This window comes from Bos mutus, chromosome 7 (assembly GCF_027580195.1).
Source record: "Bos mutus isolate GX-2022 chromosome 7, NWIPB_WYAK_1.1, whole genome shotgun sequence".
Classification (NCBI taxonomy): Eukaryota; Metazoa; Chordata; class Mammalia; order Artiodactyla; family Bovidae; genus Bos; species Bos mutus.
Window position 1 is genome coordinate 54162799 of NC_091623.1, and position 144179 is coordinate 54306977.

At 40.2% G+C, this 144179-nt stretch overlaps 4 protein-coding genes and 1 pseudogene across 12 annotated transcripts; 3 read left to right on the plus strand and 2 right to left on the minus strand.

Moving 5' to 3' along the window:
* Positions 1 to 4550: 4550 nt before the first annotated feature.
* Positions 4551 to 5508, plus strand: LOC102286476 (olfactory receptor 7E178). The gene is given in 2 exon segments (XM_014478604.2): positions 4551 to 4592; positions 4594 to 5508. Coding segments are annotated over 2 exon segments (930 nt in total). The 5' UTR covers positions 4551 to 4577.
* Positions 5509 to 8871: 3363 nt separating this feature from the next.
* LOC102284509 (large ribosomal subunit protein uL30-like) lies at positions 8872 to 9817 on the minus strand (annotated as a pseudogene).
* A 497-nt stretch (positions 9818 to 10314) lies between these two features.
* On the minus strand, positions 10315 to 37530 carry ZNF699 (zinc finger protein 699). 3 transcript variants are annotated; one of them, XM_014478613.2, is made up of 6 exons: positions 36954 to 37530; positions 30699 to 30751; positions 29350 to 29476; positions 21331 to 21425; positions 20474 to 20691; positions 10315 to 20119 (listed from the first exon to the last, which is right to left on the minus strand). In XM_014478613.2, the coding sequence occupies exons 2-6, from the start codon at positions 30744 to 30746 to the stop codon at positions 18661 to 18663; spliced, it is 1947 nt and encodes a 648-aa protein (XP_014334099.1). In that variant the 5' UTR covers positions 30747 to 30751; positions 36954 to 37530; the 3' UTR covers positions 10315 to 18660. The 3 variants fall into 3 exon arrangements, with proteins under 3 accessions (XP_014334099.1, XP_070229720.1, XP_070229719.1); XM_070373619.1 differs by lacking the exon at positions 21331 to 21425 and having other exon boundaries at positions 10316 to 20119; positions 20474 to 20654; positions 30699 to 30787; positions 36954 to 37522; XM_070373618.1 differs by lacking the exon at positions 21331 to 21425 and having other exon boundaries at positions 10316 to 20119; positions 20474 to 20654; positions 36954 to 37521.
* A 5207-nt stretch (positions 37531 to 42737) lies between these two features.
* LOC102285917 (zinc finger protein 177) lies at positions 42738 to 69449 on the plus strand. Of its 5 annotated transcripts, none has more exons than XM_070373624.1 (8): positions 42738 to 43235; positions 43614 to 47375; positions 49137 to 49220; positions 59721 to 59806; positions 60664 to 60790; positions 61212 to 61304; positions 61674 to 61861; positions 62733 to 69449. In XM_070373624.1, exons 4-8 carry the CDS (start codon positions 59774 to 59776, stop codon positions 63837 to 63839), a joined length of 1548 nt encoding a protein of 515 aa, XP_070229725.1. In that variant the 5' UTR covers positions 42738 to 43235; positions 43614 to 47375; positions 49137 to 49220; positions 59721 to 59773; the 3' UTR covers positions 63840 to 69449. The 5 variants fall into 5 exon arrangements, with proteins under 5 accessions (XP_070229725.1, XP_070229726.1, XP_070229724.1 ...); XM_070373625.1 differs by having other exon boundaries at positions 42739 to 43235; positions 43623 to 47375; positions 49137 to 49234; XM_070373623.1 differs by having other exon boundaries at positions 42740 to 43235; positions 43623 to 47375.
* A 36128-nt stretch (positions 69450 to 105577) lies between these two features.
* LOC102285626 (zinc finger protein 26) lies at positions 105578 to 134411 on the plus strand. Of its 3 annotated transcripts, none has more exons than XM_070373620.1 (6): positions 105578 to 105781; positions 126574 to 126663; positions 127182 to 127308; positions 127953 to 128033; positions 128860 to 128941; positions 129423 to 134411. In XM_070373620.1, the coding sequence occupies exon 6, from the start codon at positions 129611 to 129613 to the stop codon at positions 131306 to 131308; it is 1698 nt and encodes a 565-aa protein (XP_070229721.1). In that variant the 5' UTR covers positions 105578 to 105781; positions 126574 to 126663; positions 127182 to 127308; positions 127953 to 128033; positions 128860 to 128941; positions 129423 to 129610; the 3' UTR covers positions 131309 to 134411. The 3 variants fall into 3 exon arrangements, with proteins under 3 accessions (XP_070229721.1, XP_070229722.1, XP_070229723.1); XM_070373621.1 differs by lacking the exon at positions 105578 to 105781 and adding an exon at positions 105788 to 105954; XM_070373622.1 differs by lacking the exon at positions 105578 to 105781 and adding an exon at positions 114830 to 114841.
* Positions 134412 to 144179: the final 9768 nt, after the last annotated feature.

The window sequence follows — 144179 nt, forward strand, 5'->3', positions numbered from 1 at the left end:
CCAAAATCATAAAGTGAGGATGAGGATGAAAACAGCAAACATGGTATCATGATTCTTCATTGAGGATTTCCTAAGTGCCAGGCTCTGAGCTAAGTGTTCCACGTATTTTGTTTCATTTCATCTGCATAATTATCACCAAGAAATAGGGATGAATATAATTGTCATTTTATGGGTGAACAAGGGAGCATACCATTTAAATATAACTTGTATTAGATCATGGGTAAAATAGGAGTGAATTCAAGTTTGAATCCAGGCATTTAGACTCCAGACATGGGAATTTAGCCAGAATTCTTTCCCTTTATTTTATTTACTGGTCACTTCCAGCAAAGATTCCATGTTCACCATCCTCTCTCCTTTGGAGGCTCCTGGTAGACCTCAGTGAAGGGTAAGTGGTGCTCTTGCTGCATTGGCTCTAGGAAGGATAGCTGAGATCAAGGTAGGGCTCGTAGAAGGATCACAATATTATAATTTAGCACAGATCTCTCTCTTGCTCTCGCTTCTAGATTTCGCTTCTTTCACTTCCTCCTTCATCCATATATATTTTAATAGATCTACAGGTAATTATAAGGATTACAATGCTCAATCCAGAGTGAGAGCCACTGGTCTAAGCACTTTATTATTTAATTTCTTACAACCACCCTGCAAAGTTGGTTCCATTTTAATCCCCATTTGTAGATGAAGAAAATGATACAGGTGTTTGTTATCTTTCACATTTTCTCAAATAAAATCATGTTGTTTACTGACAGGAGAAAGGAAGTCCTTAGTTGCCTGTAGGAAGCAGATTTAAGGACAATTGGAACCCCTTTAATCAGGAAGGACTGATATGGAAAGTTCTTAAATATATTAAAGAACACTGGGTTTCAGATGTAACTTAGGGGCTTCCCTGATTGCAGAATGCTATGCTAAGTCACTTCAGTCGTGTCCGACTCTGTGCGACCCCATAGACAGCAGCCCACCAGGTTCACCCGTCCCTGGGATTCTCCAGGCAAGAACACTGGAATGGGCTGCCATTTCCTTCTCCAATCCCTGGTTGCAGAAACTGAACATTAAATAAGAGGGTTGGTTTGATGAGGAAACAGTGCTCCACACATTTTAGAGTTAGAAGCATGTTTAAATGTCCAGATGAACAAGCTGGGCTTAGAAAAGGCAGAGGAACCAGAGATCAGATTACCAACATCTGTTGGATCATAGAAAAAGCAAAGGAATTCCAAAAAAAAACCAAACATGCTTCACTGACTACACAAAAGCCTTCTTGTGAATCACAACAAACTGTGGGAAAATCCTAAAGAGATAGGAATACCAAGCCAACTTACCTGTCTCCTGAAAAATCTTTATACAGGACAAGAAGCAACAGTTAGAACCAGATACGGAACAATGGACCAGTTCAAAATTGGGAAAGGATGAAACAAGGTTGTATACTGTTACTCTAACTTAAATGCAGAGTACATCATGCAGGCTGGAATGAAGATTGCCAGGAGAAATATCAACAACCTCAGATATGCAGATGATACCACTTTAATGGCAGGAAGTGAAGAGCAACTAAAGAGTCTCTTGATGAGGGTGAAAGAGAAGAGTGAAAAACCTGGCTTAAAACTCAATTCAAAGAACCAAGATCATGACATCTGGTCCCATCACTGCATGACAAATAGAAGGGGGGAAAGTGAAAGCAGTGACAGACTTTATTTTCTTGGGCTCCAAATCACTGTGGACGATGACTGCAGCCACAAAATTAAAACACGCTTGTTCCTTGAAAGGAAAGCTATGACAGTGTATCAAAAAACAAAGACATCACTTTGCCAACAAACTTGTGTATAGTCAAAGCTATGATTTTTCCAGTAGTCATGTACAGATGTGAGAGTTGGACCATAAAGAAAGCTGATCACCAAAGAATTGATGTTTTTGAATTCTGGTGTTGGAGGAGACTCTGAAGCATCCCTTGGACTGCAAGGAGATCCAACCAGTCAATCCTAAAGGAAATCAACCCTGAATATTCATTGGAAGGACTGATCCTGAAGTTGAAGTTCCAATACTTTGGCCATCTAATACAAAGAGCCAACTCATTGGAAAAGACTTTGATGCTGGGAAAGACTGAAGGCAAAGGAGAAGGGGACATCAGAGGATGAGATGGTTAGATAGCATCACTGACTCAATGGATATGAGTTTGAGTGAACTCTGAGAGATAGTGGAGGACAGGGAAGCCTGGCATGCTGCAGTCCATGGGGTGGCAAAGAGTTAGACACAGCCTAGTAACTGAACAGCAACAACAACCAAGCCACTACGTAATGGAAACAAGAAAAACAGAAAGCAATCTCAAACATAAGACTGTCCCTGGAGTTGTATAAAGTTTTTTGTTTTTTTTTTTTTCAGTTGTAATCTGATTTTATTTTATTTTTAAACTTTACATAATTGTATTAGTTTTGCCAAATATCAAAATGAATCCACCACAGGTATACATGTGTTCCCCATCCTGAAATGTATACAAACAACTGCATAACAAGCTTAGTATTAGGATTAATATTTGAAAAGACTTTTAAAAGACAACTTACATAGTGAAGTGAGCACTTATTTTCATGGAGGATGGCTATTAGAAAACCAAATAATGATGAAAATCCATGGAGATGACTATGTTATCAAAATTCTGATGAAGTACATTTGACTTTAATTTAGAATATACATAAGGTTATAAGGTGTTTATATATATTCTAAATTAAGGGAATTTCTTGCACTACATTTGGATAAGCCATGTTTGACTACTTTCTAGTGTCTTTTAATTGGAATGGGTTTTTTAATTTTTTCTTGGCCATGTCACTCGAGGGATCTTATTTCCCCAGCCAGGGATTAATTCTGGCCCACAGCAGTGAAAATGTTGTGTCCTAACCAATGGACTATCAGAGAATTCCCAGAAGAGGTGTGTGTGTGTGTGAGTGAGTGAGTGTGTGTGTGTGTGTGTGTGGTGGGTTTTTTTAACAGAGAAAGATATTTCATTCTTTTTAACTTTTTATTTTTAATTGCAGAATAATTGCTTTACAATGTTGTGTTAGTTTCTGCTGTACAACAAAGTGAAGCAGCCATAAATATACATATATCCTCTCCTTCCAAAGCTCTCTCCCACTCCTCATCCCATCCCACCCCTTTCGGTCTTCACAGAGCACCAAGCTGCACTCCCTGTGCTATACAGCAGCTTCCCACTAGCTAGCTATTTTCATAGGGTAATGTATATGTTTCAACGCTACTTTCTCAACGCAACTTTCTTGTTGCACCTTCTCCTTCCCCTTTTTCCATTTTTAAAAATTGAAGTATTATTGATTTACAGTGTTGTGTCATTCTCTGCTGTACAGCAAAGTGACTCAGTTATACACATATGCATATTTTTATATTCTTTTCCATTATGGCTTATCACAGGATATTGAATATAGTACCTGTGCTATGTATTAAACCTTGTTGTTTCAGTTCAGTTCAGTTGCTCAGTTGCATCTGACTCTGTGACCCCATGGACTGCAGCATGCCAGGCCTCTCTGTCCATCAGCAACTCCCAGAGTTTACTCAAACTCATGTCCATTGAGTTGGTGATGCCATCCAACCATCTCATCCTCTGTCGTCCCCTTCTCCTCCGACCTTCAATCTTTCCCAGCATCAAGGTCTCTTCAAATGAGTCAGTTCTTAGCATCAGGTGGCCAAATTATCGGAGTTTCAGCTTCAGCATCAGTCCTTCCAATGAATATTCAGGACTGATTTCCTTTAGGATGGACTGGTTGGATCTCCTTGCAGTACAAGGGACTCTCAAGAGTCTCCTCCAACACCACAATTCAAAAGCATCATCCATTCTAAATGTACTAGTTTGCATCTACCAACCCCAAACTCCCAGTCCATCCCTCTGCTTAGCCCCATCCCCTTTGGCCACCACGAGTCTGTTCTCTGTCTGTGAATCTATTTTTGTTTTGTAGATAGGCTTATTTGTGCCAAATTTTATATTCCACACATAACTGATACCCTATGGTGTTTGTCTTTTTCTGACTTACTTCACTTGGTATGATAATCTCTAGTTGTACCCATGTTGCTGCAAATGGCAATATTTTAGTTTTTTATGGCTGAGTAGATTTCCACAGTATATATGTACCATATCTTCTTTATCCATACATTATTTATCTATTCATCTGTCAATAGACATTTATGTTGCTTCTATGTTTTGGCCACTGTGAATAGTGCTGCTATGTATATAGACATGCATGTAAAAAACATATTTCTTATTCCATATATTTCATTCAAAGGTGGCAATTGATATTCTACTGTGTTCATGATTAATTCTAAATTGGCTCCTTCTTTATGAAAATTTGGCCTATTGTCTGTAAAATGACTGTACATAGAAACAGGTAAATAGCCAAGACATCAGTGAGAAAAGAGTTGTAAGAGAAAATAAGTTTGCCAGAACTAAGGAATGTCACTGAAGTTACTGGAATGTATGATCCTCAAGTGTGAATGCTTTGACTTGCTTGAATCTAACAAAAAGTGCTGACTCCTTGTTTGCTTGTCTCATTTATTTGAAACCTCTTTTCCTTTCTAGGAGATGTCTAAGCCACATGGGCCCAGAGAATGTTAACACTTGTCTCAGAATTCCTCCTCATGGACCTCTCAGATGATCCAGAACTGCAGCCCCTCCTCTTTAGCCTCTTCCTGTCCATGTACCTGATCACTGTGCTTGGGAACCTGCTCATCATCCTGGCCTTCATCTCTGATTCTCACCTCCACACCCCCGTGTACTTCTTCCTTTCCAGCCTGACCATGACTGACATTGGCTGCACCTCTACCACTGTCCCCAAGATGATTGTGGACATTCAAACTCACAGCAGACTCATCTCTTACATGAGCTGCGTGACCCAGATGTCTATTTTTATCCTTTTTGGATGTTTGGATAATCTACTCCTGATTGCCATGGCCTATGACTGGTTTGTGTCCATCCATCACCCTCTGCACTGCACGGTCATCATGAACCCACGCCTCTACAGCCTGCTGGTTTTGGTGTCATTTTTCATCAGCCTTTTATCTTTCCTTCTTCATAGTTTGATGGTGTTAGAACTTACCTTCTTCCTGGATATGGAAATTCCTCGTTTCTTCTGTGACCCTTCTCAGCTCCTTAGCCTTGCCTGTTTTCAAATCCCCAGCAGTAATATATTAATCTATTTTATTGGTGCTATTTTTGGTGGTTTTCCATTCACAGGGATCCTCTTCTCTTATACTTGCATTGTTTCCTCTATTCTGAGAGTCCCTTCAACAGGTGGGAAGTATAAACCCTTCTCCACCTGTGGCTGTCACCTGGCAATCATGTGTTTATTTTATGGAAGAGGCATTGGGGTGCATCTCAGTTCTACTGTCTCATCTTCTCCCAGGGACAGTGCAGTGGCCTCAGTGATGTACACTGTGGTCACCCCCATGCTGAACCCCTTTGTTTACAGCCTGAGGAACAGGGACATCAAGAGGGTCATGTGGGGGCTCTTCAGCAAAACAACCTAATCTCAACATCTGTGCATCTTGTTTGCATAGGTTAGAAGACCCAGTAAAAACAACCGTTGGAATTCAAAGTTGGTTCTATGATTTTGTAGCTCTTGTGCCTTTCAAAACTTAACAATGTTTCCAATCAGTTTGTTGCTTCATTTGGAATATTTTGATGATAACTGCAGCCATGAAATTAAAAAACGCTTACTCCTTGGAAGAAAAGTTATGACCAACCTAGATAGCATATTCAAAGCAGAGACATTACTTTGCCAACAAAGGTCCGTCTAGTCAAGACTATGGTTTTTCCAGTGGTCATGTATGGATGTGAGAGGTGGACTGTGAAGAAAGCTGAGCACCGAAGAATTGATGCTTTTGAACTGTGGTGTTGGAGAAGACTCTTGAGAGTCCCTTGGACTGCAAGGAGATCAACCAGTCCATTCTAAAGGAGATCAGCCCTGGGTGTTCTTTGGAAGGAATGATGCTGAAGCTGAAACTCCAGTACTTTGGCCACCTCATGCGAAGAGTTGACTCATTGGAAAAGACTCTGATGCTGGGAGGGATTGGGGGCAGGAGGAAAAGGGGACGACAGAGGATGAGATGGCTGGATGGCATCACCAACTCGATGGACGTGAGTCTGAGTGAACTCCAGGAGTTGGTGATGGACAGGGAGGCCTGGCGTGCTGCGATTCATGGGGTCGCAAAGAGTCGGATACGACTGAGCGACTGAACTGAACTGAACTGAATGGGATTAAGGGATTATTGTGGGATCCTATCATTATATTCACTGCATGATTGAATCATGTTATAGCTATAGACTCTCTTTCTTTTTTTTTAGTTAGTTTATTTTAATTGGAAGCTAATTACAATATTGCAGTGGCTTTCGCCATACATCGACATGAATCAGCCACAGGTGTACACGTGTCCCCCATCCTGAACACCCCTCCCAGCTTCCTCCCCATCCCATCCTTCAGGGTCATCCCAGTGCACCGGCCTTGAGTGCCCTGTCTCATGCATCAAACCTGGACTGGTGATCTATTTCATATATGGTAACATACACGTTTCAATGCTATTCTTTCAAATCATCCCACCCTCGCCTTCTCCCACAGAGTCCAAAAGCCTATTCTTTATCTCTGTGTCTGTTTTGCTGTCTCGCATATAGGGTTATCGTTACCATCTTTCTAAATTCCATACATATGCGTTAGTATACTGTACTGATGTTTTTCTTTCCGGCTTACTTCTCTCTGTATAATAGGCTCCAGTTTCATCCACCTCATTAGAATTGATTCAAATGCACTCTTTTTAATAGCTGAGTAATATTCCATTGTGTATTTGTACCACAGCTTCCTTATCCATTCATCTGCTGATGGACATCTAGGTTGGTTCCATGTCCTAGCTATTTGTAAACAGTGCTGCAATGAACATTGGGGTACATGTGTCTCTTTCAATTCTGGTTTCCTCAGTGTGTATGCCCAGCAGTGGGATTGCTGGGTCATATTGCTGGACCCAGACATCCTGGAGACATGTAAAAATCCTTAACAATTAAAATCTTCAATCCTTAGGGAGGGGATATAGGTACATACATACCTGATTCACAATGTTGTACAGCAGAAACTCACACAAAATTGTAAAGCTACTATACTCCAATTAAAAAATAAATTTTAAAAATCTGCAATTCTTTCCAAAATTCATGTCTATTGTCCACAGAACTGTTGTATCTTTCATATCTGCTTATGCATGTTGTGTGTAACATCCATGTAACTGGTCCTCAACTTTGGTTTCATATTGGACTCACCTGGGAGTCTTTTAAAAATATTGGTGACAGCTTCTCAACATAGATTATGATTTAATTAGACTGAGTTGCATTCTTAGCATAGGATTTTAAAATTATCCCAGTTGATTTTCATGCTGAGTTTGGGAACTAATGATATAATCACATTTTGTTCAAAGACTGTTGTTGTTGTTCAGTCACTCAATCATGTCCAACCCTTTGTGACCCCATGGACTGCAGCACACCAGGCCTCCCTGTCCTTCACCATCACCCAGAGCTTGCTCAAACTCATATCCATTGAGTTGGTGATGTCATCCAATCATCTCATCCTTTGTCATCCCCTTCTCCTCCTCCCTTCAATCTTTCCCAGAATCAGGGTCTTTTCCAATGAGTTGGCTCTTCAGAGCTTCAGCTTCAGCATCAGGCCTACCAATGGATATTCAGGGTTGATTTCTTTTAGGATTGATTGGTTTGATCTCCTTGCTGTCCAAGGGACTCTCAAGAGTCTTCTCCAACACCACAATTGAAAAGCATCAACTCCTGGGCACTCAGCCTTCTTTATGGTCCAACTCTCACATCCATACAAGACTACTGGAAAAACCAGAGCTTGGACTATACAGACCTTTGTCAGCAAAGTAATGTCTCTGTTTTTTAATATAGCAGAGGTTTATCATAGCTTTTCTTCCAAGGAGCAAGCATTTTTCAATTTCACAGCTGCAGTCACCATCTGCAGTGATTTTGGAGCCCAAGAAAATAAAGTCTGACTGGTAGGTTTGGATCCTTTAGTGTTCATGAGCAGATGCTGAAGTTATTAAAGTCATACTAGCTCACAAGAAGGATGATCTGAGAAAGTTTACCTTAGAAACAGGCCATGTTATGTTCCCCGACATTCCTGATATTTCTTTACATATATTTGCTTTCCATACCATAAAACCTGTTGCTTGTGCTCATTAATAAGATATTGTCACCTTGCTCTGAATTCAGCCTTCTGTACTTTACTTAAGCAAAGGTTAACTCTTTTCTTTACTAGTAATAGGATCTTTGTGTTTTTATTGTTTAGTCACTAAGTCGTGTCTGACTTTTGTGACCCAAGAGTCTGCTAGGCCCCTCTGTCCATGGGATTTCCCAGGCAAGAATACTGGAGTGAGTTGCCATCTCCTCCTCCAGGGGATCTCCCCAATCCAGGGATCAAATCAACATCTCTTATGTCTCCCACAAATCCTCTTTTGAGTACAGTTGACCGTTGAATATGGGTATGAACTGTACAGGTCCAGTTATTCAGACTACAACACTACACATCTGGCTGGTTGAATCTGAGAATACAAAATCACTTATATGAAGGGTTGAATGCAATAATACATGGATTTTCTCCTGCTCAAGGTCAGTGCCCCTCCCTGCAGCATTGTTCAAGGGTCAACTGCAGTAACACACGTTAAAAGTGTGAATTCTGAATCCAGGCAGATTTTAGCTGCTAGTTGTGACTTTGGGAAAACTCAGTTTCTCTGCCTCAATCTCCCCATCTATGAAATGTGGATAATGACAGCATCTATCTCAAAGGTTTTTTTTTTTTTTTTTTTTTAATTTGTTTCAATTGTTTATTAACTGAGGAGATTATAAAAATAATCCTGGTAGATACCTTAATTCATCCTTCTAATAAGCCTGTTGATCTGGTCTTCCCTGTCGCCAGCATCTCCACCTTCTACAAAATGACTGGTCTTATTCTTCATTCCACCTCGTGGAGAAGACAATTTAAAGGGCCACAGGAAATTGTTTGCTTCTTTGAAATGTTTTCTAATGGTATAGATCTCATGAATCAAATCCTCCATGCAGAAGATGCCATATTTCCCAAGAGATCGAGCAATCAACACGTTACCTGTCAGGGCAATTTGCTTCTTGCTGATTTTTCCATAACCATGTTTGTATTTCAATTCATTTACGGACTTCAGATTTGGGTACCCCCATGCAATGTATCAGAGAAGGCAATGGCATCCCACTCCAGGACTCTTGCCTGGAAAATCCCATGGACGGAGGTGCCTGGAAGGCTGCAGTCCATGGGTCGCTGAGGGTCGGACACGACTGAGCAACTTCACTTTCACTTTTCACTTTCATGCACTGGAGAAGGAAATGGCAACCCACTCCAGTGTTCTTGCCTGGAGAATCCCAGGGACGGGGCATCCTGGTGGGCTGCCGTCTATGGGGTCGCATAGAGTCAGACACGACTGAAGTGACTCAGCAGCAGCATGCAATGTATGACTCCACAATTCTCAGCATGTTAACTGAAGCCCTGTTGAGCTTCACAAAGGTGCCATTGAAGATCTGCCGGAGGCAAAGGAGCTGTAGCACCTTTCGAACATTTGGGCTCACGTCGTTGACACCTCTGATCCTGACGACAAATGCCAATTTGGGTTCTGCAGGTACATAGAAGTTGCCAGCTTTTTGTTCCATCCTAGCCATTCAAATTTCAGTTCTGTACATCTGTATGTATTCCTTGTGGTAATGCTTAGCTTTTTCATAGATAAGCTTCCTCCTTGCCTTTTGAAGCATCTCTTGGGCAAACTTCTGTCTCAGGTGCTTGATCTTAAGCTCTGTGAAATTCTTTTGCTTTTTCTTAAGGGTTTCAGGCACAGTAGGAACCTTCTTTATTTTTTTTCTCTTCTGAACACTTCATGGTTCCAGCTGGAAAAGAGCTATCTCAAAACTTTTGTGTGTGAAGAATTAAATGCGTTAGAGCTATAAAGTGTTCACAGTTCCCTGCACAGAGTAACAAACAGTTCAATAAACCATAACTATTTCAGTTGAATCAAACTATTAATATGCATATATTGCTAACAATGAGCTGTATGTATTGGTCTCATTTTTTTTTAATTGGAGTATAGTTGCTTTACAATGTTGTATTAGTTTTACTGTACAGAAAAATGAATCAGTTATACATGTACATACTTCCTTCCCATTCAGGTCATCACAGTGCATTAAGTAGAGTTCCCTGTGCCATACAGTAGGTTATCTATTTTATACACAGTATAAGTAGTATATATGTGTCAATATCAGTCTCCCAATTCCTCCCACTCCACCGTTTCCCCTTGGTACACATATATTTGTTCTCTACACCTGTGTCTCTATTTCTGCTTTCCAAATATCATCTGTACTATTTTTCTAGGTTTCACATATATGAATTAATATACAATATTTGCTTTTCTCTGACTTACTTCACTCTGTATGACATTCTCTAGGTCCATCAATGAATATTGGGGTGCATGTGTCTTTTTTAGTTAGGTCTTATACTTTTTTATTAATTGGAAAATATTTTATTTTATTGTTTTTAATTTTTTTTGTTTTTAAACTTTACAAAATTGTATTCGTTTTGCCAAATACCGAAATGAATCTGCCACAGATATACATGCGTTCCCCATCCTGAACCCTCCTCCCTCCTCCCTCCCCATACCATCCCTCTGGGTCGTCCCAGTGCACCAGCCCCAAGCATCCAGTATCGTGCATTGAACCTGGACTGGCAACTCGTTTCATACATGATATTATACATGTTTCAATGCCATTCTCCCAAATCTTCCCACCTTCTCCCTCTCCAACAGAGTCCATAAGACTGTTCTATATACATCAGTGTCTCTTTTGCTGTCTCGTACACAGGGTTATTGTTACCATCTTTCTAAATTCCATATATATGTGTTAGTATACTGTATTGGTATTTTTCTTTCTGGCTTACTTCACTCTGTATAATAGGCTCCAGTTTCATCTACCTCATTAGAACTGATTCAAATGTATTCTTTTTAATGGCTGAGTAATACTCCATTGTGTATATGTACCACAGCTTTCTTATCCATTCATCTGCTGATGGACATCTAGGTTGCTTCCATGTCCTGGCGGATTCTTTCCTTCCCTTGTAACCACACTCCTTCCATAAGATAAGGAATTCATATTCTGTGGAAAATTGAAAAGATATCTGGAGCTTGCCTAGAAGATGCCAAGTGAAGGTCACTCCAGAATGCTGTCTCAGCCTCAGCTGAACCTAGCAGTTCCTTGTCTAACCACAAATAAGCCTGCTTTCTCTAACTGGTTCCTCAAAATTCTTTGGTCACTGGAGGCAATATAGTGTAGTTATAAACATCATGCATTCTGAATTCAGACATAGTTTCACTATATGCATAACATTGGCCAATTATTTGAGTTCATGTGTGCTGTTTCACTATTTGTGTCAAGTGGATAAGTATCTGCCTCATAACTTTTTGTGACAATCAAAAAGATTAATATATAGAAATATCTTGAGTATTAAGATAGTGAATGACACAGAGTGAAATTCATGAAATATTAAATATTATTTTTCTCTTACCTCTTACCTCTTATCATAAAACCAAATAAGCCCCTTCTCTTCAAAGCCTTCTCTGAAACAAATTTGTCTTCTAAACTTCTCCACTGGAGAAGGCAATGGCACCCCACTCCAGTACTCTTGCCTGGAAAATCCCATGGATGGCAGAGCCTGGTGGGCTGCAGTCCATGGGGTCGCGAAGAGTCGGACACGACTGAGCGACTTTACTTTCACTTTTCACTTTCATGCATTGGAGAAGGAAATGGCAACCCACTCCAGTGTTCTTGCCTGGAGAATCCTAGGGACGGGGGAGCCTGGTAAGCTGCTGTCTATGGGGTCGCACAGAGTTGGACACGACTGAAGCGACTTAGCAGCAGCAGCAGCAGCAGCAGCAAACTTCTCCACGGTATGGGACAGAGACTGTATGGCCCCATAGCATGTGACATCTTAGTTCCAATGGTCTTAGTTCCCTGACCAGGGATCAAACCTACACCCCCAGCATTGGAGGCACAATCTTAACCACTGGACCACCAGGGAAGTCCCTGAGAAGGAAGTGTTTCTGATAGCACAGAAAGGATGCAGTCCCACCCCAGCCCACTGCAGTAGCACTTCCTATGTGCCTTTCTGATACACTAAACTAAGGATCAGAAAGCTTAAATGACTTTTTTCTAAGGTCACAGAAGTAATGAGTTGAAAAGTGAAGACTAGAAATCAGGTGTCTTGGTTCCCAGACCAGTTTTCTTTCCATTCCAACAAGGAAACCCTGTGACCTTATGACAATGGGCACATAAAGGTGTTTCTCTGCATACATCTCAAATGCATCACAACTGATAATGTTAATAGTAGAATATTCTGATGGGATGGTTCTATAAGCAAACTACACAAAACAGAAGACAGGCACTGACATAAGCATCTATCACAACTAGCTAGGAAAATATGAGAAACTTAAACCCAAATCCAGTAGAAGGAATAAGACCAAAAATTAAAGACTTATAAGTAGAATAAAACTGACAGTTGGTTCTTCAAAAACAATTAAAATATCTAAATCCCTACCAAGATGAAGAAAAGGGGGACCACATAAATTACCAAGATCAGGAATGAAAAAGGAGATATTAGTATCATTACAGCTTTTAGACATTAAAAACAAATTATAGGATTTTATTAATAACTTTAGACCAACAAATTTGGAAAGTTATGGAATAGACAGATACAATATAGCAAAACAAATACAAATTTTAAATAATCTTTGTCTATTTATACATTCAATATAAATCACTACTGGAGTAGGAAATAGCAACCCACTCCAGTATTCTTCCTGGAAAATTCCATGAACAGTGGCACCTGGCAGGCTACAGTCCATGGGGTTGCAAAGAGTTGGACACAACTGAGCATTACACACACACACACAAATTCATAAGTAAAACTATTTTACAAGTTTCCTGTCAAGAAAACCCAAATATAGATTCCCTGGTGAATTTTTCCAAACATATAAGGAATAGATAATAGACAGTTCAGATTTCATATAAAGTCTTCAGAACAGTTTCCAACTTTTATGAGGCAGCATGAACCTGATACAAAGCATACTGACATAAAAGGAATTACAAGACAAACCTCATTAACACAGACACAGAAATAATTTTTTAATAGCATTTTGAGTAGAGCAAAATGAATAGGTTAATAAGCTAATCTATAACATTCCCAAGTATGGTTTATTCCAGGAATACAGGTTGTCTTACCACTTGAAAAGCAAGGAATGTAGTAATTCTCCACATTAAGAGACCAAGGAATGATTTTTAAAGACCCTGACATAGACAGAAAAGGCACTAGATAAAATCCATTATCCATTAATGATTTTAAAAACTCTTCGTATATATATATATACTTATGGCTGATTATGGATGATTTATGTTATTGTATAGCAGAAACCAGCACAATGTTGTAACGCAATTATCCTCCAGATTCATGTTGATGTATGGCAAAACCAATACAATATTGTAAAGTAACCTAACCTTCAATTAAAATAAATAAATTTATATTTAAAAAGATTTTTTAAGTTACAAGGTATTTTTTCAAAAACATCTTCACAATTGAGGAATAGATAGTAGAACAGAATTCCTTTTATTTTTAAAAGTTATCTATGAAGAACTTATAACTATTATTATACTTAATGGCAAATATGGAACATTTTCCCTAAGATCAGGAAGAATGCAAAGATGTTCACTTTCATCATTTCTATTTATTACTATAAAGAAGAAAAAGAAAGGGTAAAATTTAGAAATCAAGTAAGACTTTCTTTTATTGGTGTTCACAAGATTGTATACAACGAAAATCCAAAATAACTCATAAACCATTTGAATAAATAATTGAATTTATAAATGTCATGAATAAAAGATCAATGTACAAAAAAAAAAAACTGCAACTCTATGTGCTAGCCTCCAAAATCAAAAATTAAATTAAAATATTTACAAAGGAAAACATACCACAAGCCTAGAAATAAAGTTATTCAAGACCTCTATAATAGAAACTACAAAAAAAAAAAAAACTGTTAAGAGGAATTAAAGCTGACCTAGATAAATGAACAATTTTAGTAGGCTCATCAATTGGAAGACTTAGTGTTGTAAAACGTTAATTTTATTCACGTTGTTCTATAAAGTCAATGCAATTCCAAGCAGAGTCCCAAAAGATTTGTGAAAATTGCTAAGGAGATCCTAAAATTAATATAGAATCAAGTGAGAAATAGAGAAGGCAAGACAATCTTGATGAATAAAAAGGTTGGAAGGTTCTTGCTACCAAGTATCTAAAAATATTGCAAAATTATGTAAAGACTGAGAAATCATATTCGGCAATCAAAAGAGATGGTAACATAATCAAACCTTTCTGAAAGATTTCTTGAACTATGGCTGGCTGAGAATCCCCAGACTTCATAGTTCCCTCCCACTGCTAAGATTAGAGTAAGCATATTGTGTTGGCTAATGTTATTATTACATCTATTACTATACCCTATCTGCCCCTGCTGCCTTCTCCCTTCACCATATACATCATGAATATTCACTGGAAGGACCATTACTGAAACTGAAGTTCCTTCTCCCTTCACCATATACATCATGAATATTCATTGGAAGGACCATTACTGAAACTGAAGTTCCAATACTTTGACCACCAGATGCAGAGAGCCAATTCATTGGAAAACACCCTGATGATGGGAAAGATTGAGGGCAGGAGAAGGGGGTGACAGAGAATGAGATGGTTAGAAGGCATCACCAACTTAATGGATATGAGTTTGAGCAAACTCCGGGAGATAGTAAAGGACAGGGAAGGCTGGTGTGCTTCAGTCCATTGGGTCACAAAGATTCTGACATGACTTATCAACTGAACAAGATTCAGTGAGAAGCCACTCCTAAACCAACCAAAGAATCGTATTTGTCTGGCCACAATGAATTGATAACAGTTGGCAAGTAAGCCAATCAGATTGAACTGTAACAGGCATATTAGAATTGGTCATAATGATAATCACTCTCTTCTCCCTAACACATCAACCTGGAAAGAAAGCAGCTTGGATCTTCTGAGGGCCACTGTGGAGAGAAAGAGCCCACCAGGAAGAATAGTTAATGCAGAAAGATGCACAGTCAAGGAATGGAGACAGAATTCATCCAGATAACATCTTTTTAGCTCCAGGATCCAGCCATCTCTGCAATTAGTTATACCCAAAGATTTTTCTGTAGTCAAACTATTTAATTATCTTTATAGTTTACAAAAGTGAAAAGAATGAAGACAAGCCAGAGACTGGGAAAAATTATCTGCAATACAGTTTATATATAGTATATACCTGCAATACAGGTATATAGTATACATAATTTACATATATATAATATACAACAGATGTTTTATGTATATGTATGTAACTAGACAGAGACATATACATACATTTAAAAAGGATAAGTAACCAGAGGAAGGGCTTCCCAGGTGGTGTAATGCAAAAGAATCCTCCTGCCAATGCAGGAGACACAGGAGACGTGGGTTCAACCCCTGGCTCAGAAGGTCCCCTGGAGAAGGAAATGGCAACCCACTTCAGTATTCTTGCCTGGGAAATCCCGTGGACAGAGGAGCTTGGTGGGCTACAGTCCATGGGGTCACAAAGAGCTGGACATGACTGAGTGACTGATCAGGCACAAAGGTGGCAATTTTAAGACATGGCTCCCAAATTCTTTTATAGTCTTCTCATGAAAGTGAAGTCCATATTTCCTCTTTTGAATCAACTTGTAACTCTAAGTATGAATTGTAGCTGAAACTATTAATACCTGTTTCTAAAAACTTTGCTACCCAGCCTATTGAAATGTCAGTTTCTTAGTTTTAAAATGGGGCCAATAAAAATTACGATTTTCTATAATATTTTTAGATCTCAGCTATGTATTCTCACATGCTCCTACATTCACTGCCACAGGTATAGATCTCTTTTCTTATCTCTGTGGACTCTACACAATTTAATCTTGATTTCATGCAACCAGTTTCTCCAGGGACTAGGGATGGGGAAAATGGGGAGATATTGATCAAAGTATGCAAACTGCCAGATAGAAGATGAATTCTCAAGATCTAACTATAGTCAGGGCTTACCTGACTTCCCTGGTAGCTCAGATAGAAAAGAATTCACCTGCGTTATAGGAGACCTGGGGTTTATCTCTGGTCAGTAAGATCCCCTGGAGAAGGAAACAGCTACTCACTCCAGTATTCTTGCCTGGAGAATTCCATGGACAGAGGGGACTAGAGGTTACAGTCCCTGGGGTTGCAAAGAACTGGACATGACTGATCAACTGAGCACACACACACACAACCATAGGAAACCTTTCAAACAGAAAAGGAACCAAAAATGGGTGAAGTGCTTTAACAGGTATCCCCCAGAAAGAAGATATCCAGGGAGTTGCCTGGTTGCCTAGTGGTTAGGATTCCAGGCTTTCACTATCATGGCCCAGGTTCAATCTCTGGTCAGGGAACTAAGAACCTGCAAGTCACACAGCCAAAAAAAAAACCAAAAAAACAGATATTCAAATAATCAATAAGCATATAAAAAAGTATTCACCATTGTTACATATCAGATAAATGCAAATTAAAACCAGAAACAAGATAATAGTACATTCTGTGTTGAACAGCTAAAATTAGAAAGTGCTAATCAGGCATGTGGAACAGTTAGGACCTTCATTCATTGCTTTTAGGATTATAAGTAGAATTGCTTTTGAAAAACTGGAATACCTACCTAAACATAAAGTCTATCCTATGATTCAGTAATTTCATTCTTATATTCAAAGCATAACAAGAGACATAAGTTCATAGTCTGCCAAAATAGCAATTAGGAGGCAAATTAGACATTGAAAAAAGAAGCCAAATATGTAACTGTACATATTGTATCTTAACATTTACATGAAGATCAAGAACAAGCAAACTTAATAAATTATAATCAAAGCCAAAATTGTGGAGCAACACATTTTATTTTATTTATTTATTTTTATTTATTTTATTTTTTTTTTTTTTTTGGCTGCACTAAGTCTTAGTTGCAGTATGCAGGATCTTTAGTTGTGGCATGTGAGATCTAGTTCCCTGACCAGGGATCAAACCTCAGCCCCCTGCACTGGCAGGCAGATTCTTAGCCACTGGACCACCAGGAAAGTCCCCAGAGCAATTATTGAGAAGGCAGATGAATGAACTTTCTGAAATCCTGGGAAAGTTCTGTTTGTCACAGTATGTAGTATAAAATTTCATCAAGCTGTACACTTAAGAGTAGCACACTTTGGACCATGTAGATGACAACAACCCTGATCCAAACTGGAGCCAACTCTATGCAGTCAACAGATGTGCCAGAGGAGCTGTAATATCAGCAAAATTACAATGCAAGAACTTGCCAGAAAAATCCAAGAAGCTGTGTATGGCCATGATGGAGAAATTTATGGAGGTGTCTATGGAATGGCTGCCTCTGAGATAATGAAAGTCAAGCATTTTGTGTTCTGCTTTGAGCCAGTATTGATCAGCGAGTCCAATAATTAGGGAAAAAGCTGGAAACTGAAGCTTGCCAGGCCCCCATGCATCTGTCTCCCTGTCTCATTGCCCCCACAAACTCAGAATAATGGTTTCTTCCCTCTGCCTTCCAATTTTCACACAAACTCTTATTTTAGACAACTCAAACCTGGAACTAGATAAAGAACTGACTCTGGGAAATGCAGTCCCAGCCACGTCCAAAGTACCACAACATAAGACAGCCCAACCAACTTTACTTGTAGCTTTCCTGTTGCAAGGTCTCTTTTGTAAACGTTCAAAACATTGGGTCCAATTCCCAGTCATAAGCAAGGATAAAGAACAAAATACAAAAATACCATAACAGATGAGATCCTTCTATCAAGGCTTTTGCACTTATTGATTTCCACTGGATTAGTTATTAGACAGGGAAAGCTTTTAATGGTAAAAAACTAATAATGTTTTTGTAAAAAAAAAAAAAAAGAGGTGGGGTTGGGGGGAATAGTGGGTAGGCAATTTCCAGTTTCCACCATACTAGATCAAAATGAAATTACCATTTACCAAAGAAACTACAAATACTAGAATGTCAATACCACAATGACTGCACACTTAGAGAACAAAGAGAATTAGTTAGTAACTAATAATAATAATAATAAAAGATCACTCATGCCTACATATAAAAAATATATACTTTAAATGCCTGATGGGTCAAGAAAACTCTGTAATAGAAATAACACTTACAGCTGAACCAAAATAAAAGCACCTCATAATAAAACATATGGGGCTAGAGCTGAAATGTATTAGAGGAAATTTATGACCTTAAACATTCATATCAGAAAATTAAACTGGAAACCAATGAGCCAGCAGTAGCCCACTTTAAGGATGAGGCACTGATCTTTGTTTTGAGTATGAACTTTCTTACAACACAATAAGTGATGGTCATGGAGGTATTACCACATGATTTACATACACAGAGTTTCTCTCAGTTATGGGTTTTTCCAAAATAGGGTGTCTCCACAGTGTGAGATCTCACACGCTCCCTAAGCTTTGAAAAAGCATTAAAGACATTCCCTCATTCCTTACTTTATACATTTTCTCTAGTGTGAGTTTTCACATGTCTTCGAAAGTAAGCGGGACAAACAAAGGCTTTGCCACATTCCTTACATTCATAGGGCTTCTCACCAGTGTGGCTTCTTACATGTCTTCGAAAGGATGAAGGACAACTGAAAGCTTTCCCACATTCCAGACATTCAAAGGGTTTCTCTCCAGTGTGCATCCTTGTATGGACAGTCAGGTATGAAGAATGGCGAAAGGCTTTCCCACATTCCTTACATTCATAGGGTTTCTCCCCAGTGTGTGTTCTCATGTGGATCCTAAGAGCTGAGGGGTAAATGAAGGCTTTTCCACATTTCTTACATTCATAAGGTTTCTCTCCAGTGTGAGTTCTTATATGTACCGTCAGGTGGGATGAACTGATGAAGGCTTTCCCACATTCCTTACATTCATAAGGCTTTTCTCCGCTATGAGTTCTTAAGTGTTCAGTGAGGGATGAGGAACGACTGAAGGCTTTCCCACATTCCTTACATTCATACTGCGTCTTTCCAGTGTGATCTCTCACGTGTGCTCGAAAGGACGAAGGGCAACTGAAGGCTTTTCCACATTCTTTACATTCATAGGGTTTCTCTCTACTCTGATTTTTCACATGTGTATTCAGGGAAGTGGGAAGATAGAAGGCTTTCCCACATTCTAGGCATTCATAGGGTTTTTCCCCTGTGTGTTTTCTCATGTGGATGCTCAAGGAGGATGGACAGTTGTAGGCTTTCCCACATTCCTTACATTTATAGGGTTTCTCGCCTGTATGTGTTCTAACGTGTACAGTGAGCTTCGAGGACTCACTGAAGGCTTTCCCACACTCTTGACATTCATAAGGCTTTTCTCCAGTATGGATTCTTATATGTATGATAAGGTGAGAGGAGGAACTGAAGGCCTTCCCACACTCCTTACACTCATATGGCTTATCTCCACTGTGAATTCTTTTGTGTTTGGAGAGTGAGGAGGAACAGCTAAAGGCTTTCCCACACTCCTTACATTCATAAGGCTTATCTCCACTGTGAATTCTTTTGTGTTCTGTGAGGGATGAAGAACAGCTAAAGGTTTTCCCACATTCCCTGCATTCGCAACTTGTCTTTCCTGCATGAATCTTCATATGTGCCCGAAAGAAGGAAGAACAACTGAAGGCTTTGGTACATTCCTGACATTCGTAGGGTTTCTCTTCAGTGGGAGTTTTCATATGCTTTTTAAAACAAGCAAAAAAATGGAAAGCTTTCCCACATTCCTTACACTGATAGGGTTTGCTACCAGTGTGAGACCTAATGTGATTCTTCAGGGATAAATGATCTATGAAGGCCTTTTTACACACATGGCACTCATAGGCTCTTACTTCAGTAGTTCTCTTGGGTATATTAAGATGTGAAATTTGGCTGACGGTTTGGCCACACTGATTTTCTTCATTATGTTCATAGATGTTCTCAATCCCATGAATTCTTTCAAAAATAAAAAGCACATTATTAGTGGCAAGTAAATTTTTACCATTTTCAGTGACTATGTGTGTTTTTCTGCCCTGTCCAATGATAAGATGAAAGTACTCACATAGTGCTCTAAGACAGACAATATTATGACTGAGTTTTTGACTTATGAGATTTTTATGATGGTTGCTCAATGATTTATGTGTCAAACATGGAAGGGCTCAAGTCTCACTTGTGAAAAAAATATCTTATGAAAAGTCTTTATGAAATTACAATTTTTGACTAAGTTTTAGATTTTTCTTTTTTTAATTCTGTGATATTTTAAGATTCTTTCCTGAGACACTACTTTTCTCTTATATGAATGACACTTACCTCAAACTTCTCTTGTGGTTTTTGTTCTGATAATCAACATCATGGTATTCCCAGATTTTATGTAAAATGGACAATGAGGAATCACTCTTTTTGAATCCTGCTACATCCTGTTCATTGGATATTTCTCCATAAGCATCTTGTGGAGCAACTGATTCATTAATTTTAAGTTGAATCTCGAAACCTGAAACAAAGTAGCAAAGGTACCCTTGAGCAAAGGACTTTGGCAGTACAGCTGGTTCAGGACTTTGGTAATAAGCACACGGTCGAAATAGTAAAGTGACTAGGAAATAATCCCATGAAGATGGAAACTGATGGTAGCATAAATGAGATATTACTAGGATAACAAAACAAAAAGAAATGGAATAAAACACACATGACCAAATAGTACATTACAAAGACAAAATGTGGTCTTTGCCAAGAACAAGAACAGGTGAGAGGACTGAAGAAAAGTCAAAATAGTAATCAAGGACTGGTGGCACAGTGGATAAGAATCCACTTGCCAATGTAGGGACACTGGTTCAATCCCTGGTCCAGGAAGATTCCACATGCCACAGAGCAACTAAGCCAGTGTGCTGTAACTACTAAGCCCACACCCTCAAGCCCACAAGCTGCAAATACTAAGCCCAAGCACTGCAACTAGAGGGCAGTTCCCACTCTCTGCAACTAGAGAAAAGCCCATGCAAAGTAATGAAGATCCAGCACAGTAAAAACATAAAAAAATTTTAAATAAATAAAATAGTAATCTAAGGTATCTGTGGAAGCTCAGCTTCCTCAGACAAAACAAAGCTTCATTTTGATTTTACATTATTTTTTTCAAATGTAATATCCCCCAACTACATCAAGTATTCTTGCTTTACTGATGCTCCCCTTGGAAAGAGTCTTCTCTCCACTGTCTCTAGGTCCTCCTCTTGTTTCCACTGTAAGATCAGATACGGTTTGTGTAGTGGATACCCTGTTCACATAAAAAGGTATATCATGCGGGAAAACAATGAGTTACCACAAATATTTCTATGAAACAGAACAAAAACTGCTCTTCTGATACTCTAAAGCAAGTGATAGGGATAGAATAGGATAGTCATACAGGATAGTTATGCAGAAGTCCCAGTAGTGGATTATAGATAAAGAGGGAAACCTAGGGAACTTTAAGAGACCAGTGGAAGTTCAGTTCAGTTCAGTTCAGTCGCTCAGTTGTGTCCAACTCTTTGCGACCCCTTGAATCACAAAACGCCAGGCCTCCCTGTCCATCACCAGCTCCCAGAGTTCACTCAGACTCATGTCCATCGAGTCGGTGATGCCATCCAGCCATCTCAGCCTCTGTCATCCCCTTCTCCTCCTGCCCCCAATCTCTCCCAGCATCGGGGTCTTTTCCAATGAGTCAACTCTTCGCATGAGGTGGCCAAAGTACTGGAGTTTCAGCTTTAGCATCATTCCTTCCAAAGAAATCCCAGGGCTGACCTCTTTTAGAATGGACTGGTTGGATCTCCTTGCAGTCCAAGGGACTCTCAAGAGTCTTCTCCAACACCACAGTTCAAAAGCATCAATTCTTCGGTGCTCAGCTTTCTTCACAGTCCAACACTCACATCCATACATGACCACTGGAAAAACCATAGCCTTGGCTAGACGGATCTTTGTTGGCAAAGTAATATCTCTGCTTTTCAATATACTATCTAGATTGGTCATAACTTTCTTTCCAAGGAGTAAGTGTCTTTTAATTTCATGGCTGTAATCACCATCTGCAGTGATTTTGGAGCCCAAAAAATTAAAGTCTGACACTGTTTCCCCATCTATTTCCCATGAAGTGATGGGACCAGATGCCATGATCTTAGTTTTCTGAATGTTGAGCTTTAAGCCAACTTTTTCATTCTCCTCTTTCACTTTCATCAAGAGGCTTTTTAGTTCCTCTTCACTTTCTGCCATAAGGGTGGTGTCATCTGCATATCTGAGGTTATTGATATTTCTCCCAGCAATCTTGATTTCAGCTTGTGCTTCTGCCAGCCCAGCGTTTCTCATGATGTACTCTGTGGAAGTTAATGATGCTCAAAAAGCTATTAGACCATGGTGGAACAAAGCAGGCTTGTTTAACTATAATGCAATTTATAAACGCAAAAGATATGCCCCAGGTCATTAGGTGAAATAAGAATGTCACCACCCTTCTACTGATTTGAATAAGTGCTATAACAATGTGGCACCAGTGGTCAAAACTCTGCCTGCCAAAGCAGGATTCACAGGTTCAACACCTACATTGGGAAGATCCTCTGAAGTAGAAAATGGCAACCCACTCCACTATTCTTACTTGGAAAATTCCAGGGACAGGGGAGTCTGGTGAGCTATAGTCTATGGGATCTCAAAGAGTCAGACAGGACTGAGCATGCATCCACACATGACAATTCTAGTTTGACCACACAGGGTCAGACATTCTTGTGCCTGATACAAAGGAGGAGCTAGTGATGTAAGCCTGAAATCAACTCAAAGAAGGCAGTCCTTTCCCCTCCCCCACTTTCCTTTGACAATAAAATTATAGCCCACTTAATCCTCAGTGCAGGGCTCCCTCACCTATCCACCTACATCTCTTACAAGCATCTTATACTAATAAATCTACTTTTTGCCTATCAGTTTGCTTCTTGCTGTTCCTTTCGCACTGAGATACAAAGAATCTGACCATCATTAAGTCCAGAAACCAGGTATGCGATCTCAGTTGGAAGACCATGAGTTTTGGCCAGGCTGAAGTTCCAGCCTCATGAGTTCAAGTTCCAAACTGGATTTTGGCCAAGTTCGAGTCCTGGCACATGAGTTCAAACTCTGGCACACGGGTTCAAGTCGCAATCTGAGGTGAACTGTTTCACAAGTGTGAATTTAACTGCAAAAAAATTATCTAATTTATCTTTAAGGGGACGGGGCAGTCTGATGAATAGAACTGATCTGATATTCACACATAGACCTCGATATTATTAAAAGCTGGTCCAATACTCACAGGTAGGATATGTTGTTCTCCTGTTGAAGATAAATAATCTCCAAATACCAATCTTAGACAAGGTTACTCTAATACGGTGATAAAATGAAACAAAATAAAGCTACTTCATGATTTAGCCTAGGGACAAAGTATTACCAGAATTTCCCCTGCTTTCTGTCAGCATCCAATCTAAAATGAACACCTGTGAACTGAGGTGACAGTGGCCCTCAAAAATTCATATCTAAATAGACCAACAGAACAGAATAGAGAGTCTAGAAATAGACCCACATAAATATAGTCAACTTATCTTTGACAAAGGCTCAAAGGCAATACAATAGAGAAAAAAATAAGTCTTTCCAACAAACAGTGCTAAAACAACTACTAGACATTAAGGTACATTTTTTTTAAAAATCTTGACATAGGCTTGCAAAAAATTAACTCAAAATACACAGGGAGGCATACAGGGCTTTGGGATAATTGGGGTCCATCAATAGAGAGTAAAAGATTAGCTCAAAATGGATCACAAATCTAAATGTAAAACGTAAAACTATGGAATTCCTAAAAGATAACAGGGGAAAAATGTAGATGCCCTAAGATCTAGTGATTTGTTAGATATGTGAAAATTAATCAAGGAAAACTTCACTAAAATGGAGTTGAAAAAAAAAAATGGAGTTGAGAGGCCAGAAGAGGAAGTTTTCATCTAATTCTTTACAACATTAATTACAGGGAGAATTGTTCATCAGAGACCCCAATAAGAATCACCAATTATAATCCTAACAGGAAAAGATGTACATCACATCTCCTATCAAAAATCACTACTCCAGCAACTCAGCCATCATCACCCTGAACTCTCACCTTTATCCAGTGGACTTTCATCCAAAACAACCTTTCCCAATTTCCTCATTTTTCTCTACAAAATTACATTCTTCTCCGTTGTTCTGTGGACTTGCCAATGGCTTTTGTTACAGCTATCTTATCTCAAATTGCAATTCCCCTACTATTTCCAAGTAAACTATTTTTTTGTTGGTAAAATAACTTTTTATTTTTAAAGCCAATAGGTAACCTGAAAAGGACAATTCATGAAAGAAAGAAGTAACAAGCTGGTCTTCATTAAAATTAAAAATTTTTGCTCTGAGTAAAACACTGTCAAGAAAATGAAAAGACATGCCACATACTTGGAGAAAATATTTGCAAAAGACATGTGTGATAAAGAACTATTATCCAAAATATACACAGAAGTCTTAAAACTCAACAATAAGAAAATAAATTGATTTTTTTTTAATAGGCCAAAGTAAGAATATACAATGGAGAAAAAGTCTCTTCAGCAAGTGATGTTGGGAACTCTAGACAGCTGCATGTGTATCAAGGAAACAACAACACACCCTCACATCATACACAAAACTATACTCAAAATGGCTTAAAAGACAAGACACCATAAAATTCCTATAAGAGAACACAGGCAAAATACTCTTTGACATAAATCATACCAATGTTTTCTTAGGTCAGTCTCCCAAGGCAAGAGAAAGAAAAGCAAAAATAAACAAATGGGACTGAGTCAAACTTACAAGCTTTTGCACAGCAAAGGAAACCATAAACAAAACAAAAAGACAACCTACAGACTGAGAGAAAATATTTGCAAATGATGCGACTGACAAGAGCTTAATTTCCAAAATTAAGCTCCTTAACTCAAACAATTCAATAACAACAACAACAAAATTGAAAAACATGCAGAAGACCTAGACATTTCTCTCTTAAAGACATACAAATGGCCAACAGGCACATGAAAAGATGTTCATCATCACTAATTATTAGAGAAATGCAAATCAAAACAACAAGGTTCCACCTCACACCAGTCAGAATGGTGATTATTAAAAAGTCTACAATTATGTATGCCAAGAGTAACATGGAAACTTACATTACCATATGTAAAATAGACAGCCAACAGGAATTTGCTATATGGCTCAGGAAACTCAAACAGGGGCTCTGAATCAACCTACAGGGGTGGGATGGGGAGGGAGATGGGAGGGAGGTTCAAAAGGGAAGGGATACATGTATACCTATGGCTGATTCATGTTGAGGTTTGACAGAAAACAACAAAATTCTGTAAAGCAATTATCCTTCAATAAAAGATTAATTAATTTTAAAAAGTCTACAAATAACAAACACTGGAGAGGGTATGGAGAAAAGGAAACCCTCCTACACTATCCAGGAGATAGTGAAGGTAGTGAAGCCTGGTGTGCTGCTGTCCATGGGATCACAAAGAGTGAAATATGACTTAGCAACTGAATAACCACCTACATTGTTGGTGGGAATGTAAACTTCTGCAGTTACTATGGAAAACTGTATGGAGGTTCCTCAAGAAACAAAAAGTACAGTTGCCATATGATTCAGCAATCCCACTCCTGTGCATATACCCAGACAAAACTATAATTCTAAAAGATACATACACCCCAACGTTCAAACCAGCACTATTTATTACAATAGCCAAGATATGGAAACAACCCAAATGTCCATCAACACATGAATGGATAAAGAAGATGCAGTATACATATACAGTGGAATATTACTCAGCCATTAAAAAGAATTAAATAATGCCATTTGCAGCAACATGGATTGACCTAGAGATCATCATACTAAGCAAAGTAAGTCAAAAAGAGAAAGACAAATACCATATGCTCTCACTTAATATGTGGAATCTAAAATACGACACAAATGGAACATATCTACAAAACAAAAACAGACTGGCAGACACAGAGAACAGACTCGTGGTTGTCAAGGGCAAGGGATGGATTGGGAGTGTGGGATTAGCAGATGCAAACTATTATATATAGAATAAATAAACAACAAGGTCCTACTGTATAGCACAGGGAAATATAGTTAATATTCTGTGATAAATCATAATGGAAAAGAAAATGAAAAGTGTTAGTTGTTCAGTCGTGTCTGACTCTTTGCGATCCCATGGACTATATCCTGCCAGGTTCCTCTGTTCATGGAATTCTTCAGGCAAGAATACTGGAGTGGGTTCCCATTTCCTTCTCCAAAAGAATATGAAGAAGAATATATATATATATATATATATGTATAACTGAGTCATTTTGCTATACAGCAGACATTAAATACAACAATATAAACCAACTATACTTCAATAAAAAATTTTTTAAGTTTTTTTTTTTTAATGGGCCTAATACTTTAACAGATGCCTTACCAAGAAGATACATAGATGCCAAATAAGCATATGAAAAAAAAGATGTTCCACATTACATGTCATCAGGAAAATGCAAATCAAAACAATGAGACACCACTACATACCTAAAAGAATGGCCAAGTCCTGGTGAGGATATGGAGCTGGTGGGAATGCAAAATGGTACAGCTGCTTTGGAATACAAAGCAGTTTCTTACCAAATTAAACATACTCTTAGCCATATAAGCAAGCAATCATGCTCTCTGGAAGTTACAAAAAGGAGTTAAAAACACATCTACACAAAAACCTTCATGTGGATGTTTATAGCAGTTTTACTCATAATTGCCAAAACTTGGAAGCAATCAAGGTCTTCTTCAGTGACTGAATGGATAAACAGACTGGTATTGCATATCCAGACAACAAAATATTACTCAGCACTAAAAAGAAATCAGCCATCAAGCCATGAAGAGATGAAGAACATTAAATGCATATTAGTAAGTGAAAAAAGTCAATCTGAAAAGGCTATATACTGTGTGATCCCAACTACATGACATTCTGGAAAAGGCAAAACTATGAGAACAGTAAAAAGATCAGTGGCTGCCAGGAGTTGGGAGGGAAGGAGAGATAAATTGGGGTGGAGGGGGATAAAAGATTTTTAGGAGTAGTGAAATTACTCTCTGATACTATAATGGTGGATGCTTGTTGTTTAGTTGATCAGTTGTGTCCTACTCTTTCATGACCCCATGGACTTCAGCCCACCAGACTCCTTTGTCTATGGGATTTCCCAGGCAAGAACCCTGGAGTGGATTGCCATTTCTTACTCCAGAGGATCTTCCCAACCCAGGGATCCAAACTGCACATCTGCTGCATTGTCAGGAGGGTTCTTTACTACTGAGCCACCAGGGAAGCCCATAATGGTGGAAATGTCATCACATATTTATCTAAACTGTAACAAAGTACAACAACAAAAGTGAACACTAATATAAACTTGAGATTTACCGTAATAATGATGTGTCAATATAGGTTCATCCACTGTAATAAATATACTACTCTGGCAGAAGGCAGTGCATTTATGGGAAATCTTTGTACTTGCCGGTTAATTTTGCTGTGAGCCTATAAACTGCTCTAAGAAAAAATAGAGTGTACTGGAAAAAAGAAAATCCATGTCCACCCAGAATTCAGAACATTACTTTATTTGGAAACAGATATTTGCAGATGTAATCAAGTTAACATAAAGTTATACTCGACTAGGGTAAGCCCTAAATGCAATGACTGGTGTCCTTACAAGGACAGAAAGATGTAGAGACAAAGGACAAAGGCCCTATGAAGATGGAGGCAGAGATTGGAGTGATGTGGCTACCAACCAAGGACTGCCAGCAACAACCAAAAGCTAGGAAGAGACAAGGAGGGATTTTTCCTGAGCCTTCAGAAGGATCATGACACCTTGATTTCAGACTTCCAATCTCTTTAATTTAGAAGAGTAAATTTCACACTTCCCTGGTAGTACAGGTGGTACAGAAGATGCCTGCCAAGGCAGGAGACACAGGTTCGATCCCTGGGGCAGGAAGACTCCACATGCCATGGAGCAACTAAGCCCATGCACCACAACTACTGAAGCCCTCGCACCCTACAACTAACTACCAAAGCCCTCGCACCTAAAGCCTGGGCTCCCCGACAACAGAAGCCACCACTGTGGGAAGCCCACGCACCCCAACAAAGAGTAGCCCCACTCACTGCAACTAGAGAAAGTCCAAGTGCAGCAAAGACCTAGCACAACCTAAATAAATAAAATAGTTGCCTAGCTACAGAATAAGAGTGGGGAGTAGAGGTAGAGGAAGTTTTTTTTTTAAGTAAAAGAGTAAGTTTCTGTTGTTCCTAGCTACCCAGTTTGTGGCACTTTGTTATGAAAGGCCTAGGAAAACAGAACAGCCTGTTGTCATGGACCTACCCCCAAATCATTCGACCTAAGTATATAAATCCTATATTTACTTTCTAACACACTGCATTGTTCCCCATGATATGTGTTTCTCCCTCACTGCTCCAAGGAATAAACCCAGTTTGTTAAACTGGTGGTCTTTGGGTACAGGGAATTAATAGCAGTAAAATTCTCAAAAGGTCCCAAACCACCAATTTTCTCCCTGTCCCCCAAAGTGACCCCTGAAGCCTGTGCCCACACCACATACACTTGATAATCCTCCTTGAGGATTCTGACCACAAGAAAAAGGAAAAGCAGGTTCAATATATATGTTTATTTTCTTTCTTTTTGTCGTGTTAATTTCATATTTATCTTCTCCATTACTGAAGCATTTTGAATACAATGACATCTTATTGTCTATAGTATATATTCAAAAGGGTTTGATACAAATTCACCCTCAAAAAAAACGCTTAAAGAATGAAAGAATGACTGAATGAAGAAAAATAATGCTTTCAGTACTCTGAGAGAAAATGAAAACTTTACAACCCTGCGAAAATGCAAACTCTGCATTCAGTGCCAGTGGCAAAATGGGTAAGGAAATTTTCACTAATTCTTTTGTTTGTTTTATATTGGTGAAATACTTTAACAATACACGTGTTTATTTTCATGGTGAAGCCACTAGACTATAAGCTCCTTGGGGTCAGTGACCATGTCTGTCTTATTTAACAATTTGTTCCAGTTTCTCAACCCAAATCCTAGAACAAGGGCAATTTATAAGATAAAGCTGTTTTCTAAATAACAGAACGTTGGAGGAATGTTACCATCCTTACCTAATGAGGCCAGGTTCCGGAAGTTTTCCAGCATCACATCTCTGTAGAGGTTTCTCTGAGCGAGATTCAGCAGAGCCCACTCCTCTTGGGTAAAGTCCACAGCCACATCCTCGAAGACCACTGTGTCCTAAAACATTCCACATACTTTGTTCAGAAAGGTACCAACTCCCCCAGCATGTGCAGGAGGCTGAATGAGGCTGACACTACGGGGAACTGAGAATCAACTCACAGGAAGTTCAGAAGATTCTTTTCTCCCAAATATCTACCCTAGGATTCAGTCATCAGATCTTTCTCATTCTATCTAAGCATCCTGACTGATCAAATTCTGTCTCATAAATTTAACAACATTTTTGAAACACTAAATTTATCTTTCCACTGTTTGATGGTGACCAGTTCCACTCTTACAATAATCAAGAACATCCAGAACATATTGCAGAAATGAGAGAAATGCTCTAAAAATGAAATGACAATTTCCACATTGAAAGAAGCAAAAATCCCTTGTTAGAGGGACTTCCCTGGAGGTTCAGGGCTTAAGACTGTGCCTTCCAATGCAGGGGATGTGGGTTCAATCCTTGGTTGAGGGGCTAAGATCCCACATGCCTTAGGGCCAAAAAACCAAAACAGAAAACAGAAAAAACAAGTGTAACAAAACATTCTACTGCAAAATAGAAAAACTATTGTAACAAAAAAAAAAACTATTAAAAAAAACATCCTTGTTACAGAAACAAGTTCACCTGCTTCCTTATTCCCCACCATAGCAATCAGCACAACACAAAACACTAGATAAAATTTGGATGAGGTTTAAATCCCCAAGGGACAAGGACCTTTTCTTTTTCTTTTTCCCCCCATACACCTGGAGCCCAGAAGTCAGCAAGAAACACAACATTCAACCCAGGCCCACAGTCAGTCATATTTTCTTACACTCTAGGCCCAGGAGCTGTAAATTATAGAACATGAACTAAAACCAGCCTATCACCTGTTTGTATAAGTAAAGTTTTACTGGAACACAATAAAACGTTTATTTATACACTGTATATAGATGCTTTCACACTAAAATAGCAGAATTGATGGGAAATCCCTGGCAGTCCAATGGTTAGGACTCCATGCTTTCACTGCTGAGGGCACAGGTTCAATCCCTGGTCAGGGAAATAAAATCCCACAAGCTGCCCAAAACAAACAAACAAAAAACAATAAAATACCAGAACTGAGTAAAATAGAAACTATGGCCTAAAATGCTTACTATGTGACCCAATGTAGGAATAGGTTCTTGATCTCTGCTCTGAATTTAGGACATAGATAAGCTGATGGAATTGAAATATTGTTTTGGAGAATTATTAGCTCTTACTTACCTGTATCACATTTTTCTGTAACTCAGCAGCTGTTCTCTCTTCCTCCATGTTCCCTTCATGAAGAAAGACAGAGTACTGAGATGTTACAGCTGAGACAGGAGAAAGAAGACATGAGAATCTGGGTGTCCCCACAGTCTCCACAATCAAGACTGTGGATTTGGCAGCACATCTGTTATGAGTGATCATTCTCCTCAAAACACACACACACATATGCAAAGACCCTGCACACCCAAGCAAATACACATTGATCTTGTGAGAAAATGGAGCAAGAAAAAAAATACTAATAGTAACTTACAAAACAAAACGAGACTCACAGACATAGAGAAGGAGCTTATGGTTGCCAGGGGGAAGGATAGGGGAAAAGGATAGTTAGGGAGTTTAGAATGGACATGTACACACTCCTATATTTAAAGTGGATAACAAACAAGGGCCTACTGTGTAGCACATGGAACTCTGATCAATGTTATGTGGAGGCCTGGATGGGAGGAGAGTTTAGGGAAGAATGGATACATGTATATGTATGGCTGAGTGTCTTAGTTGCTCACCTGAAACTATCACAACATTGTTAATTAGCTACACCCCAATACAAAATAAAAAGGTGTTTGTTTTTTTTTTTAAGTTGGAGAAATTTTATCTCCTCCAGAGCTAGAAACAGTCCTCTCATTCTTGTAGATCATTAAAAAAAAAAAAAAAAAAGGTTTAAGAGTCCATTTTGTAAGTAAGTCAGCCAGAGTCTAAAAAAATTTGGCTGTCAATCTGCCCATGATAATGAAAACATTAAAAACATAAGAGAATGCCTTCAGTAGTAAGAATATACATTCCATCTCAAAGGAAAGCGTGACTTGTATGCCACATCTCCAGGGGTTCCAGACCCAATATTTATTTCTGCACTGCCTGGCAGGCCTACATGTATTACTACTCAATCTCTGACTATGAGATCTTCTCCCTCTGAGGGCTGCAGGGTCTCCAAAACCTGGTTTTTGAGAAACAGCACAACCAACTGAATTTTACATGCAGGTGGCAGAGAAGACATCTCATGTTAAATCTTGCCTGTACAGGAAATACAGTCACAGCATAACAAGAACACCTGAAGTGAAGCTGGCATATGTGTCATCTCTGACAGTGGCATCCACAGCACTAGTGCATGAATTTCAAATAATGAAAACACAGCAGTCTCTCTCACTTCAGTGGACCAAATATGTATTGTAGAGCCAGTAGAAACTTAAGTCACTTAGACATGTGCTCAATGTTATCCAATTAGAAAGCTAAGGGAGGGTGTGTATCCAGGTGTGTTTACCTTCAAAGCTAAATGCCCAAAGAGTGTGTTTCTGAACATATACCTTACAATTTAGTTGTCAGTGAGGCCCCTATGCCCTAACATTACTGGGGTCTAGCCTAGAATGCTGTCGGGCACACCATGGAGAGTAAACAAATAAAGTATTCCCTTCAACTGTTTTATCTTTGAGCTCCTTCTCTTTTTTTATTTATTTTTAATTGGAGAGAAGACTTTTCAGAGTCCCTTGGACAGGAAGGAGATCAAACCAGTCAATCCTAAAGGAAATCAACCCTGAATACTCATTGGAAGGATTGATGCTGAACCTTTGCTACTTTGGCCTTCTGATGCAAAGAACCAACTCATTGGAAAAGACTCTGAGGCTGAGAAAGACTGAGGGCAAGAGGAGAAGGGGATGACAGAAGATGGATGTCAGCTGGATGGCATCACTGACTCAATGGACATGAGTTTGAGCAAACTCCGGGAGATGATGAGGGACAGGGAAGCCTGGCATGCTGCAGTTCATGGGGTTGCAAAGAGTTGGACACAACTTAGAGACTGAATGCTTCCCTGGTAGCTCAGCTGGTAAAGATCTGCCTGCAATGCAGGGGAGACCTGGGTTCAATCCCTGGGATGGGAAGATGCCCTGGAGAAGGAAACAGCTACCTACTCCAGTATTCCAGCCTGGAGAATTCCACGGACTGTATAGTCCATGGGGTTGCAAAGAGTTGGACACGACTGAGTGACTTTCACTTTCACTAGTGACTGAACAACAAATGCTTTACAATGTTATGTTGGTTTCTTCTATACAACAATGTGAATCAGCTACAAATTACATATTTTCCCTCCCTCTTGAGTCTCCCTCTCACCCATGTCCATCCCACCCCTTTAGGTTGTAACCCAGCAGCAAGCTGAGCTCCCTGTGCCATACAGCAGCTTTCTACTATCTGTTGTACACATGGTAGCATACATATGTCAATGCTACTCTCGCAATTCATCCCACCATCTCCTTCCTCCACTGTATCCACAAGTCCATTCTCTACATTTGCATCTCTATTCCTGCCATTGAGCTCCTTCTCTTGACTAAGCCCTATGTCTTCAACAAGGATGCTCCCCTTAAGGTACCTACCTCCTGCTCCTTCCTCTCATATTTATTTAGGTAATATTTGCCCTGTCCAACTATGTGCAATCATAGGAGACACAGCACTAAACAAAACAGAAAAATCCTAAAGTGCTTGGGTCTTATAATTGTTTTAAGGAGGACCAGTACATTAACAAAATATTATCAGGTGATGGTATATGCTATATAAAAATATATCACATTATAGGGATAAGGAGATACACACACATTTACCTTTAGCAAGTCAGGACCACTTATGTGACAGGGTAGAAGCAGGAAATTAAAACAACTGTTTTAGGACTTCCCTGGTGGCCCAGTGGTTAAGAATCTCCAGGGTACAGGGGTTTGATCCCTAGTCCAGAAAGATTGTAAATGCCACAGGGCAACTAAGCTGTGCACCACAACTACTGAGCCAGCACTCTAGGGCCCTCACACTGCAACTACTAAGCTCACATGCTGCAACTACCAAAGCCTGCACACCTAGAGTCTGTGCTCTGCAATGAGAAGCCAACACCATGAGAAGCCCACGCACTGCAAAGAAGAGTAGCCCCTACTCACTACAACCAAAGAAAACCCATGCTTGGCAATGGAGACCCAGTGCAGCCAAAAATAATTTTTTAAGAATAAATAAATAGAACTGTTTCAAATAACACAAAAAATCAATGGCTGGTGTGGCACATATATTTATGCACAACTGACCCTCAAACAGTTGCATGGGTTGGGGAACCAACCCTCCAGCAGTGGAAAATCTGAGTTTAACTCATAGTCAGCCCTCAGTATCCAAGGAGTCAACCAATGGCCCATCCTGTAGTATCTGCAGTATTTAATAGTGGGGAAAAAAAAAAAATCTGCATATAAGTGAACACATGCATTTCAAACCTATGTTGTTCAAGGGTTAATTGTATTTATAAATATCAATTCCTATAGAAGAAAAATTAGTAATGATAGGTTAACCATTGACGTATAATAGCAGAAAAAGAACCTCATAAAGGTGTAAATATATATATATATATGACAAAATTAATGATATCTTTTGGAGAAGGAAATGGAAACCCACTCCAGTACTCTTGCCTGGAGAATCCCATGGACAGAGGAGCCTGGCAGGCTACAGTCCATGGGGTCACAAGAGTCAGACACTACTTAGTGACTAAACCACCACAACTAACCCGAATCCTTGAACAACATAGGTTTGAAATGCATGTGTTCACTTAAATACTGCAGATACTACAGGATGGGCCATTGGTTGACTCCTTGGATACTGAGGGCTGACTATGAGTTAAACTCAGATTTTCCACTGCTGGAGGGTTGGTACCCCAACCCATGCAACTGTTTGAGGGTCAGTTGTGCATAAATTATTTGATATTTTGATATTTGATATTTTTAAAAACTTAAAACAGAATCAGAAAAGCTAAAATGGCAATACTACCCAAAACAACCTACAGATTTATTGCCATCCCTATCAAATTACCTGGAGAAGGCAATGGCAAGCCACTCCAATACTCTTGGCTGAAGAGTCCCATGGATGGAGGAGCCTGGTAGGCTGCAGTCCATGGGGTCGCTAAGAGTTGGACACGACTGAGCGACTTCATTTTCACTTTTCACTTTCATGCATTGGAGGAGGAAATGGCAACCCACTCCGGTGTTCTTGCCTGGAGAATCCCAGGGACGGGGGAGCCTGGTGGGCTGCCACCTATGGGGTCGCACAGAGTCGGACACGACTGAAGTGACTTAGCAATCAAATTACCCATGACATTTTTCACAGAACTAGAACATGAACTTTTATGAAATCATAAAAGACCCAGAATTGCCAACGCAATCCTGAGGAAAAAGAATGAAGCAAAAGCCATAACTGTCCCAGGCTTCAGACAACACTACAAAACTATAGTAATCAAAACAGTGTGGTATTTACACACACACACACAAAACAGGCATACAGATCAATGAAACAGAATAGAGAGCCCAGAAACAAACCCATACTCCTACGGTCAATTAATCATCAACAAGGAGGCAAGAATATACAATGGGTAAAAGACAATCTCTTCAGCAAGTGGTGCTGGGAAAGCTGGAAAGCTGCATGTAAATCAAAGAAATTAGAACACACTCTCTCCCATGGAAAAAAGGGAACCCTACTACCTGTTGGTAGGAATGTAAACTGGTACAACCATTGTGGAGAACAGTATGTAAGGTTCCTTAAAAAACTAAACACAAAACTACCGTATGATGCAAAAACCCCACTCCCGGGCATATATCTGGAGTAAAGCAATTCAAAAAGATACATGCATCCCTATATTCAAAGCAGCACTATTCACAACAGTGAAGTCAGGTAAACAACCTAAATATCTATCAGTGGAGGAATGAATAAAGAAGATGTGGTACATATATAAAATGGAACATTACTCAGCCATTAAAAAAAGAAAGGAATAATACTATTTGCAGCAACATGGGTACAGCCAGAAATTGTCACACTAAGTGAAGTAAGTCAGAAAGTGAAAGACAAATACCATATGATATCACTTATATGCAGAATCTAAAATGTAGCACAAACAAGCCGATCTACAAAATGGAAAAAGACTCAACAGATATAGAGAACAGACTTGTGGTTACCAAAGGGGAGAGGAGATAGGACAAGGATGGACTAGAAGTCTGGAATTAGTAGATGCAAACTATAGAATGGATAAACAACAAAGTCCTATTGCATAGCAAAGGGAATTATATTCCATATCCTGGGATAGACTATAATGAAAAAGAATATACTATATAAAAAAAGAATGTGTATACATGTATAAGTCATTTTGCTGCAGAGCAGAAATTAACACAACATTGTAAATCAACCATACTGCAATTTAAAAAAAAAAATAAAGTGAAAAAAGTTAACAAAACTATAAACACAAAACCTGTTTACATACAGTCATTAAAGAAAAGAAAAAAATAGCAGTTTAGAACATACCTACAAAGGAAACAGAAGCTATAGACTTTTACAGACAGGTTCACCGAACAAGTAAAGGATTCATAATTCCATTTTTTTGTTGTTGAGTTGGTGTTTTCCGTGTATTTACAAGACCAGAAAGGGACTCGAAACTCAAATATATGTGTATTTATGTACATGTACACACATACACACACATATATATATGAAAGATCTCATTCGTATACACAAGGGCAAAATATTAAAATATTAAGTACAGTCCAGGAAGTAATAATGAAGATAGTAATCACAAACTAAGTTCATTTCCTCCTAGGAATGATGCGTGGTTAAAATGATTTACATAGTTAAAACGTTAAATATAATTCACATCAATAGAAAAAGATCATATGACTTATCCCCTTCAATACAAAATAGTGACTGATCTCCATCAATACCCATTGATGATAATAATTTAACCCACTAGGACTAGAAGGAAATAGGCTTTAATTAGAAAATATATATATTATCTACAAACACCTATAGCAAACATCCTATTTAATAATGAAATGACAGAATTCCCTCTGGGATCAGGAACAAGGCAAGGATGCAATTTATATGCTTTTCTACATTGAACTGAAAGTTCTGGCAAATGCACTAAATAAACAAAAATATAAGATACAAGGAATAAAAAAGAAAACGCTAAAAGTGGCATATGATCACACTTCGGGTGTGAAATTTTTAAAAAATCTATGGATAATTGACCAACGTTCAGAGCGGCAACCGGCAAACAGGGGTTAAAAAGATACTAAGTAATCAGTTCACTAGTATGTAGCTGAATACAATGTAGCAAACTAACTCCCACAATCCGAGAAAAAGAAATCACAGGTTAAAATGTATCTCTTGCACCTGGAAGGGAGAGATGCAGACGGAGTTAAGCAAACGTCACCCCGCACTCACCAAACAAACCGAAATCCACAGACGGGCACAGAGACGAGGTTGAGGCTCAAGTCCCCGTGACCCGAATGGCAAGGATGCTTTTCCTTTCCGGAAAGAGAGCAGAGGATGCTTTTGGAGGCCGATTAAGTACGAGAATAGCTCCTCAACTCTTGCCTGCAGCTGATTCACCCCGACTGCTGGACTCTCACAGAGTTCCTGATTCAGTAAGTTTGGGACCGGCCGCGGCTGCTACAGACCCCGGGAGCGGCGGGGAGCCCAAGCGGCAGCCTTTTGACCACAGATCCCAAGGCCGAGTTCTCCACCTCCCGAGCACCAGACTTGGGGCCGGCTGGGTCGAACTGGATGGGAAAATTTCTATCAGATTTAGACAGAGATGCAAGAAGACAAGGCCGCCCGCTCGCGCACGCGCAGAAGCATGCTGCTGCTTCCGGTTTCTGAGCCACGTACAGCGTAAGGCGGGGGGGTCTCGGGAGCTGGGATATTGGGGAGGGCGGTGGCAGCTTCCCGCGGCAAGCGGAGAAGTGTTAGTTTCCTCCAGGGAGAGACCCGAGTGGGTCTTGGAGCCGGGTCAGCCGAGGACTTGGCGTTGGATGACGCTGGAGCAGGACCAGGCCCGTAGCGGGGCTTCGTTGACTAGGCCTGTGGGGCGGAGCTGGGACGCGACCAGGCCTAGGGGCGTGGCTTAGTTGAATATTCCCATGTGGGATCTTAGTCCCCCGATCAGGGATTGAACCTCTGTTGCCTGCATTGCAAGACAGAATCTTAACCACATGCTTAACCACTGGACCACTAGAGAAGTCCCGAGGTAGTAGGTTTTTGCTGAGCCCGTGCATAACTTTCATCCCTGCCACCGTGGCTACTTTGTTCTGGAGCCCACTGGGAAGACAAGAGCAACTGGAAAAGGAGGCTTACTAGTATCCACAGAACCCGTTATCCTATTGTCATAGTCACTCTGCAGATGTAGAATGGAACCCCCACCCCAAACTTTATTTGCATGTCAAGATATTATGCCACACACACATACACCAAGAGGGTATGAAAATGTTTAAAACTTAAATTACAGATGACCCTTGGGTCAGCAAGGTAAAATAACTCTACTTGTGAGTTGCCATCAAACATCCAGTTTTTTAAGACACTTGAGACATATTCTCCACCATTAATTTCTCTCAGTCTTCCATGAACCTTTCTTGGAGCAATAAAAAGTTCTCAATGGTGGGATTTACCAACGATATGTTTCCACGTTCTCTCCCACTCCCTCTTTTTCTCCCAACCTTGCCTGTCTCTCTGGGACCCTTAATACTCAACACATCTTTCTCAGTTCTTCATCCCCACTAACCTATTTAGATGGGAACTTTTGACTCAATGAAGAGCCACTATTAGGCTCACACCTGAAAGATTTTTTTTTTCCCTTCTTTAATCTCTCAGGCTCTGATGTCCTAATATACTAATTTATGTTGGCTTCCCTTAAAGACCCTCCACTCATGTTTCTCCAACTCACTAATTAGTTCAGTTTTCTGATTTACTTTTCTCAATAACTGACTTCTCATCTACAGATGTGGGGGAAAGAAAGATTATAGACCCATATGAATCAATATAAACCCCACAATGCCTCTGCAATTGCACAGTTCTGGCACTGTGCACTTGCCACTCCAGAATTCTTGCCTGGGAAATCACATGGTCAGAAGGGCCTAGTGGGCTATAGTCCATGGGATCGCAAAAGAGTCAGACGTGACTTATCAACTAAACAACAACAATCTCAAAGAACTAGAGGCACTATGACCTATTGTTGCAGATTTCATAGTCAAGAGCTTACTCATTCCTTGTACTAATCTCTGAAACACTCCTATCCTCTTAAAAAAAATGATAAGGGGAATTATTTTGTAAAAAAAAAAAAAAAATTAAGGGTTATAAATTGTATCATGTGCCCGCATTTGCTGTGGCCCCCCAACCCAACTGCCATTCTGGCTTCTTTACTTCTGAAATCATCATTACTTCACAGTAGTAGGTCTCTGTTCAGCTTTCTCTAGTATTCCTTTATATCTTGACTCCAAATACCTTTTCGCTTTAGTATGACAAAACAATACACCTGGAAGTGTGATGTCACAAGGCTTCACTAACATCCCCTCCTACTTCTTCCAGTTTCTCAACCATAATCTACAAGCCTTTCAACCTCCCTATTCTTCTACTTTGATTCTAGGTGGTGGTGGTGGTGGTCAGTCGCTCAGCCCTGTCCAACTCTTTTCGACCCCATGGACTGCAGCATGCCAGGCTTCCCTGTCCTTCACCATCTCCCAGAGCTTGCTCAAACTCATGTCCATTGAGTTGGTAATGCCATCCAACCATCTCATCCTCTGCTGAACTTTTATATTCACCTAATCTAACCTCCCCTCAAGAGAAATGTTTTTGTCTCTGGAAAACTTTGTTATCTAAAGACATACAGTTTCTGGGAATTCCCTGGTGATCCAGTGGTTAGGGATAAGTGCTTTCATTGCAGGGGGCCTGGATTCAATTCCTGGTCATGGAACTAAGATCCTGCAAGCCTCCAAGCCAAAAATAAAGAAATAAGACACAAAGTTTTTGAGGATAAATTATAATTAAATCAGATTTAGTAGGTTAATTGTATAGTTCATGATGTAACACTGAGAAACAAGTCCTGACATCAAACTGAATCAGATCAGATCAGATCAGATCAGTCACTCAGTCGTGTCTGACTCTTTGTGACCCCATGAATCGCAGCACACCAGGCCTCCCTGTCCATCACCAACTCCTGGAGTTCACTGAGACTCACATCCATCGAGTCAGTGATGCCATCCAGCCATCTCATCCTCTGTCGTCCCCTTCTCCTCCTGCCCCCAATCCCTCCCAGCATCAGAGTCTTTTCCAATGAGTCAACTGTTTCCATGAGGAGGCCAAAGTACTGGACTTTCAGCTTTAGCATCATTCCTTCCAAAGAACACCCAGGACTGATTTCCTTCAGAATGGACTGGTTGGATCTCCTTGCAGTAAAAGGGACTCTCAAGAGTCTTCTCCAAGCCACAGTTCAAAACCATCAATTCTTCGGCGCTCAGCCTTCTTCACAGTCCAACTCTCACATCCATACATAACCACAGGAAAAACCATAGCCTTGACTAGACGAACCTTTGTTGGCAAAGTAATGTCTCTGCTCTTGAATATGCTATCTAGGTTGGTCATAACTTTCCTTCCAAGGAGTAAGCATCTTTTAATTTCATGGCTGCAGTCACCATCTGTAGTGATTTTGGAGCCCATAAAAATAAAGTCTGACACTGTTTCCACTGTTTCCCCATCTATTTCCCATGAAGTGATGGGACCAGATGCCATGATCTTCGTTTTCTGAATGTTGAGCTTTAAGCCAACTTTTTCACTCTCCACTTTCACTTTCATCAAGAGGCTTTTGAGTTCCTCTTCACTTTCTGCCATAAGGGTGGTGTCATCTGCATATCTGAGCTTATTGATATTTCTCCCAGCAATCTTGATTCTAGCTTGTGTTTCTTCCAGCCCAGCGTTTCTCATGATGTACTCTGCATAGAAGTTAAATAAGCAGGGTGACAATATACAGCCTTGACGTACTCCTTTTCCTATTTGGAACCAGTCTGTTGTTCCATGTCCAATTCTAACTGTTGCTTCCTGACCTGTATACAGGTCTCTCAAGAGGCAGATCAGGTGGTCTGGTATTCCCATCTCTTTCAGAATTTTCCACAGTTTATTGTGATCCACACAGTCAAAGGCTTTGGCATAGTCAATAAAGCAGAAATAGATGTTTTTTCTGGAACTCTCTTGCTTTTTCCATGATCCAGCAGATGTTGGCAATTTGATCTCTGGTTCCTCTGCCTTTTCTAAATCCAGCTTGAACATCTGGAAGTTCACAGTTCACATATTGCTGAAGCCTGGCTTGGAGAATTTTGAGCATTACTTTACTAGCATGTGAGATGAGTGCAATTGTGCGGTAGTTTGAGCATTCTTTGGCATTGCCTTTCTTTGGGATTGGAATGAAAACTGACCTTTTCCAGTCCTGTGGCCACTGCTGAGTTTTCCAAATTTACTGGCATATTGAGTGCGCACTTTCACAGCATCATCTTCAATAGCAGCTATTAAAAATCCCCTTTCCTGGGGACTTCCCCAGTGATCCAGTGGTTAAGAATCTCCCTTCCAATGCAGGGAATGCTGGTTCATCCCTGGTGGGGGAACTAAGATCACACATGCTGCAGGGCAACTAAGCCTGTGCGCCAATACTAAGATCCAATGCAGTGAAGTAAATACATCAATATAAAGTAAAATAAATTTTTTAAAAATTCCATTTCCTTTTGCTGAAAGACAACTTAGTTCATTTCAGTTCAGTTCATTTGCTCAGTCCTGTCTGACTCTGCGACCCTATGAATTGCAGCATGCCAGGCCTCCCTGTCCATCACCACCAACTCCCGGAGTCCACCCAAACCCATGTCCATCAAGTCGGTGATGCCATCCAACCATCTCATCCTCTGTCGTCCCCTTCTCCTCCTGCCCTCAATCTTTCCCAGCATCAGGGTCTTTTACAATGAGTCAACTCTTCGCATGAGGTGGCCAAAGTACTGGAGTTTCAGCTTCAACATCAATCCTTCCAAAGAACACCCAGGACTGATCGCCTTTAGGATGAACTGGTTGGATCTCCTTGCAGTCCAAGGGACTCTCAAGAGTCTTCTCCAACACCACTGTTCAAAAGCATCAATTCTTCGGCGTTCAGCTTTCTTTATAGTCCCACTCTCACATCCATACATGACCACTGGAAAAACCATAGCCTTGACTAGACAGACCTTTGTTGGCAAAGTAATGTCTCTGCTTTTTAATATGCTGTCTAGGTTGGTCATAACTTTCCTTCCATGGAGTAAGCGTCTTTTAATTTCATGGCTGCAGTCACCATCTGCAGTGATTTTGGAGCCCCCCCAAAATAAAGTCAGCCACTGTCTCCACTGTTTCCCCATCTATTTCCCATGAAGTGATGGTCCCAAATGCCATGATCTTAGTTTTCTGAATGTTGAGCTTTAAGCCAAGTTTTTCACTCTCCTCTTTCACTTTCATCAAGAGGCTCTTTAGTTCTTCACTTTCTGCCATAAGGGTGGTGTCATCTGCATATCTGAGCTTATTGATATTTCTCCCAGCAATCTTGATTCCAGCTTGTGCTTCCTCCAGCCCAGCGTTTCTCATGATATACTCTGCATAGAAGTTAAATAAGCAGGGTGACAATATACACCCTTGACGTACTCCTGTTCCTACTTGTAATCAGTCTGTTGTTCCATGTCCAGTTCTAACTGTTGCTTCCTGACCTGTATACAGGTCTCTCAAGAGGCAGGTCAGGTGGTCTGGTATTCCCATCTCTTTCAGAATTTTCCACAGTTTATTGTGATCCACACAGTCAAAGGCTTTGGCATAGTCAATAAAGCAAAAATAGATGTTTTTCTGGAACTCTCTTGCTTTTTCCATGATCCAGCAGATGTTGGCAATTTGATCTCTGGTTCCTCTGCCTTTTCTAAAACCAGCTTGAACATCTGGAAGTTCACGGTTCACGTATTTAGGATTCCTAAAACTTATTGTGAACTGTGCACTGTCACCTTAATTATCTGCCTCCTTCTATGAAATGACTATTCAATTATGCACCCAAATTTGAAAGCATTTGTCATTCATGTAAGATGCATGGACTACTGAGGAAAGCAAACCACCTAGCCAATCTTGGGCCACAGCCCCACCATGCGGGTCCGGAAACTGTGCCTCAGTGCCTCTCAGCGGAAGGAAAAGGGAATAACTCCCCGAAGCTCCCAGACTTTAGAAGCAGTGGCCTCTAGGGCCCGCCCAACCTCCGAGGCCCCACCCCTTAGGCTGCACGCGGACAATGAAAGTGCGCGTGCGCGTTTGTATTTGCGCGTGCGCAGTGAAGAAGTTCTGTTACTGGTGTGCCCCGGCTCGGGTGTGAGGTGAAATTTTCGCTTCATATCGTCCGGTCTCTGTGTGGTCAAGCAGGAGGGGAACAGACCCAAGAGGAGGCTTGAAGTCAAAGGACACTAGCCTCGAGGGCTGCCGGGCGGCGGCCCCTCCTCCGAGAGCTAGGACCCACTCGGCCTGGCGGCAGTTCCGGGAGGAGGCGGGTCCGCCCGGCCTACTCTCCATCCGCTTTGCTCCCGATTTCACAAGCCACCGGAGCAGCCTTTGGGTCCTTACTCCACAAGGAAAAGAAATAGCATCTCCGTCCTTCTCGACACTCCGGCGCCTATGGCCCCCTGTCCCCGTGTCCCGGTGAGCTCTCGGTGGCTTTACTCCGGCCGTGGTTGTCGGTTACTGAAGTTTGATAAGTCATATTCCGTTGGAAACAGAAGAAACCTTTGTAGGTTATTAGGGAGCACGTGTGTTTGATCTAAATAAGAGCAGGAGGGAAGGGATTCATATAAATAATAAATTTACCATATGAGAGCCCCGTAAAGCCCCAAACCTTCAAAATATAGAAGCCTCTGGGAAGGAAGTCGATCGAAGCTGTTTGCCGTTAGTAGCCGCCGTTGGAATTGAATTTATGTAAGATGAGTTTTGACGGGTAGATTTTTCTTCCAGGTATTCATCTAGAATTTCTCTCTCTTTTTTTTTTTTTTTTTTTTTTTCGCCCATGCTGCACGGCTGGAGGGATCTTAGTTCCCCCACCAGGAAGGAGATGAACCATGGCCCACGGGATTGACAGTGCGGAGTCCTAACCACTGGACCACCAAGAAATTCCCTCATCTTGAAATTTTTATCTTAAGAAAATTTGTGGTCAATAAAAGGAATATACATGAATCTAAGTTCACTAAGATTTTGTCTGTCATTTTATATGTATATAAAATGATGAACCATTTAATGGTAAATTGCAGACACTGACTTCTAAGAATGAGGACAGTTTCCTACTAAGAACAAAACTCCATTGTCCATCCAAGAAAATCAAAATTTCTCCAGTTTTCCAAAAGTATATTTTATAGTTGTCGGGTTTTGGACGGAGCTGGGATTCAAATAAGCTGGATTCAAATTGCACATTGCATTTAGGTTTTACATCTGTTTTACCTAAAACATTGGCCAGTATTTGTGGTTCCTGCAGTCCGGGAGATTTATATTGAAAAATGTTGGCATTCCCATATGGTAATGTTTTCCTATAATTTCATGTAATTGTGTATCTCATGGACTGTAGACCACCAGGCTCCTCTGTCCATAGGACTTCCCAGGCAAGTGGGAGTGGGTTGCCATTCCCTCCTCCAGGGGATCTTCTTGACCCAGGGGTCAAACCCAGGTCACCTGCCTTTGCAGGCAGGTTCTTTACCACTGAGTCACCTGATACAGCCAGTAGTATCTAACAAATGTAATGTGATTTTAAAATGTTTAGTAGTCAAATTAGGAGAAAATATACATGTGAAGTTATTTTTAATAATATGTCATAGCTAACTTAATTTACCCAGTTATTAATATATAACTATTGGTGAAATTAATGACCAATGTAGCTAATACAAAGTTATTAGTGAGAAATTGTACATTTCTTTTGTACCAAGTTGTTGGACTCTGATATGTATTTTACACCTAAGCTCACCTCATTTAGTATGGATGCTAAATTTTTATTAGAAATTCTTGATCTGTATTTAGCTTTCAGAAAATTGACTGTTGAAAAAATATTTGGGGAAACCCAGATTGCTCCAAACATACTGAAAGATTTTTTTTAGTAACTGAACAGTTTTATTTCTAAAATTTAATTAAAAGTGAGTAAAATGACAAATTTCAGGCCCTCAGTCTCACTAGCCACATTTCATATTCACGATAGCCACATAGAGCAAGACAATGACTACTGCATTAGACTGCAGGTTTAGAGACTTGAAAATGTCCTAGGTCATGTGTACTTCATGTCATGTCACATCAGGAGGCACATAAATGCAAGTCGTCCACTGTGTATTAGGAGTGCAAAGTGTTTAGTTAAGGTACCCATCTCTGTCTTGCACGGTCACATTTTTCTTTGTGATAATCTGTAGGTGATAAGCTTCCCAGGTGGCTCGGTGGTAAAGAATCTGTCCACAGTTCAGGAATGCTGGTTTGATCCCTTTGTCAGGAAGATCCCCTGGAGAAGGAAATGACAACCCACTCCAGGATTCTTGTCTGGGAAATCCCATGAACAGAAGAGCCTGGTGGGCTAATCTGTGGGGTCACAAAAGAGTTGGACATGACTCAGCAACTAAACAACAACAACAACAATCTGAGGGTGATACTTGGCAACAGGGGAATAATCTGTTGCCCAGCCCTTTCACCCAGTGGTTTTAGCATCACTTGTTGATCTTCACTTCTACCTATTTTTTACATTGAGGTCTTGAAAAGTGCTTTTGGTTGTTGTTGTTTTTTCTAATTCTTTTTCTTTTTCCAAATTTTTCCATTCTCTTGCTGTCAGTCTTTTGTGAACAAGAGCTTTCTCCCCACACTTACCCTCCCTTCTCTATTTTTTTTTCCCCCTTTCAGGGTTTCACAACATATTCCCCTATTTTTCTTTCATTTATCATATTATAAACAGTTGCTGTTATTTGATGCTCAGGCTCTCCCAAACTTGGCCAAGAGTAGGCCTTTTAATTTGATTCATTTGTCCTTTCAACACATCCCTATAAATCTTTGAGCATAAATTCCCAATTCACTTTGAATTTGACTGTTGCTGCTTAGTCACTTCAGTCATATCCAACTCTGTGTGACCCTATGGACTGTAGCCTGCCAGGCTCCTCTGTCCATGGAATTCTCCAGGCAAGAGTACTGGAGTGGGTTGCCATGCCCTCTTCCAGGGTATCTTCCCAACCCAGGGATCAAACCCAGGTCTCCTGCATTGCAGGCAGATTCTTTACTGCTGAGGCACCAGAGAAGCCCCAAATTTGACTGTTAACAGACCATAATCAATGATTTCTCCAAGAAGCCTGTTTCCTTGTAGACACCAAGGTCTGTATGATACATGGACTCAGTGCTCCTGGGGTTTAATTGTGTCTAGGCCTTTCAGTGGATATCTAAAATAGATATTTTCCGGACTTTTCTTGTGGTCCAGTGCTTAAGACTCCATGCTGCCACTGCAGGGGGCACAAGTTCGATCCCTGGTTGGGGAACTCAGATCCTACATGCCACACAAAGTGGCCAAAAATATAAATAAATAAATAAGTTTTTTTTTTTTAATTTATAATTTTATATCCTCCTTTCCATATAAATTATATTGTGAACATACTCTCATATTATTCTTCAAAAACCCAGTTAAAATATATCTTCTTACATCATAGGTTCATACTCATATTCCTAGTAAAAATTTTGGGCAACCCAGACCTGCTAAGTTAGTCATTTCCTGCGCACTATTTCATGATCACTGTCTAGTCATATTGGAGAATTAACAATAATCTTAGGAGTTCAGGCTTTTGAGACACAGTAACCTGGATTCAGGCTCTGGCTCACCACTTCCTAAGTGGTGATCTTGGACCAATTACTACTGCTGTTTGCACATGAATTGCCTCAACTATTGAATGACAGTAATAATAACTTGATAATCATATGAGCTTTCAATGTTTCCAGTACATAATGGGTACTCAGGAAATGGCAATTATTTATATTCATGCCATCTACAGTTTCTAATGACTTTCACATAATATATAACTGCCGTCTTCCACAGAAGGATGGCTAATGAATGATGCTTGATGACAAATCAGTAATGCCTACTGCTTAAAGATTGATGGCATGAGGCAAGACTCCCACTACTGCTTAATCAAGAGGAATTCAACTGTCTTGAAGAGACTTCGGGAATAACATGTATAAGGCAGATTTCACTGTCAGATTCACAGATGCCAGCCTTTGATTTTTTCCCTTGTGGCAAGTACTTGCTGATGCTCCTTTCAGAGACAGTACTTTACTGGCCTGTGAACATAATGTCTTTGTGGCCTGGGTCTACACAGTCCTGCTTCTGGGCTGTCTAGGAGGGTGCTTAAGTATATAACAATATCCTTTTGTGTAAATCCTGGGACTTGGGGAGAAAGGGGTAAGTCTGCCCATTTTTGTGGGAGAAGTTCTGCTTAACTGATGAGACATCACTGTTAGCCAAAAAAATAACCCCAACAATTTTACCTGTCTAGACTTTTATCTGTAAAATGAAATTAGATTATTAAACATTTTTTCCTTTTTACCAAAATCCATTTCTAATTTCAGGTGAAGTGGACTGTAGGGCATTTTATGGCAGCAGTGTGTATGTGTTTACTTAGAATTAGTGTGGGTTGTTTCCAGGCTTGTGAGTATGGGAACTGTGGGCAGCCTGAATTCTCAGTTTTTGTTTCTTCTTAAGGCTGTCTTAGGACTTTTTCTGTCTTTATGAAGAGACATCAGAAGGGGAAAGGACTGTGACTGGATGTCTTGACAAATTATTTTCAAGTGAGTAGGAAATTTATTCTTTTATAAAAGCACATGCTTCTTCCTTCCAGGCAGATGTGTTTCCTTCTAGTGAAACAGAGTTTTTTATTCCAACAGAACCTGCTTACGGACTGAGTCCAAGTTAAATTTCCTCAGATCTTAGGGCCTTTCATTTACATAAGAGAATGATACCATCATCCCAGTATTTACTAATTCAGTCTGACCATCCATGCTGATTGTGTGCCCTCATTTTGCTATAATAGACAGGGAGCTGACATGTGATTCTGAGAATTTGTGCTGTCACTGGAGGAGTGATGCATTTCCAGCATTTATTGTCTGTAATGTGCTCAGAACTATTGCTAATCCTATCACAAGAGAAAATTAAGACCAGAAGAGGTCACAATCTAGTTGTGGTGAGATACATCGTTAGAGAGAGAGGTGCTCTTAAGCTACATAATTGGATGAGGTCACTATGAATATGTCCAGGTAGAGAGGAGAAGGGGCTTGAGGACCATCAAGCCCTGGGGTTGATGGTGGGAGAACATGAAACCTGTCTAGGCTTTGGGTCTCCCTTCCTCTTTTTCAAGTGCACACTGATAGAGACGGCAACTGCCTGATGCCAGGATGTTTGTGATGGTGTAGGTTCCAGTGACCTTTGAGGTCACAGACTTTACAGTACAATGGCTTCCTCTTGAAAAATGAAGATCTGTCCATTGTACTGACTTTATTTTTTCTAGGATAAAAGGCTTAGGACTTCAAAATTCTGTATATAAGCTTGAGATTGGGTTTTAGGCAAAAGATTGGGAGTCTGTTTTGTGAAAAATGAGAGAGAATGTGAATATCATTGCGTTTTAGTTTTATTTTAAAGTTTACTGGTTTGATAAAGTTGACATGAACATTTTGTTGTTTCTCAAGTTATACCTGAGAGTATTTGGTATCCCTGAAGAGCAGACTCTCGGCCCCATATTTATGGAAGTATTTGTCATCCCTTACATGTTAGTATTATATCAGGCATCTTCCTCTCAGAGCAGGGCACCAGCTATGCAGACCTCGTCTGATCTTTCAGGTAGAACTAAGAGGAAAGCTGAAGAAAATGGAAAGTTTTCCAAGAAAGAGAAAAGGCTAATTATTTATGTATTTGGCTGTGCTGGGTCTTCGTTGCAGTTCGCAGCTTTCTCTAGTTGTGACAATTGAGGACTACTCCTTGCTGTGGTGCACGGGCTTCTCATTTTGGTAGCCTCTCTTGTTGTGGAGCACAGGCGCTAGGCTTTCGGGCCCAGCAGTGTGGCACACGGGCTAAGTTGCTCCACAGCAAGTGAGATCTCGGACCAGGGACCGAACCCACGTCCCCTGCATTGGCAGGTGGATTCGTATCTACTCTACCACCAGGGAAGTCCAACTTTTCTTCTCTTTAACTTTTCCCTCACTTTTGGAAACTTTCTTTTGGCCTGATGGTAGAATCTGTCCCATTTTTTAATTTAAATTTTGCATTTGCCTTAAGCTCTTTATCCATTTCCTTTCACCTTTGTTTTCCTCCATGGTGCTTTCCGTTCATAGTCAGTTTCAACACTAGAATCATTTCTTAGTAAATCACCTACCAGTTTGACCACAGCACCTTATCACGCCAAACTCCTAATCCAGCCAAACTTAATTTATTCTTTCTTTCTGTTCTAAAATATATTTTAAGTCAATGTTTGAAAGTAAACACACATTGGCCTTCATTTTTAACACCTTCCTTCCATTTATTTTCCAATAACATAATTTTTTGTAATCTTATTTCAGATTGGGAGATTTGTCTCAATACCAGAAGGTCAGCACCTCAGTGGGATATTTTGAATGGGAAAAAAGTCCAGCGTGGTAGACATGGTAAGATTCAGAAGGTATAGTTCCTTCCCTTCACTAGTGGAAGATTAACAGTTCCATAAAATAGAAAAGCAGCACGATAACCATGACAGATATTTAAGGCTTGTGTCATTCACCTGTTTTTCAGTCTCTGAGCATTGTGAATTTGGCAGACACTTGAAATACCCCTCACAATATATTTTTTTACATAGAATTCACTTGGCTAAGTATTCCCATATATGTCATTCTGATGAAGTTTTATTTCATTTTGGTCAACTATCAGCTCAACTCTATAAGAATCCTTATGAAAGTAAAGAATACAACAGAGCTTTGTTGCAGAATGATCACTTCATTTTGCTTGAAAGCAGTGAGGCCTGGAACCATGCATTGCAGTGAAAATGAAAGAAAAAAACAAAAAACTTCAATCATACCAATGTGTTTCTTGTATATACTCTTATTTTTAAAGACTTTATTTTTAAAGACTACTGATGTTAAGCATAAATATGGTCAGCTGATCTTTGACAAAGGAGCGAAGGAAATGAAATATAGAAATATAATTCTTTTCAACAGATGATGCTGGAACAGCCAGACATCCACATGCAAAAGAATAAATCTAGACAGTGGCCTTAACACTCTCAACATAAGTTAATTCAAAATGCATTGCAGCCCTAGGTATTAAATACAAAACTGTAAAACTCCTTGAAGATAACATAGGAGAAAACTTAGAAGCCCTTGGGGTATGGCAATACTTTTTTAAATATAACATGGAAGATATGATCCATAAAAGAAATAATTGATAAACTGACATTGTTAAAACTAAAAATTTCTGCTCTGCTGAAGGCATTGTCCAGAGAGTGAGAAGGCAAGCACAGATTTAGAGAAAATATTTGCAAAAGACAACTGATAAAAGACTCTTAAGACTTAACAATAAGAAAACAAATAGCTGGTTAAAAATGGACTGAGACCTTAATAGACACAGCAGCAAAGAAGACATACAAATAGCAAATAAGCATGTGAAAAGATGGTCCACATCATATATCACCAGAAGAAAGAGTGAGAGGGCCTTCCTGAGCTCTACTGTAAATATAAGCACACACACGCTTTGCCAGTAACTCTGCCCTGGCCATCCATACTCATGCACCTCACTAGAAACCCAGAGCCTCTTGTTCCTAGAGGAAATGACAAGGCTGCACCCAACAGAAACACAGAGCGCAGGCTGCTTATTCATTGGGATACAGCCTAGAAAGGAGAATCCACTGAAGAGGTTTACTCCATTGTTTTAATTTGGGAGAGAGGAGGTAGAAGGAAGTTCCAGAGGGGGTCAGACAGCCCAGAAATTCAGACAAGTGGCATGTCTTTTCTCACCAAACTTTGCTCTGCTCCCTGCTATAATCATTAACAACCTTTGGCCCTGACCTCAAGGTTCTTCCACTTCAGGACCACCAAACACTGCTCCTACTTCTGATGGATAAAAATATTTAGGACAGGGGTGGGGGGCACTAATTTGATATAACAGTAAGTCCTGAGGGTACCCACATAGATGGCTTCCAGGTGCCAAGCAGAACCTGAGGCCAGGAATGATGAAGCTGGCATAAAACTATTGAACCAGATGTGAATTTCTCATTTGAATGAATCTCATTTGAGAACTGCAGTTGAATGCTGAACACATGAGGTCTAAGGACCCTGACCCTCTTCAAAGTCAAAAACCCCAGTACAACTCATCAGTCAGCCTTCTGGGTTCTGCACCTGTGAATACAACCATCCATGAACTGTGTAGTACTCTAGTATGTACTCATTGAAAAAAAAAAAATCTACATGTAAGTGGACCTGTTCAGATCAACCCTTGTTGTTCAAGTGTCAACTGTAACGATATATTCATTATAGTATCATACAGGGTATTTTCACTGCCCTAAAAATTCTCTGTGCCCTGCTTATATATTCTACCAATCACTCTCACTAATCCCTGGCAATCACTGATCTCCAATTTTGTCTTTTCCAAAGTGTCTTATAGTTGGAATCATACAGTATTTAATCTTTCCAGAATGGCTTCTTTCACTTAATATATATGCATTTAAGGTCTTTTCATGGCCTGATAGTTCATTCACTTTAGCTCTGGTAATATGTTGTTTTCTTATCTGTTCACCTTCTGAAGGACATCTTGACTGCTTCCAAGTTTTGGCAGTTATAAATAAAATTGCTATAAACATTCATGTGCAAAGAAACAACCCCCACCCCCACCCCAGTCCCCAATCCAGAGCATGCATGTGCTGGTTTTTGTGTGGACATACGTTTTCAGCTTACTTGGGTAAATATCAAAGAGTGTGACTACTGTATTACTTGGTAGGATTATGTTTAGTTTTGTAAGCCATCACCAAATTGTATCCCAAAGTGGCTGTACAGTTTTGTATTTCTACCAGCACTGAATGAGCTTTCCTGTTCTACATCTTCACCAGTGTTTGTCATTATTAGTATCAGATTTTGGCTCTTCTCAGATTTGTAGTGGCCTGTCTGTCTCTGTCTCTGTCTATCTGTCTGTCTGTCTCAGCAGGTAGCTTAAAGTCTGATCTAGACTCTCTGGTTATTTGTTTTTAATACCAGGATAATCATTGTTGAAATCGGAATTGGGACAGAAAGGTCTCTGACTTCTGGGGGCTTATTTTGGTTAGGAAGAAGGGAGAGGCAGTGACTACACAAGAGAATCCATAATGGCTGAGGAAGTGAAGTTTGGACTCCTCTTGACTGCTGAGTCTTCTTTTCAAAATCTTGGGACCTCTACGTTTTCCCTTGGGGAGAGCAAATGGAGTCAAAAGACTTGGGCTCATGTACCTGGGGATCATTTTATATTTTAATGTGACATCAAGAGTAAGTTACTTTACTTGATAAGCCTCTTTTGCTTAAAATAAGATGTCCTGCGTGGGTTCTCGGGCTGTCCAACTTCTGAGACCCCATGGACTTAAGGCCGCGAGGCTGCTCTGCCCATGGCATTTTCCAGGCAAGAATACTGGAGTAGGTTGCCATTTCCTACTCCAGGGGATCTTCCCGATCCAGGGATGAAACCTGCCGTCTCCTGCATTACTAGGTGGATTCTTTACCACGAGACACCTGGCAAGCCCCCAAACTTTACTGGGCTTGTCCTCAGCTTGTGGCCCAGCAGCCTCACTGGGCCTTAGCCACTCTCTGCTTTGCCGCATCCTAGCCCCGCCCACTCGTCGGAATTAAGGTCGAAACCGGAAGCAGAAGTGCGCCTCTGGGAACGGCGTGGTCTCTAGAGCCCCCCTTCCTCAGCTTACCTTATCCGTTGGCATCCGATCCGGCTAGACCCAAGCCCAGGTTCTGACTGAGAGTCTGGAGTGGCGGTTGGAGAACGGGGAAGGATCATGGATATGATAGAAGGCGCAAGCAGTTCGGAACCGCAGCGCCTATTGCCAAGCTTCTCGCGCGACTCCCAGCCCTAGCTGCGCGCATAGGGCTGCTAGACCCACCGCTTTTACTCCCAGCAGCGACCGACTCCATCCCCGCCTGTTGGGGCCACGCTTTTCCCGCCTCCAGAAAGACTGCTTGATCGGTCTGTACACAGGAAGAGATGCGGACAGGGCACATGCTCGGGGTCTTTTCTCCGTCTCCTGTCCACCCTTTCTTTAAAAAGCCTCTCTCAAATCAGACTGCATTTCCGTAAGAAGATGTCCATTCTTGTATCTCATTTTCTTCCGTTAATGACGTGTCTTGAAGTACTCATTAGTTCACAGAGATCTGCCTTTTTTTTTTTTTTTTTTTTAACCTCTTTTACAGCTCTGTTGTGTGGAATCATCCTGTTGGTGGACGATTGAGTTGTTCCCATCTGAATGGGTTTGTCCATGTTTCTTCATTTTTATGGACTTAGGATTTTAAATTTTAAGGTCGATTTTTAGAACTTGAGTTGTTGGGTCATAGGTGCTGTTCCTGTATACTGCAAACTGCCCCCTTGTTCTGTTTTGAGCCCTCAGAGCTATATTCTGTATCCAGCAAGCTGCATACCTCTTAGTTTTCAGTTAATCTTACCTGTAGATGCTTTTGGTTGTTTACACACTGTCATATCATCCAGGAATGGCAGGATGATATTCTTCCTTTATTATCTTCTAACCTATCATGTCTCCCTATCCTTGTCCACTCTCCCCAGTTTACTGTGCTGTCTGTAACATGCTTAGTAGAAGGAGCCACTCTTTTTCTGTGTCTCAAAGGCCTTCGGCTTTTATCTAGTAAATTGAAACACTTGCTGTATATTTTTGGCATGTTTTCAGGTTTAAAGACATTTCCCTTTATGCTTCTTTTTTTTGTTTACTAACATTTTTTGTAATAGTTTTCATTGTTGTTATTGTTCACTTGCCAAGTCATGCCTGACTCTTTGTGACCCCATGGACTGTAGCTCTCCAGGCTTCTCTGTCCTCCATTATCTCCCAGAGTTTGCTCAGATTCATGTCCACTGAGTCAGTGATGCTATCTAACCATTTCATCCTCTGCTGCCCTCTTCTCCTTTTGCCTTCAGTCTTTACCAACATCACAGTCTTTTCCAGTGAGTCAGCTCTTCCCATCAGGTAGCCAAAGTATTGGAGCTTCAGCTTTAGCATCAGTCCTTCCAGTGAATGTTCAGGGTTGATATCCATTAGGATTGACTGGTTTGATCTCCCTAGTCCAGGGAACTCTCAAGAGTCTTCTCCAGCACCACAGTTCGAAAGCATCAATTCTTCAGTGCTCAGCCTTCTTTATGGTCCAACTCTCACATCCCTGCATGACTACTGGAAAAACCATTGCTTTGACTATATAGACCTTTGTCAGCAAAGTGATGTCTCTGCTTTTTAATAGGCTATCAAGGTTTGTCATAGCTTTCCTTCCAAGGAGCATCTTTTAATTGTAATAGCTTTATTGAGATATAATCACATGTAACTAAAGTGTATAATCCAGTGTATTTTCGTGTATTCCCAGAGATGTGCCACCCTCACCGCAATCTAATTTTAGAAGATTTTCGTCATCCCATAAAGAAACCCCATACTCATTAGCACTCACTCCCCATGCCTCACTACCCACCAGGCCCATGTTAGCACTGGCCTGTTTCTTGTCTTTATAGACTTGTCCATTCTGGACATTTCGTGTACATGTAATCATATAATATTTTGTCTTTTGTGAATGGTTTCTTTCACTTAGTATAATATTTTCAAGGTTCATCCACATTGTAGGAAGTATCAGTACTTAATTCCTGTTAGTGGCCAAGTAATTCTTTTGTATGGATACATCACATGTATCCACTCACAATTTAATGGGCATTTGGGTTATTTTCCACATTTTGGCTATTATAAGTAATGCTGCTGTGAGCTCTCCTGCTAAAGTTTTTGTGTGGACTTATTTTCATTTCTCTTGGGTTTATACCTAGGAGTGGAATGCTGATTTTATGATAATCGTATATGTAACCTTTTGATAAACTGCAAATATTTCTAAAGGGGCTGTACCATTATTCTTTCCCATCAGCAAATAAGAGTTCTGATTTCTCCACATCCTCACCAGTTGTTAGTCTTTTTGAGAATAATTATCAAAATGAGTGTCAAGTAGTATCTTGTGGTTTTAATTTGCATGTCCCTGGTAGTTAATAATAAGCATATTTTCATATGCTTAATGGCCATTGTATTTTTCTTTAGAAAAACATATTTTGCCCATTTTAAAAGTTGAGGTTTTTTTTTTTTTATGGAGTTGGCTGAAAATATTTTTAAATCATTAGGCAATGTTGAGTATTATCAGACTTTTTTAGTGTGTATTGAGATGATCATACTAGTTTCTACTTTGATCTATTGTGCTGTGTTCAGTTGCTCAGTCATGTCCAACTCTTTGTGACCCTATGGACGATAGCCTGCCAGGCTCCTCTGTTCATGGAATTTTCCAGGCCAGAATACTGGAGTGGGCTGCCATTTCTTCTCCAGGGGATCTTCCCAGCCTAGAGATAGAACCTTCATCTCCTGCACTGGCAGGTGGATTCTTTACCATGGAGCCACAAAGGAAGCCCATATATGTATATGTATATATATGTATAAACGTGTGTGTGTGTGTATATATATATACACACACATACACATAGATATATGTATACAATGGATATAAATAAATCACTTTGCTGTACACCTGAAACTAACATGACATATATATCAATATACTTCAATTAAAAATTTTTAAACAAACTTTTAACAGAAGTTTTTAGCATTATCACAACACCATTACGACACACCCCCAAGTTAATAGTTTTTCTTGATATTATCAGTGGTCTTTAGCCAAAGGTTACCAGGAACACACAGAATTAAGCAAGTTGGATTTATTACTTATTGCAGCAAGGCAGAATGCACACTATAGTGAACTGTGGGATGTCTTAATAAAGGAGTGTTAGAAAAGACATTTGGTTTTGTACACATGAAGCTTACATAGTTTTGTAAATCATTATTACCTCAATAAAAATAAACTTAAAAATTACTTTTAAAAAGGAAAGGGAGGGACTTCCCTGATAGTCCCATGGCTAAGACTCCCAGTTTCCAATGCAGGGGATCCAGGTTCAATCCCTGGTCAGAGACCTAGATCTCACGTGCCCAACAAAGACCTGGTGCAGGAAATAAATAATAAATATTTTTTAAAAAAAGAAAGGGAAACATTGCTCTTGATAAACATATTAGCAAATTTGCTCATAAGTTTAATGAAAAAATCATAGATCATTTTAACATTCAGGAAGATTGCTTTAAAGGGCATCCAGTATAAAACTACTGACTCAGAAGCATACTTCATGGAGAAGGGAATTGGAGCCCACTCCAGTATTCTTGTTTGGAGAATTCCACGGACAGAGGAGCCTGGTGGGCTACAGTCCATGGGGCCGCAAAGAGTTAGACACGACTGAGTGACTAACACTTGACTAGAATGCTTAAAAGGATGGAGCTGCATTGCTGAACTAACTCAGCATTGAGAGGGAGCAAGCTTTTTTATAATAAATCACTTTGGGGGAAAAAAAGCACACTGCATTTTGGAATTAAAAAATGTCATTCCAAGGATCAAAAGTGTGAGTTGTAAGTCAATGTGATTTTTCAAGCTATAGTGATATTTTCCAAGGGACGTTGATATTTAAAATTGTAGTTTAATCCAACAACAATACCTTTTTTTCTCACTTTGGTAGAAATAGCTATTTTTGAAGGCAAATTCTCTAGTTTTCGAACTAATTTGTCAATGTTGAGCATTTTCTAGACTTTCTCCATGTCTGTTGACCTTTGTTAATTGAGAACCTAAAATCATGTAACTTAAAAGGAATATATCTTTGAGGTGCCAGCTGAAACCAGGAACTTTGTAAATGCCGTTACAAAGCCTTAACGTTCAAAAATTTTACCATATTTCTCTAATCTATAAAAAAAAGAATTGGGCGCTTCCCTGGTGGCTCAGTTGGTCATAACTTTCCTTCCAAGGAGTAAGCGTCTTTTGATTTCATGGCTGCAAATCACCATCTGCAGTGATTTTGGAGCCCCAAATAATAAAGTCTGACACTGTTTCTACTGTTGCCCCATCTATTTCCCATTAAGTGATGGAACCAGATGCCATGATCTTCGTTTTCTGAATGTTGAGCTTTAAGCCAACTTTTTCACTCTCCTCTTTCACTTTCATCAAGTGGCTTTTTAGTTTTTTAGTTCCTCTTCACTTTCTGCCGTTAAGGGTGGTATCATCTGCATATCTGAGGTTATTGATATTTCTCCCAGCAATCTCGATTCCAGCTTGTGCTTCTTCCAGCCCAGCATTTCTTATGATGTACTCTGCATATAAGTTAAATAAATACCAACTTAGATAGCATATTAAAAAGCAGAGACATTACTTTGCCAACAAAGGTCCGCCTAGTCAAGGCTATGGTTTTTCCAGTGGTCATGTATGGATGTGAGAGTTGGACTATAAAGAAAGCTGAGTGCCAAAGAATGGATGCTTTTGAACTGTGGTGTTGGAGAAGACTCTTGAGAGTTCCTTGGACTGCAAGGAGATCCAACCAGTCCATTCTAAAGGAGATCAGTCCTGGGTGTTCTTTGGAAGGAATGATGCTAAAGCTGAAACTCCAGTACTTTGGCCACCTCATGCGAAGAGTTGACTCTGACTCGTTGGTAAAGACCCTGATGCTGGGAGGGATTGGGAGCAGGAGGAGAAGGGGACGACAGAGGATGAGATGGCTGGATGGCATCACCGACTCTATGGACATGAGTTTGGGTAAACTCCGGGAGTTGGTGATGGACAGGGAGGCCTGGCGTACTGTGATTCATGGGGTCGCAAGGAGTCGGACATGACTGAGCAACTGAACTGAACTGAAGTGGTGGCTCAGTAGTAAAGAATCCACCCACCCGTGCAGGAGACAAGTTCAATCCCTGGTCTGGGCAGGTCCCACATGCTGCAGAGCAACTAAGCCAAAGCACCACAACTACTGAACCCATGTTCCACAGCTACTGAAGCCTGTGTACCACAACTAGAGAGTAGCCCCCACTCACTGCAACTAGAGAAAAGCCCACACAACAACGCAGACCCAGCACAGCCTAAAATAAATAACATTATTTTTTTTTTAAGCTGTAAGGGCCACACATTGCAGTGAATTGTTACACCTCTTAAGTCTCTTAATCAGGAAGAGTTTTCCTTTCCTCTTTCTCCTCCAAACTGGATATTTCTGATTATGTTCCCTATATATCATTAAGCATGTCCTCTGTCCCCTCCTCTTACCCTTCTTCTATAAACTGCTAATTAGATGAAAGGATTTGTTAGGATTTTTTTTTATTAAAAAATATTTTATAATTGGTATTGTCTCTTATTGCATCATATCAGAACTCATGGTGTCCAGGTGTCTCTTAAGATGTTAAGATTTATCAGCCTGATCTTCCTTTATAAAGTTGCCCAGCACATCTATTTAGTCTTAAAATTATCCCCTTCAGGTTTCTTCTTAGTTACAAAAAAAGGGGGGGGGGTCACTTAATGGGGAAACCTGCTGCATACCACCTTAACCAAGTGATCGAAATTAACATCAGTAATCAGACACACTGTTGCCATATGCCTCCTGAAGTGATTCACTGAGGACAAGCATCAGTTATAAAATACATCATCCAAAAATAAACGTTGTGACTCTAACCATGAGAAAACAGACAAACTAAAACTGAGATGTAATCTGTAAAACATTTGACCTGGGACTTTTCAAACCTGAAAAGATGAAGAAAGGCCAAGGGACTGGTCCAGATTAAAGAAGATGAAAGAAACATAGTCTGAGGGCATAATCCTGGATAGGAAATTTTAAAGTGGCTGCTGTAAAGGATATTACTGGACTAGTTGGTAAAATTCTGCATATGAATTATATGTTAGATAATAAATATTAAATCCTGGTTTTGATTTTGTTAGGGAAAGTCCCCAGTTCCTATGACACTCTGAAGTATATAGGAAAAAAGGGTCTGACACCTGCAATTTCCTCTCAAGTAGTTTCCTCTCAATATTCTTGATGAAACACACACACACCCCTACAGAGAGGAGAGGGAAAGCAAATGTGACAAAACTTTAACAATTAGTAAAGAGTATAGGGAAGCTCATCACTTTTACACTAATTCTTACAACTTTTGAGTTTGAAATTTTTTCAAAGCTAGAAGTTCAAAATAAATATTCCCATTCACTTTTCACGTAATATTTTAGTAACCATTGATTGTCATTGCCTAAGTGCATTAATTTACTAGTGGTTTCAGAATGATGACTTTCTGATTTTAGCATTTTCTTCATAATAAATGGAACTTAGAATAAAGTTTGTATGATTATTCTGGAAAGAACTTTCCTGTATCATAACTATTTAGTAATAATAAAATGTTGTTCATAAAGGAGGGGACAGGATGATACAGGCTTGATTTTTTTTTTTTTTTTTACGAATTTTCAGAATAACAAAATTATATCCTGGTCACCTCTGGTAGTGACCATTGACCATTTTTTAGTAACATTATGGACTCATGGCTTTGTTTTATATTTGGTGTATTTCAACTGATTGTAATTACTGTTTATTAAATTGTTCCATCATAAGCCAGTGGGAACCTTTTTAAGTTTTCTCCTGTGTGGTAGATTCCTTCCTTTCTGGTATAAGCTGTTCCAGGCTTATGCTGAACATTTCTTGTTCCACACTGAACATAGTTCCCAAAGGAGTCCTGGTTTCTTATACAGAGGAATTTTAATACTAGAGGACTCATTGCTCCTGAATTGTTAGTGACTCTAGGCAATTTTGGTGGCTCAGTCTAAGGAAAAGTTTAAAAAATAAGAACATACTGTATTCGCAATTCCTAATTGTTCTTGGATAAGGAGATAAATTCTTTACTGTATTATGTGTGTGTGTGTATATATATATATATATATATGTATATATATATGTGTGTGCATTTAGTTGTGTGTGGCTACTCTGAAGCTAGTATGAGAACTCTTACAAGGCCTCTAAGTGTTGAATATCTGTCAGGCCCAGAATCTCATGGCTTCTTTCTTCGCTTCTAGGTCTTCATGGTCAGAACCCTGCCAAGCCAGAAGGGAGACACACAAAAGAAAGAATGGCTGCAGGATTGCTGACAACCTGGTCACAGGTATGTGGGAAGTTACTCTATCCAAAAAAACCACTGTTCCCAAAGGCTACATCTCTTGTCCGTGACCAGAGCTTCACAGCCCAACCAGACTAGCCTCAGTTCAGTTCAGTTCAGTTCAGTCACTCAGTCGTGTCCAACTCTTTGCAAGCCCATGAATCACAGCACGCCAGGCCTCCCTCCATCACCAGCTCCCAGAGTTCACTCAGACTCATGTCCATCAAGTCAGTGATGCCATCCAGCCATCTCATCCTCTGTTGTCCCCTTCTCCTCCTGCCCCAATCCCTCCCAACATCAGAGTCTTTTCCAATGAGTCAACTCTTCGCATGAGGTGGCCAAAATACTAGAGCCTCAGGCTCCCTCAGTTCTTTGGGCTTCTTAGAATGGGAGAGAGAGAATGTTTAAGGAAAAGCTTCAACATTTGTTTTGTGTTTTAGATAATCCCTGAGGGTGAGTGTTAGTTCCATATTCTGCTGGCTGCCATGAAGGAAAACAAAGACTTTTTTTCACTAGGAAAAACATTCATTTTCCAAGTATTTTCTCATTCTATAATATGCTCAATCTGTACTAGATCTTGAATAAGATTAGAAGACTCCTTGCAACCTAGTTGTGGCAATAGCAGCTCAGCTGTGTTAGAAAAGCTTCTAAAAACCATGATCCTGAAAGAGATGGTCCAGTGAGTGAGAACAGAAGTGGAAGATTCCAAGAACTTGGGTGAAATGATGAGGCCTCTGAAGAATGTCTGAGCTTACTGCACATTGGGTCTTCTCCCCATTTCCTCTCAGCCTCACCCATCATCTTTCTGGTTCAAAGTTAGAGATAGTTCTTGGCTGAACCTGAATGTATACATGGTGTTTTAGGAGTTGGTGACCTTCGAGGAAGTGTCAGTGGACTTCTCACAGGAGGAGTGGGCCCTGCTGGCCCCCACTCAGAAAATCCTGTACAGAGATGTGATGTTGGAGAACTTTAGGAACCTGGCCTCAGTGGGTAAAGTTGGCCTCATTCCTTCATATTCACTTGTTTATGCATGTACTAGTTCATCACTTGTCTCTCCCAGGAACTGAAAAGAACAGCTATACACGGTAAACACAGAATGGACTGTTCCTGCCCTTGTGGGGAAGTCTTATCACTTCCCAAGAAAATTCACTGATGGTATTTTCTCAGTTCTTAAAAAATGTAGGTAATTTACAGATCTTGGGCTTAGAATTCAAGAGTCAGATCATGTGGGAAAAGGTGTGTGGGTGTTTGTCTTATGGTGCTCTGTGAAAAGGCTATGTAATCTGATTCTTTTGCTGCTCTTGCCTATCTTTAGAATCCTTGAAAACCAAAGTATTGGAATCAGTTTTGTGGAAAGACTCCTTGTCTCCTTCACAGTCTCCCCACATCATATGTCTTTTCCCATGAGCAGGGTATCATCTCTGCAAACACAGTCCAATCACTGAGGTGGCGCAGGAAGAACTGAGGCCAGAGGGGAGAGGAATTCTCCAAAGTGCTTGTACAGGTGAGCCCCGGGCAGGAAGGGGTCATTGTATGGAATAGCCACAGCCTGTGAGTGGTGGTACAGTTGTCAGTCATTGTGAGCTAAGAAGGCTGAGACCATTACATGAGCTTTATGTCCCAAGCCTCCAGAATTCTATGTAAAATACCTCTCATTTCCGTTGCTTGTTCCTATCATTGGCATCTTTTCCCAGAGAAAGCCAAGTTCCTAAATTAATTTCTCTGATCACTGGTTACATCTTCTCTCTCACATTTTCCTCTTATATTTAGGGTTATTAATTGAAAACAAATCGATAGCATGCCTGCCTCCTTTTTTCTTTCACCCCTACTTTTTCTCCCAATAATTATAAAAAATTTCCCCATTCACTTTCAGATGGGGCTACTCAACTTAAATCAAAAGATGTAATTCTCATGCAGAATGTCCCTGGAGAAAAAACTGCCAATGGCATAAAAATGGTGAGATTCACTAGAAATGATTCCTGTTTTTTAAGACTGGGAGATCTCTGTGAATTTCAAGAAATTAAAACAGCAGCAGCACCCAAGCAAGAGGAGACACTTGAGGCAAGTAGAATCATTCATCAGAAAGCTGCATCAGGAAATCATTTATTAATCCTATAAAATTGGAGAAATCTCCAAACCTACCTCAACACTTGCAGCCTTGCAGAGAATATCAAAAAGTAAACATTTACTTGAGCTTCCCCGGTAGTGCAATGGTAGAGAATCTGCCTGCCAAGGCAGGAGACACAGGTTCAATCCCTGAGTTGGAAAGATCCCCTGGAAAAGGAAATGGCTACTCACTCCATTATTCTTACCTAGGAAATCCCATGGACAGAGGAGCCTGGTGAGCTACAATCCATGAGGTCACAAAAGAAACACAACATAGCGACTAAACAACAACAACAAACATTTACTTAAATGTCATTCCACTATCAAGTATTTAATAAATCATTCATTCTTCACCCATGATTAGAAAAACTCTATAATTAGGATGCCCTTTGATGGAATAAATTCCATGGGGCCTTGGGAAGAGTATTCAGCTATTTCAACTTGAAAGAATAAGGCAAAAAATATACACACATCCTGAAAATGGCAAAAATGTTAGTCATAATAATATACTTCCTATATATGGCAGGATCCACATGGAAATGAGTTCCTGTGTAATAAAAGTGAGAAAGCCTTTGTGCATGTTAAGTCACTTCAGGCATGTCAGACTCTGTGCAGACCCTATGGACTGTAGCCTGCCAGGCTCCTCTGTCCATGGGATTCTCCAGGCAAGAATACTGGAGTGGGTTGCCATGCTCTTCTCCACGGGATCTTCCCAACCCAGGGATCAAACCCAGGTCTCCTGCATTGCAGGCAGATTCTTTATTGTTTGAGCCACCAGGGAAGCCCCAAGAAGGCCTTTAGTCATCACTTACTCCTTTTTCTGTAGGCACCAACCCTCCCTGGTGAGAAACCATTGGAATGTGATCACTGTAGAAAATTCTTCAGAAAGAATTATCACCTTATTCGTACAAGATATTGCAAGGGCGAGAAATGCTACAAATATAAAGAATATGGGAAAGACTTTGGCCATCCCTCAACTCTCAGGAATCATTTGTGTACTCACATTGGAGAGAAAATTCTTGAATTCAGTGATTGTGGAAAAACTTTTAATCAAGAGTCACCCCTTAGGAAACACTTCAGAACTCTCACAGGAGAAAAATCTGAATGTAATCAACATCTTATGTCCAAATTACACTCTTCCTTCTCAGTACATAAACAAATACCTACTGAAGAGAAACTCCATGAACACAGTGACTATGGGAAAAGATCTGTCCATAGTGTCCACAAAAAAATGTGTACTGTGAAAGAAAGCTCAAAATGTAATGGACATGGGAAAGTTTTCACTGGCCCCTTGTCCCTTCAGATATGTTTGAGACCTCACACTGGAGAGAAAGCTTATGAATGTAGGGACTGTGGGAAAGCCTTTGTTTTTCAATCTTCCCTTAAGAAACACGTAAGATCACACACTGGAGAGAAACCTTATGAGTGTAATCACTGCGGAAAATCCTTCAGCCAGAGCTCTCACCTTAACGTTCATAAAAGAACTCACACTGGAGAGAAACCTTACGACTGTAAGGAATGTGGCAAGGCTTTCACTGTTCCTTCATCCCTTCAGAAACATATGAGAACCCATACTGGCGAGAAACCCTATGAATGCAGTGACTGTGGGAAAGCGTTTATTGATCAGTCATCCCTTAAGAAACATACCCGATCTCACACTGGAGAGAAACCTTATGAGTGTAATCACTGTGGAAAATCCTTCAGCACAGGCTCTTATCTCATTGTGCACAAGAGAGCTCACACTGGAGAGAAAACCTATGCATGTAAAGAATGTGGGAAGGCCTTTAGGAATTCCTCTTGCCTACGAGTGCATATGAGAACTCATACAGGGGAGAAGCCTTATAAATGTATCCAGTGTGGAAAAGCATTCAGCACTAGCACTAACCTTATCATGCACAAGCGAATACATACTGGGCAGAAGCTCTGTGAATGAAATGACTACAAGCTAGCCTTAAGGGCCCCTTCCCCCCTCAGTCATTTTTGAACACACTCTGGAGAGAAACCATATTATGACCAATTTAGAAGGCACAACTCTTCAGTTACATTATACTGGGGCAAACGTAAATGTTACGATTCTGTGATTGTATTTATCAGTGAGTGTTTAAAGTGTGACAACTCATTAGCTGATGAGTATTAAAGATTATATAGCACTCTAAATTCCCCTTGATGTACATCACAAAGATGGTTTTTTTAGTATTTATTTATTTATGTATTTATTGGGCTACAACAAGTCTTAATTGCAGCATGTAGGATCCTCAGTCTTTATTGTGGCATACAAGATCTTTAGTCACAACGTACAGTATCTAGTTCCCTGACCAGGAATTGAACCTAGGTAGGCCCTCTGCATCAGGAGTGTGGAGTCTTAGCCACAGGACCACAAGGGAAATCCCTCACTAAAGTTTAGGTATGTAATGTTTTTATTATAAGTAAGTACTAAGTATTGTGCATTTTTCATCAAGATATCCTGGACTGAACTATAGGTTATTTATAAATATGTATTTTAATGTGCAGGCTGGGCATATTTTAGCTATCTTTTAGTTATAGATTCCTAATTGAATTGCACTGTCCACAGAATGCCTGATCTTCATGACATAGATCAATAACATACAAACAGAAAATTATTAGAGACTTGCTATGTGGCCTAATGTGTGAGATACAAGAAGTTGCTGTCCCAATATCCATTTCTCCCTTCCTTCAAGTAACAAAACTACAGTTGTGTTCAGATTAGCAGTGTAGACAATTTCTGAGGACTCATCTTCCAGCTTTTCTTGCAGCTGTGAGTGCCCATGACCTCACAGTCTTGGCCTGTGAGAAAGAAGCAAGAGGTCACAGCTTGTGGGTTCTAAAGAATTCCATGGAAATGGGAGCATGGCATCTGGCATTTTCACTTTACCATGTGCCCTCAGGTTAATCTCTTTTTCCTTAGAGAATAGACCAATAAGATGACAATCATAGACTACTGATTATATAATAGACATGTAAGGTATTTTTTGGCTGTATATAAGCAACTATGAGTTGCTTGTTTCTGAATTTCATGTAACATGAGAAAAATAAACTCCTAACTGGTTTAAATCACTCGTGTGGGAAGAATCTGTTGCAGTGGATTTCAGTCTTAACTGATGCATCTCATATATGGTCAAGCTTTAAGAATCCTTCAAAGGAGAGGGAGCATATGTATTCTTATGGGTGATTCATGCTGTTTTATGGCAGAAACCAACAACGTTGTAAAGCAGTTCTCCAATTAAAAAAATTTTTTTAATCCTTCAAGTATAGTTGAAAACAATGTGTGTTCTGTAATTGTTGAGTATAGGTCAGTTTTCATTCCAGTCCCAAAGAAAGGCGATGCCAAAGAATGTCCAAAACTATCACACAATTGCATTCATCTCACATGCTAACAAGTTTAATTCAGTTCAGTTCAGTCGCTTAGTCGTGTCTGACTTTTTTTTGAGTAATGTTCAAAATTCTCCAAGCCAGGCTTCAACAGTATGTGAACTGCGAACTTCCAGGTGTTCAAGCTGGATTTAGAAAAGGCAGAGGAACCAGAGATCAAATTGCCAGCATCCATTGCACCATCAAAGCAAGAGAGTTCCAGAAAAACATCTACTTTTGCTTTATTGACTATGCCAGTGCCTTTGCCTGTGTGGATCACAACAGACTGGAAAATTCCTAAAGAGATGGGAATAGCAGACCACCTTACCTGCCTCTTGAGAAATCTGTGTGCAGGTCAAGAAGCAACAGTTAGAACTAGACATGAAACAACAGACTGGTTCCAAATCAGGAAAGGAGTATGTCAGAGCTGTATATTGTCACCCTGCTCATTTAATTTATATGCAGAATACATCATGGGAAATGCTGGGCTGGATGAAATACAAGCTGGAATCAAGCTTGCCAGGAGAAATATCAATAACCTCAGATGTGCAGATGACACCACCCTTACGGCAGAAAGTGAAGAAGAACTAAAGAGCCTCTTGATGAAAGAGGAAAGTGAAAAAGTAGGCTTAAAACTCACCATTCAGAAAACTAAGATCATGGCATCCGGTCCCATCACTTCATGGCAAAAAATGAGGAAACAGTAAGAGACTATTTTCTTGGGCTCCAAAATCACTGTAGATGGTGGCTGCAGCCATGAAATTTAAAAAGACGCTTACTCCTTGGAAGAAAAGCTATGACCAACCTAGACAACATATTAACAAGCAGAGACATTACTTAGCCAACAAAGGTCCATGTTGTCAAGCTATGGTTTTTCCCATAGTCATGTATGGATATGAGAGTTGGACTATAAAGAAAGCTGAGCACCAAAGAATTGATGATGCTTTTGAACTGTGGTGTTGGAGAAGACTCTTAAGAGTCCCTTGTACTGCAAGGAGATCCAACCAGTCAGTCCTCAAGGAAATCAGTCCTGAATATTCATTGGAAGGACTGATGTTGAAGCTGAAGCTCCAATACTTTGGCCACCTGATGTGAAGAACTGGCTTCTTAGAAAAGACCCTGATGCTGGACAGATTGAAGGCAGGAGTAGAAGGGTATGACAGAGGATGAGATGGTTGGATGGCATCACCAACCCCATGGACATGAGTTTGAGAAAGCTCCGAGACTTGGTGATGGACAGGGAAGCCTGGCCTGCTGGAGTCCATGGGGTCACAAAGAGTTGAACACAACTGAGTGACTGAACTGAACTGAATAGATTTTCAGTATATCTGATGAATAAATCTTGTGTTTTTAAAACCTGTATCATTACAAACTTTATCTCCTGATTACCCCTTTATTGAGAGAGGTATTTTAGTGTCCCAGTATGACTGTGGATATTAGGTTGTTTTTTAAATTATTTTATTTTGAGGCCATAGAACTGGAAGCACACAAATGTAGTCATTTTATATGTTTCTGATAAATTATCCTTTCATTCTTAAATAGTGTCTGTTCTTTTCCTGTTAATAAGTATTTATTCCCAACCCAGGGATCGAACCTGGGTCTCCCACATTGTAAGCAGACGCTTTACTGTCTGAGCTACCAGGGAATTCCCTCACTTGATATAAATGTGAGCTATTGACCTACTGCATGCATGGTAAGTTGCTTCAGTGGTGTCCAACCCTTTGTGACCCTGTGGCCTGTAGCCTGCCAGGTTCCTCTGTCCAAGGGATTCTCCAGGCAAGAATACTGGGGTGGGTTGCCATGCCCTCCTCCAGGAGATCTTCCTGATCCAGGGATTGAGTCCACATCTCTTTAAGTCTCCTGCATTGGCAGGCAGGTTTTTTACCACTAGCACCACCTGGAAACCCGCAGGGTAACATTTTATCCCTACCAGTTTTGAAGACAACCAGAAACAACTTAACCTTTCTTCATCACCATATTATTTGTGATGTTCCTTGCAACACCAAGAGACATCTCCACAACATCCCTTGTGGGAGACAAAGAGACCTGGAGGTCCCCAGAAGCTGTCCAACCAAAGACACCAGCAACCCTCACCTATCTCTCTGTCGCTCCTTGCTTGGCTTCTGTAGTGATTTGTTCCCCAACCTACTGGGATATGAGGGATCTCATCCATAGAGACTGGTGGCTCAGTATTTAATGAAAAATGAAAAGGGGGAAGGACATTTTGTTCTAATTCCCAGGAAATCTCAGAAGGTTTCTCAAATCAGTTTGTAAAGCTCCTGGTCAGTGTGCTTGGGCTCTGATGAATGCCACTGCCTATCAACATGAAAAAGCATCTTCCTGAAAATCAAACTTAGAAAGTAGGGATTGCCCCACCTTGGCTATAGACTCTAGTCTCTCTGAAGTTGACAGGGCCATTCTAGAAAGGGAGGCTACTGCTCAGAGCAGGAGTCCCTCAGGACCATCAGGAGCTTATCAAGATAAGTATCTTAACAAAAATAAAAAGGAAAGGCAGGAAACCAAAAGAAAAAGTATAAAGGCTGGGGCTTTACAGGTTTACAGGTAATCTCCTCAACCCCTATCAAAAAAAGGGAAACTAAATATTATACACCAAGCAGTTGTGAAATCTAGCAAATGTAATGCTAGTCTCAGCTTGCTTACTGATTTAAAAACAAAATGAAATAAATAAAATTCAAAGAAAAATTTGTCCCGGGACTCCCCAGACAGGCTTAGAGATGCCTGGTGTGTACCGATCCCTTCTGTTGGGGCCTCGAGGCCTCTCAGAACCAGGTCCAGGGGCCGCTACCGCAAAATGTAAGGGCGCCTCCACAGGGTCATTCTGGTTTCATCTTGTGCTCTGCTCTTCAAAAGCATCCACAGCAACCTTTATGAGTTTTCTTCAAGAGGTGAGGAATTTCTGCCTTTAAAGTCGACTCCAACCTCGTGTCCTCACATCCTTACAGTCCTGGAGATTCTGGTGAGCAGTAGGGGAAAGTGGTGGTCCATGTTTGGATATGTTAAAGGTTATTGATATTTTAACAAAAAGAAGCTAACCTTTAGATACAAAATGTTAAAAGAACTTAAGCATGAAGAAAGTCTGTGGAAGAAGTGAATAAACAAAAGCAAATTGAATGAAAATGGAATTGAAAACTAACATGAGAAGGTGATTTTCTGAAGAGACTCACAAAACAGATGAATGTTGGACTAAGTATGATGGGGCATTGCTCCTTGTCCAAGGCAAGGAGAGAGTGCAGAACTGTTTTGAGTGTTTCCGATGAAGACCTGTGGAGGCTTGCCAGTACTTTCATGTATTCTGAATTCTTTTGTAAAAAGTTTCATAAATTTTTTTGTAATCTTTTTGGGTCAAGTATGGGAGACCTAATGATTTCTCCCTTCTTTATTTTGCCCAGGAAATAGCAAAATATATGTAGGGTGTCTGTGTGTCCTGTTTCTATGTGTGTGTAGGATAACGATTTTTTTTTTTTACCTGTTTGATTGTTTTCCCATATTACTAATGAATTGATTTATCAATTATTCTTTTGTTGTCTATCTTCTGTAATAAGAATGATGGATATTTAATGCCTATAATATTTTCTGTATATGTTACTGTTCTCAAGTGATTGCCTGGCATAGTGGCATTGAAAGAATAAAGGAATAATCCAGTGATGGTTAAGAATCTGCGTCCAATGTGGGAGACCTGTGTTCGATCCCTGGGTTGGGAAGATCCCCTGGAGGAGGGAAGGCTACCCACTCCAGTATTCTGGCCTGGAGAATTTCATGGACTGTATAGTCCATGGGGTCACAGAGTTGGACACAACTGAACGACTTTCACTTTCAAGAACTTAAAGAGGCCCAGAGCTTCAAACTTCTCTAACATCCATTAAGAGAAACTCAAAGGTGTTGACCAAATAAACGTTTTATGTTCTCCCTTCATAAGCCCAGAAGCACCCTGCGTGCCTGCTAAGTCACTTCAGTCATTTCCGACTTTGCAAACCTGTGGTCTGTAGCCTATGAAGCTCCTCTGTCCATGGGGATTCTCCAGGCAAGAATACTGGAGTGGGTTGCCATGCCCTCCTCTAGGGGATCTTCTCCACCCAGGGATCAAACCAGGCAGGTGGGTTCTTTACCATTAGCACCACCTGGGAAGCCCTTTGAGCAGCAGCCTACACCAGTGCTTTTCGATATAATGTATAGATCATGTACATAAGAAAATATTTTCAGTGCCTACAATAAACAAAAATGAAAGATGAAATTTGTTTATATGAATATATTTTATCCTATATATACTCAAATATTAATTAAACACTTAGTATTAAAAATGAAATGAGGAGGGCATGGCAACCCACTCCAGTATTCTTGCCTGGAGAGTCCCATAGACAGAGGAGCCTGGCAGGCTACAGTCCACAGGGCTGCACAGAGTTGCACATGACTGAAATGACTTAGCACACATACACACATAAAACAATGAGATGTTTTACATTGTTTTCTTCATGCAAAGGGATTTGGATCCACCGGACATTAAATTTTTATCCTATATACTTGATTTCTGTTTAGAGTTTACATAATTCACAGTGGAAAGAGTAGATTCCAATAATCAAGTTGTTCTAAACATATACATAAGGTATAAGCTCCTAATGAGAGATCTGGTACATAATGTCTTCAGTGAATAGCAATTGATGTTACTGATATTGTCATATAGAGGATACTCTTTTTGTAACTATCATCTACATAGACCTAATTTATGATGTTGTATATGAGATAACTAGTATTTCTTGTTTGGTGTTTGGTATGAAGCAAGACTCCAGATAACCCAGTCTCCCAGGGGATGAAGATATCCCTATCCGCTTATATTTATAAGCTGCCTTACATGGTCTTGACATCAAAGAATGAAATTTAGAGGCAAATTTTACCATCATTACAACATTGCCAGGAGCCAGCATGGGAGTCCCCACCCCATGACAAGGTCATGTGGGAGATACAAGGTGAGCCAGAATTCAAGGGGTGCCCCTCTGGGCCTGCCTGAGTGTCTACCCCAAAACCTGAGCCTGTTTTACTATTTCATGACTTTCACCAACTCCTTTGACAGTCACGAGGGGCTATCCCCAACCACTCTTATCTGTAAGAAAAGCAACTTAGAGCTCTAGTTACTAAGTCTCCAGGGTATAATAAGGTGTGTTGCAATTGTGATCCCCTCAGAAAGCCTTCTAACCTGCCCAACAGGTTTCCGGACTCCTACAGCTATGCATGTGATTGTTAATAGTCCCGCAACAGTATGAGGTACAAGGAGAGTCAGTTATTTTAACAATACAGAGCCTCCTGGAGAGTTAGAAAATGTCAAAATAGAACCAATAGAAAATTCTTTGTCGAGTTAATGCCTGCTGCCAAGTTTCCATATTTCCCACCCACTGTGGAAACAGGGTCAGACTTTATTTTTCTGGGCTCCAAAGTCACTACAGATGGTGACTGCAGCCATGAAATTAAAAGGCGCTTACTCCTTGGAAGGAAAGTTATGACCAACCTAGATAGCATATTCAAAAGCAGAGGTTTGAATATGCCTTTGCCAACAAAGTTTCATCTAGTCAAGGCTATGGTTTTTCCTGTGGTCGTGTATGGATGTGAGAGTTGGACTGTGAAGAAGGCTGAGCACCGAAGAATTGATGCTTTTGAACTGTGGTGTTGGGAGAAGACGCTTGAGAGTCCCTTGGACTGCAAGGAGATCCAACCAGTCCATTCTGAATGAGATCAGCCCTGGGATTTCTCTGGAAGGAATGATGCTAAAGCTGAAACTCCAGTACCTTGGCCACCTCATGCGAAGAGTTGACTCATTGGAAAAGACTCTGATGCTGGGAGGGATTGGGGGCAGGAGGAGAAGGGGACGACAGAGGATGAGATGGCTGGATGGCATCACTGACTCGATGTACGTGAGTCTCAGTGAACTCCGGGAGTTGGTGATGGGCAGGGAGGCCTGGTGTGCTGCAATTCATGGGATCACAAAGAGTCGGACACGACTGAGTGACTGATCTGATCTGATGTCCCTGAAAGTGTATTGATTAATATAGTTGATATATAAGAAATATAAGTTGAAGCTTTAATGTTAATAATAACCTTGGACCCCTAAGCTAATAAATTCTTCCTTTAATTACCCCCACTGCACCCTTGCCCTATAGGAATGCAACTCTGCCTAGTGCTTTTGGGGAGTGGTACTAAACTCTAAAGTCACCTTTGGAGAAAATAAGTCTTTCTGGCTGACTAACCCTTATCAGAAGAAAAATGTTAGCAGGTCTCCTGACCAGAAGATGATGTAAATCGTAAAGCCTTTGTATCTGAAGAAAAGCCTGGTTTCAAGGTCTGCTGACCTTGCATGACTTTACATCCCCTATTATCTTCTATGTACAACTTTGGGTATAAAAGCGCCTGCTGGAAATAAAGCTACGGACCCTGCTCACTAAGCTCGGTCTCCCCGTGTCATTCTTTCTCGTCTCCTTTTCTTTCCTTTTGTCTCTACTCTTTCTTCAGGCCAAAGTAATTGGAACGTGGGGGTATATTGATTTCCCACGTAAACCAATTATAATTAGGCCTCTGATTCTCTCCACTGACGCTATCCCTTTTCGCCAACGCCGTCATCCTGAGGGAATCCCTGGATCCTACAGGGGCTGGACCCCGGTACAACATGACAGCTATATGTCCCATGAGAAGTCTTTGTTAATGCCATTTTTCAGAGACCCTAGGTTAGGATCTGCCAGTTTCCTTTAGTCTGGGCCTGAGCTGTCATACTTCTGGTTCATCTAGGAACTGCTGAAGGAATACTGTTCTCTAAGTCAGTTTTCTGGAATGTGTGTTAGGTAGAGTTGCTGTATAATATTATTCATGTATTTTATTGTCTTGGCAAGTGAAAAGTCACATTACCCAGATCTTAAGGTCCCTTACATGTAAAATGAAGCCACTGTCTTTTCCTAATGGACAGCGTGGCTCACCATCCCCTTTTCTGGCTCCAGGTAAGACACGGCTATTCTGGTATTTCACAGCAGTAGTGTGGATTTATGTGAGATTTCTTGGATGTGAAGAATATTCAGAAGTTTCGAGCTAGAGTGGAATGACTTTCAGGCAGTGACTGTGGGAATTATGACCATCTCTGTGTGCCCATGCCTTCTTTCTTTTCTCCTAGGTGTTCTTTCTAAAGGCCCTTTCTGCCTTCCTGAGGGAAAGATAGACAGAAAGGATGATGTCTGAGTGTTTGAGAAGGTGCTCTTGGTAAGAAGACAGAGTATCCTTCTACAAAATGGCCTGCTGCATCCACCAGTGGACACATTTTGTTTAGGTAGACCCTTGTCCAGAACTTCTTAAAGAAAAGCCACTGCAGGACTCAGTCCCTAGGAAATCCCCTCCCAAAATGGAGTCTTATTCTGGTGACACATTCAGTTCAGTTCAGTCACTCAGTTGTGTCCAACTCTGTGACCCCGTGGACTGCAGCATGCCAGGCTTCCCTGTCCATCACCATCTCCCAGAGCCTGCTCAAACTCGTCTCCATCAAGTCTGGTGCCATCCAACCATCTCATCCTCTCCTGTCCCCTTCTCATCCTGCCCTCAGCCTTTCCCAGCATCAGGGTCTTTTCCAGTGAGTCTGTTCTTTGCATCAGGTGGGCAAAGTATTGGAGCTTCAGCTTCATCATCAGTCCTTCCAATGAATAATCAGGATTGATTTCCTTTAGGATTGACTGGTTTGATTTCCTTGCAGTCCAAGGGATTCATTACCCTGAATGATCTCAGTATTTTGGTAATTACCTCCTAATACTGCCTCTCACAATGATGACTGCATTGTTTTTGTTTTGCATGTACACAGCCTCCAATTGGCTTACAACTGTGCAGCCAAAGGGAAATGCTTTTAGGCTCACTGTATTTGGATAAGTTCATGTATTCCTTGTTCCTGTAGAGCCATAGCTGAAGAATATCAATCATGAGTGAGTGCAGATGGAAGAGAACCTAGAACCAATGTGACCTGGGAGAGATGAGATGTTGAATACCTCTTCCTATGGGTCACCCATCTTCATTCCCCACTAAACATTGGTGGAAATCTTACTTTACTCAAGCTAGTATGTGTGTGATGGTTTAGGACTCAATGACCTTTGCTGATGTGGTTGTGGACTTCACCCAGGAAGAGTGGACTTTACTGGACCTCTTTCAGAGAAAGCTATACAGACATGTGATGCTACAGAACTACAAGAACCTCACCACAGCAGATAAGGCTGCCATCATTCCTATAGCCTCTTAGAAAACAGATATTAGTGATGCACTTACTCTTGCAGCATGATGTTGTTCAGTCACTCAGTCATGTCCAACTCTTTGCGACCCCATGGACTGCAGCACACCAGGCAACCCTGTCCATCACCATCTTCTGGAGCTTGCTCAGACTCATGTCCATTGAGTCAGTGTTGCCATCCAACCATCTCATCTTCTGTCCTCTCCTTTTCCACCTAACTTCAATCTTCCCCAGCATCAGGGTCTTTTCTAATGAGTCAGCTCTTCCCATCAGGTGGCCAAAATACTGGAGCTACAGCTTCAGCATCAGTCCTTCCATTGAATATTCAGGATTGATTTCCTTTAGGATTGACTAGGTTGAGCTCCTTGCAGTCCAAAGGACTCTCAGGAGTCTTCTCCAACACCACAGTTCAAAAGCATCAGTTCTTCAACACTCAGCCTTCTTTATGGTCCAATTTTCACATCCATAGATGACTACTGGAAAAACTATAGCTTTGACTATATGGACCTTTGTTGGCTAAGTAATGTCTGCTTTTTAATACACTGTCTAGTGTTTTTCATAGCTTTTTTCCCAAGGAGCAAGCATCTTTTAATTTCATGGCTGCTGTCACCATCTGTAGTGATTTTGAAACCCAGGAAAATAAAGTCTGTCACCGTTTCCATTGTTTCCCCATCTATTTGCCAAAAAGTGATGAAACCGGAAGACTGATGTTGAAGCTGAAACTCCAATACTTTGGCCACCTGATGCAAAGAGCTGACTCATTTGAAAAAAACCCTGATGCTGGGAAAGACTGAGAGGGGAGAAGACTCATCTCCCCCTCTGAGGGACGACAGAGGATGAGATGGTTGGATGGCATCACCAACTCAATGGACATGAGTCTGGGTAAACTCCGGGAGGTGGTGATGGACAGGGAGGCCTGATGTGTTGTGGTTCATGGGGTCGCAAAGAGTCAGACATGACTGAGCGACTGAACTGAACTGATGGAACCAGATACCATGATCTTGGTTTTTTGAATGTTGAGTTTTAAGCCAGCTTTTTCATTCTCCTCTTTCACTTTCATCAAGAGGCTCTTTAGTTCCTCTTTGCTTTCTACCATAAGGGTGGTGTCATCTGGATACCTGAGGTTATTGATATTTCTCCCAGCAATGTTAATTCAAGCTTGTGCTTCATCCAGCCTGGCATTTTGCATGATGTACTCTGTATATAAGTTAAATAAGCAGGGTGAAAATATAAAACCTTGATGTACTCCTTTCCCAATTTGGAACCAGTCCGTTGTTCCATGTCCAGTTCTGACTCTTGCTTCTTAACCTGCATACAGGTTTCTCAGGAGGCAGGTAAGGTGGTCTGGTACGTTGCAGCAAGGGTGATGTTAAATCTGAATATAATGGAAACTCACTAGTCTTCACATGAATGGGTTTCAATTCTGGTGGTGTCTGAAATTGTAGTTTGAAGACTAACTATATCACCATCGTTCTTAGACATGTGCATTCTCAGACTCCCAGACTCCACCTTTGACCCACTGAATGAAACTGCAGCATTGGCACCCAGTCATCTATGTCCTAACAAACACTGGACTTGACTCTCATGAAGAACAAAGTTTGACAATCATTGGTATATTGGTTTCTCCATGTGAATGAACTTCTCTTTTTGCACTTAGTTTCCCATTTCAAAAAAAAGTCTTGGCTTTGTCATTTTGTATATCAATCTGAACGTGGACTTGAGATGCCAAAGAGAAACAATCTTTGTGGAAAACAGATATAGGTGAATTCCCATTTTTATCTATTCTGAAATACTTCTATCACATTTTTAGAAATACAGGACCTGATTCATTGGATAATTTCTCCTGTTTTGCAGGAGCTTCTTTAATTAATATATCTTTCCTCAGGGACAGGATATCAATCGTTGAAACCCACTCTAATATCTTGGTTGAAATAAGATTTGAGGACAGTGGAAAGAAGAGGAGTCTTCCAAGGTGAGTGATTCCTGGTCAACGAAACTTTCAGTACATTTGGAATAATAGTGAGGAGACTTATGAATAATGATCGGCTTTCTCACAGAGGGCTGAGGTCATTGTTCTCCAGTGTTTCACTATATATTCAAGTTATCATAGATACTTATTTGACATTGATTCAAAATTTCATATGGGTTCACAAGGTGGCTTGTTCTTTTTTTTTTTAATTTTATTAGTTTATCTGTTTGGTTTTGGCTGCACTTGGTCTTTGTTGCTGTGCGTGGACTTTTCTAGATGTGGAGAGTAAGGGGTGCTCATTGCAGTAGCTTCTTTTGTTGCAGAGCACAGGCTCTAGGCCCAGGGGCTCAGTAGTTGCAGCTTGCAGTTTCAATATTTCTTAGTCGCTCGGTGTCTTGTGAGATCTTCCCAGACCAGGGATCGAACCTGTGTCTTCTGTATTACCAGGTGGATTCTTAACCACTAGACCACCAGGGAAGTCTTTGTCTCTTATATATATAATTTTATTGCAGTATAGTTGATTTACAGCACTGTGTTAAGTTTCAGTGTACAGCAAAGTGATTCAGTTATACATACACATATATTTATTATTTTTCAGATTCTTTTCTCATATATGTCATTACAGAATATTTAGTAGAGTTTCTTGTGCTATACCATAGGTCCTTGGTGGTTATCTATCTTATATATAGTAGTATGTGTATATTCCTCCCAAGCTCCTGATTTATCCCTCCCTCCTCCATTTCCCTTGGTAAACATCAGTTGTTTTTGATATTGTTAAATCTGTTTTATAAATAAGTTCATTTGTATTATTTTTAAATTAGATTCCACATATGAGTGATAGGATATTTGTCTTTATCTGACTTACTTCACTTAATATGGTAATCTCTCAATCCATCCATATTGTTGCAAATGACATTTTTTCTTTTTTATGAATGAGTAATATTCTATTCTACATATGTACCACATCTTTATCCAAGATCCCTTTTTCAATTTCTTTTTTAAGTTTATCATTTTGATGTAGGCTTTTTTTCCCAAAAAGTTCTTTTTTCCTTCACTGATAATATTCTGTGTTTTTTTTTTTCCCCATAACATTTAATTTTTATTGAATTCTTTTTAATCAGGTACTGGATTTCAGCTCTGCAACCCTATCATTGTAAATACTTTGGCATAGCCAAACTCCTCAAATCAAGTATGTATATATCAACATTTTTAGCATCTTTACTTTGGAAGCAAATAAAAATGAGTATTATTTTTAACTCCATCAATGAACTCTTTCCTGCTACAAACTCTTACACAATTGTTATTCTTTTTTTAAAAACAATTTAAACCAAAGACTCAGCAATTCAGCAGGATAACCTTGGGGGGGAAACATCTGCTGAGATGACATCAGTAATATTAAAATGTCATATTTCATTTTTTTGACATTCAGAAAAGAAAGGTAATTTCATTTACAGCACAAGCAAAGTGATAGATGTATGCAATAGGTGGCAGTCATCCAGGGGAAAGCAGTGTCTATGGTGAAATAGTTTGAACAGGATGAATTTGGGGATATCATAAACCTAGCTTGATACTTATTGCTTTAGAGTTCCCCTAAGTTCTTGCTTCCAAATATGTAACAGGAAATTTGAGATTTTCACAATAATTCATGAAGCTGTAGAGGATTATTTCAAGGTTGAAGTAGATGGAACATCATTCTAGCAGAAAGATTCCATCATTCAATTTGAAAGAAATCAACAGAGCAGATATTTGTGAATATAATAGAAATGGTGAAAGTCATTATCATCATTATAATCATATTTCAAGTTTGAGATGAATAGGATCAGTTAATGAGTCTGAGCAATCTTTGCATCTGCTGGGAAATTAAATAAATAGTTTTGTTTAGGCTTCAGAGACAAAGCAGGCCTCTGACATTGCTTCCAACCTGCCTGGACACTGTCCTGACTGTGAGTGACTATGAGTGACTGCCTGCTGTGAATGCAAGACTTGCAGCACCATAGATAAGATGGGGGAAGGGTCTTGAGATTATTGAGCCCCTGGAGGGGGCCTGGCCAGCCAAGCCCTAGGTTTAGCAACATTCCAAGTTTTACATGACAAAACCAACAGTATTAACATGAAACCAGGCTTGCAATTTGGTCACAGATTGATGATAATATCAGTTTGCAGCCCTCCTGGGATTATAAATGGGAACCCTAAACTGCAATCTTTGAAGTTTTACCCATAGAGCAGACTTGCTGCCTGGAACCCTTTCCCAGTTGGGATTCCAGATGTGCTGCGACACGAGACTTCTCAGTGCTATTTAAGTCAGGATGTTGGTCAAAACCCAATTTGGTGATGTATTCTCTGCCTTCTATTTCTCTTTTCTTTTAATGTTAGTATATTGAAAGTAAGCTAGATAATTCTCTAATAAATATTTGTATTATTTATTTGTATATAGCAAGTCACTCACTTTGTTAACAAATCCTTTGAACCTGAGATGAAAGTGAAAACTTTTGGCAAAACAGTGTCATCATTTCTTTATCCATCCACAGGCAGCAATCAAAAATGGATGGGAAGTCTATGACTGTAAGCAACATGAGAAAGGCTTCAGTGAACACACTAACCTTATGATACACAGGAATATTCAGAATGGAGAGAACACTTAAGAGCATAATGAGTGTGGAAGAAGCTTCCTACCTCCACAGAAGAAAACCTCTACTGTTGTGAAGCATTCTGTTTAATTAGTGTGGAAAAGCCATCAGTCTGACTGAATGCTGTAGATGGGAGAACCAGCATGGGAGAGAAAGCTGGAAGCCTCTGGGCATCAGCTTTCTCTTCAGGCACAAATGGTAACTCAGAATGGGGAAAAACTGTGAATAGAAGTAACATGGGAAAGCTTCTGTTCACTTCCAAGCTATGATGTACATGTACTAAATCACACCTCAAACTAGTTATGAATGTAAGGAGTGTGGGAAAGTATCGTACATCCCTTAAAATTCATATGGGAATTCATACTGGAGAGAAACTCATGTTAATGTAAAGAATATGGGAAAGCCTTCATTATACCTTCTAAACTTAAGCGGTATATAAAATCTCATACTGGAGACAGCACTTTATAAGTAAGAAATTTAGGAAAGCTTTCATTAGAGCTTATAAGTAGGTTTGATGCATGATACAGGATGCTTGGGGCTGGTGCACTGGGATGACCCAGATGGATGGTATGGGGAGGGAGGTGGGAGGGGGCTTCAGGATAGGGAACACATGTACACCCATGGCGGATTGATGTTGATGTATGGCAAAACCAATACAATATTGTAACGTAATTAGCCTCCAATTAAAATAAATAAATCTATATTTTTTAAAAAGTAAGGAATCTAGTAAAGACTTCTTTTTTTTAATTTATTTTTTCTCATTTTTTATTTTTTTTTTTTTTAATATAGATTTATTTATTTTAATTGGAGGCTAATTACGTTACAATATTGTGTTGGTTTTGCCATACCTCAACATGAATCCACTACGGGTGTACACATGTTACCCATCCTGAACCCCCCTCCCACCTCTCTCCCCACACCATCCCTCTGGGTCATCCCAGTGCACCAGCCCCGAGCATCCTGTATCATGCATCAAACCTGGACTGGCGATTCGTTTCGCATATGATATTATACATGTTTCAATGCTATTCTCCCAAATCATCCCACCCTTGCCCTCTCCCACAGAGTCCAAAAGACTGTTCTATACATCTGTGTCTCCTTTGCTGTCTCGCATATAAGGCTATCATTACCATCTTTCTAAATTCCATATATATGTGTTAATATACTGTATTGGTGTTTTTCTTTATGGCTTACTTCACTCTGTATAATGGGCTCCAGTGTCATCCACCTCATTAGAACTGATTCATATGTATTCTTTTTAATGGCTGAGTAATACTCCATTGTGTATATGTACCACTGCTTTCTTATCCATTCATCTGCTGATGGACATCTAGGTTGCTTCCATGTCCTGGCTATTATAAACAGTGCTGCAATGAATATTAGGATACATGTATCTCTTTCAATTCTGGTTTCCTTGGTGTGTATGCCCAGCAGTGGGATTGCTGGGTCATAAGGCAGTTCTATTTCCAGTTTTTTAAAGAATCTCCACACTGTTCTCCATAGTGGCTGTACTAGTTTGCATTCCCACCAACAGTGTAAGAGAGTTCCCTTTTCTCCACACCCTCTCCAGCATTTATTGCTTGTAGACTTTTGAATAGCAGCCATTCTGACTGGCGTGAAATGGTACCTCATAGTGGTTTTGATTTGCATTTCTTTGATAATGAGTGATGTTGAGCATCTTTTCATGTGTTTGTTAGCCATCTGTATGTCTTCTTTGGAGAAATGTCTGTTTAGTTCTTTGGCCCATTTTTTGATTGGGTCATTTATTTTTCTAGAATTGAGCTGCAGGAGTTGCTTGTATATTTTTTGAGATTAACCCTTTGTCAGTCACTTCATTTGCTATTATTTTCTCCCATAGGAAAAATTTCTTTGAGCTTATTATCTTAGGAGCTGTATAAAATCTCATACTGAAAAGAGGCCTGCTATGCAGAATCACAGAGAAATAAAAAACTGCATAAATATAAGGAGTGTGGGAAAACCTTCTATACTTCCTATAGACAGAGAACATAGGAAATCTCATAGTTAAGATGGCCTTTTCCATGAGAAAAATGTGGAAAATTATTTCAAAGTTCTTTGCATCTTAACACTCACAATCAAATTCACCCTGGAACAAAACCATATAAATGTGAGGAATGTGGTAAAGCCTTCATCTGGTCTTTCTTCACTTTTCATGTGAAAACTCATGCTAAAAAGTTTTTATGTGAAGATTGTGAATTTTTTGTTAAGTTTCCATTTAGGGAGCATAGAAATCATTGTGGAAAATCCTTTAAACATTCCTTATGCCTTCAACATTACAAGAATACTCACTCTGGAATAAAACCCAAGAAATGTGAGAAAACCTTCACTTGGAAATTTTTCTTTGCATTGTTAGTGTATTTTCACATGAATGACTTAACTGTCAGTGATTGAAATTATATATTCCACTGTTTTTATTTTATATTGTCACCCTGCTTATTTAACTTATATGCAGAGTACATCATGCAAAATGCCAGGCTTAATGAAGCACAAGTTGGAGTCAACATTGCTGGGAGAAATATCAATAACCTCAGATACGCAGATGACACCACCCTTATGACAGAAAGTGAAGAGGAACTAAAGAGCCTCTTGATGAAGCTGAAAAAGGAGAGTGAAAAAGCTGGCTTAAAACTACATTCAAAAAACTAGGATCATGGCATCCAGTTCCATCACTTCATGGCAAATAGATGGGGAAACAATGGAAACAGTGGCAGACTTTATTTTCTTGGGCTTCAAAATCCCTACAGATGGTGATGCAGCCATGAAATTAAAAGATGCTTGCTCTTTGGAAGAAAAGCTATGACAAACCTAGACAGCATTATTAAAAAGCAGAGACATTACTTAGCCAACAAAAGTCCATATAGTCAAAGCTATGGTTTTTCCAGTAGTCATCTATGGATATGAGAGTGGGGCCATAAAGAAGGCTGAGTGCCAAAGAATTGATGCATTTGAACTGTGGTGCTGGAGAAGACTGGTAAGAGTCTCTTGGACTGCAAAGAGGCCAACCCAGTCAATCCTAAAGGAAATCCATACTGAATATTCATTGGAAGGACTGATACTGAAGCTGCAGTATTTTGGCCACCTGATGCAAAGAGCCAACTCTTTGGAAAAGACCTGATGCTGGGAAAGATTGAAGGCAGGAAGAGAAGAGGATGACAGAGGATGAAATGGTTGGATGGCATACCAACTCAATGGACATGAGTTTGAGCAATTGAACAAGCTCCAGGAGATGGTGATGGACAGGGAAGCCTGGCGTGCTGCAATCCATGGAGTTGCAAAGAGTCAGACACAACTGAGTGACTGAACAACAACTTTCATTTTAGCTGCTACCCTGAAACTTTTTTTGTCTGTATTGGGTCTTCACTGGGGCACAGGCTCAGTGGTTACAGTGTGTGGATTTAATTGCCTCATGCTGGCTTAATGCCCCATGGAGTGTGGCATCTTAGTTCCCTGACCAGGAATCAAACCTATGTCTCCTACATTGAAAGTCGAATTCTTCACCCCGGACCACTAGAAAAGACCCCTGAAACCTTTTAAATTAACATCTTTCACCAAAGTCTTTATACCTTTTCCCTCATACAAAGTGTACTGGGACTTGTGATCCCAGTTGACAATGCTGATTGTCAACTTCTCAGCAGCAAACTGACCCAGAGGCCCAAAAATCAGAACACAGTCAGAAGAGGCACTAAACAGGCCCAGGTGGGGAAAAAAAAACAAGTCCCCCCCGAGAAGTGGCAGAGCCCTTCCTTCTTGAGAGAGGTTACAACTGACAGTGACTTAGAAACCCCTGTGGGGAAGTCCTCAGTATCATCAGCAACAGTGAAATTCATGCACTATTGTGAGGTAAATTGGCTGGCTCCTTCCACAGGAACACAGCCATGGAGATGGACTGCATGATTGCCGTATTGTGGACATAACCGTAATGATGATGGAAATGACTGTGACTGTTACCCCGCTTTTCCTGGGTCATGAACGCTTCACACTGGACTTTTCTTTTTCCGTGCAGCTTGATGTGTGGGATCTTAGTTACCTTACCAGGGAAAAAACTCTCATTTTCTGCAGTGGAAGAACTGAGTCTTAACCACTGGACCACCAGGGAAGTTCCACACATTGGCCTTTTCTGCCCCAGACAACTTTGGACATGGCTGTCAACCTCAGTCCCCAGTGGTGCCATCCTTTGAGTTTCCCATTTGCTTTGTCCTCTGTTTCTGGGACCCTGCAGTCAATGAATCTCTGGTTCTTTCTTCCCTCTTTGCCCAAGCCTGCTGCTCTCACAGGCAGCTGTCTTCCTGTGGCCTTTTCTCCCTCCTCAGTGTTCTGTCATTTGTTACATAAAGGGTGGCCTGTGCATCCCTGTGGCAGGGACATTATAAAAGATGTTATTGCACCTCAGCAGTGTGTTTTTCCACATGGCATAACAGCAGACAAGTATCTCTTTAGTACAGGAGCTTTGAGGGGGGAGCTGCTGCTGCTGCTGCTAAGTCGCTTGAGTCGTGTCCAACTCTGTGTGATCCCATTGACGGAAGCCCACGAGCCACCCCCCCCCCGTCCCTGGGACTCTCCAGGCAAGAACACTGGAGTGGGTTGCCATTTCCTTCTCCAATGCATGAAAGTGAAAAGTGAAAGTGAAGTCGCTCAGTCGTGTCTGACTCTTCGCGACCCCATAGACTGCAGCCTACCAGGCTCCATCCATGGGATTTTCCAGGCAAGAGTACTGGAGTGGGGTGCCATCGCCTTCTCCATTGAGGGGGGAGTGGGGGGTGTTATTCGTTAAAGTGGGGTTAGATCAGGGTCAGCTTACATTTGTGCTACATGAGGGGAGGAGAGATCTGCACTATAATTATTTCAGTGGAAGATGTGACAAGTTTTGTCCAGCTGCAACTGGACAACACCTTGCCATAGGCCTGTGCCATATACCTCCTGCTTTCTGCCTTAAAGCTTCTTTGATATTACACTATGGGACACCTGAGAGAATCTGCTCTGTACTCAGAAATGTACAACTCAGACATAGAGGTATGCTAATTTCTCTGGGACCACCTCTGGCCCATAGAATGGATGAGCTGCTTTCTTTTCATTTACTGACTGGAAAGTTCTGAGAGACATATCATGAGGTACTTCAGAAGGGGGTTTAGCTCCAGTCATTCATAAAGGAATCAAATTGATAATGATTACTTTAATTGGTTTAGTTTTCTGTCCTTCCCTGGTGGGTAATAATAGATGATATATACTACACACACACACACACAACACACACACACAAACATCAAGACCATTCCCATGGAAAAGAAATGCAAAAAAGCAAAATGGCTATCTGGGGAGGCCTTACAAATAGCTGTGAAAAGAAGAGAAATGAAAAGCAAAGGAAAAAAGGAAAGATATAAGCATCTGAATGCTGAGTTCCAAAGAATAGCAAGGAGAGATAAGAAAGCCTTCCTCAGCGATCAATGCAAAGAAGTAGAGGAAAACAACAGAATGGGAAAGACTAGAGATCTCTTCAAGAAAATTAGAGATACCAAGGGAACATTTTATGCAAAGATGGGCTCGATAAAGGACAGAAATGGTATGGACCTAACAGAAGAAGAAGATATTAAGAAGAGGTGGCAAGAATACACAGAAGAACTGTACAAAAAAGATCTGCATGACCAAGATAGTCACGATGGTGTGATCACTCACCTAGAGCCAGACATCCTGGAATGTGAAGTCAAGTGGGCCTTAGAAAGCATCACTACAAACAAACCTAATAGAGCTGATGGAATTCCAGTTGAGCTACTTCAAATCCTGAAAGCTGATGCTGTGAAAGTGCTGCACTCAATATGCCAGCAAATTTGGAAAACTCAGCAGTGGCCACAGGGCTGGAAAAGGTCAGTTTTCATCCCAATCCCAAAGAAAGGCAATGCCAAAGAATGCTCAAACTACCGCACAATTGCACTCATCTCACATGCTGGTAAAGTAATGCGCAAAATTCTCCAAGCCGGGCTTCAGCAATATGTGAACCGTGAACTTCCAGATGTTCAAGCTGGTTTTAGATAAGGCAGAGGAACCAAAGATCAAATTGCCACCATCTGCTGGATCATGGAAAAAGCAAGAGAGTTCCAGAAAAACATCTATTTCTGCTTTATTGACTATGCCAAAGCCTTTGACTGTGTGGATCACAATAAACTGTGGACAATTCTGAAAGAGATGGGAATACCAGACCACCTGACCTGCCTCTTGAGAAACCTATATGCAGGTCAGGAAGCAACAGCTAGAACTGGACATGGAACAACAGACTGGTTCCAAATAGGAAAAGGCATACATCAAGGCTGTATATTGTCACCCTGCTTATTTAACGTCTATGCAGAGTACATCATGAAAAACTCTGGGCTGGAAGAAGCACAAGCTGGAATCAAGATTGCCAGGAGAAATATCAATAAGCTCAGATATGCAGATGACACCACCCTTATGGCAGAAAGTGAAGAGGAACTAAAACACCTCTTGAAGAAACTGAAAGAGGAGAGTGAAAAAGTTGGCTTAAAGCTCAACATTCAAGAAAACTAAAATCATGGCATCTGGTCCCATCACTTCATGGGAAATAGATGGGGAAACAGTGGAAACCGTGTCAGACTATTTTTGGGGACTCCAAAATTACTGCAGATGGTGATTGCAGCCATGAAATTAAAAGACACTTACTCCTTGGAAGGAAGGTTATGACCAACCTAGATAGCATATTCAAAAGCAGAGACATTAAGTTGCCAACACAGGTCCGTCTAGTCAAGGTTATGGTTTTTCCTGTGGTCATGTATGGATGTGAGAGTTGGACTGTGAAGAAAGCTGAACGCCGAAGAATTGATGCTTTTGAACTGTGGTGTTGGAGAAGACTCTTGAGAGTCCCTTGGACTGCAAGGAGATCCAACCAGTCCATTCTGAAGGAGATCAGTCCTGGGTGTTCTTGGAAGGACTCATGCTAAAGCTGAAACTCCAATACTTTGGCCACCTCGTGCGAAGAGTTGACTCATTGGAAAAGACTCTGATGTTGGGAGGGATTGGGGGCAGGAGGAGAAGGGGATGACAGATGATGAGATGATTGGATGGCATCACCGACTCGATGGACATGAGTTTGAGTTAACTCCAGGAGTTGGGAGGCCTGGCGTGCTGTGATTCATGGGGTTGCAAGGAGTCGGACACGACTGAGTGACTGAACTGACTGACATACACACATATATACGTATGTATCTACTACCTAAGTGTCTGTATATATACGTATATATACACATTTGTTCTGTTTCTGGATAATCCTAATAACTACCCAAAAGAAATGAAAATATGTCTGAACAAAAGGATATACATGAATTTTAAAGCACCATTACTTATAACATGCACAAAGTGGAAACAATCCAACCCAACATTCATCAACTGGTGAATAAATAAATGGAATATTTCTGCAATAAAAAGAAATTATGTATGCTATAAAGGACATGAATCTTTAAAAATACACTAAGTGAAAAAATTATTGATGACTTTATTTACGTGAAATTCTAGAAAATGCAAATGTATAGAAATAGCGGAATCACGGCAGTGCAGATGTTAAGTGTGTGGGAAAATGGTGTAACAGCTAAAGGTAATGGAACCAAAATTCCGGTATATTTTTACCACTAAATTTTAAAATTACATAAATCTATTTTTATCAAGAGTCTGATACAGGCATATGTAAATATTAACTGGCACAGAAGAGCCTGAAATCTAATATAGGTATATATAGGACTTTGTTATTTATTAAAGGTGAAATTTCAAATTAGTATGTCAAGGATAGATTATCAGTAAACAATTGGCTGTCTTTCCATAGGAAAACGTAATTGGAAATACTACCCCACACCACATGCCAAAATATATTCTTCAAAGATTAAAGACTAAAATGTCAGTTAAAAACAAATTTTAATTTTATAAGAAAATTAGGAAATCTATGAATCCTAGAGTTGGAAGAGAATTTTAAGGCCAGCAAGAAACCCAGAAATTATTTCAAACAAGAAGAGAGTCCTTTGGCTAAATAAAAAGTGAGTTTTTTTTTTTTTTAATTTAAATGTATTTATTTTAATTGGAGGCTAATTACTTTAGAATATTGTATTGGTTCTGCCACACATCAACATGAATCTGCCACGGGCGTACACGTGTTCCCCATCCTGTACCCCTCTCCCACGTCCCTCCCTGAACCATCCTTCCGGGTCATCCCAGTGCACCAGCCCCAAGCATCCTGTATGGAACCTGGACTGGCGATTCATTTCTTATATGATATTATACATGTTTCAAAGCCATTCCCCCAAATCATCCCACCCTCGCCCTCTCCCATAGAGTCCAAAAGACTGTTCTATACATCTGTGTCTCTTTTGCTGTCTCGCATACAGGGTTATTGTTACCATCTTTCTAAATTCCATATATATGCATTAGTATACTGTATTGGTGTTTTTCTTTCTGGCTTACTTCACTCTGTATAATAGGCTCCAGTTTCATCCACCTCATTAGAACTGATTCAAATGTATTCTTTTTAATGGCTGAGTAATACTCTATTGTGTATATGTACCACTGCTTTCTTATCCATTCATCTGCTGATGGACATCTAGGTTGCTTCCATGTCCTGGCTATTATAAACAGTGCTGCAATGAACATTGGGATACATGTATCTCTTTCAATTCTGGTTTCCTTGGTGTGTATGCCCAGCAGTGGGATTGCTGGATCATAAGGCAGTTCTATTTCCAGTTTTTTACGGAATCTCCACACTGTTCTCCATAGTGGCTGTACTAGTTTGCATTCCCACCAACAGTGTAAGAGAGTTCCCTTTTCTCCACACTCTCTCCAGCATTTATTGCTTGTAGACTTTTGGATAGCAGCCATTCTGACTGGCGTGAAATGGTACCTCATAGTGGTTTTGATTTGCATTTCTCTGATAATGAGTGATGTTGAGCATCTTTTCATGTGTTTGTTAGCCATCTGTATGTCTTCTTTGGAGAAATGTCTGTTTAGTTCTTTGGCCCACTTTTTGATTGGGTCATTTATTTTTCTAGAATTGAGCTGCAGGACTTGCTTGTATATTTTTGAGATTAGGTCTTTGTCAGTCACTTCATTTGCTATTATTTTCTCCCATTCTGAAGGCTGTCTTTTCACCTTGCTTATAGTTTCCTTTGTTGTGCAGAAGCTTTTAAGTTTAATTAGGTCCCATTTGCTTATTTTTGCTTTTATTTCCAATATTCTGGGAGGTGGGTCATAGAGGATCCTGCTGTGATGTATGTCAGAGAGTGTTTTGCCTATGTTCTCCTCTAGGAGTTTTATAGTTTCTGGTCCTACGTTTAGATCTTTAATCTATTTCGAGTTTATTTTTGTGTATGGTGTTAGAAAGTGTTCTAGTTTCATTCTTTTACAAGTGGTTGCCCACTTTTCCCAGCACCACTTGTTAAAGAGATTGTCTTTTCTCCATTGTATATTCTTGCCTCCTTTGTCAAAGATAAGGTGTCCATAGGTGCATGGATTTATCTCTGGGCTTTCTATTTTGTTTCATTGATCTATATTTCTGTGTTTGTGCCAGTACCATACTGTCTTGATGACTCTGGTTTTGTAGTAGAGCCTGAAGTCAGGCAGGTTGATTCCTCCGGTTCCATTTTTCTTTCTCAAGATTGCTTTGGCTCTTCGAGATTTTTTGTATTTCCATACAAATTGTGAAACTATTTGTTCTAGCTCTGTGAAAAATACCATTAGTAGCTTGATAGGGATTGCATTGAATCTATAGATTGCTTGGGTAGCAATGAGTATTTTCACTATATTTATTCTTCTGATCTATGAACATGGTATATTTCTCCATCTATTAGTGTCCTCTTTGATTTCTTTCACCAGTGTTTTATAGTTTTCTATATATAGATCTTTAGTTTCTTTAGGTAGATATATTCCTAAGTATTTTATTCTTTTCATTGCAATGGTGAGTGGAATTGTTTCCTTAATTTCTCTTTCTGTTTTCTCATTACTAGTGTATAGGAATGTAAGGGATTTCTGTGTTTTGATTTTATATCCTTCAACTTTACTATATTCATTGATTAGCTCTAGTAATTTTCTGGTGGAATCTTTAGGGTTTTCTATGTAGAGACCATGTCATCTGCAAACAGTGAGAGTTTTACTTCTTTTTTTCCAATTTGGATTCCTTTTATTTCTTTTTCTGCTCTGATTTCTGTGGCCAAAACTTCCAAAACTATGTTGAATAGTAGTGGTGAGAGTGGGCACCCTTATCTTGTTCCTGACTTTAGGGGAAATGCTTTCAGTTTTTCACCATTGAGGATAATGTTTGCTATGGGTTTGTTATATATAGCTTTTATTATGTTGAGTTATGTTCCTTCTATTCCTGCTTTTGGGGCAGTTTTTATCATAAATGGATGTTAAATTTTGTCAAAGGCTTTCTCTGCATCTATTGAGATAACCATATGGCTTTTATTTTTCAATTTGTTAATGTGGTGTATTACATAGATACTCCAGTACTTTGGCCACCTCATGTGAAGAGTTGACTCATTGGAAAAGACTGATGCTGGGAGGGATTGAGGGGAGGAGGAGAAGGGGACGACAGAGGATGAGATGGCTGCATGGCATGACCGACTCAATGGACATGAGTTTGGGTGAACTCCGGGGGTTGGTGATGGACAGGGAGGCCTGGCATGCTACAATTCATGGGGTCACAAAGAGTCGGACATAACTGAGTGACTGAACTAAACTGAGGGAAGATGTGGAGACTCTCTGGAAAAATACTCTTCACTGGAAGAGGCTCTAGATCCCAAGAAGAGAGAGAAAGAAACAGCCAGAACTAGAAAAGACTAATTTCATTTGAAACTAAAGCACCTTCAAAAAACAGGGACTTCAGTGTTACACATCAAGTAAATATGAGACTCTCCCAGTCTCACTATTTTACAAGTCAAGCCAATGAGGACAGACTGTTTTCTGCCACATCAGTAAAGAAGGATGTCACAGTCATCAGCAATTGCAGCCTTCTTTCATGAACCTGTGAGCCCTGAGGGAACACAAGAAGAAAAAGATTACCTGCCATCTAGCAGCTATCTGAGCACAGCCCCTATGGTGAGCCCTGAGGAAACTCAAGATGTGAAATCTTAGGATACTGGCCCTACATAGCTGATATACATATCAAAGGAATAATCTTGGTAAACCCAGACTCTTGAATCTTCACAGGCATAGAAAATCACTAAATTCCTAAAGCGGCATACCCAATTTCTTTAATTAACAATAATCTTTTGACATTCAGACTACTTGCCCTTGGTTATAAAACTTCTATATAACCTGGCTGCCCCCTCCTCACCTTCTCAAAGTAGTTCTCTCCGAATTCCTTTAGATGATGCTTCCCAGGCTTGAAGTCCTAAAAATCCCTGCTGAATAAAACACAACTTTGAACTTTTAGGTTGTCAGTATTTTTTTTTTAATCTTTTTTTTTAATTTTATTTTATTTTTAAACTTTACATAATTGTATTAGTTTTGCCAAATATCAAAATGAATCTGCCACAGGTATACATGTGTTCCTCATCCTGAACCCTCCTCCCTCCTCCCTCCCCATACCATCCCTCTGGGTCATCCCAGTATTTTTAAGTCAACTCCCAGTACTATCTCTGTATTCCTTCTTATTCCAGCAGCACATCCTGAGAGACACACTCTCTGATGTTTATCACTGAAGCTTTCTATTCTCCATTGTCTGTTCTTGGGAAGCCCAGTTGTGTTTTCACTTGGCTAGAGTCAGAAAATTATAGGAATGGGACAACAGAAGAGTTTTAAAGTCTCCAGCATCTCAGAGGTTGGATCCTCAAAGCTCCACATTAAATAAACTGTTCTATTGTCTTTCTGCTCTCCAAACAATTCACTTCCTTTGGGGTGCATAGATAAAAGAATGGAAAATTTTCAGCCAGTGTGGTGTCTTTGCAAGTATCCTTGGAGGGAGATGGATTCATTTCCTCCAAGGAGAAATTTTTCTTTCTTTGTTTTGACTTTAAATTACAAGGTGTCCCCCAGAGAAACTTTAATTTCTACAGGAACCAACTTTCTATAATGCTCTTCCCTTAATGAATCTTTGGAGGTTTCATGGATTATTTGGTGTCCACAATATCATGGAGAAAAAATGTCCTTTCTGAAGAAAAACAAACTGGTTAATAGTTTTGGTTTTCTTGAAATAACTATCAAAATGAAGACTGAAAAATATTCCCTGGTATTTGCTTATGTCAGGAGACCTTTGTTGCTGTTAGAGAGGTCTCCATTTATTATCTCTAAAGAGAGGGACAGAAATAACCCAGGTAAAGTGGGTTGAAAAATATTAAAGACGTATATGTGGCAAATATAAAATAACTATAAAGAGAAGGAAAGAGGAATGTATAGTCTAAAAGGAGTATAAAATATAGGAAAGATTAAAATTTTTAATAGAAGACACAGGAAGAGGTTTAATTTCATAAAGAATGATCATATTTAGTGTAGGCATTTGAACACACAGGGTATTCTAACTAATTTGCAAAATGCAGTATACACTCTAAGTCAATGACAATCGTTATGTGCTGTATCTCCAACAGAGTACATGGGTCTCTAAATGAAGAATTTGATGTGGGGAAATGGGCTTATGGAACATAACTCCTGTTGGAAAAAACTGCACAACATGACAGTTACGAGTTAAGTTGCTTTGTTGCTGCTTTTTGTTGTTGTTGATGTTGTTTTTTTGGCTGCACCTGATGGCATGTGGGATCTTAGTGGCCAGACCAGGGCTCAAAACTGCATCCCTTGCATTGGAAAGCAAAGTCTTAACCACTGGACCACCAAGAAGGTCCCCAGCAAGTTAAGTTTTAGTGGGGGCCAAATGAGAAGTGTATCCTGGGAAACAGAATTTCAGATAATCTGAGAAACTGTTCCAAAGAGGTGAGAGATGAGCTAGGATATAGAGGAGCTTTTGCAACAAAGACCAGGTAACCTGAAAGTCAAAAGATTATTGTTAATTAAAGAAGTCAGATACGTCAAGGTAAGGAATTTAGTGATTTTCCGTGTACGGGGAGATGCAAGGGTCTGGGCTCACTGAAATAATTTCTTTGATACTCTCTTTCATAGTTTCCATGGGTTGTTTTTAGGGGTGAGGGTGAGTAAGATAAACCTCTACTTAAAAGAGGGTCAATGGGTCAATCTATAGCCTCTGCTACTGTAGGTGGCCTCAGGGCCACAGTTGATTCTCATTGTCTCCCTCATGCACTATCCATCCTCAACTCTTACCCCCAGATAATACTCTGCTAGATCAGATGGCTTAGTTGGTAGGGTGACCCTGAACCTCATCCCTGAGTGTTGTCAGCCCTGGTCATCATTTCTTTCTCATGTTGTATTTTACCATTTACTGTCAAAACTGGGAAAGGCAATTCCAAGAAATGCCCATTTTCCAATTTTTAAATCTTTTTCCTGGAGACATTTTTGGCTTCTCTGGTAGCTCACCTGGTAAAGAATCCACCTGCACTACAGGAGAACCTGGTTCAATTCCTGGGTCAGGAAGATCTGCTGGAGAAGAGATAGGCTACCCACTCTAGTATTCTTGGCCTTCCTGGTGGCTCAGCTGGTAAAGAATCAGCCTGCAATGCAGAAGACCTGGGTTATTTTTATCACCCCAATAGGAAACTCTACCCATTCAGCAGTTAACTATTTTGCTCTCTCTACCAGGCCCTGGAGACCACCAATCTGCTTTCTTTCTCTATGGATTTACTTATTCTCAATATTTCAGATAAAAGGAGTCATACAATGTGAGACCTTTGTATCTGGTATCTTTCACCGAGCATGTTCATGAAATTAGTATTTCATTCCTTAGAAAATATTTCTGGCTGTGTTCAGCTCAGTTCAGTTGCTCAGTTGTGTCCAACTCTTTGCGACCCCATGAACTGCAGCACACCAGGCCTCCTTGTCCATCACCAACTCCCAGAGTCCACCCAAACCCATGTCCATCGAGTTAGTGATGCCATCCAACCATCTCATCCTCTGTCGTCCCCTTCTCCTCCTGCCCTCTGGCTGTGTAATTGATATTTAATTGCTCCATTCTTTTTTATGACTGAATAATGTTCCACTGTATATGTATACCACAATTTGTGTATCCTTTCATCCAGTGATGAGCATTTAGGCTCCATGATTTTTAACTGGGAATAGTGCTGTACATATTGGATTGCATGCACATATTGGTTTGGCCAAAAAGTAACGTCTTATGAAAAACTCAGACTTTTTTGCCAACCCAATATATTTGTTTGAGTGTTTTCAATGATTTAGGAGTAGAATTGCCGAGTCATATGGTAATTCTGTTTATCCCCAAAACATGCCCCAAAAAGCTTCCTAAAAGTCTGTCCTTGTCTCAGAATCAGCTTTTCAGGGAGCATGACCTACACTAGTATGAACAGTGTCTGATGGAAACTTATTTGTGCTGCATGGGGTTCCATAGTTGGGAAAGGCTTTTCTTAAGAAGTGACAGCTAAACTGAGAACAAATTCAATGTTTTTTCCTTCTTTCTTTCATTCCTCCCTTCCTTTCTTCAGAGGGATGGCATAGATTTTTTACACAGTATGTACTTTCAAAACTTTTGCATTTGAACCCTGAACTTATTGATAAGACAAAAAATATAAGCAGGGTATTAAGGCTCAAATTATTAATATCACAGAAGCATTATAGTGAGAACTTGGATTGGAAACAATTTATTAGTAAAAACTATGGGAGTTTTTTTAAATAATAATTTTGATAGAAAACTTGACAAATGAGAGTGTATAGAGAGAATATTGGTTATTTGGAAAATTGGAAGCACTTCCCTAGTGGTTCAGTAGTAAAGAATCTGCCTGCAGTGCTCAAAAGGCAGATTCAACCCCTGGGTCAGGAGGATCCCCTGGAGAAGTCAATGGCAACCCACTCCAGTTTTCCTGCCTGGGAAATCCCATGGACAGATGAGCCTGGTGGGCCAGAGTCCATGGGGTCACAGAAGAGTTGAAGAAGACTTAGCAACTAAACAACAACATCATAATATTGATGGGTTACACAAATTCTTCCATTTACTTGAAAAAAGGAGTTTTAAGTCAGCTTGGGTTGCTGTAAAAAAAAAATATATATATATACCATAAGTGGGAGTGGGGTGGAGGTTGAAAACAAGAAAAATGTATTTCTCACAGTTCTACAGACTGGAACTCTGAGATCTAGGTACCAGCAAAACTGTGAACCTCAGATTGGGACTTGAACCCATTACAATCACTCACCTGGTGTCTGAACTTACCGAGGCTCAGATTCTTTGTGTCTCTCTGAACAGATGGAATTCAGCAAGAGGCAAAGTAGTAGGCATGAAGTTGATCTGTTAATATATTAGGACACTTGTGAAAGATGCAAGCAGGCCATGTGGAGGGGACTCCACCCCAAGGATTGGTGGTGGTGGTGGTTTAGTTGCCAAGTCGTGTCTGACCCTTGCGACCCCATGGACTGTAAACTGCCAGGCTCCTCTGTCCATGGGATTCTCCAGGCAAGAATACTGGAGTGGGTTGCCATTTCCTTCTCCAGAGGACCTTTCTGATCCAGGAATCGAACCCGTGTCTCCTTGCTCTTGCATTGCAGGCGAATTCTTTACCTCTGAGCCACTAGGAAAGCACTCCCAAGGATTAAATAGGCTATATTTTTATATTCAAAAGAGAGTGGGGGAGAAAGAAAAGACCTCTTTCTTCCTTGTTGTTCAAGTAGATGTTAAGCTTTTGATACCAGCTCCCCCTTCGTATGGGGCAGAAGAGTGTCCGACCCTATGAGGTCAAACTAGGACTGTCATAGCGCTTATTCACATCATCAGAAGATTGATAACATTTTTTTTCTTTCATTTAATGAGCTGGGGCATGTCTCATACTTTATACTTAAGCGAGCCTATTTCATTTCATGAGGTTTTGATAGCCTTCTTTTTTTTTTTTAATTTTATTTAATTTTTAAACTTTACATAATTGTATTAGTTTTGCCAAATATCAAAATGAATCCACCACAGGTATACATGTGTTCCCCATCCTAAACCCTCCTCCCTCCTCCCTCCCCATACCATCCCTCTGGGTCGTCCCAGTGCACTAGCCCCAAGCATCCAGTATCGTGCATCGAATCTGGACTGGCATCTCATTTCATACACGATATTTTACATGTTTCAATGCCATTCTCTCAAATCTTCCCACCCTCTCCCTCTCCCACAGAGTCCATAAGATTGTTCTATACATCACTGTCTCTTTTGCTGTCGTACACAGGGTTACTGTTACCATCTTTCTAAATTCCATATATATGCGTTAGTATACTGTATTGTGATAGCCTTCTTAAGCAATCATTAACTAACAAAGTTCACTAGGTTTCTTTCCCTCTGTATCTGTAATCCCCTACCAGGATTTCAGTAGCATACTGGGCACCTACTGATCTGGGGAGTTCCTCTTTCAGTATCCTATCATTTTGCCTTTTCATACTGTTCATGGGGTTCTCAAGGCAAGATTACTGAAGTGCTTTGCCATTCTCTTCTCCAGTGGACCACATTCTGTCAGATCTCTCCACCATGACCCGCCTGTCTTGGGTTGCCCCATGGGCATGGCTTAGTTTCACTGAGTTAGACAAGGCTGTGGTCCTAGTGTGATTAGATTAACTAGTTTTCTGTGAGTATGGTTTCAGTGTGTCTGCCCTCTGATGTCCTCTTGCAACACCTACCATCTTACTTGGGTTTCTCTTACCTTGGACATGGGGTATCTCTTCACGGCTTCTCCAGCAAAGCGCAGCCACTGTTCCTTACCTTGGACGAGGGGTATCTGCTCATCGCTGCCCTTCCTGACCTTCAACGTGGGATAGCTCCTATAGGCCCTCCTGTGCCGGCGCAGCCACTGCTCCTTGGACATAGGGTTGCTCCTCCCGGCCGCCGCCCCAACCTCAGACGCAGGGTAGCTCCTCCCAGCCATCACCCCTGACCTCGTACTTGGGTAGCTCCTCTCAGCTGTTCCTGCGCCGTCGCAGCCTGGCACTCTCAGCCGCTGCCCCGCGACCTCGGACATGGGGTAACTCCTCTTGGCTGCCGCCCTTCGGGCATGGGGTCCTCCCGGCTTCTGCCCCTCACCTTGGACATGGGATAGCTCCTCTCGGCCACACTTAGTGCACCAATCGCAGCCGCCCGCGCTAAGCAAAAACAATACCCAGCTGTGGATGTGACTGGTGATAGAAGCAAGGTCCGATGCTGTAAAGAGCAATATAGCATAGGAACCTGGAATGTCAGGTCCATGAATCAAGGCAAATTGGAAGTGGTCAAACAAGAGATGGCAAGAGTGAATGTCAACATTCTAGGAATGAGCAAACTAAAATGGACTGGAATGGGTGAATTTAACTCAGATGACCATTATATCTACTACTGAGGGCAGGAATCCCTCAGAAGAAATGGAGTAGCCATCATGGTCAATAAAAGAGTCCGGAATGCAGTACTTGGATGCAATCTCAAAAACAACAGAATGATCTCTGTTCATTTCCAAGGCAAACCATTCAATATCACAGTAATCGAAGTCTATGCCCCAACCAGTAATGCTGAAGAAGCTGAAGTTGAATGGTTCTAAGAAGACCTACAAGACCTTTTAGAACTAACACCCCAAAAAAGATGTCCTTTTCATTATAGGGGACTGGAATGCAAAAGTAGGAAGTCAAGAAACACCTGGAGTAACAGGCAAATTTGGCCTTGGAATATGGAATGAAGCAGGGCAGAGACTAATAGAGTTTTGCCAAGAAAATTCACTGGTCATAGCAAACACCCTCTTCCAACAACACACGAGAAGACTCGACACATGGACATCACCAGATGGTCAACACCAAAATCAGATTGATTATATTCTTTGCAGCCAAAGATGGAGAAGCTCTATACAGTCAACAAAAACAAGACCAGGAGCTGACAGTGGCTCAGACTATGAACTCCTTATTGCCAAATTCAGACTTAAATTGAAGAAAGTAGGGAAAACCACTAGACCATTCAGGTATGACCTAAATCAAATTCCTTATGATTATACAGTGAAAGAGAGAAATAGATTTAAGGGCCTAGGTCTGATAGATAGAGTGCCTGATGAACTATGGACGGAGGTTTGTGACATTGTACAGGAGACAGGGATCAAGACCCTCCACATGGAAAAGAAATGCAAAAAAGCAAAATGGCTATCTGGGGAGGCCTTACAAATAGCTGTGAAAAGAAGAGAAATGAAAAGCAAAGGAAAGATATAAGTATCTGAATGCAGAGTTCCAAAGAATAGCAAGGAGAGATAAGAAAGCCTTCCTCAGCGATCAATGCAAAGAAATAGAGGAAAACAACAGAATGGGAAAGACTAGGGATCTCTTCAAGAAAGTTAGAGATACCAGGGGAACACTTCATGCAAAGATGGGCTCGATAAAGGACAGAAATGGTATGGACCTAACAGAAGCAGAAGATATTAAGAAGAGGTGGCAAGAATACACAGAAGAACTATACAAAAAAGATCTTCACGACTCAGATAATCACGATGGTGTGATCACTCATCTAGAGCCAGACATCCTGGAATGTGAAGTCAAGTGGGCCTTAGAAAGCATCACTACAAACAAACCTAATAGAGCTGATGGAATTCCAGTTGAGCTACTTCAAATCCTAAAAGATGATGCTGTGAAAGTGCTGCACTCAATATGCCAGCAAATTTGGAAAACTCAGCAGTGGCCACAGGACTGGAAAAGGTCAGTTTTCATCCCAATCCCAAAGAAAGGCAATGCCAAAGAATGCTCAAACTACCACACAATTGCACTCATCTCACATGCTAGTAAAGTAATGCTCAAAATTCTCCAAGCCAGGCTTCAGCAATACGTGAACCATGAACTTCCTGATGTTCAAGCTGGTTTTAGAAAGGGCAGAGGAACCAGCGATCAAATTGCCAACATCTGCTGGATCATGGAAAAAGCAAGAGAATTCCAGAAAAACATCTATTTCTGTTTTATTGACTATGCCAAAGCCTTTGGCTGTGTGGATCACATTTTTATAAACTGGAAAATTCTGAAAGAGATGGGAATACCAGACCACCTGACCTGCCTCTTGAGAAATCTGTATACAGGTCAGGAAGCAACAGTTAGAACTGGACATGGAACAACAGACTGGTTCCAAATAGGAAAAGGCATACATCAAGGCTGTATATTGTCACCCTGCTTATTTAACTTATATGCAGAGTACATCATGAGAAACACGGGACTGGAAGAAACACAAGCTGGAATCAAGATTGACGGGAGAAATACCAATAACCTCAGATATGCAGATGACACCACCCTTATGGCAGAAAGTGAAGAGGAACTCAGAAGCCTCTTGATGAAAGTGAAGTGGAGAGTGAAGAAGTTGGCTTAAAGCTCAACATTCAGAAAACGAAGATCATGGCATCTGGTCCCATCACTTCATGGGAAATAGATGGGGAAACAGTGGAAACAGTGTCAGACTTTATTTTTTGGGGCTCCAAAATCACTGCAGATGGTGATTGTAGCCATGAAATTAAAAGACGCTTACTCCTTGGAAGGAAAGTTATGACCAACCTAGATAGCATATTCAAAAGCAGAGACATTACTTTGCCAACAAAGGTCCATCTAGTCAAGGCTATGGTTTTTCCAGTGGTCATGTATGGATGTGAGAGTTGGACTGTGAAGAAGGCTGAGCACCGAAGAATTGATGCTTTTGAACTGTGGTGTTGGAGAAGACTCTTGAGAGTCCCTTGGACTGTAAGGAGATCCAACCAGTCCATTCTGAAGGAGATCAGCCCTGGGATTTCTTTGGAAGGAATGATGCTAAAGCTGAAACTCCAGTACTTTGGCCACCTCATGCGAAGAGTTGACTCTTTGAAAAAGACTCTGATGCTGGGAGGGATTGGGGGCAGGAGGAGAAGGGGACGACAGAGGATGAGATGGCTGGATGGCATCACTGACTCGATGTACGTGAGTCTCAGTGAACTCCGGGAGTTGGTGATGGACAGGGAGGCCTGGCGTGCTGCGTTTCACGGGGTTGCAAAGAGTCGGACATGACTGAGCAACTGAACTGAACTGAACCAGGATTTCAACAACTATCTATATGACTATCCTGTTTCATCTCTTTCACCAGGATCAAGTTATCTTCCGGTTTGCGGATTGTTTCCTTCTCATTGAGTCCTGACAGGGCAGAGGGCAGAAAGAAAAAGCAAGCTCTCTCGTGATTAGCAAGGGTAAGAATCACGTCGTAAAGGCTTCACCCTCGATAGAAATGAGAGCTTCTATCGAGGGTGTGAAGCACTGCTACAAAGATCAATAGACCATGTGTTTACAGAGAGAACTACTGGACTGGCCAAAAATATCGTTTGTGTTTTTCTGTAAGATATTATGTAAATAATACAATATATAATAAGTTGCTCACAGAATAGATTCATCTGTCTTCCCCAAAAAAGTCTCTGACATCAGTGGTCCATTCCTGGAAATTCATTCTTCCTCAAGGAAATCTATACTCTCATTTAAAAAAAAAAAAAAAAAAACAACAAATGAAGTTACATGAAAGACACAAAGGACTTTTCTGGCTCTAAGGTTTGTTGATTAAACCTGTTAGTCCAAACTTAGTTCCAAAATGTACCTCAAATATGGTTTCATTCACTTAACAATATTTGAGAGGCTCACTGTGGTACAGACTTGCTATGCAAGCCAAAGTTGGCCAAATATATATCTTGACTCCCAGGGAGCATATAGTCTAGACTTTAGAAAAGAGTAGGGAAGAGAGTGAGTCAGGGAGAAGCAGGACTAGAAGAAACCTAAACAGGAGGCTTGAGATAATTTATCAATATAATCGAAGGTATTTAGGCAAATTAGGTTAATTTTATTTCATCCCTGCAGACCATATACACTTCCTTTGATTCTGAGAGTTTTAGTTTATGCAGTCCAGGCCCCTTTAAGGAGGAGGTGAACATTGTCAGTCTTGCTTTCCTTAAGCCTTGTGCAACAATGTGTTTTGCCTGAGATCTGGCCTTTCTTTAGGAGCTAATGATTACACAGCATAATGTCTTACTCATGGAAATGCTTTTCTCAATGGCACCCCACTCCAGTACTCTTGCCTGGAAAATCCCATGGATGGAGGAGCCTGGAAGGCTGCAGTCCATGGGGTCACTGAGGGTCGAACATGACTGAGCGACTTTACTTTCACTTTTCACTTTCATGCATTGGAGAAGGAAATGGCAATCCACTCAAGTGTTCTTGCCTGGAGAATCCCAGGAATGGGGAAGCCTGGTGGGCTGCCGTCTATGGGGTCACACAGAGTCGGACACGACTGAAGTGACTTAGCAATAGGCTCTATGGTAATTGTTATAATTGTAACAAATCTTGCCTGGGAACCTGTGTCTCAAGACTTGTAGCCCAGATTACACAGCAACAGTATATCTTGCTCAGAGAGGTTGCCCAGAACCTGCTATCTCTGGCTAATCTTGTGCCCAAGTTATCTCAGGATGTATGCTTTGGGAAAAGGTCTGATGGAATTCTTTCCACCTTGAGGTATCATTTTTATTTATTCCCAGCAGCCAGTTGAAAATTATATAATGCCCCACTTAAACTAGTGATGTGGGCACTCTTGTGCCCCTTCCAGTGATTTTATCGGAAGCTTTCTCTATCACTGTTACTTTAATAAACTTTACTGCACAAAGCTCTGAGTGACTGGGACTGTGTCTTTTGGTCCTGGACTGAAATCATCTCTTCTGGGGCCACGAACCTGTTTGACACTGGTCTCAATGCTAAGCTATCAATTCTAAATTTCATATAGTAAATAAAACTTAAATTTTGAATGACATATATTAATTTTGAAGAGACAGTTTTCAGTGAACACAATGTCACGGCTTTATATAATTGGCATTATCTCATTTTTATTTCCTTAAATTAAAAAAATATGTATTTGTTTATTTATTTGACTGCATCAGGTCATAGCTGTGACTAACAGGATCTTGCATTGTGGCCTGTGGGCTTCTCCCTAGTTGTGCCTTAGTTGTTCCACGGCATGTGGGATCTAGTTCCTTGACCAGGGATTGAACCCATGTCCCCTGCATTGGAAGGTAGATTCTTAACCACTGGACCACCAGGGAAGTCCTATCTCTTTTTTATTTTAATTGATGCATAATATAATAACATAATAAGATGCAAAAATCTTAAACACATGAAGAGCTTTTACTAATATATATCTTCATAGCTACTCACCTGATGAAGATATAAAACACTTCCATCACCCAAAATGTGTCTTTGTGACCTTTCTCAGTCAACATTTCCCACATTCAAAATACCCACTATACTGATTCCTATGTCCATCAATGAGTTTGACTGCTCCTAGATTTCATAAAAATGGCATCATATAATGTATACACTTTCATGACAATCTAACTTATGTCTGAAGTTTGTCAATGTTGTTGTGCATAGGAGTATTTGTTCTTTTCATATTAATGTGGAATTTTCTGTATTTTGGTGTGCCATATTTTGTTTATCCAATCTAGCACTGATGGGCATTTGAATTATTTCCATTGTGGTGCTATCTTTCAAATTGCTGCTGTAAACATTTTCAGACATGTTCTGTGAATATAAGCACTCATTTCAGTCAGGTATATACCTAAGAGCAGGAGAGCTATGATGTACAGTAGGAGTATAATTAGATTTAGTGCATGTGCATGTTTCTAAAGTAATGGAATCCATTTATGCTCCAGTATAAATATCCTAGTACACTAGTAGTATATGAAAGTCCCCATTGCTCAATGTCTTTGCCAGCCCATGGTATTTTTAATCTTTTGAACTTTAGCCATTCTGGTGGGTGAATTGATGATTTTTTTGCAGGAGGGAGAGGGGCACATAGTGTGCCATGCGGGACCCCATTTCCCCAACCAGGAATCCAATTCAAGGCCCGTGCAGTGGAAATAAAGAGCCTTAACCACTGCACAACTAGGGAAGTCCCAGTGATTATCTTGATATGCCTAATGGTATATGAAAGAGACCAAGGATGAATACCTTTGCATGAAATGTTCCCTTGGTATCTCTAATTTTCTTGAAGAGATCTCTAGTCTTTCCCATTCTATTGTTTTCCTCTATTTCTTTGCACTGATCACTGAGGAAGGCTTTTTTATCTCTCCTTGCTATTCTTTGGAACTCTGCATTCAAATGGGTATATCTTTCCTTTTCAGGAAATGCCTCCTCAGACAGCCATTTTGCTTTTTTGCATTTCTTTTTCTTGGGGACAGTCTTGCTCCCTGTCTCTTGTACAATGTCATGAACCTCCATCCATAGTTCATCAGGTACTCTGTCTATCAGATCTAATCCCTTGAATCTATTTCTCACTTCCACTGTATAATCCTAAGGGATTTGATTTAGGTCATACCTGAATGGTCTAGTGGTTTTCCCTAACTTCTTCAATTTAAGTCTGAAACTAAACAAAAACTATAAAAAAAAAAAAAAGACCTTCATCACCCAGATAATCACGATGGTATAATCACTCACCTAGAGCCTGACATCCTGGAATGTGAAGTCAAGTGGGCCTTAGGAAGCATCACTATGAACAAAATTAGTGGAGGTGATGGAATTCCAGCTGAGCTATTTCAAATCCTAAAAGATGATGCCATGAAAGTGCTGCACTCATTATGCCAGCAAATTTGGAAAACCCAGCAGTGGCCACAGGACTAGAAAAGGTCAGTTTTCATTACAATCCCAAACAAAGGCAATGCCAAAGAATGCTCAAACTACTGCACAATGGCACTCATCTCACACACACACTAGCAAAGTAATGCTCAAAATTCCCCAAGCCAGGCTTCAACAGTAGGGAACCGTGAACTTCCAGATGTTTAAGCTGGTTTTAGAAAAGGCAGAGGAACCAGAGATCAGTTTGCCAACATCTGTTGGATTATGGAAAAAGCGAGAGAGTTCCACAAAAACATCTACTTCTGCTTTATTGACTATACCAAAGCCTTTGACTGTGTGGATCACCACAAACTATGGAACATTCTTAAAAAGATGGGAATACCAGACCACCTGGCCTGCCTCCTGAGAAATCTGTATACAAGTCAGGAAGCAAGAGTTAGAGCTGGACATGGAACAACAGACTGGTTCCAAGTAGGGAAAGGTACATCAAGGCTGTACATTGTCACCGTGCTTATTTAACTTATATGCAAAGTACATCATGAGAAGCACTGGGCTGGATGAAGCACAAGCTGGAATCAAGATTGCCAGGAGAAATATCAATAACCTCAGATATGCAGATGACACCATCCTTATGGCAGAAAGTGAAGAAGAACTAAAGAGCCTCTGATGAAAGTGAAAGAGGAGAGTGAAAAAGTTGGCTTAAAGCTCAACATTCAGAAAACGGAGATCATGGCATCTGGTCCCATCACTTCATGGGAAATAGATGGGGAAACAGTGGAAACAGTGACAGACTTTATTTTCTTGGGCTCCAAAATCACTGAAGATGGTGACTGCAGTCATGAAATTAAAAGACGCTTACTCCTTGGAAGAAAAGTTATGACCAACCTAGATAGCATATTCAAAAGCAGAGACAGTACTTTTCCAAAAAAGGTCCATCTAGTCAAGGCTACGGTTTTTCCAGTAGTCATGTATGGACGTGAGAGCTGGACTATAAAGAAAGCTGAGAGCTGATGAATTGATGCTTTTGAACTGTGGTGTTGGAGAAGACTCTGAGAGTCCCTTGGACTGCAAGGAGATCCAACCAGTCCATCCTAAAGGAAGTCAGTCCTAAATATTCATTGGAAGGACTGAAGCTGAAACTCCAATACTTTGGCCACCTGATGGGAAGACCTGACTCATTTGAAAAAACCCTGATGCTGGGAAAGATTGACAGAGGGAGAAGGGATCAACAGAGGATGAGATGGTTGAATGGCATCACCGATTCAATGGACATGAGTTTGAGTAAACTCCAGGAGTTGGTGATGAACAGGGAGGCCTGGCGTGCTGCAGCCCACGGGGTCACAAAGAGTTGAACACAACTGAACAACTGAACTGAACTGAACTGAAGGATGAACATTTCTGCACAGGAAAGAGATCATAAATTTCACTAAAGGAAGTTCTTGAGAATCAGTTACTTCTGTTTCATTTTTTACTACTTATTTTTTATCTTATTTTTAATTATACTGGGTATTCATTGTTACAGGCTGGCTTTCTCTAGTTGTAGCTGGCAGGGGCTGCTTTCCAGCTGTCATTGGATGGCTTCCCATTTCAATGGCTTCTTTTGTTATGGAGCACAGACTCGAGGTGCACTGACGTCATTGGTTGTAGCACAGGGCCTCAGTCACTGCGGCTCATGAGCTCTAAATCATGGCCTCAGTAGTTGTGGTGCTCAAGCTCCTCAGTATGTGGAATCTTCTTGGAACAGGGATCAAACACACATTCCCTGCGTTGGCAGGTGGATTCTTATCCACTAAGCCATCAGAGAAGTCCAAGAATCAGTTGCTTTAGGAAGTGAAAACTTAGAAGAAGCTCAAGCTATGGTATTTCAGAAAAAGAGTGACAAAGCATACACTCAATGAAGTTGAAGATTAGGTATTTCTGATTGCCAGTGTATTTATATAGGTTATTACAGTGATTCTCCCATCCCAACATCCACGTCTCCTCATAAGGACAAGAAAAACATGCTGGCAAGTTTCCTCAGGGCCCCATTCATATCCCTGTCCGTCAAGCTGTAGATGAAGGGTTCAGCATAGGAATGACCACAATGTACCTTACTGAGACAATTGCCTGCTTTGAGGAGGAGGGGGAGAAGGCAGAACTGAGATATACTCCTAATCCTGTCCCATGGAATAAGCAAATGACTGTTAGGTGAGACCCACAGTACACAGAAAGCTTTGTAGTTCCCCTCCACCAAAGAGATGTTCAATATGGAGGAAATAATCCTAGAGTAAGAGAAAAGGATCCCAGAAAGTGGAGGAATTCCCAGCAATCCAGTCACAGAATACAGCATGATGTAATTGCTGAGAGCATCCAAACAGGCAGACTTGAGCACCACAGCAAATTCACAGAAGTTCAGAATTTCCATGTGTGTGGAGAATGAGAGATGTAATACCATCAGACTGTGCAAGAGGCTGACTAGGACACTGAGAAACCTAGAGACTAGAGCCAGCAGGGCACACAGGTGGGGACTCATGGTGACTGTGTAGTTCAAGGGGTGGCATATGGCCACATAGTGGTCATCGGCCATCACAGGCGGGAGGAAGTTGTCCAAATACCCCAATACCAAGAAAAAATACATCTGGATGATACAACCTTCATAGGTGATAACTTTGCTCTGTGTCTGGATATTTGCTAGCATTTTTGGAACTACAGTGGAATTGAAACAAATATCAGAAAGAGACAGGTGGGAGATGAAAAAGTACATTGGGGGTGGAGGTGGGGGTCAGAGCTGACAGTGAGGATGATGAGGTTCCCGAGCACCAGGACCAGGTACATGGACAGGAAAAGCATGAAGAGGAAGGGCTGCTGGTCTGGATCTTCTGAGAGTCCTGAGAAGAGGAATTTTGAGACAACTTTTTGGTTTTCTGCATCCATGTAGCTGATAACTGTGCCAGGTAACTGACAAAGCAAAGCTAATTCAAACAAACAGGAGTCCCCAAATATAAAGAAACTTTATCCTATTAATGAACACCCCCAGAAAAATGGACATGAGTTTGAGCAAATTCTGGGAGATAGTGAAGGCTAGGGAAGCCTGGTGTGCTGACGTCCATGAGGTTGCAAGGAGACACGACTGAGTGACTGAACAATCAGAAAAACGAGGAAAAAACCACACACATTTTGACTAACAATCGAATATTCCTTCCCTGAGAGCATAATAAACACCATTATCTTGTACAGATATTATTTTAGGGAAAATTTCTTCCTTTCTTCTAACTTTTTCACAAATGAGTGACTGCCTTCAAGACCATCAACTTTTGTGGTGTCCAGCTCAGCTTCAGCCTATTTCAGGTGTAGCATGTCAATGGCTCGAACGTTCTTCCTTCTTTGGGGTGGAGTTTTGCCTCTTGGATAATTCTGCTTTTTCCAAAATTTCTGTAGTAGTCGAGCAGCTCCATATGTGTTTGTGGTGCACTTACTTTGCTCTGTGGCCCTACCCCCTGACAACAACGAATTTGATCAGAAAGTGGTGTCTGGCCGAATCTGGCCATCTCAAAGATTGCCAGGTTTGTCAATATGGGAGAATCTAATTTTAAGCGCTCCCGGAATCTGAGAACAGCAGAAAAGTTTTTGAGTCGCATCGTCTTGGGTGGGTAACCATCGCCAGCCTCTCCTTTCTGCCCTCCAAACCCAGAACTGTTACTCGTCCCAAAACTCGCCTCCAAAACTATATCCTGTTATGGGCCCCGCCTTCTGCTCGCAGCTCCGCCCATAGACTTAGTTCTGGCCTCAGCCGCTTCCGCTGGGCCTATTTCTGCCTTCAGTCCGCGTTCTGAGCTGACCTAGGGGTCTCGCTCCAACGCGACGAAAACTACCGTATCGCCAAGGGAACTTGCCAATCAATCGAACTTGAATGGCAGCCAGCGTCCTGGAACCCCGCCCCTCTACAGCCGTGGCACTAAGCGGAAGTGGCGTCACAGGCTCGCGACAGCATTTTGGTCAGGCTGGTCTACGCCTGGTGGAAAGAGGTAGGCTAGTCGTCCCGTGTTTCACATTGTTGTGGGTGAGTCTTGCGTGGAGGCAGGGTTCTGGGCTGCACCGAGGTCGTTATACAGCACGTTGGGCCTGGCTTCCGGGGGGACTCCTGAGAGAGGCCTGGCCCCTCCTTTCGCGTCCGTAGGATCAGAGTCACCGTCGGGTGGTAAGTGCTGTGACGGCGCGTCTGCGGGTGTAGACGTTGACTGTGCTTTTCTATTTGAAAGCCTCCAGTGAGTTCTTTATGACTTTCGTCCACGAGGAAAAGAATTTCCGCTGTTCCAGTGTGCGTTGCTCTGTCCCCCACGTCCTCCGGGTGTTACCAACCTGGCTACCCTGTCCTGTTGGTCAGAGTATTGGGGAGAGTTGGTTTAAACGCCTGCTTCTTTTGTATGAAAAATAACGTTTCACCAAACAATTTGGCTTTCTCTTTGCGCGTTGCTTTTGAATATTTCATAGAGGTACAGATTCCTCGGATATCAAGGCTGCGCATATTACTCTGTTTATATGTATGTAGATTACAGAACTTGTTTTAAAAACGCACACATACACACAGCGAGAGCAGTTAAGTCATCTGAAATACCTAGGGTCGTAAGATCCCACAGTCAAACACGGGTCTCCAGGAGATACGATGGAGGCTTTTTGATACAAGTTCAAGAATGAGAAACCATAGATAACTTGTTTGGATTAGATGTGTATTTCCCCACATTATGTGATTGTGTAACGCCTAGAACCTCAATAAAATGTGACCTTCCAGTACAGTGAATGTTCGTTGTCGTAGATTCATTTAGTTTTAGAATTTTCCATGCTTGTTCTCTCCTCGATTTACGAATACACCGTGGTGAGCTGTTTGACAATAAGTTGAAAATAAATCGCATACATGATGACTTGCCTTTTAAATACTTGGTAATACTTCTTCTAAAGATATGGGCATTATCCTACTAAATATCTGAATTCCATTATTTCACATAAGAAAGATAAAAATAATAATATTTTGAAGTATCTACTATAATAAGTTAGCCTCTCCACGTGGTTCCAAAATGTGTTTTTGGTACTTTGGGGATCTAGAACCCAATCAGGGCTTATATGTGACAACTGTTAATGCCTTTTTGTCTTTTTTTAACCGAGATCACTTCCCGTTGTTTGTCTATTAAGTTCATTATATTGACACTTTGAGGAGTCACACATTGTTTAAAAAGTCACAGTTTTATATTTGTGCTTTTATATTCACAGTATGTTTAAGTTTTCCTTCATATCGTGTAGTTTCTGTCAGTTGGTAATTGGTTGAGAGCCATGGTTGGCAAACTTATTGTCTGAAAAGGTCCAGATAGTTAGTGCTTGATGTGTCACGAGCAATAAGGTAGGGAATTACTCAACTCTGCCTTAGTAGTAGAATAATACTGTCGACTTAGGGAAACAAATGGGCATATCTGTGATCCAAAGAACTTTATTTACAAAAACACACCCTATGACCAAAATGTGCCAACTCCTGGTATATTCTACTGGTTATTTCTTACGCATATTTTGAAGGTGATGTTGTGTACATCAAGTTGGATTCCATCAGGAGATGTAAATTTAGGATATCCCTTGGTTGTGTTGCTCAGTAGGACTATTTACTTAAGCTAGGAATCATCAGAGTTTTCTATTTTAAAAGTAGACTTTCCTATAAAGTCCTATGTGCGGTGATATTCTGATCCTCAGAATAACTTGTTTCCCAGCACCTTCCTATAATTTCTTTTAGCATCTGTTATTGTGTGAATAAACTTCTCTGTATATTGTTTCATCTTTTGGGGGTGTACTTTGAGGGTCAGCTTCTAGATTGTTTTTCTAGGTCATCAAACAAATATATATTTACTTCAGTGGATATTAAATTCTCTTAGATCTTGTGCCATTTTGTAGTTTCTGATCAACTTTTAAAAGGCATGTCTAAAACTGATTATGAAAAAATGCAAGGAACAGATTTTAGTTTTGACATCAGGACGCTTGTTTTTAAGAAGAATGTCCCAAAAGAATTTTTTCATCTTCAATGAAAAATACATAGTTTTTCAGAACTATAGCATTTTGATTTATATGTTTTTGTTCCAGGACATTTCATGTGAGTCTTACTTTATTTTTATGTTGCAGTCCTGTTTTTTATATTCCCTCAATTGTGTGTACTGTACTAGAACATTTTGTGAAAAGTGGCAAATTGTCTGGCAGTCCACAAGTGATTGTGGAATAACTTTAATGAGTTAGGCTCTGTGCCAGGGACAGAGAAACAATGGTGGTATGTATACCTGTGGCTGATTCATGTTGATGCATGGTAGAAACTAACATAATATTGTAAAGCAATTATCCACCAATTGAAAATAAAAAATAATAAGTCTGTTGTTGTTCAGTTGCTCAGTCGTGTCCAACTCTTTGCAACCCCATGGGCTACAGCATGCTAGGCTGCCCTGTCCTTCACCATCTCCTGGAGCTTGTTCAAACTCATGTCCCTTGAGTCAGTAATGCCATCCAGCCATCTCATCCTCTGTTATCTGCTTCTCCTCCTGCCTTCTATCTTTCCCAGCATCACGGTCTTTTTCAATGAATCGGCTGTTCACATCAGGTGGCGAAAGTATTGCAGCTTCAGCTTCAGCATCAGTCCTTCCAGTGAATATTCGGGACTGATTTCCTTTAGGATTGACTAGTTTGATCTTTCAGTCCAGGGGACTCTCAAGAGTCCTTCTCCAGCACACAGTTGTAAAACAAATTCTTTGGCACTCAGTCTTCTCTATGGTCCAACTCTCACATCCATACATGACTACTGGAAAAACCATAGCTTTGACTATACAAACTTTTGTCAATAATGTCTCTGCTTTTTAATATGGTGTCTAAGTTTCTCATAGCTTTTCTTCCAATGACCAAGACTTATCTTGCGGGTGCAGTCACCATGTGCAGTGATTTTGGAGCCCAAGAAAATTAATCTGCCACTGTTTGCATTGTTTCCCCATCTATTTGCCGTGAAGTGATGGGACCAGATACCATGATCTTCAGTTTTTGAATATTGAGTTTTAATCCAGCTTTTTCATGCTCCTCTTTCACCTTCATCAAGAGGCTCTTTAGTACATCTTTGCTTTCTGCCCTAAGGGTGGTATCATCTGCATATCTGAGGTTATTGACATTTCTCCCAGCAGTCTTGATTCCAGCTTGTGCTTCATCCAGCCCAGCATTTCGCATCATGTACTCTGCATATAAGTGAAATAAGCAGGTGACAATATACAGCCTTGATGTACTCCTTTCCCAATTTTGAACCAATCTGATTTTCCATGTCCAGTTCTCACTGTTGCTTTTTGACCTGCATACAAGTTTCTCAGGAGGCAGGTAAGGTGGTCTGTTTTTTTTTTAATCTTTTTAAGAATTTTCCAGTTTGTTGTGATCAACAAAGTCAAAGGCTTTAGTGTAGTCAGTAAAATAGAAGTAGGTGTTTTTCTGGAATTCCCTTGCTTTTTCTATGATCCAATGGATGTTGACAATTTGATTTCTGGTTCCTCTGCCTCTTCTAAATCCAACTTGTACATATGAAAGTTCTCGGTTCACATACTGTTGAAGTCTAGCTTGAAGGATTATGAGCATTATCATGTTGGCATGTGAAATGAGTGCAATTGTGTGGCAATTTGAATATTCTTTGGCATTACCCTTCTTTGGGGTTGAAATGAAAACTGATCTTTGCAGTCCTGTGGCCAATTAAAAATAAAAAATAAGAAATTTAAGACAAAACAACAAAAAAAAATTCATATAGCAATTGTCTTATCTGGGAATTCATTTTTTAAATGAAAACCAGGCATTGTGTGACATGGACAAAGAGTGTCTTACTATGAGATGGTAATATATATTGGAAGGGGTTGATATTTAACTTATGAAGCAAAACATGGGTTGTTGTTGTTTAGCCCCTCAGTCATGCCTAACTTTTTGAGATCTCATTGACTGCAGCATGTCAGGCTTCCCTGTCCTTCACCATCTCCTGGAGCTTGCTCAAACTCATGTCCTTTGAGTTGGTAATGCCATACAACCATTTTCTCCTCTTTCATCCCCTTATCCTCCTGACTTCAGTCTTTCCCAGCATCGGGGTCTTTTCTAATGAATCAGCTCTTCACAACAGATGACCAAAGTATTGGAGCTTCAGCATTAGCATCATTAGAGCTTGCAGTGAATATTCAGTGTTGATTTCCTTTAGGATGGACTGGTTTGACCTCCTTGCTGTCCAAGGGACTCTCTAAGAGTTTTCTTCAACACCACAGTTCAAAAGCATGAGTGTTTTGGCGCTCAGCCATCTTTATGGTCCAACTCTCACATCCATACATGGCTACTGGAAAAACCGTACCTTCGACTATACAGACCTTTGTTGGCAAAGTAATGTCTCTGCTTTTTAATATGCTGTCTAGGTTTGTTATAGCTTTTTTTCCAAGCAGCAAGCTCTTTTAATTTCATGTCTGCAGTCACCATGTGCAGTGATTTTGGAACCCAAGAAAATAAAATCTGTCACTGTTTCAATTGTTCCCTCATCAGTTTGCAATAAAGTAATAGGACCAGATGCCATGATTTTTGTTTTCTGAGTGTTGAGTTTTAAGCCAGTTTTTTCACTCTCCTCTTTCACTTTCAACAAGAGGCTCTTTAGTTTCTCTTTGCTTTCTGCCATAAGGGTGGAATCATCTGCATATCTGAGGTTATTGATATTTCTCCCGGCAGTCTTGATTCCAGTTTGTGCTTCATCCATCCTGACGTTTCACATGATGTACTCTTCACATAAGTTAAATAAACAGGGTTACAATATACAGCCTTGACGTACTCCTTTCCCAGTTTTGAAATGGTCCTTTGTTCTATGTCCAGTTCTAACTGTTGCTTTTGACCTATATACAGGTTTCTCAGGAGGCAGGTAAGGTGGTCTGGTATTCCCATATCTTTAAGAATTTTCCACAGTTTGTTTTGATACAAACAGTCAAAAGCTTTAGTTTAGTCAGTGAAGCAGTAGTAGATGTTTTTCTGAAATTCTCATGCTTTATCTGTGATCCAGTGATGTTAGCAGTATCTATTTAGGTCACTGAGCAATAGTAAGGATTCATGGAATGGGTAAAAATTGTCAGATGACGGGAACTTCATGAGTAACATACAGTGTAGTTGAAAGCGCAGTGTATGTTTTACTGAAGAAAGAGTTTGCAGAAGCAGAACAGATAGTAATGAGATTTAAAGCGGAAAAAAAGGACAGGACCCAGGAAGGAGGTGCTCTGGGCATATTCTTAAGTCCATGTCAATTTTAGAAACATTGAGTCTATGTACATCTTAAGTATAACTGACTAACTGCTACTTTGGAAAAAGACTTCAGGGAAGATGAGACCGAAGGCATTGAGTCAAGCTAGACTCTTATGCTGATTAAGTTTTAAAAGACATTCATGTTTATAGCGGTGTCATAATTATTATAGAAAATTAAGTAAATGATTTGAGAGTTTTGTAGAAGGTAAAAATGAAGGAATCCAGTGATTACCTATTTCCATTTACTAGATGAAATGCCCTACTTAAAAAATGCTTGATTAGCACTCAGTGAAAAAAATCAAATCCAGGGCTATCTTAAGGAGCCTTTGGGGAAGGCAACCATGTATTGTGACTAATTGAATAGAGCTCTGGAGCTAAATAGAAGATAGTATTCTTTATCTTTATATGATAGTAGGTGAAGGAAAGAAGAGAGAGTTGACACTGAAATCATAAAAAGACAAAGCATTCAAATTTGCCATATGGGAATTGATGGGAGTAGGAGGACGGGAAAAATTTGCATGTTTTGTTGATTCCATTTCTAGGGTGGGACAGTGAAACACATGAAGGCTTACCCCCAGATTTGATGAGACAATTTATTTGATTGGGAAAATTGCTCAGGGAAGAATTTAATTTTCACTATTTATCTATCAGGATCAATAAGAGATATCTTTTTTTTTTTTTTGCCGGAACCCTGCAGCATGTGGAGGTTTTGGGGTTTTTTGTTGGTTGGTGTTTTTAATTTATTTGGCTAACTCTTAGGATCCATTTAAAATCTCATCCTGATAAAAGCCCTTTATGCAAAATTACATAGTGAAATAAAGGTGCATAAATGTAAGTAGTGTGGGAAACCCTTCCATAATTCCTAGAGACTTAAAGTAGATATGAAATTTCATAGTGAAGAGAGGCCGTTTCCATGTGACAAATGTGGAAAATTCTTTAGAAGTTTTTTGTATCTTAAGAGTCACAATCAAATTCACACTGGAACAAAACCATATAAATATGAGGAATGTGGTAAAGCCTTCATCTTGTCTTCTTTACTTACTTTACATATGGAAACCCATGATAGAAAGTTTTCATGTGAACACTGTGGTGACTTTTTTGTTAGATCTGAGATTAGGACACATTGAACATCTCACGTTGGAGAGAGTCCTTTTTTATCTAAGCAATGTGGAAAATACTTTAAATGTTCCTTATGACTTCAGTGTCACAAAAATATTCACTCTGGATTAAAACCCTACAAATGTGAAAAATGTGGGAAAGCCACATTTGTTGATTGGGTTGTTTGTTTTTCTTTTTTGATAGTGAGCTCCATAAGCTGTCTGTATATTTTGGAGTCTAACCCTTCTGTATTGCTTTCTTAGAAAAGTTTTTGCTCCCAATTGGAGGGTTGCCTTTTTATCTTCTCTGTAGTTTGCTTTGAGAAGTCTTTTAAATTTAATTAGGTCCCCTTCAATTTCTTAAATTTTCAGTAATTTACTAGGTAGGTCAAAAAAGATCTAATTGTGACATGTCAAAGAGTGTTTCTCCTATGTTTTCTTCTAAGAATTTTATAGTGTCTCGGCTTATGTTTAGGTCTTTAATCCATTTTGAGTTTATTTTTGTGTAGGATGTTAGAAAGTGTTCTAATTTCATACTTTTACATGTATCTGTCCAGATTTCTCAGCACCACTTATTGAAGAGTCTGTTTGTTTTTTTGTTTTTTCCATCAGATATTCTTCCCTTTGTCACAGATTAGGTAACCAAAGGTCGGTGTGTCTGTCTCTGGGCAAGAATACAAAGAAGAACTATACAAAAAAGGTCTTAATGACCCAGATAACCACGATGGTGTGGTCAGTCATCTAGAGCAAGAAATCCTGGAATGTGAGGTCAAGTGAGTCTTAGGAAGCATTACTACAAACAAAGCTAGTGGAGGTGATGAAATTCCAGCTGAGCTGTTTAAAATCCTAAAAAATGATGCTATTAAAGATGATGCTGCTGCACTCAATGTACCAGCAAATTTAGAAAACTCAGCTGTGGCCACAGGACTGGAAAAGGTCAGTTTTCATTCCAATCTCAAAAAAAGGCAATGCAGAGAATGTTCAAACTACAGCACAATTGCACTCATCTCACACGCTGGTAAAGTAATGCTCAAAATTCTCCAAGCGAGGCTTCAACAGTATGTGAACTGAGAACTTCCAGATGTTCAAGCTGGTTTAGAAAAGGCAGAGGAACCAGAGATCAAGTTGCCAACATCCGTTGGATCATAGAAAAAGCAGGGGAAGTCAAGAAAAACATCTGCTTTATTGACTATGTGAAAGCGTTTGGCTGTGTGGATCACAACAAACTGTGAAAAATTCTTAAAGAGATGGGAATACCAGACCACCTTACCTGCCTCCTGAGATATCTGTATACAGGTCAAGAAGCAACAGTTAGAACCGGACATGGAACAATGGACTGGTTCCAAATTGGGAAAAGGCTGTATATTGTCACCTTGCTTATTTAACTTATATGCAGAGTTGCTGCTGCTAAGTCGTTTCAGTCGTGTCCGACTCTGTGCGACCGCATAGACGGCAGCCCACCAGGCTCCGCCGTCCCTGGGATTCTCTAGGCAAGAACACTGGAGTGGGTTGCCATTTCCTTCTCCAATGCATGAAAGTGAAAAGTGAAAGGGAAGTCACTCAGTCGTGTCCGACTCTTAGCGACCCCATGGACTGTAGCCCACAGGCTCCTCCGTCCATGGGATTTTCCAGGCAAGAGTACTGGAGTGTGGTGCCATTGCCTTCTCCGATATGCAGAGTACTTCATGTGAAATGCTGGAGTGGATGAAGCAAAAGCTGGAATCAAGATTGCTGGGAGAAATATCAATAGTCTCAGATATGCAGATGACACTACCCTTATGGCAGATAGTGAAGAGAAACTAAAGAGCCTGTTAATGAAAGTGGAAGAGGAGTGTGAAGAAGCTTGCTTAAAACTCAACGTTCAGAAAACAAAGATCATGGCATCCGGTCCTCTCATTTTATGGCAAATAGATGGGGAAACAGTGACAGACTTTATTTTCTTGGACTCCAGAATCACTGTAGATGGTGACTGCAGCCATGAAATTAAAAGACACTTGCTCCTTGGAAGAAAAGCTATGACCAACCTAGACAGCATATTAAAAAGCAAAGACTTTACTGACAGAAGTCCGTGTCGTCAAAGCTATGGTTTTTCCAGTAGTCATGTATGGATGGATATGAGAGCTGGGCCATAAAGAAAGCTGAACACTGAAGAACTGATGCTTTTGAACTGTGGTGTTGGTGAAGACTCTTGAGAGTCCCTTGGACAGCAAGGAGATCAAACCAGTTAACCCTAAAGGAAATCAACACTGAATATTCATTGGAAGGACTGATGCTGAAGCTCCCATATTTTGGCCACCTGATGCAAAGAACTGACTTAGTGGAAAAGACCCTGAGGCTGGGAAAGATTGAAGGCAAGAGGATAAGGGTTTGACAGAGGATGAGATGGTTGGATGGCATCACTAACTCAATGGACATGAGTTTGAGCAAGCTGCAAGAGTTGGTGCTGGACAGGAAGGCCTGGCATGCTGCAATCCATGAGGTCACAAACATTTGGACAGGACTGGGCAACTGAACTTATCTGTCCATGAAACATTAATCTAAGAAATTTTTGGAATTGTATTTGAGCCATATTAGAGGATTAGCCCTGGAAGAACATCACAGAAAGCCCTTGTTTAGTGTGTATTTGTGTGTTTGTTTATTTATTTGGGGCTTCTCTGGTAACTGAGTAGTAAAGAATCCTCCAAGGTAGGAAACCCAGGTTCAATCCCTGGGTCAGGAAGATCCCCTGGAAAAGGAATTGGCAACTCATTCCAGGACTCTTGCCTGGAGAATCCCATGGACAGAGGAGCCTGGTGGGCTACAGTCCATGGCACTGCAAGTGTCAGATATGACTTAGCCACTAAACCACCACCATCATTTATTTATGTATATTTTTGGCCCCACCATGGTGTATGTGGGATATTATCTCCCAGAGGCATGCACGATCTTATTACCCCAACAGGAATTGAACCCCTGACCTCTGCAGTGGAAGCTTCCCTGTGCTTCCCAATCTGCTTGAGTTTGCTCAAACTTGCATCCACTGAGTCAGTTATACCATCCAACCATCTCATCCTCTGTTGCCCCCTTCTCCTCTTGCCCTCAATCTTTCCCAGCATCAGAATCTTTTCCAGTGAGTCTGAATAATATTTCATTTTTGAATTTTTTTCTTCCATTCATGTGTTGATGGACACTTAGGTTGCTTCCATAACTTGCCTGCTGTAAATAAAGTTGCTATGAACATTGGGGTGCATGTATCTTTTCAAATTACTGTTTTCATTTTCTCTGAAATGAAAGAAATGGAAATTTCTTTCCTTTCCACACCCAAAGAAATGGAATTGCTAGATCATGGTGTCATTTCTTGAGGAGTCTCCATACTATTTTCCATAGTGGCTGTACCAATTTACAGTCCCACCAGCAGAATACCAGTGTTCCCTTTTCTTCACAGTCTGGGCAAATTTGTTATTTGTGACCTTTTTGATAACCATTCTGCATGAAGCAACAGCTCACTGTAGTTTTGATTTGCATTTCTCTAACGGTAAGTAACCTTGAGAATCTTCTCATGAACCTGTTGGCCATCTGTGTGTATTCCTTGGGAAAATGTCTTTTCAGGTCTTCTGTTCATTTTTTTAATAGGATTATTTGGGTTTTTTTATCTTAAGTTGTATGAGCTATTTATGTATTTTGTACTTTAATCTATTATTGGTCATATCATTTGCAGATATTTTCTGCCATTCAGTAGATGGTCTTTACTTTTTTTTTTTTTGTCTTTACATTTTTTGATTGTTTATTTTGCTTTACAAAACTTTTACGTTTACTTCAATCCCATTTGTTTATCTTTGCCTCTGTTTTCTTTGGCTTAGGAGACAGAGCCAAAAGCATTCTGCTGATATGTATGTCAAAGAGCGTTCTGTGTATGTTTTCTTCTAGGAGTTTTATGGTTTCTGATGGTGTTTTAGTCACTATGTCATATCCGACTCTTGCGACTCCATAGACTGTAGCCTGCCAGGCTCCTCTGTCCATGGAGTTCTCCAGGCAAGAATACTGAAGTGGGTTGCCATTTCCTTATCCAGGGTATCTTCCCAACGCAGGAATCAAACCCAGGTCTACTGCCTTGCAGGCAGATTCTTTACTGACTGAGCTACAAGAGAAGCCCAAGGTTCTAGTCTTGTATTTAGGTCTTTAATCCGTTTTGAGCTTTTTTTCATACATGATATGTAAAAATATTCCAATTTTATTCTTTTACATGAGCTGTCCAGTGTTTTCAGCACCATTTATTGGCCGTACTGTCTTTTCTACATTGTATATTTTTGACTGCATTGTAGATTAGTTGACTTTAAGTGTGTGGGTTTATTTTTTGGTTCTTTATACTATTCCATTCATCTATGAGTCTGTTTTTGTTTCAGTTTTATACGGTTTTCATTGCTGTAGCTTTGTAGTGTAGTGTAGAACCTGCCTGCCAGTGAGGGAGACACCAAAGATACAGGTTCGCTCCCTGGGTCGGGAAGATCCCCTGGGAAAGGAAATGGCAACCCTCTCCAATATTCTTGCCTGGGATATCCCATGGACAGAGAAGCCCATGGGGTCGCAGAGTTGAACACAACTGAGCACACACACACAGTTCGAAGTCAACGACTGTGATACCCCTAGCTTTGTTCTTTGTTGTGTATACTGTCTTGGCTCTTCAGAAGAATTATTTGTTCTAGTTCTGTGAAAAATATCATGAGTACTTTCCTAGGGGTTAAATTTCTGATTGCTTTGGGTAGTATGGAATTTTAACTGTATTGATTCTTTCAGTCCATGAGCACAGGATATCTTTCCACTTCTCTGTAATATCATCTTCAATTTCCTACACTGTTGTATGGTTTTCAGAGTATAGGTCTTTATTTGGTTAAGTTTATTTCTAGTAATTGAATTCTTTTTGATTTGTTTTTCAAAGGAACTTCTTTTTTCTGCTTTCTTTTTCTGGTAATTCATTATTATGGTATAGAAAAGAAACATTTCTTTATATTAATCCTGTATGCTTTCCATTTCACTGAATTCATTTATTCTAATAGTTTTTTGATGGTGACTTTAGAGTATTTTTGTATATAGTACCATGTAATCTGCAAAGAGTGGCAATTGTACTCATCCTTTCCAATCTGGATGCCTTTTGTTTCTTTCTCTCATCTGATAGCTGTGGCTGGGACATCCAATACTTCATTAAAGAGAAGTTATGAGAGTGGGCATTCTTGTCTTCTGATTTTAAATGAAAAGCTTTCTGTATTCCATTGAGTATGATGTTAGCTGGGGCTTGTCATAAATGGCCTTCATTATGTTGAGATGTGTTCCCTCCATACCAACTTTGATGAGAGTCATTATCGTGAATAGATGGTGAATTTATTCAGTGTTTTTCCTGCATTAATTGAAATTATCTGTGATTTTTAGTATCCTTTTATTAATGTAGTGTATGACATTGCTTGATGATCAGATTTTGAACCATTTTTTCATCCCTGGAATAAATCTCACTCGATCATTGTGAATAATCCATTTTATAGACTGTTGAATTCTATTTGCTAATATTTTGCAGAGAATTTTTGTATCTCTATACATAAGAATTATTGGCCTGTAATCTAATTTTTATATACTACCTCTTTCAGGTTTTAGCATCAGGGTAATCGTGGTCTCATAGAAAGAATTTGGGAGTATTTCCACCTCTTCTTATTTTGGGAATAGACATTAAGGGACTTCCCTGGTGGTCCAGTGTTTAAGACTATTTCAATGCAGCGGGCACTGATTCAATCCCTGGTGGTCAGAGAACTGGGATCCCATATGCTGTGTGGCACAAGCATATGTATTCAGCCTTCTTTATATGTGGGATAGAATTCTCCTGTGCAGCTGCCTTGCCTGGACTTTTAATTTGGGGGATTTTGATTGCTGATTCAGTTTCAACATTAGTAATCAGTCTACTTAGATTATCCATGGATTCCTATTCAGTTTTCAAAGGTTTTGTAATTCTAGATACATATTTCTCCTAGTTCAATTTATTGACATATAACTTTATAGTATACTTTCTTTTTTCTCATAGTATTCCCTTTTGATTATTTCTGTGTGTGTGGAATCAGTTATAATTTCTCCTCTTTCATTATTTATTTTGCTTATTTGGGTCTTCTTTTTCCTTAATGAGACAGGCTAAAGCCTTATCAACACTAATTATCTTTTCAAAAGACCTGCATTTGGGTTCACTGATCTTTTCTAATGCAGGGGACTTGAGGTTCTCTATTTTCTCTCTGATGTTTATTACTTCTTTCCTTCTGCTAGCTTAAGGCTTTGTTCTTCTTTTTCTAATTCCTTTGGATGATAAGTTAGGTTGTTAACTTGAGATTTTTCTTACATCTTGAGATAGACCTGTATCATTATAAAATCCCCCATCATGACTACTTCTGCTGCATCCCATCAATTTGGGGATGTTTCGTTTCTATTTTCATGTGTCTTGAGGTATTTTCCAATTTCTTTGTTGACCCATTCATTTTGTAGTAATATGTTGTTTGGTCTCCACATATTTGTTCTTTTCCCATTTTTCTTTCTGTAATTGATTTCTTTATTTCACAGCATTGTGGTCAGAAAAAATATTTGATATTATTTTGGTCCATTAAATTTGTTGAGCAGACATGTCATCTGTCTTGGAGAACATTCCATGTGCACTTGTGAAGAATGTTTATGTCTCTGTTTTGGGTTGGAATGTCCTGTAGGTATCTATTAAGTCCAAGTGGCCAAATATGTCTTAAGACTACTGTTTTATTCTGGATTTTCTGTCTGGATGATCTGTCCACTGATGCTGCTGCTGCTGCTGCTGCTAAGTCATTTCAGTCGTGTCTGACTCTGTGCGACCCCATAGATGGCAGCCTACCAGGCTCCCCCGTCCCTGGAATTTTCCAGGCAAGAACACTGGAGTGGGTTGCCATTTCCTTCTCCAGTGCATGAAAGTGAAAAGTGAAAGTGAAGTCGCTCAGTCGTGTCTGACTCCCAGCAACCCCATGGACTGCAGCCTACCAGGCTCCTCCATCCATGGGATTTTCCAGGCAAGAGTACTGGAGTGGGTTGCCATTGCCTTCTCTGCCACTGATGGTAGTTGGATGTTAAAATTCCCTATTATTATTGTATTACTCTCAATGTCTCCCTTTATGTCTGTAAATACTTACTTTATTTATTTAGCTTCTCCTGTATTAGATACACATATGTTAACAGCTGTTACATTCTGTTATGTTAATCCCTTATCATTACATAATGTCCTTTGTCTTTTATTTAGACTTTGTCTTAAAGTCTACTTTGTCTACTCTGAGTATTGCTACTCCAAATTCTTGTTCGTTTGCCTTTATATGGACTATCTTTTTCCTATCCTTTCACTTTCAATCTGTATGTGTGTCTTTAGCTTTACTAATTTGTGATTATCCTGGGATTCATATGTTGACCTGTAACTAGATCTGCTTGTTTTAAACTAATAGTGATTTAATTTCAAGAACATTCTAAAACATCTATGTTATTTCTCCCTTATTACATGTTTTTTGTCTTTAATGTCATATTCTTGTTTAACACTTAATTGATTGTTGTAGTTATAGTTTCTTTGTACTTCCTTTGTACTTCCTTACTTAATCTTTGTACTTCCTTACTTAAATGGTTATTACACAGGCTTTACTATATATTTACTTTACTAATGGGACTTTTCTTTCCTATACATTCTTCTGCTCGTAGCCTTTTCTTTTCCACTTAAGAGAAGACCCTTTACTATTTCTCTTAGAGTTGTTTTAGATTTGATGAACTCCTCTAGTTTTTGCTTACCTGAAAGTTCTTTGTCTCGCCTTCGATTTTGAATGATAACCTTGCTGGGTAGAGTATCTTTAATTTGTAGGTTTTTCCCTTTTAGCACTTTCAAAGTATATGCCCCACTGTCCTGCAAGGTTTCTGCAGAAAAATCAGTTGATAGCCTTAAGTGGGTCCCTTGTATATGACTCCTTGTTTTTTCTTACTGCCTTTAGAAGTCTCTGTTTACCTTTTGAATTTTAATTATGATATATTTTGGTGTGTGTCTCTGGGTTCATCTTGTTTGACACTCTGTGCTTTCTGTAGCTGTATATCTGTTTCATTCTTCCATTTTGGGAAATTTTCAGTCATTCTTGTTGTTGTTGTTGTTCAGTTGCTAAGATGTGTCTGACTTTGTGATCTGTGGACTGCAGCACGTCAGTCTTCACTATCCTTAAGTATCTCCCAGAGTTTTCTCTGGGAAATTCATGTCTTTGAGTCAGTGATGCTATCTAACCATCTTATCTCTGCCACCCCCTTCTCCTTTTGCCTTCAGTCTTTCCCAGCATCACGGTTTTTTCTAGTGAGTCAGCTCTTTGCATCAAGTGGCCAAGGTATTGGAACTTCAGCTTCAGCATCAGTCCTTCCAATGAGTATTCAGAGTTGATTCCTTTAGGATCCAGTGGTTTGATCTCCTTGTATTCCAAGGGACTCTCAAAAATCTTCTCCAGAACCACATTTCAAAAGCATGAATACTTTGGCACTGAGTCTTCTTTATGATCCAACTCTCACATCCATACATGACTACTGGAAAAACAACTTTGAATAAACAGAACTTTGTTGGCAAGTGATGTCTCTTCTATTTAATACACTGTCTAGGTTTGTCATAGGTTTTTTTTCCAAAGACCAACCGTCTTTTAACTTCATGGCTGCAGTCACCATCCACAGTGATTTTGGAGATAATGAAAATATGGTTTCTGCTTCTACTTTTCTGCCACTTCTCTTTGCCATGAAGTGATGGGAACAGATACCATGATTGAGTTAGTTTTTTTAACGTTGAGTTTTAAGCCAGCCTTTTTACTCTCCTCTTTCACCCTCATCAAGAAGCTCCTTAGTTCCTCTTCACTTTCTGTCATTAGAGTGGTATCATCTGCATTTCTGAGGTTGTTGATGATGTCTCCTAGCAGTCTTGATTCCCACTTGTGATTCATCCCGTCTTGCTGAAGGCAATGGCACCCCACTCCAGTACTCCTGCCTGGAAAATCCCATGGATGGAGGAGCCCGGTATGCTGCAGTCCATGGGGTTGCTGGGAGTCAGACACGACTGAGCGACTTCACTTTTACTTTTCACTTTCATGCATTGGAGAAGGAAATGGCAACCCATTCCAGTGTTCTTGCCTGGAGAATCCCAGGGATGGGGGAGCCTGGTGGGCTGCCGTCTATGGGGTCACACAGAGATGGACACGACTGAAGTGACTTAGCAGCAGCATTGAAATTAGATAAGCAAGGTGACAATATACAGCCTTCTTGTACTCCTTTCTCAACTTTGAACCAGTCACCCTTCCTTGACTGCTTCACTTGCTTTTTGATCCACATACACGTTTCTCAAGGAACAGTTAAGGTGGTCTGGTATTCTCACTCATTAGAATTTTCCACAGTTTGTTGTGATCCACCCAGTCAAAGACTATAGCATACTTAATAAAGCAGAAGTAGATGATTTTCTGAAACTCCCTTGCCTTTCTATGGTCCATAAGTGTTGGCAATTTGATCTCTGTTTCCTCTGCATTTTCTAAACCCAGGTTGTACATCAGGAAGTTCTCGGTTCATGTATTGTTGAAGCATAGCTTGAAAGATTTTTGAGCGTAGCCTTACTAGCATATGTGCTGTTGCTGCTGCTGCTGCTAAGTCACTGCAGTCATGTACGACTCTGTGTGACCCCGTGGACAGCAGCCTACCAGGCTCCTCCATCCACAGGATTGTCTAGGCAAGAATACTGGAGTGGGTTGCCATTTTCTTCTCCAGCATATGTGAAAAGGGTGCAATTATATGGAAGTTTGAACATTTTAGGGCATTGGCCTTCTTTGGGATTGGAATGAAAACTGTCCTTTTTCAGGCCTGTGGCCACTGCTGAGTTTTCCAAATTTGCAGATGTATTGAGTACAGCACTTTAACAGCATCATCTTTTAGGATTTTAAATAGCTCAGCTGGAATTCCATCACCTCCACTATCTCTGTTTGTAGTAATGCATCCTAAGGCCTACTTGATTTCACACTCCAAGGTGTCTGTCTCTAGGTGAGTGAGCACACCATCGTGGTTATCCATGTCATTAATACTTTTTTTTAATAGGTCTTCTGTGTATTTTTGCCACCTTTTCTTAATCTTCCCTGGTTCTGTTTGATGATACCGTTTCTGTCTTTTATCATGCTCATGCTTGCATGAACATCCTTCATATGTCCAATTTTCTTGAAGATATGTCTAGTCTTTCCCATTCTGTTGTTTTCCTCTATTAACTTTGTTTTTTTCATTTAAGCAGGCCTTCTTATCTCTCCTTGCGGTTTTCTAGAATTGTGCATTCACTTGGGTATATATCTTTCCTCTTCTTTGCCTTTTGTTTCTCTTTGCACAGCTATTTGTAAAGCTTTGGCTTCAGACAACCACTTTGGCTTTTTTCATTTTTTTCTTTGGGATGGTTTTGGTCACTGCCTCCTGTACAGTATTATGAACCTCCATCCATAGTTCTTCAGGCACTCTGTCTACCAGATATAATCCCTTAAATCTGTATGTCACCTTCACTTATAATGGGTATGATTTAGGTCATACCTGAATGGCCTAGTGGTTTTCCCTGCTTTCTTCAATTTAAGCCTAAATTTTGCAATCAGGAACTCGTGATCTGAGCTACAGCAAGCTCTGTGTTTTCATATTTTTATCAAATACATTTTTTCCCCTCTTTTTCTCTCTTCTTCTGAGACCCAATTACGAGAATGTTAGAATCATTTATATTAGACCAGAGATTCCTTAACCTGTCCCTTTTTCTTCCACCACAACACCCAGTTTGCAGGATCTTAATTTCTTGATAAGGAATCAAATCCAGGCCCACAGTAGTGAAAGCACTGAGTCCTAACCACTAGTCTGCCAGGGTATTGCCATACTGTTCTCATTTTTTCAAATTTTGTTTTCTCTTTCTGTTTTTCTGATTGGGTGATTTTTGTTATTCTATCTTCCACATCAGTTGTGCACTCTCCTGTGCCCCCTGATCTGATACTTCGTAGCATTAATACTTCCTAGCATGTTTTTTTGGAGAAGGCAATGGCAACCCACTCCAGTACTCTTGCCTGGAAAATCCCATGGATGGAGGAGCCTGGTAGGCTGCAGTCCATGGGTTCGCTAAGAGTCGGACATGACTGAGCTACTTCACTTTCAGTTGTCACTCCCATGCATTGGAGAAGGAAATGGCAACCCACTCCAGTGTTCTTGCCTGGAGAATCCCAGGGACGGGGAGCCTGGTGGGCTGCCGTCTATGGGGTCGCACAGAGTCGGACATGACTGAAGCAACTTAGCAGCAGCAGCAGCATGTTTTTTATTTCAGTCATTTTATTCTTCACATCTGACTGGTTCTTTTTTATTGTTTATGTTCCTTGTTACAACTTGAACTATGTTCATTCATTCTTTTCTCCAGTTATCATTCTTATTTATTGCTCTTCTTTAGTCACCAAGTCATGTCCAACTCTTTGCAACCCTTTGGACTAACAGGGTCTTCTGTCCATGACATTTCCCAGGCAAGAATCCTGGAGTGGGTTGGCGTTTCCTTTTCCAAGGAATATTCCTGATCAAGGGATCGAACCCATGTCTCCTGCATTGGCAGATGGGTTCTTTACCACTGAATGACCTGGAAAGCCCTAGCATCCTTGTGCTTTACATTTTGTGTTGGTTTCTGCTGTATAACTGAGAATCAGTCAAAAGTTTACATAATATGTATGTATGTATGTATCACTTCCCTTCTGAGTCTCCCTCTTCTTCCCACATCCCACCCCTGTTGGTCATCACAGAGCACCAGACTGGACTCCCTTTGTTATTAAGCAACTTCCCACTAGTATTTTACACATGATAGTGTATATATGTCAGTGCTGCTTTCTGAATACAGCCCACCCTCTCCTTCCCCTTCTGTGTCCACAGTTTCTTCTCTGCCAGGTTCATAAGTACCATTTTGCTATGTTCCATGTATATGCGTTAATATATGATTCTTGTTTTTTTTCCTCTGACTTCACTCTGTATAAGATGGTATAGGTTCATCCACTATAACTGACTCAGACTTGTTCCTGTTTATAGCTGGGTAAAATCCACTGTATTACTGTACCATAATTGCTATATCCATTCATCTGTCACTGGACATCTAGATTGCTTCCATTTCCGTAGCTATTGTAAATATTGCTGCAATAAATACTATAATTTAGTAGTGAGATTTCTGAGTCATATGGTAGATTAATTCTTAATTTTTAAAGGAATCTCCATATTGTTTTCCATTTGGCTGTATCAGTTTCCTTTTCCACCAGCATTCCCTTGCTGCTTTTAATCGTTTTTCTTTGTATTTAATTTTTGTTAGTTTGAATAATATGTATGTTGGTGTCGTTCTTTTGAGGTTTTTCTTTAAGAGACTCTGGGCTTCCTGGACTTGGGTTACTATTTCCTTTCCCCTCACCCTAAGGAATTTTCCAACTGTAATCTCAAATATTTTCTCATACCCTTTTCCTCTTCTTCTTCTGAAACCCCTGTCATTTGAATATTGGAGCATTTAATTTTGTCCCAGAGTCTTTAAGACTGTCCTCGTTTCTTTTCCTTCTTTTTTCTCTATTCTTCTCTGCTTTGGTTATTTCCACCATTCTATTTTCCAACTCATTTATCCATTCTTCTGCCTCAGTTATTCTGCTATTGGTTCCCTCCAGTGTATTTTTATTTCAGTTCTTACGTTTTTCATTGTTGATTGTCTGTTTTTTGTCTCTTATAGGTCCTTGTTAAATGTTTCTTTTACATTCTCAATCTGTGCCTCCGTTCTTTATCCATGCCCACATATTATTTCTGAGGTCTTGTATCATCTTTAATATCATTACACTGAATTCTTTTTCAGGTAGACTGCCTATTTCATCTTCATTTGCTTCATCTGATGAAGCCCTGGAGTTCTTTTACTAATGCTTTAAACTGATTGTTTCATATATTATTTATCTCTGTTAAATTAGTTGTTTCATCTATGTTTTATCCTTGTTCTTTTGTTTGAAACAAATTCCTTTATCTTCTCATTTTATTTCACTTTCTCTGTGAAATTAAGTGAAGCATTTACCTATCTCATCTTTGAAGGTGTGTCCTTTTGTAGGTCCCTATGCAGTCTTTGTGTGCAGGAGCTTTGGTGGGAGAGCTGGATTTAAGCAGAGAAGAATCTTCCTTGGCAGTCCCTTGAGTGAGGCTCCACATTCCACTACAGTGCTTGATCCCTGGTAGTGGAGCTCAGATCCCACAAGCTGTGTGGCATGGGCAAAATTTAAGAAATAAAACTTTAAAAATTAAAATAAAGGGGCTTCCTTGGTGGCTCAGTGGTGAAGAGTCCACCTGCCAATGCAGTGGGTATGGGTTTGATCTCTGGTCCAGGAAGATCCCACATGCCACAGAGCAACTAAGACTGCGTGCCACAACTATTGAGCCTGTGCTCTAGAGCCTGGGTACTGCATTACTGAACCCACATGCTGCAACTACTAATAAGTCCTTTCACCCTAGAGCCTGTGCTCCAGAACAAGAGAAGCCAACCCAATGAAAAGCCCATGCACAACTACAGAGTAGCCCCAGCTCACTGTAACTGAGTATGGCAAAGAAGACCCAGCATAGCCAAATATAAATAAATAAATCTTTAAAACAAAAAATAAAATGTGGTCAGCACAGATTATGTCTTTCCTCGGGTGTCCTTGTTAGGAAGTTGTGCTGGTGATACAATGGCTAGAGCCAGAGCCATGTGTGAGCTGTTTTTCTCCTGTGCACAGTGGCTGTCACTACCCTGTCATCAGGGGCAGGAGCCAGGTCTGGTTCCAAGGTCCTGGAAGCAGAAGCCCTGAATGTTGCCTCAGTCGGTTCTGTTCTGTCCATGTTTGCACTCTCTCTGCTCCCACCAACTGTACCTTTGCCTGGAACAGGAGGGTTTTTGTGGGCCAGACACACACTGAGACTGTCTAGGAAGCCAGTCAGGTATACAGACAGCTCCTGACCCACAACCTCCACAAGTCCGAGCACTGGCCTAACTCACCTTATTCAGATACAGTACTGGGTCCAGATCTGCTGCATACCCTCAAGTGTGCACTCTACTTGACAGCAAACACTAAAACCAGATCAATTCCCCTCCTTTCCTACCTGACTCTGGATCATTTTTACAGCCTTGGTTTTAGACATCGTTCTGTCTCCAGTTTTTTTCAGTTTGAAGGGGCTCCATATAGATGTATTTTTGATATGTTCCTGAGGGGAGGTGAGCTCAGGGTCCTACTTCACCTGCTTTCCTCTCAATGTGACATTTTCTGAGTGTGCAGGGATATTCAGGAATTTCAAACTAGAATGGAATGACTTTCACACAGTGATTGTGGGAATTATGATCATCTCTGAATGCCCATGCCTTCTTTCTTTTCTCATAGGTCTTCTTTCTAAGGACCCTTTATGCGATCCTGAGGAAAAGATAGAGGCAAGACAGGATGGTAGCTGAGTGTTTGAGGGATTGTTCTCAGGTAAGAAGACAGGGCATCCTTATACAGAGTGAGCTACTGCATGCACCACATGGAAACATTTCCTTCTGGTTAGACCTATGTACACAGCTTCTTAAATAAAGCTAGTCTGAGTCCCTTTTGAATTTCCTCCCCATGTGAAAGGGGGAGTAATTGATGAGGGATTACTCTGAATAATCTTAGTATTTCAGTAATTACCTTCTGATATTGTGTCATGATTGCTGCTGCATTTGTTTTATTTTGACTATTCTGACATGGTACAGAATGAGGGTATATATTTCTTAGTGACCTTATGTATTAGCTTGCCCAATTATGTGTAATTTGTTCAGGACTGTGTTACTGGTTCCATATCAATCACGAGTGGGTCTAGCTAGAAAGGAGAGCTAAGACCATTGTGTCCTGGAAGAGATGATGAGAGACCTTGAGGCCCTCTGTTGATATTGGGGCTCCCTTCCTCATTCTCCACTGTACATTGTTGGAGATCTTACTTTACTGAAACTACTTTGTGTGTGATGGTTTAGGACTCAGTGACCTTCACTGATGTGGCTGTGTACTTCAACCAGGAAGAGTGGACTTTACTGAATCCCTTTCAAAGAAAGCTATATAGAAATGTGATGCTGGAAAACTACAAGAACCTGACCACAGCAGGTAAGGCTGCCATCATTCCTTTACACTCTTAGGGAATGGACATATATGTGCTGTACCTTCTATGTTCCAAGATGGGTGATGCCAACCTGAACACAATGGGAACTACTAGACACTCGTATCTAAGGAACGAGTTTTACTCCAGTATACTTTCTGTAACAATGTGCTTTGAGAACTAACAGCATTATCATGACTCTTGTTTGAAATATGCATTCTCAAGAGTTCACCTTTGGCATAGTGTCAGACTTAGAAATTTGGGCCCAGTTATCTGTTTTAACGGACAGTGGGCATGATTCTTGAAACTAGCATTTGGCAACCACTAGTTTAGCAGCTTCTCCATGAGACCAAACATCTCTTTTACATTTACTTCATTTCCCATTTAACAACATTCTCAGTGCTTTGTAAATGTTCACATAGGTTTGAATATGTTTTTCACTGACCACAGATACAATCTCTTTGACACACAGAAAGAGGAGCTATTTGCCTTTTTATCTCTTTAAAAATTATTACCACACAACAACAACAACAAAACAAAATTATTACCACATTCATTCTAATGACTTGATTAGATATAGGACCTGATTCATGGGAAGGTTTGTCATGCTTGGCAGGGACTTTTTCATTAGTATATCTTTCCTCATGAACAGGATATCAAGCAATCAAACCCACTTTAATCTCTTGGTTGGAACAAGACGTATTAAAAACTGTGGAGAGAGGAATCCTCCAAGGTGAGCAATTATAAAGAACTTCCCATGTCAATTCAATTTCAGTGTGTTTTGAATTTATAAGAAGGAGGCTTATTGAAATGTGCTTTCTCTCAGAAGGCTGAGGATATTGGTTTCTAATGTTCCGTGGCTTCTTGAACTTCTCATACGTACATACATTTAATCAGACTTTCCTGTGATCTCACAAAATAGCCTTTTTTTTCTGTATTAGTTAAATATATATATATATTTTTTGAGGGGTGGGGGCGCTGTATATAGGCTTTTTGTTGCTGCTTGCAGGCTTTCTCTAGTTGCAGCGATCAGGGGCTACTCTACTTTTGGTGTGCAGGCTTCTCATTGGATAGTTTCTCTTGTTGCAGACAATGAGCTCTAGGGCCTCCAGACTTACTAGTTGTGTCACTTGGGCTCTACACTGCAGGCTCAGTCGTAGCACACAGCCTTGGCTCTTCCACAGCACATGCCATATTAGCTTCAGGACCAGAGATCTCACATGTGTCCCCTGCATTGGTAGGCAGATTCTTAATCACTGGACCACCAGTGAAGTCCCTTAGTTTTATCATGTAGATGTATGTTCTTTGTCCAGAACTTTCCCTAATAATATTCTCTTTTCTTCCTTTTTACTCTCCATAGACTCATCTTTTAAATCAAGTACTCAATACATATATATATTCTTGCTTAATTTTTGTCATTGTCAAATTCCTCACGTGTGTCTTGCCTTTTTAAAAGATATGTTAAATTGGAAACTTACACAGATGAGCCTTATTGTTTTTAACCCCTTTAACATCCACTTCTTTGTGCAAAGTCTTAAATTTATTCTCTTTTCCTTTAGAATGGGAAATGCAACTTATATCCAATGACTTGGGAATTCGCAGGATATTTTGCCAGAAAAAACATCAAATAGGGTACAAATGGTAAGATCAGTAAGTTTCATTCATAAAAAATACTTATTTTCCTTTTAGTTAATATTGGGATTTCCATACAGCATGAACATTAGTGATAGATATTTGAGTGGCATTCACCCCAGATAGCAGTGTCTGTCAACAAATTCTGATTATGATCAACTTGGGAATATCCTAACCCAAGGTTCAAAATAGTTGCTGCAGACTTCCCACAAGGAATCATTCCCATGTATATAATTAGACAATGAACTTTGAGAACAATTCAATGAAATTGTAGTGAACTGTTTTATGATTACAGTATATGGCACCTCATTGTGTCAAAAGATTTCATCATTTAACTTTAAAGAAATCAACAGGGCAGGAAGTGTATGAATATAACGGAGATGGTAAAAATCATCATCCTCTCTGTAATGATGTTTCTGTTTTGAGATGGGTAGGATCAGTAAATGAATCTAAGAGATCTTTGAATCATCATCCATCCATTTCTCCACAGACACAAAGCCACAATGGACAGGAACTGTATGACTGTGAGCACAGCTGGAAAGACTTCAGTGACAGTGACTACTTGTACCATAGTACACAAAGGAGAACTGAAAAGGAGGCAATTCTCATGAATATAGTCATTATGGAAAAAGCTTCCTTATTCTGCACAATGAATCCTTTACTGGAGAAAAATGTTCCATGTTTAATCAGTGTGGAAAAGCCATCAGGCTGACTCCAAATACTGTGTACTGGCAATCTAGCATACAAGAGAAAGCCTTAGAACACAGAGATTGTGGGCAATCCTTTGCTAATGGGTCTTTTCTTCAGGCACAAGTGAGGGCTCAGAAGAAAAAAAGACATGACAATTGGAATGAATGTGGGAGAGCTTCCATTCAGTCAACAAGCCTCCAGGCACATGTACCAACTCACACAGCTAACAAACATTACATATATGAGGATTCTGGAAAAGTCTCTGATGCAACCCTAAGCCGTAGACAACATATAAAAACACACACTGTAGAGAAGCCTTTTCAGTGTGACACATGTGGGAAAGCCTTTGGATCATCCTCATACCTACGCATTCACATACGAATTCACACTGGAATAAAACCCTACAAATGTAAGAGATGTGGGAAAGCATTTGTATCCTCCTCATACCTTCAAGTTCACAGTCGAATTCATACTGGAATAAAACCCTACAAATGTAAGGAATGTGGGAAAGACTTCTCTCAATCCTCAAACCTCACTGGACATATGAAAACTCACACTAGAGACCAGCCCTATAAGTGTAAGGTATGTGGGAAACACTTCCATCGATCCTCAGACCTCACTGGACATACAAAAACTCACACTGGAGAGCAACTGTATAAATGTAAGGAATGTGGGAAAGCCTTTGGGTCATCCTCACACCTTCGTGTTCACAGTCAAATTCACACTGGAATAAAAATATACAAATGTCAAGAATGTGGGAAAACCTTCACTGGTTCCTCTCGCCTTATTGAACACATGAACACTCACACTGGAGAGAAACCTTTTAAGTGTGACATGTGTGGGAAAACCTTCACTCAATCCTCATGCCTTACTAAACATATGAAAATACACACTGGAGAAAAGCCTCTTAAGTGTGACATATGTGGGACAACGTTTACTCAAACTTCATACCTTACTCAGCATATGAGAACACACACTGGAGAGAAGCCGTTTAAGTGTGACAAATGTGGGAAGGCCTTTGCTGCTTACTCATATCTTAGTAACCATTTCAGAACTCACACTGGAGAGAAGCCTTTTAAGTGTGACACATGTGGGAAAACCTTCGTTCAATCCTCAGGCCTTTCTCAACATAAGAAAACTCACACTGGAGAAAAGCCTTTTAAATGTGACACATGTGGGAAAACCTTCAGTCAATCCTCATACCTTTCTCGGCATATGAGAACACACACTGGAGAGAAGCCTTATAAGTGTGACACATGTGGGAAAGGCTTTGGGTTTTCTTCTATTCTTCGTAGACATTTACAATCTCATACTGGTGAGAAGACTGCTAAATGTGAAAAATGTGGGAAAACCTTCACTCGAGCCTCAGGCCTTACTCAACATATGAAAACACACACTGGAGAGAAGCCTTATAAGTGTGACAAATGCGGGAAGGCCTTTGCTGACTCCTCGTGTCTTACTAAACACTTTAGAACTCACACTGGAGAGAAGCCTTTTAAGTGTGACAAGTGTGGAAAGTCCTTTGCTGTTTCCTCTCGTCTTACTAAACATTTTAGAACTCACACTGGAGAGAAGCCTTTTGAGTGCAATACATGTGGGAAAACATTTACCACTTCTTTGTCTGTTACCATGCACAAGCGAAGGCACACTGGAGAGAAACCATATTCTTGTAAGGAACGTGGGTAAACCTTTTTATGTTCCTCAATACTTACTTCCTATGTACAGTGACATTGGGAGAGAAGCCATTGGAACATGATATGTGGGAAAGCCCTTGGTGATTACTCCTGTCTTAACATTTTGTTTTTAATATTTGACTGCACTGTGCAGCATATGAAACCTTAGTTCTCTGACTGGAGATCTAACGTGTGCCCCCTGTATTGGAAGGTAGAGCCTTAACCACTGTAAACCAAGGAGGTCCCCTACTAAACATTTTCAAAATCAACACAGGAGAGAATCCTTTTGAGGGTAATAAACATGGGAAAGGATTGATTCACCAATTCTTCACCCTTTACCATTCACTACTGTATGCACACTGGCAAAACACTGTAAATTTCAGGAATATGGGGATCAGTTTTATCATTCATATCTCAGTAGTAATGGAAAAAATAAGGAGACTAGCTCAGGTTTCCTTCTGCCTTGTCTTGTCTCTAGAGCAAAGCCTAGAGTTCTTGATCACAATACACACACACAGTTCAACCGATGGTGACTCCTGCACACCAGGTCCCTGCAGTGGCATGAAAGATGAGGTGATGCCTTTGCACCAGCCAGGTAGATTGGAGCCCAGATAGCTACAAGGGCAGTTCCAGGAGCTACTGGGCTCCCCTGAGCTGGGAATACAGAGCACTATCTTATGGGGGCTTCTTCCTTGAAATACTTCTTGCAGGCTGATGTGTGTCAAGACTCACCCTTCTTTTTGTAGATGACATAATCCTATACGTATAAAACTCTAAAGATGCCTCCAGAAAATCATTAGAGCTAATCAATTAATTTAGCAAAGTTGGAAGAAATAAAATTAATATGTGGAAATCCTTTGCATTCTTGTACATTAACATTGAAAAATAAGAGATACTAAGGAAACAATTCCATCACCATCACAACACAAAGAATAAAATACCAAGGAATAAACCTACCTAAGCAGACAAAAGATCTCTGTACAGAAAATTTTAAGATACTGATGAAAAAAATCAAAGGTAACACAACAGTTGGAGACATGTATCATGTTATTAGAAGAATCAATATTCTGAAAATGACTACTATCCAGTGATATCTACAGATTCAGTGCAATACTGATGGCATTTTTCACAGAACTAGAAAAAAATTTTTTTTTAGTTTGGAAATTCAAAAGACCCCAAATAGCCAAAGCAGTCTTGAGAAAGAGAGTGGAGGTGGAGCAATCAACCTTCATGACTTCAGACTATACTACAAAGCTACAATCAAGACAGTATGGTCCTGGCACAGAAACATAGACCAATGGTAAAAGATATAAAGCCCAGAGGGAAACCCACACACCTGTGGGCACCTTTTCTTGGACAATGGAGGCAAGAATATACAATGGAGAAAAGACAGCCTCTTTTAAAAGTGGTACTGGAAAAACTGGACAGCCTCATGTAAAAGAATGAAATTAGAACACTTCCTAACACCATACACAAAAGAAATTTAAAATGGATTAAAAACCTAAATGTAAGGCCAGAAATTATAATATTCTTAGAGGAAAATATAGGCAGAACACTCTTTGACATAAATGACAGCATTCTCTCTTTGACCCACCTCCTAGTGTAATAAAAATAAAAACAAAAATAAACAAATGGGACCTAATTAAATGCTCTAGCACATGAAAGGAAGCTATAAACAAGATGAAAAGACAACCTTCAGAATGGGAGAAAATAATTGCAGTGAAACAACTGAAAAAGGATTAATCTACAGAATATATAAGCAGCTTAGGCAAATCAAATACCAGAGAACAATCCAGTCAAAAAATCAGCAGAAGACCTACACAGACATTTCTCTAAATAAGACATAGAGGTGGCCCCCAAACACATGAAAAGATGTTCCACATCACTCATTATGAGTGAAATACAAATTAAATCTACAATGAGATATCATCTCACATTGGTCAGAATGCCCATCATCAAAAGATCTAAAACAGTAAGTGTTGGAGAAGATGTGGAGAAAAGGGAACCTTCTTATATTGTTGGTGGGAATGTAAGTTGATACATCCACTATGAAGAACAGTATGGAGATTTCTTCAAAAACTAGGACTAAAACTAATGTGACCCAGCATCCCACTGCTGGGCATATACCATGAGAAAACCATAATTGAAAACAACACATGTACCCCAGTGTTCATTGCAGCACAGTTTGCAGTGGATATGACAGAGAACCAAGCTTTATGTTCATTGACAGATGAATGAATAAAGAAGTTGTGGTACATATATACAACTGAATATTACTCACCAATACAAGCAACGTACTCGAGTCAGTTCTGGTGAAGTGGATGAACCTAGAGCCTGTTACACAGAGTGAAGTAACTCAAAAAGAGAAAAACAAAGATTGCATACTAATACTTATGTATCTGATTTAGTTGCTAAGTCATGTCCAACTCTTGTGACCCCATGGACTGTAGCCTGCCTGGGTCTCTGTCCATAGGATTTTCCATGTAGGAATACTGGGATGGGTTGCCATTTCCTTCTCCAAACACATATATATGGAACCTAAAAACTTATATTTTTTAACCTATTTGCAGGGAAGCCATAGAAATGCAGACCTGGAGAACAGACTTTTGGACTGAGGCTGAAAGGGAGGAGGTGGGGCAAATTAAGAGAATGGTATTTGAATCTGCTTGTAACACGGGAGACCTGGGTTTGATCCCTGAGTTGGGAAAATCCCCTGGAGAAGGGAACAACTACCCACTCCAATATCCTTGCCCAGAGAATTCCAGGGCCAGAAGAGCCTGGTGGGTTACAGTCCATGGGGTCCCAAAGAGTTGGACACAACTGAGCAACTTGGAAAACCACAAAGTCAGACACTACTGAGCAACTCACTCATTGACATATACACTACCATGTGTACAATAGATAGCTAATGGGAAGTTGCTATACAACACAAGGAGCTCAACCTGGTTCTGAGGGGTAGGATAGTGTGCGTGTTGGGAGGGAGGTTCAAGAAGGAGGGTACATAGGTATTCTTATGGCTGATTCATGTTGTATGGCAGAGACCAACACAATATTGTAAAGCAATTACTCTCCAATTTAAAAAACATTTTTTAAATAAAGTTCACCTTTCCCCACCAGCACTGACTGTCAGTGATGTCTGTCCACTACTGTCCTTGCATGACCCATTGGATTTGACCCACTCTCTGGTACCTGCCTGTGAACAGGGAATTCCTGTTTTTGTATGACTGAGGCAGCTGTACTTGTGAGACTGCTGACCTCCCCCAGCAGGCTGCCTACAGAAGTGACCCTGCATGTGAGTATTTTAAAATACTGTTTTGTGGGACTTCCCTGGTGGTCCAGTGGTTAAGAATCCAGCTTGCAATGCAGGAGATTCAGGAGACACAGATCCATTCTCTGGGTGGGAAACAAGCATCTCACATGCAGTGGGGCAACTAAGCTATTGCACCACAAATGGAGAAAAGCTCCTTACAACCTTGAAGTCCCAGTGCATCACACACAAAGAATAATGTTTTGTGTGAGATGTTTTGTTCAGTGCATTAAGTCTTGAAATAACCAGCTAACCAGTTTCTTTATATTCTCTTTTTTCATATGCTACATTTCTCCATTTACAATCTGACTTAGTAGTTTTTTAAAAAACTAACATTTTCTAAGAATCTGAGTTTTGGTTTACTTAATTCATTTAAAATGCCCATTTTAAATAAACCGCTAAAGGTCAGTTTTCATTCCAATCCCAAAGAAAGAAAATGTCAAAGAATGCTCAAACTACCTCACAATTGGACTCATCTCCCACACTAGCAAAGTAATGCACAAAATTCTCCAAGCCAGGCTTCAGCAATATGTGAACCGTGAACTTCCAGATGTTCAAGCTGGTTTTAGAAAAGGCAGAGGAACCAGAGATCAAATTGCCAACATCCGCTGGATCATGGAAAAAGCAAGAGAGTTCCAGAAAAAAACATCTATTTCTGCTTTATTGACTATGCCAAAGCCTTTCACTGTGTGGATCACAATAAACTGTGGAAAATTCTTAAAGAGATGGGAATACCAGACCACCTGACTTGCCTCTTGAGAAACCTATATGCAGGTCAGGAAGCAACAGTTAGAACTGGACATGGAGCAACAGACTGGTTCCAAATAGGAAAAGGAGTACGTCAAGGCTGTATATTGTCACCCTGCTTATTTAACTTCTATGCAGAGTACATCATGAGAAACGCTGGGCTGGAAGAAGCACAAGCTGGAATCAAGATTGCCGGGAGAAATATCAATAACCTCAGATATGCAAATGACACCACCCTTATGGCAGAAAGTGAAGAGGAACTAAAAAGCCTGTTGATGAAAGTGAAAGAGGAGAGTGAAAAAGTTGGCTTAAAGCTCAACATTCAGAAAACTAAGATCATGGGATCTGGTCCCATCACTTCATGGGAAATAGACAGGGAAACAGTGGAAACACTGTCAGACTTTATTTTGGGGGCCTCCAAAATCACTGAAGATGGTGATTGCAGCCATGAAATTAAAAGACACTTACTCCGTGGAAGGAAAGTTATGACCAACCTAGATAGCATATTGAAAAGCAGAGAGATTTTGCCAAGAAAGGTCCATCTATTCAAGGCTATGGTTTTTCCTTTGGTCATGTATGGATGTGAGAGTTGGACTGTAAAGAAAGCTGAATGCCAAAGAATCGATGCTTTTGAACTGTGGTGTTGGAGAAGACGAGAGTCCCTTGGACTGCAAGGAGATCCAACCAGTCCATTCTAAAGATCAGTCCTGGGTGTTCATTGGAAGGACTGATGTTGAAGCTGAAACTCCAATGCTTTGGCCACCTCATGCAAAGAGCTGACTCATTTGAAAAAACCTGATGCTGGGAGGGATTGGGGGCAGGAGGAGAGGGGGACAACAGAGGATGAGATGGCTGGATGGCATCACCGACTCGATGGACATGAGTTTGCGTAAACTCCAGGAGTTGGTGATGGACCAACTGAACTGAACTGAACTGAAAAAACCTCTAGCACTTTAGGGTCCTCTGCAGTGATATTTTATACAGCTGAGTCTCTAAGAGCACTGCCAATCAAGCTGGTTTTAAAACTTTTTTCCCCAGATGTGTTATTTCTGGAGGATCCATTAAATACTACTGTTAGTAATTCTCTACTCACAATTTTCTACTATTGTAAGATGTACATTATGTAAAATTTACTGTGTTAACTATTGTTCAGATCAGTTCAGTCGCTGAGTCGTGCCCGACTCTTTGTGACCCCATGAATTGCAGCACGCCAGGCCTCCCTGTCCATCACCAGCTCCTGGAGTTTACCCAAACTCATGTCCATCGAGTCAGTGCTCCCATCCAGCCATCTCATCCTCTGTCTTCCCCTTCTCCTCCTGCCCCGAATCCCTCCCAGCATCAGAGTCTTTTTCAAAGAGTCAACTCTTCGCATGAGGTGGCCAAAGTACTGGAGTTTCAGCTTTAGCATCAGTCCTTCCAAAGAACACCCAGGACTGATCTTTAGAATGGACTGGTTGGATCTCCTTGCAGTCCAAGGGACTCTCATGAGTCTGCTCCAACACCACAGTTCAAAAACATCAATTCTTCGGCACTCAGCTTTCTTCACAGTCCAACTCTCACATCCATACATGACCACTGGAAAAATCATAGCCTTGACTAGACTGACCTTTGTTGGCAAGGTAATGTCTCTGCTTTTGAATATGCTACCTAATTGGTCATAACTTTCCTTCCAAGGAGTAAGTGTCTTTTAATTTCATGACTGCAATCACCATCCGCAGTGATTCTGGAGCCCCAAAAAGTCTGACACTTTCCACTGTTGCCCTGTCTATTTCCCATGAAGTGATGGGACCAGATCCATGATCTTAGTTTTCTGAATGTTGAGCTTTAAGCCAACTTTTTCACTCTCCTCTTTCACTTTCATCAACAGGCTTTTTAGTTCCTCTTCACTTTCTGCCATAAGGGTGGTGTCATTTGCATATCTGAGGTTATTGATATTTCTCCCGACAATCTTGATTCCAGCTTGTGCTTCTTTCAGCCCAGCATTTCTCATGATGTACTCTGCATAGAAGTTAAATAAGCAGGGTGACAATATACAGCCTTGATGTACTCCTTTTCCTATTTGGAACCAGTCTGTTGTTCCATGTCCAGTTCTAACTGTTGCTTCCTGACCTGCATATAGGTTTCTCAAGAGGCAGGTCAGATGGTCTGGTATTCCAAGTATGCAGTTATGTCGAGTTGCATTAAGTATACATTTTTGGGTAGGTGTGGCTGCTATGAGGCTAGTGGAATGTTGGCTTCCCAACTAGGGATTAAACCTGGGCCCTGGGAATGAGAACACAGAGTACTTACCACTGGACTACCAGGGAATTCCCAAGTATATTCTTATTGTTATGCAACAATTGCCACTATCCATCTCATGTTTTTCGTCATCCCAAATTGCTACTTGATACTTATTAAATAGTAACTTCTTCTTGTCCCTTAGTCTATTTCTGGTAACCACTGTTATACTTTCTATTTTGGTCTTTATGAAATAAATTCCTCTAGTTAAGTTATGGAGTTGGAACTATATATTAGACTTGGCCCTTTTGAACACCATGAATTGGAAATGCACAGGGATGATATTCATAGGGACTTGGGGAAAAGAACAAATTGGAGTTTTGACCTATGGAGATTCCTTCAGTTCGATATAAAGCCACCAGGGAAGCTGTCTATAGCACTAGAGCATTTTAAATTTATGTTTCTGTTTTCTGTGTTTGCCTCTACATGGATGTTTATTACATGCCACAGGGGACTGTGTAATTACATCAAACAATGTTAAGAGTGATTTTGCAATATCTAGGTATCCTTTAATAACCATGAAAAGATATCCAACAGGAATTTGCTATATGTCTCAGGAAACTCAAACAAGGTCTCTATATCATCCTAGAGGGGTGGGATGAGGGAGATGGGAGAGAGAGGTTCAAAAGGGAGGGGATATACACCTATGGCTGATTCATGTTGAGGTTTGACAGAAAACAGCAAAGTTCTGTAAAGCAATTATCCTTCGATTAAAAAATAAATTAAAAAAAATATTCGTGAGAAGAAATGCAGTATGTGTTAGTCACAAGTCACTGGGTTCCTCTGTGCAAGGTTCTATGCCATTGGTAATCAGAAGATACAGAAAATGCCCATGATGTGCAGAAACTCTCAAAAGGAGATCCTAATGAGACAATGTAGACTTTAAAGCATTTCTACATACAGGATTAATTGGATAAAACATTCCAGTCCTTCAAAATAGGAAAGATTAGATGTGTCTCCACTTAATATTTCTATAAACCATATGAAGGAATGTTTGACAGAAATAAAAGAGATAGTACATTGTTCCATAGGGGGACTTAATCATCTTTCTCTCCATAATGTTTCTCTAAGCAATAGGGGATAATCAGGACATTCATGACAATGAGTAAGGGTTTAATACATGTGTACTGAATAGTGTCTTTAGTAACTTAAAAGTGCTTGTCTGGGGATAGAGGTGAGGGGATGCACTAGAACAGACAGTTGGTTTCGGGGGAAGATTACGTTCTGTATCTTTTTGTAGCTGGTGTTTACTCAAGTATGTTCAGTTTTCAAAACTCGTTGCCTGAATTCTTAAATGAGCATTTCATTGTACATGAAATATATCTCAACAACAAAAAGTAAAAATCCTATGCAGTCAGCAGGAAAATAAACAGATGTCTGACCTTGTTCAGTACAAGGTTTCCCAGTTTGAGGAATGTGGTATTAAATGGAATCTCTACTGGGAAACAGATAGCTGTTTGTGTGTGTCTGTGTGTGACTTCACAGTTAACAAATGACACACAAAATCTTTCCAAAAGAATGCAGATCCTAATGCCAGACTCACAAACTTGATGTATGTTGTTTCAGGCTTCATACTTCTCATCTATGGTGTTATCATGATGGTGGGTTTGGTTCACACATAAGAACTGTGGAACTTTCCACCTTTGTCATTCTAATACCATTGGAGATGACCATTTTAGACTGCTCTTTGGTTTTTTATTTTGTTGAAGACTGAATTCCTAGTGGTGGTTCTCTGAGAAGACACACATCTATGGAGACCCATACAATACACCGATTTTGGAACAAGTCTGACTTGCCACTTCCCATCTACAAAGGTGAGTGGGAGAGGGCAGACCTATTTCAATTGAATGTTCTCAACCAAAACATTCTTGAAGTTGCCCAGTAGTTAAAATGTATTCAAAAGGTTTTGGGTGGAGGTGGGGGATCATAACATTGTTTTTCTAATATTTTTTGGTAAAAAGGTATATTTATTTTCCTTTTCTGCCATTATTTGCCCCAGACTACTTTGCCATTGTGCATGTGTCTGTAGTACATTCTCTTTTTTTTCTTGCCTGCTTCACTTTTCCCATAACACTTTTGAACTGTTATATTTATCATTAGTTTATTATCTACCTCCTATATTCCTAATAGATCATTTGGACTTTGTATATATTTTTTTTGCTTTTAATTTTTTATTGAAATAAAATACTACATACAGAAAGTACATATGAGTGTTTACCTCCATACATTTTCACTGTGGAACAGCCTCATGTGACCAGCACACTGACCAAAACAAAGAATGTTACTACCACCCCCATTGTCCCCTACTGTACCCTTTCACACACTCACCTCCCAGAGTTAGAACTTTCCTGACATCTAATAGGACAGAATGAATTTTATGTCTTTGGTGATTGACATTGATGGAATGTTACAGTGTCACTTTTTTTATTTAAATAAACTTCTAATTTTTGAAACAGTTCAGATTTTCCCAAGAAAATAAACAATACAGAAAGTTCCAGTGTACACCACACCAAGTTTTTTCTATGGGCACAAGGGAGCTTTCTAGGGTAATAGAAGTGTTCAAAACTAGATTGTATTAAAGGTTGTATAACTATAAATTTACCAAAACCATTGATTTTATGCTTTCAGTGGCTGAATTTCATGATATATAAATGATCCTTCAATAAACCTGTTAAATATACTTTTAAAAAATTTTTCTGGACTGTCTCCAGGTGAATTGAAAAGTGTTACCTTTGTATTCAGCATGCCTTATTACAGAGCAATATTATTATGGTTATTACTGTGTATTGCAAATAGATGGGGGGGAAATGGAAACAGTGACAGACTTTATTTTCTTGGGCTCCAAAATCACTGCAAATGATCACTGCATCCATGAAATTAAAATTGCTTGCTCCTTGGTAGAAAAGCTATGACAAAACTAGACAGCATATTAAAAGGCAGAGACATCACTTTGCTGACCAAGGTCCATCTAGTCAAAGCTGTGGTTTTTCTAGTAGTTGTGTGGATGTGAGTTGGACCATAAAAAAGGCTGAGCCCCAAAGAATTGATGCTTTTGAACTGTGGTCCTGGAGAAAACTCTTGAGAGTCCCTTGGACAGCAAGATCAAACCAGTCAGTCCTAAAGGAAAACAACCCTGAATGTTCATTGGAAGGACTGATAATGAAGCTCCAATACTTTGACAATCTGATGAGAATAAACTCTGATGCTGGGAAGAGGAGAAGGGAGCAACAGGATGAGATGGTTAAATAGCATCATCAACTCAATAAACATGAGTTTGAGCAAACTCTGGGAGATAGTGAAGGACAGGGAAGACTGGTGTGCTACAGTCCATGGGATCACAAATAATTGGACATGACTGAACATAAAAAAATAAGAACAGTCTTGAAGTGTGAAGCTAATTATCAGTATTGTGTGATTTTCATTCCTATTCTTTTATAGAAAAACACAACAAATTAAGGAGACAAATAACATTTGAGAGGATAATTGTGGGGAAAACAATGCCACATTTGATATAAGTGCTTCAAATCTAATGTTGGAAATCACTGGAATGGCTCTAAGAAAGCTGGCCCAGGATAGAAATGTGTGGTCTGCAAATAGGAAAGAAAAGAAGGAATTTCTGATGAGGGTGTTAAGGAGAAACTGATACAACAAATAAATGTCTAGAGCTTTGAGAATAGAAGAAACAAAGCATGTCTTTTAGGGTCAAAAAGGACGAAAATGTTTAACTTCACAATGTGTCTTTGAGCCTCGTGATGTCCATTTAGTTCTGAGGCCAGTGACCCATCATAGACAAGGAGCTCTGCTGAGGGACCTTCCCAGAGCCCCCTTCACATCCCTGTTCCTCACACTGTAGATGAAGGGATTCACCGTAAGGGTGACCACAGTGTACATCACAAAAGCAATAGAGCTTCTCTGGGAAGAATGGGTCATATCAGAACTGAAATAGACCCCAAGGCTTGTCCCATAGTACAAGGTGACCATAGAGAGGTGAGACCCACGGGTGGAAAAAGCTTTATGTTTTCATGCTGCAGAGGACATTCTCATTAAAGAGGAGATGATTTGGGAGTAAGAGGATTCCAGTTAGGGGAAACACACCCAGCAGGGCAGTGACCACATACAAGCAGATGTTATTGATGAAAGCGTCAGAGCAAGCCACCTTGATAATCTGAGCCAGTTCACAGAAGAAATGTGGAATTCAGTGTCAGTACAGAATGTCAGTCACCTCAACAGAATATGAATCAGAGCAACCAGAAAATGATGAACCAACACATCAGAAGAACCAGGAGGCAACACACACATGGGTTCATGATGACCATGTAGTGCAGGGGTTGGCAGATGGCCACAAACCAACCATAGGCCATTCTGGTCAGGAGAAGACCATCCATTCCTGCAAAAATCATTTTAAAAAATAAACCTGAGTGAAACATCCTGTGTAGGAGATGTCTTTGTTCTGTGACTGAATGTCACAAGCATCTTGGGGACAGTGGTGGAGACACAGCAAATTATCAACAAAGGACTGGTGGGAGAGGAAGAAGTACATGAGGGTGTGGAGGTGGGAGTCAGAGCTGATGGCCAGGATGATGAGCAGGTTCCCAAGCATGGTGACCAGGTACATGGACAGTAACACTCCAAAGAGGAGGGGCTGCAGTTTAGGATGATCTAAGAGGTCCAGGAGGAGAAACTGATTCTCCCATATGGTTTCCTGCTCCCATGTAGCTGTGTGTCTGCTGGGGAACAAGACAAATGGAAGTTTCACCTAATAGCCAAGGGCCAACTCAGCTAGTTATCGGTTATGATTCCACCTTCTGGTTGGTATCCTTTACACTCTATTAGTCCTTCTTGTGATAGTGATTCACTCAGTCAAATGGTAGGACCACTTGCATTTAAAATGTTTTTTCAGCTAAAATATTTAGCTGAAAATTTTTTTATCTCTTATCACAAGTTCTAATTCTTTTGTTGTTGTTTTTATTAAAGTATAGTTGATTTATAATATGTTAATATCTGCTGTATAGCAAAGTGAATAAGTGGATTATACATACATATTCTTTTTCATATTCTTTTCCATTGTGATTTAAGTGATTTATCTCAGGATATTAATTTTAGTTTCCTGTGCTGTACAGCAGGAACTTGTTTATTCACTGGTTCTAATTCCATATGCAGCTATAGACATGAACTGATTTTTATAGTATGACAGTTGCAAAATGATTAAAGACATTTAATATTGCTAAATGATAATCTTTTTAAAACTCTATAGCTCTTTCATTCAAATAGTTTAATAATAGTTTTTAGGACATGGTATCCCAACTCAGACAAAATTAATTCTATGACTTGATCCTCCCTGTTATTGTGACAGTTAATGCTTAATTTAAATTGCCTTTCTTTTTTTTTTTTAATTTATAAAGGTATGGTTACTCAGGACTTCCTGCTAGTACAGTGGATAGAATCTATCTGCCAATACAGTGGACATGGGTTCAATCCCTGGTCCAGAAGATTCTGATGCCATGAGGCAACTAAGCCCATGTGCCACAACTACTGAGTCTGTGTGCCACAACTACTGAAACCCACGCACCTAGAGCCTGCACTCTGCAATGAGAGAAGCCACCAGAATGAGAAGCCTATGCACCACAAAAAAGAGTATTCCCTGCTCACCGCAACTAGAGAAAGCACTACGGGAAGCCACAAGGTCCAGTTCAACCAAAAAAAAAAAAAAATGGTTATTACCTTCTTTGTGAGAATTAAAAAGACCCTTGTGGCAGAGGAGGATCCCAGGAAGTGATGGCTGCTATTATTACTATTACTTTTATGACAGTTATTAATATTTTTGATATATAACTTTTCAAATTATAGAGATGTCATTCAGATAATGGGATCTTGAGTGAGAGTTCCTTGAATAGAATTTTGCTTCACCAACTTAAGGTCTGTGTGACCTTGACAAAGTTTCTTAACCTGTCTTAGCTGTAAATACCTCACCCCTACAACAGGAATAATAAATATCCCCTACATTGTAAGACTGATGAGTTAATTAAATGAGATGATGCATGTAATTTTCCTAGCATGGTTCTTGTGACAAATAGCAGGCATTTGATAAATGTCAGTGTCTAACAATATGTCTTGCATGAGTATCACTGATCATTATTCCCCTTAAACAGGGGCAGCCATCAAAGATCATTCTGTGGACTTCCCTGGTAGTTGAGATTTCACACTTCCAGTGCAGAGGGTTACCAAGATGGAAACTTGGCAGGGGAGCTAGATCCCATATGCCACAATTTAGAGTTGGAATGTCCCAACTAAAGATCCCAAATGCCACAGCTAATCACACACACACACACACACACATTATATATACAATATACATAATATATATCACTATTTAGAAAATTTTAATGTAAAATGTTCCAAGCTTCTATAAAAAAGTCAAACAAGATGATGACCTAGCATGGTGATCGGTGTCAAACAGATTCGTGGCCTCCAAAGGAGATTTCATTCTGGGACCAAAAGACATAGGCTCAGTCACTCAGGGCTTTGTGTAGCAAAGTTTATTAAAGTAACAGTG

What these genes read in the sequence shown, in the direction of transcription:
- ZNF699 (XM_014478613.2), bottom strand. Translation starts at nt 30,746, where the DNA reads ATGGAGGAAGAGAGAACAGCTGCTGAGTTACAGAAAAATGTGATACAG. An exon ending in TCTTTCCAAGGGGAGCATCA is followed by an intron (nt 20,692 to 21,330) that starts GTAAAGCAAGAA and finishes GTACTGCCAAAG; the next exon opens with TCCTTTGCTCAAGGGTACCT. An exon ending in AACCACAAGAGAAGTTTGAG is followed by an intron (nt 20,120 to 20,473) that starts GTAAGTGTCATT and finishes TATTTTTGAAAG; the next exon opens with AATTCATGGGATTGAGAACA.
- LOC102285917 (XM_070373624.1), top strand. Translation starts at nt 59,774, where the DNA reads ATGGCTGCAGGATTGCTGACAACCTGGTCACAG. An exon ending in TGCTGACAACCTGGTCACAG is followed by an intron (nt 59,807 to 60,663) that starts GTATGTGGGAAG and finishes ATGGTGTTTTAG; the next exon opens with GAGTTGGTGACCTTCGAGGA. An exon ending in AGCAAGAGGAGACACTTGAG is followed by an intron (nt 61,862 to 62,732) that starts GCAAGTAGAATC and finishes CTTTTTCTGTAG; the next exon opens with GCACCAACCCTCCCTGGTGA.
- LOC102285626 (XM_070373620.1), top strand. Translation starts at nt 129,611, where the DNA reads ATGTTTAATCAGTGTGGAAAAGCCATCAGGCTGACTCCAAATACTGTG.